The sequence below is a fragment of the Ixodes scapularis genome, unplaced genomic scaffold, assembly GCF_016920785.2.
Source record: "Ixodes scapularis isolate PalLabHiFi unplaced genomic scaffold, ASM1692078v2 PGA_scaffold1__304_contigs__length_218370807, whole genome shotgun sequence".
NCBI classification, from domain to species: domain Eukaryota; kingdom Metazoa; phylum Arthropoda; class Arachnida; order Ixodida; family Ixodidae; genus Ixodes; species Ixodes scapularis.
The window spans coordinates 5637018-5781196 of record NW_024609846.1 but is presented as its reverse complement, the minus strand read 5'-3'; the positions used below and the strand labels follow the sequence as shown (position 1 = coordinate 5781196).

General features: G+C 45.2%; 3 protein-coding genes across 3 annotated transcripts; 1 reads left to right on the top strand and 2 right to left on the bottom strand.

Annotated features, from left to right (window-relative positions):
- Nucleotides 1-210: 210 nt before the first annotated feature.
- LOC115322458 lies at nucleotides 211-14071 on the bottom strand. The gene is made up of 5 exons (XM_042290608.1): nucleotides 14023-14071; nucleotides 12201-12298; nucleotides 6679-6777; nucleotides 589-875; nucleotides 211-214 (listed from the first exon to the last, which is right to left on the bottom strand). Exons 1-5 carry the CDS (start codon nucleotides 14060-14062, stop codon nucleotides 211-213), a joined length of 528 nt encoding a protein of 175 aa, XP_042146542.1. The 5' UTR covers nucleotides 14063-14071.
- A 49652-nt stretch (nucleotides 14072-63723) lies between these two features.
- Nucleotides 63724-93158, bottom strand: LOC8025581. Its single transcript, XM_042290607.1, has 5 exons — nucleotides 93110-93158; nucleotides 87951-88048; nucleotides 83789-83887; nucleotides 70258-70499; nucleotides 63724-63760 (listed from the first exon to the last, which is right to left on the bottom strand). Exons 1-5 carry the CDS (start codon nucleotides 93147-93149, stop codon nucleotides 63724-63726), a joined length of 516 nt encoding a protein of 171 aa, XP_042146541.1. The 5' UTR covers nucleotides 93150-93158.
- A 14025-nt stretch (nucleotides 93159-107183) lies between these two features.
- On the top strand, nucleotides 107184-129019 carry LOC8025580 (protein rpi-1-like). The gene is made up of 5 exons (XM_042290606.1): nucleotides 107184-107220; nucleotides 122334-122425; nucleotides 126607-126705; nucleotides 128525-128618; nucleotides 128775-129019. Exons 1-5 carry the CDS (start codon nucleotides 107184-107186, stop codon nucleotides 129017-129019), a joined length of 567 nt encoding a protein of 188 aa, XP_042146540.1.
- Nucleotides 129020-144179: the final 15160 nt, after the last annotated feature.

The following is a 144179-nucleotide window of genomic DNA, read 5'->3' as shown; positions in this document are numbered from 1 at the left end:
TGTACATAAACCATCTGTATCATTCTGTCCCCTCCTCCTCCAAACTGGCTGCTTCCTTCTAGATGTATATGTAAAACTGAGCTTGTCGCACATTTCTCTGGGTGAAATGCGTCGAACTCTGCAGCATAGACAGTATAAAGGTATCGAAGCAAAAGTATGGCATTCACAATGTATGCGACCTTCGTTAAAAGGAAACCGACCCGAAAGTCACTATCTTGAATAAAGGGGGATGTAACATTATATGTATATATTTTTTTTTTTAACAAACGGAAACCACGAATGGAAGGTATACCATGGGTTGTTTATTGAAACATAAGACCTCCGATAAAAGCGCGTTCCACCTCTTCCATTGCCGGTGCGTTTCTCTGGCTTCTAGTTTCTTAGCTGTTCCCTGTCTATCTTTCATCTTGGCCTTCGTTCTCCTTGTCTTTTTCCTCTTCGTCCTTTTCGTCCTCTTTGTTCTCATTCTCCTCTTTCTCCCCTCTCTCCTCCTTTTCCTTGTCTTGCTCTTCCTCCTCTTTCTCCTCTTCCTCTTTTTCGCCCGCTTTGTCCTCATCTTCCCCTTCCTTCTCTTCGTCTGGTTCGTACTGATATTGGTCGTCCTCGTCATTATCCTTTTCCTCGTCATTATCCTCATTCTCATCATCTTCCTCTTTCTCGTCTTGTTTATCATTCTGTTCAGCTTCCTCATCCGCCTTGTCTGGCGTCACAGGTGGTTCCTCTTCGCCTGTTGGAGTCTTTGGTGTTTTTCCAGACTTTTTTCCTGGTGGCACCTTATCCTTTCGTGAATTCTTCGACACGTACTCCTTATAGGTATCACTCTCTGGATGATGGCAAGCCTCGTTTATACACAAGCTTTGCAGGCCCCATCCGTACTGCACAAATGAAAGATTAAAAAACACATTAACGCGACTGCAATAAGGTACTCTTGTCGAAGAAAATCCGGCGTCGGCGGAGGCATTGGTGGGGCAGGAACATCCCGGTATGCACCTGGTGACGTCACACGTGATATCACAAGGGTTACATCTTTGCGCTAAATTTGGCGGCAATATTTTCCACTATATATGTGGGGAAAATGTCCCGCTAAATTTGGCGAAAAACATTTCCGCTAAATTTGGCGGGAAATATTTCCGCTAAATTTAGCGGGTTGATAGGGTCATGACGACACAGCTACGTGTGATGTTTCATACGCTACGTGCGACGTCACGCATTACATCACACGTGTGACGTCACACGTGATGTTACGCGTGTGACATCGCCTCACAGGACATCGCACTGGAATTTCAAACGACCCAAAACGCTCACGTCTGATGTCACGGTACACGTGACGCTACCAACAAGTGGTTTTTTTATGAAAAGACTTCGCGAACGGTGCCCGATAACGCTATCGTGTTCCACTATTAAAGGCGCTTTTTTGTACAACGCTTTCTATGGTAATAATAAACTTTATTCAGACTCAGTAGTTTGGGCTGGTGGGCAAAAGACGATATAACGCCGCCTGACGAGGCTCCGCCAGCCGTGTACATCGTTTAGCAGCAGAGGTAAAAAAAATATTATAGAAAAAAAATAATTTTCAACGGCATTCAGACAATCATTATACAAAACCTAAAATGGTATCGCCAGTAGTAATATAAATGCACATAACACTCGCGTACCATCCAAATTAAAAGTATTAATACATTATCATGAGCACACCTCACACTGCCTACGTCACAACCGTACAATCAACAATAGTAGAAAAAGCATTCAGCAGGAAGTAAGCTTTTACACTCTCTTTAAAGCTAAAAGACGAAACAGCATCGTTAACTATTTCTTCAATTTCTAAATACTTATTTAAAAATTGAGGAACTTGATGTGCTAAGCTTTGTAAACCGCAATTAGTTCGAGATTTTGGTGTCATATAATTTTGATCTCTGAGATCATAAGGTGTGCTTTTAACTTGGTAGAGCTCGTAGAACTCCGCGCGGTCACTACTAATCTGTTTATATGTGTGTGACCGTTTGAAACCAAAGCGGAAGATACAATCTCGTAATATTTTTGGAAACAACAATCATGAACCTTTTAGATTGTTTGGTTCTCAAACATAAATATATGTCAAACAAAACACTACTACGGCACTGATAAGCAATTTTACGGCTAAAATTTTACACATCGATCATTTCTGCAGCCATTGAGAGGTGTAAACACGGAGTAAGTACTGGGCGGGGCATAGCGGGCCGTGACATTCAGATTTCCCACCTACATTCCGTCTGGCGGAGTAAATATTGAAAGAAAACGTTTTTTCGTTGACTTCTTTTTAGTTACGTGCATTAGGTCTTTTAAAATTCTAGCCTTTCATTTTAGTGCATCTTCAAAAGCACGATCATAAAAAGGCTCGAAACCGCATTCGTTTTCCTTTAACTGGGGGGAAAATTATTTCTTCTTTATTTTAGAAAAGACCTTCTTCCTGGAGGCACCAAAGTTGCTACCTAAGACACTTCTTTGGTTGCTTCTTAGGCTGCTTCTTAGATTGCTACCTAAGAAGCATTATGAAACAGTGCTGCACCGAGCTGTAAACTATAAAATGAGTCACGGAGCAAAAATAGCAAGTTCATTGTTATGAAGAACTGAGCTCAGTCATCAATGAGTTGCTTTTCTAAGAGTCGTTCCGAGCTCCCTTGGGCGCTACCCAATTGTTTCTCCGAAACCCTGACGTGCGAATTACTCTACAGCCACTGCCAGGACGAGAACTGCAGGGAACAGCAAGAGTTGTGCCGCTTCCAGCGCTTGCTTCCCACCATCGACGACGCTTGGGACTATCGCGAGCGACGAGCCTGGTCGCGCTGCCGGAGCGCGGCGATAGACACCGAGCAGGACACATAGCTTCCGAAACAGAACACTCATCGGTTAGTGGTTTACCAATTGGATCTATATTTTACATTGTACCGGAATGGCCGATGAGTGTAACCATTTATTAAATATAAAATGAAAATAAACATCCGGTTCTTTTTCTTTTTTTTTAACAAAACTGCAGGCCTTTGGAGGCGTCAAATGAGGTACACACTGGATGGGAAAAAAGCGTTAAAGAGACGACGGGAACGTTAAAGGATGGGCAACGCAATGGAGTGATATTGGCTACTGAACTTTAATTTTAGAACATAATTATGTGTTTATTATTAAGCTTCAGTTGACGACGAACTAAAAAGAGTGCCATTGGGTAACCGACTAGCTCAAGTACATACATACCCGTCTAGTATATATTCATAGTACATACATAAATGCATACCATTCTTCTATAATAATAAACAAATGACCATTTAACCCTTAACACGTTATTCACTTAAATTTGATTTAGAGGACACAGCAGTTAAAAAATAGCGCTACTTCTGATATATTAATATCCCCAATATTTATTTGTTTATTTATTTGAATACCCACCACGCCAAAAAAAAAAAGACATTACAGTACACACAAAAACTATATATGATGAAAAAATTATAACAAATATGAAACGTCGTTATACACGAAAAAAAAAACACAACAAATTTAAACCTTAGAGGCACATGAATATGAGAGTTAAGCATACAACTGGCCTTCGTAAAAAAAAAAAAAGAAAACAGCTCTGGCATTGAAATTTCTGCAACCTTATTAGGTAATTTTTTCCAGACATCAATTGACCGCGAAAAAAAAAGGAACACTTAAAAAGATCAGTTTCAGATTTATATGGACGAATTTTTTTGTGTTGTTTCTGAGAGACACGGAAGCAGGCTGTAGGAGATATGCTTATTTGGAGATATAAGTATTTACGTGAAAAATGTTAAATAAAGGTTTCAAGGGTATTACCGCCTTTGACTCGTAGGCATTGACGTCTGTGTCTCGGAGGCCTCCAACCCAGGGACGACTTAAGGTCAGTAACACTTACTCTCAAATCATAATTTACCGTAACGAACCTGGCAGCGCGATTCTGGATTTTTTTCAATGTGATCATCTAAATTCAGGCTATATAGGGGTCCCAGATTGTACACGCATAATCAAGAATAGATTGTACATGTGAAAAATACAAGGTTTCTTTTAGCAATCATGAAGCTAAGCTAAAATTTCGTTTAAAGAAACCTAGTGACCGACTAACATTTGCAGTGATATAACCAGCACGTTTGTTCCCAGTTCGATTTGATGAAAAAATAACTCGTAGATATTTCACATGCTCCATTTAAAACACCAAGCTTTAATCTTATCCAAGTCGCTTTGGAGGGAAAACATGTAAGTGTTGCAAGCGACGTCTCTGTATAAAACACAGCCATCGGCATACAATCTTATGTTAGAGGAAACGTTTACAACTATATCGTGAATACATATTAAACACAAGAGAGCGGCTCTTAACACCGATCCCTGAGGGACACCAGAAGTAACATTTACATATGGGGACTGGATTCCATTAATTCCCATGGACTATTTCGCTGAATTCAAGTAATCACCTATCCTCCAAATAACGTTCGGATCAATTAAGCTTCTGAAGTTTAAACATTGTTGCTTTGCAATCATCGAGGTTTTGATAATCACAGATTCGAACGCAGAAGACGGACTCAAAATGAAATAAAGTTGAGCATACTAGGCCGCGTATTATGATTGCTTTTATTTCAACTTGAGTCTGTCTTCGGCGTTCTAATCTGCGATTATCAAACTCTCCTTGACTGCGGAGCACTAATATGATACCAGCAGACATGCAACGTTTTTTTAAGCTGGTAGTCAGTATAATAAAGCTAACCGCCAAGCGAAAGAAAATCAGTGTAAGAAGCGCTACTTATGCGAATACTGAATTTAACCCTCGCACGAAATCACCGGGAACTCCTCCATGACCAATTAGAAATATGCGTTCCTTGATCTGTCAGTGAATATAGCGGATATCCGAACTTCCATGTTCATCTTTAACTTTCTTTAACTGTAAATTTCTGGTAAAACTTGAAGTGACATTGATGAAACTTCAGGTGACACAAAAAGAAATGTAACAAAAATGAATTTTATAGAAGCGCTCTAATTTTTTTAGGGTTCTATATACATGGTGTTTTTTCTAACTTTTGTAATCATTGCTCGAAAAAAAGAAAAACCCATGCAAGCTACACCAGTCTCGTCTGTGCAAGAAAGTTGGTTAAAAAACTTTAGATGGAAGGAATTTCAGGAAGAGGCTGATATAGTTAAATATAATTTGTTAATTACTCCTTTAATTCAAGATAAGATGGATTACGTTAGGTTGACAATATTGACCGCAACGGCTATTTGAGGCTCAAACAATTTATGGATTACATTACAAGGCAACGAATTTCAAAACATTTCTCAAAACAAACCCTGCACTGTCACGCAGTCGGCGCTTCAACGAATGTCGCTACTTGTAGGAAGCTCTTATCCAGGGACTTAACGTGCATTCACGTTGAATGCGATGCTGGTATAGTGATGACATGACTGAACCGCCTACGACACTCTGCTGAGCATAATTATGGACAGAATTCCGAGCGCTCTTCTTGCCTCCAGATTCGAAATATGGTGACAAAATCCCGACAACTTACAGTATTATATCTTCAAACTCGTCGCCCTGACCCAAAATATTTATATTTATTTTGCCTGCAACACTAATTACCATTGATACAGCCATTAAAGCATGGCTCTTATAAGCGTTAGTGAGATTTAGTTAACAAATTGGGGTTAATATGTAGCTCGCCATGAAACTAAAATCTATTTAACGTTCGCCTGTCTGGTACTACATATACTTCACAATATTAGATCGCACAGAATGACTTGACTAAGAAAAGCAATGACTGCATCAAAATACCTCTGATGAATGTTCACGCAGCATGATTAAAATCTAAAGCACCGCTAAGAATACACGTGTTGCGAAGATTAAATGTATCTTGAAATATACAACGCAGTGTTACTCTAGCGGTAAATCAACGTTGAAAAAAACGCCTGTAGTCCAGTACTGATTTTGCAGATGTGAGTTGATTCAGTGGATCAGTCTCATGTTTCGCTGCTGAGGTGTTGACCGTAGGCGCGTCCCAGTGCGTATAATACTAGGAATTTATTTCCGGCCGAGACCGGCATTGTTTCATGGTGTGCACAAAACAAATACCGTAGAAGGACTGAGCTCGTATGATTACATACCGTAGATTGTTTATTTCTCTGAACGAAGATGTCTCACCGCTACCACAGAAGAAATCGAACTCGCATTCAGGAGCACTTTTATAGTTAGCCTGAGATCTGAAGAAATTGATATCACTTCGGCGGGCTACATCCGGGCATCACAAGTTGTGATGCGGAAATCTCAACAGTAATAGGACAAAGTATAGCGCTGAATCAGAAGTAACTTCAGCCTTGATCACTGTGCGCACTCGGCGCTGCACTGCCTATGTGAAGCAACCTCTACGATGGACTTAGTACTTCGAGGTGCGAAAAGAATTTAAAGCTGCAGGGATTATTTTGTTTTTAGCGGCGACAATATATTGGATAATATTAAGTTTTGAGCTCGAATATATTAAGCCCAGAATAATAGAAAATATATGTGATATTTTTTTTAATTATTTTATAATTGACGCTCACCATTTTGTATGTATCGAATGCTGTTCGGCTTTCTTTACAGTTAACGTGCTCATTCATAAAATATACGTTTTCCGCATTTTGAGCAGTCTAATTAAACTCACTGAAACTTACCTCGCATTTCGTGCCCTCGGGATAGTACTTATTTACGTAGTGGTAGTGGTTGTCTTTGTTTGGGAGGCACCAGTAATTGCAGTTTTGGACGACTGTTTCCTGCAGAAGAGAAAAATATCTCAAATATTACCAATAAGTATGTTGCGCTTGTATAAGGAAATGTACAGTTTTCAATATTGTTAGCATGAACACGACTTCAAATTTTTTTACTTGATGAATATTTACTCATATTGATATTGATATTTATTTTAGCTATTGATATTTATTCTAGCTCCTGAGAATCGCTCCGCCAAAGAAAGGCAATCGCCCGTACCACGAAGGCCTACGGCGCCGTGTATATCGATGATGAAATAGTAATGTTTAGATGAAAGAAAAATGGACATTCTGGTTCAAGTGTAGCTGGTGGGTGAAACTGAGGGGATGTGGTGGGTGGTTATGTATTTTATTTTTTGGTCTTTGCTGCGGCTGGCTGTGGGCTGGTCTTGGAACGCCTTCACATTGTCAAACAGAGGCCGGACACAACGGGGGAACACGGGATGATAACCACGATTTTGGTACGTCACCTTTGAGTAGGAGAAGCCAGAAAAGGAAGTCTGCCAGTCGGGGCTGTGCTCCTCCGCGCAGCAACGGTCGTTTAGGCCTAACACTCTGCCAGCGAGAGACTGAGATGTAAGGTGACTATGATATACGGGCACGTAAAGAAGTGATACGTCCACAGTTCACGGGGGGACACATATGTATATCGTAAGCGTCGTTCATAACAGAGCCTATTGATGATGAAACTAGAGATATGTGCCCGGAGCCCAGAGAGAGATGCATGGTAACTGTTTATATTCATCTGTTTCGTCCTTCCTGGGCATGAAATGCTATCTAAATTTTGTCTAAATAGAACGTTTTTATTTTTATGCTTTGAATATATATTTGAATTAATTTTTTTAAATAAATGTCAAGAATCTAAATCTGTTAATGTACTTTTAACTGTTAATTTACAAAGCGTGGAATAGTTCCGAACAGCTCTCCCTCACGACGAACTAAAACCTGGCAGAGGAGGCAAAAAATGCAGGACCAACAGCGGAAGACACTGTGTTTTTTCTTTCTTCGCCTCCGTCTCGGGATTTAGTACGTCGAATAACAACTAATTCGCCTGGCTTGTGACGTTGTCTTCAATGAACACCCTATTCTCAATATTTTGACGGTCCGTAGGTTTGTCGCTCCGTCCGTGGATTTCTCAGTTAAATTTAGTGGGGAAAATTGACGTTAGTTTAACTGACATCATGTGTGGAAGCTGGAACCAATTCAGTGCGGAGAGGCAATTCAGCGGGGAAACTGAGGCCAATAGACGAATTTCAAAAAGCGTTCGCCGCATGCGTGAAGCCGCCACAACTTTAGTTCACAAGACGCATGCGGAGGTGCCACGGGTGGTTTGTGCCGTTTCGTTCTCCGCACGTGCAGAGTTCAAGCGAAGTTCGGACACGTGTGGAAAGACTAAATCTACACCAACGCACTGCGGCAACGGTGCGTCGATTGAATTTGAATTTGAACGAAATTTGAATTCACGTTACGTAAATGTGAATTCAGTTGTCCCGCTTTATTGAGCATGGTAAGTCACTTCACTTGACCTAACCATCAATTCAAAATTCTCTGCCAAATTTATCGGGATAGATTGGTGTCCTGCGACCTGCACTCCAACTCTAGTGAAAAATGTTATATGTGTAAGAAATGTCTTGGTCCAATAAGCGCGCATGCTCAAATAACGTAATATAAGAACATATAAGAACTAAACTAGAGTGTATGCGATGTTATAAGAAGCCTATAAGACGTTTCGTATAACGTTTTATAAAGCCTCATATTGTTCTTATATGTTCTTATACCGTCATTGCATGATCTTACTATCTTCTTTGATTATATGTGTTTCTTGGACAAGAAATGTCTTATACATACATGACTTTTTACCATGAAATGCAGTATCCCCACGAAATTTAAAGGTGAAACTGATGTCACGTGGCCTATGCACCAGTAAAGTTGTACCTAAATCTCGCGGGAAAATTGCTGTCGCCTGCCGTGTACACAGATTTTATTACCCCGCTAAACTTACTCAGCAAATTGACGTGAGGTGACCATTAGATCAATACAGTTTCACCTCTAAATTTAATGCGGGAATTGACACAACGTGTTCTATACGCCTATTCAGTTTTTCAGCCATGTTTGCCGGAAAACGTGTTAAAGATATACTCGTAGGTTCTTCCTGCTCCCTAATGGAGACTTTAGTGTCTTCTAAACGATTCAAATCTGTAGCTGCGCGGCCGACAGCCATTGCGGCGTCGACGTTCCTCTCGTACACGAAGTCGTTTGGACCTTCGAACCCCGAGCGGAGGAGTACAATTTCGAGGGGCGACGGGAGAAGAGGAAACCATGAGCATTCAGAAGGCAACGCCTCTAGGCGATCCGGGTCCGGTAGCCGGTAGAGACGCTTACATTGCGTACTCAGATACAATATTAATGGGCCATCGAATAATCATCATGATCATTATCATAATTTATTAAATGTTCAAGGTCCTTAAGGGCAATACGTAGTTAGTTAAATAAATTATATATTAGTAGGAATGACAACAATTTATAAAAACATATCGTTCCCTGTATTATGACTCACTAGTTACTCGAATTGCGATTGCCTCCTACGTAATTCGCAATTCCAGCATACTATAGGCGGCGCCACTCGTTTTCCAAAATGGCGGTTATAGTGAGGGTCGCAAGTGCGTGCCGGTATTCGCGACTCCAGCGAACTATAGGGGCCGCGCTAGTCAGGCAAAATAGCGGACGAAAGGCTCTTTCTTCGTTCAGCGCGCGGACCTGTATACCTTTTTGCACTGCAGGGTAAACTCGGTCTTACCTATAAAAGCAAAGCGATTTTTCGACGGTAGAATCCTTCTTCGAGACAGTGTGTAGGAATTACACGGCGTAAGGATAAAAATAATTACTGAAAACGATGTTTGTTTCAGTGCTGTCTACGAGAACCAAGCAGCGAGAGCAGACGATAAAGTCGGAACGATCTCCTCTCCCGAGCTTTTTTTGCGTTGCCGCTACGCGGCGTTGATTTCGCTGTAGGCACCAATACTAGTTGCTGAGTCTTTCTAGCGTGCTGGCTTCAGTGAGCGACACAAATTAGGGTGTTATGAGCGCAGGTCCCCCCTTTATTATAAAAACAAAGACGGTGTTTAGCGAAATATTTCCGCCAGGAGGAACGTTTCTATTGTAAAACGAAACCGAAACTAATCTCTATTCTGGATTTAATTGCTTGGTATAAGTGTGAGCATCGGATTATTTCATAGCTCAATGTGTGTCTTATAGGGTTATTATTAAGCTAAATAAGTTGTTTGCGAAAACCTTATTTTTTAGGACCTACGTGCCTGATTCAAGAATTCAAAATAATTTGGAGAGTTTCGTATTTCTTTAAAGACAGTCTTTCATACACCTTAGAGATAACGTATAACATTTGATTTGTTTACAAAAATCTGTGCTGATATATGCGTTTTCTAGCTCTCTTTTCTCGCTCATATAATTGTCACGTGAAAGAATGAACTGCGGAATTTGTAATGGGTTTTGCGGTATTCAGATCATTTAATGATTCAATTCCCAGCCATAAGACTGACAGAAACAATCTATATTTTACTAAATATTGCACGGGTGACTAGTTTAGAATATGTTGAAAAAACGTATAAATAACGAAAAACTCTTCTCACTACAAAAACCCAACAACGGAATCCGAGTCAGACAGCAGAAGTGTGCGTGTGTTTTAATTAGAAGCAACTCCTGACGCAAATGTCTTTATATTACATCTAGTGTTTCGCTGTTTGTCTATAATATGTCATAAATGACAAATAAGGAAGCGCATAATAACTGGAGAAACTAAACGTTTAATGGGGCGAGCTCGTGCCCAAAACAAGATAGAAGAAGGTTAATGTCGTTCAAAGATTAGGATCGAGCACTGGGGCGAGACGGACTCAGGCTCGCCATGCCGAGCCCATTATGGAAACACGTGGGCTCCTGAAACAATCGGCGTAGGAGGTTTGGCGCGTAGAACCATTCTAAGCTCGAATAAACAACAGGGACCTTGAATATGCCAGAACGCGCAATTTACTGAAACAACAAAAAGATGTACCCGAAGCCAGGCATCGAACCTCAGCCCTTCGCATGGGAGCCAAGCACGGTAACCACTCGGCCAGGGGCGTGCTGCCTATGCTTGACCAGCTGCGCCAGTGGCAATAGGTCTTGATAACGACGTTCAAATGTTCAATATACTCAAAATAAAGCGAAATGAGACCTTACCGAGAAGTATTTTATGGTGAAATGGCTATTTTTTGTGGTTGTGGCATTTATTTAGGGTCTACATTGCCACAATTCGTATTAATAACAATAACACAGAGGAGATATTTGAATACATAGTTTTTCGAGCTCTAATATAATTTGTTACTTATTATCTTATTTGAAACGGGCGAACAATTATGGCAATTAAAAATGTCCAAATTATCATCACTGGTGCCAATTGCAGCATTTAATTGTGGGCAACCATATGGACTACCAAAGTCGCGAATTCGACAATCCGGAAAACTTCCAACTACCCTCCCCCCCCCCCCTCAAAAAAAATAAATTCCCGGCGCATTTATTTTTTTTAATTCTTTCGCGACGTTGTCTTGCCAACGTCATGCCTCTCCAGTTAGAAGGACGCCTACCCGCTTGCACGTCTGCTCCCTGCAGCACGTTCCATGGGCGTTGGAAAACGGTGAAACGGTAGTGAGTTTTAGTATTCCGTATACGAGTGAACGCAAGTACAGTGCATTTGCGTTAGCGTTGCGTGTTTGACACAGCGCGTGCGTGGAGCCCGAAATTGCTGTCTTGGATTGGAACATGGCGACGACGCACACGCGCAGCGTGGATTACGCAACTCTAACGCAAACACACAGTACTTGCGTTTGCTTCTATACGCAATACTAAAACTCTCTACTAAGGTACAATTGAATTTCGGCTGCAGCACTACATTGGGACCGTGAATAGTGTTGTTTGCATTCGGATATAACATTTCGCAAGCCTAGATAGCGAGCAGTTTCGCCGTGCCCGCTGAGCAGGAGAACCGGGAACCCTCACTAGAGCGCTTCCCCTTTCTGCCGCGGGAGGGCGAGCAACCAGCTGGAGGCGCAAATAGCAGCTTTGACGAAGCCACGTTCGGGAGGGAGAGGAAAGCCGTTTGTACGAATTTTGAGTGGCGTGCGCTTTTAAATTGAAAGAGGTGGAAAGCGAAGAGGGGGGGGGGGGAGGTTAAGGGGTGAGATCGCAGGAAGGACGGTAAGGGTAAAAGTGTAGTTCCTCCTTCCCCTCCATTCCAACTGCTTGGGCTACGTTCATGCCCCGGTACCTTTGCGGACGCTAGGCCCAGCATGTGAGATAGGGTATGGATACTGCATTTCAGGTATTCTAGGACGCCTACAATAGAGGTCGCTGCGAATGTTTTATATAAATCGACCTACTCCCACTTCTTTGGCCTCTTGGTCCCTTTTTGCGCAAGATCGGTCGTCTTCCTCCTCGGCGTCTCCTGCTGGAGCACAGGTTACTATCGGCAGAAAGACTGCAAGGAATGTAAAAACGTTTCAATAGATTTATTGAAGAATATGAGTTGAGCTAAAGTGCCCTATTTATTGCGTGTTTGCAACATTTAAGCCTGTCTTGATCAACATAGAAAAAATGGAACCCTGAGCATTTGGGAATACATGAGATAATATTACAAAAATCAAGATTGTTTTAACTACAAATAAATTATCTATTTACATTTAATTATTACTCCAGATGAAAAGAGGAAAGGTTTCTCCAAATCAAATCCCGCGCATCTAAGTCTTCGCAGATTTCTGGGTACGCAGAACACTAGATACTACACAGAGAGGTTGGCCAATGGCGAGGTTTATTTTTTTTTACTAAAACTGTGTATGATTTTACTAGACAACGAGCATGACCATTCGCATACTTCTGTGATTCTTCGCGTACCATCACAGGTAAAAGATTTAAGTCGAAATGTTTTTTTACCTCGTCCCCTTATATATTTCAGTGATTCCTTCAGGAGTGGATTATGAAAAAGGAAACACACGGGCATGTCTTATAGTTATGGGCAAAACCCTGACCTTGTTATAACGGGACGTATTGTAAACTGCTCCCATGAAAAAGTCTTATAGGACAGACATACCAATCAACCTTTCGCGTGGTCATCAATATGAAGCTTTGCTAAGACACCTGAACACGCCAAGACACTAGAACACGTTAATACACCAGAACACGCCAAGACACTAGATCACGCAAAGACACCAGAACACTCCAAGATCCGTGTTTGAATTTCCGCTCTGGTGAAAAAGTCAGAAACACACCAGGCCAGGGCTGGTGGATTTTTAAATAGGGCATATAAATGAAAGAAACTCAACAACCAAGCAATCTGTTTTTTATGAAGGCATTTTGTCATTCTCCCGTCATTAGACCAATATTTACAGCCATGATGAAGAAAAAAGAACTGTAAAAAGTTACAAACGCAGTATTTACGAGATCTGGTCAAGATAATCTGGATGAAAAATGCTAACGATAGAGATTCCAAACGCTTTGTTTTAAGTTTTGTTAGAATTTCTACCTCAAACATCTCGCCACTGGTGTCCACGCTTCTTTGAAGCCGCAATTCCTACGCATCTAGGTATTTCTTGTCTATTTTTATTTGTTTACGTCTGACTTTCATTCGGTTAATTTCTACCTTTGGAGAAATACTGCTAAAAAGACGGAACGACCTATCCCCTAAATACAAAAACAACATGTGGCTCCACCCCGACACAAAAATTTGAATTGCCGCGAGAAAAAGCCCGCGTATCAATGGGAGGCTCAGGTGCTATGTAAGTCCTATTGATCATGCAAAAAGAATAGAATACTTTAGCCTTGTGCTATATTGTCTGTTCAGATATTATCAAGCTGCAGTGAAAAGCCAGATGAGGTGGTAGAATTAACGTGGGGGAACGGTGCATCAAAGTGCATCTTGAACCCCAGGAACGAAACAATCTTAGGCATCCTAGCACCAGTGTTTCGTGGACATAATTTTTCTTTCGCTAGTTCCAGCTCTGGTTTCGGGACGCGTCCAAATCTCCTTCTCGCTTGTCACTCAGTAGTTTCAACCCACATTACCCAGAACTTAACATTTTTGTGATGCAGAATGGTAATTCTAAATCCGTAAGAAAACGGTTCTATGTTAAAAACATACGAAATGTTTCTAACATAAAAATGGTCTGCTTGCTGAAACAGTGTTTTGCATTCACGAAAGCAAATTACCTGCCATTACAGCAAGAGCAGTGGATGCTGGAATCTTCATATTGGCTTGGGTTCGTCTTCGTAGAGCTTACAGAAGTCACGTTTTCCCTCTTCGATTTTATACGTCGTTGGAATGTCTGGAGCGCAGTTGTCAGTAAACAATATGAAAGAGTCAAAGTCAAGGATGAAATGGTTGTTTGCAGGTTTTATTTTCTGTCACTGAATCCGAACGTAACGAAAGGTAGCAACCAATGACGACCCTCAAGCAGAGCCGGAAATGCAACGTCACTCGCTCCGTCGTCTTTCAGTGGGTATAACACCACCTGCTAAACCGATCATGCGCATCATAGGCACCTTGTCCTCAGAAGTTCAGTTTGGCACTCGGGCTCCTGCGTCTTCTAGCTTTCATTGTCCTCTGACTTAAAGTGAAAGTAAGCAAAGCTGTCAAAAATCTCAAGTTTTAGATTGTCTTGTCTCTAACCTGCTTTTGATTGACAATCATGTGGAGTGACAGGGGACCTTGAAAGTAACCTTTACAATCCTAAGGGCCTACATGTTTTTCCTCATATATCCCTGATTTTTATGCTCAGAAAAGAAAACATATATAAACGAGAGAGATGATTTGATACTTTTGTTGAGCCCTCTTATCGCATAATTTATATTATTTTGTATACACATTTCTATTTTTTGTATGATAATTTATTTGCAAATTCAGAAGACTAAATGTTACCCATCATCAAAAACCTGAATCTTAGATATCGACGCTTGTGCCTGTCGAAATTAACTTCGAAACATTCCGCGGACGGTTGTCGAAATTATAAAGCAGGGGAACGGAGATGGAACTCATGCTGTTTGAGTCGAGAATACGAATATTTGTTTTTATTGAGTCATATCTAAACGAGGTTTAAATTATGTGTCCATCAAAATTGTTCGTACGGAATGAAATGTTTTGCTTGAACTCGACATGGCCACATTTGCAACTCAGAACGACAGATATCTAGTGACAAGAATAAACCAGTTCACATGTTCACCCAAACACCAGAGTTCCAGGTATTGACCACGGGCTAAAACAGCCCGTGGTGTAACATGCCTATGAACAATTGAAAAACGTAAGTAACAAGAACAATCGTACACAAGCCTGTGTATCCTTCTGTATATATCGCCGTGTTGTCGTTATTCTACTTTTGCTTGCTTATAGTTATCTCTATTTTTTTATGTTTCTTAAGTTAGTTCTTGCTCCGCTGTTGCAGTATGAGCTGATTAACACTTGCATTTTAGTATAAACCACCCAAGGTCTTGTCTGGTTTAGAGCCAGCAAATTAACTACTTTTGGAGTATCGGCGATTCATATTTCTAGTTTCTAGGGTCAACTGCTATTTCGGCCCGTAATACAGAGCGGCCGCAATGGGTGGTGGCTACAATTATTAAAAGTACGACTACCTGCGCTTGAGTTACTGTGCCGGAAAACTCAGGCAATAGCAATTTGCTTTACCGTGCTGTCACAATTTTGTAGAAAAAAAAAACATTCTTGGTGTGGTTCATATAAAGTTTGAGATAACTGGCAGCAATGATTTGAAACGCCTTGATGGCTGACATGTCGTTACTTAGAAGCGTAGCTATTTCAAGCCTCTACTCAGACCATCTGAACTTTTGATTTTAATTATTTTTTATTTACATAGTGGGGCAAGGGTAACGCGGCAAAAAGACGGGTATCGGTGGCGGATTGGCCTTGCGCACGCCGTCCCGGAGTACATGGAGCGAAAGCTCGCACTGCAGAACCCAGGAACCTGGGCTCAATCTTCACCCCTACCCGTCTCGATCTGGATGAGCATTGTAACGGCGTGCGGTACTGTATCACTACCGCACGGTGCACGTTAAAGACCTTAGGCTAGTGGTTGTACTGCACTGGCGAAATTGTTCATCCATAGCTGAGAGGACAATTCGCTTGTTGAAGGTAGGCCAGTTTCAACGTTGTGCAAACGTACCCACAACCAATTTGTCAAGTGCACGAAGCAATTCGATTTTGCCCGACGTGGCCCTATCGCCCGATTACACTGCTTTTCAGGCGAAAACAAAAACAATATATATTAAAGAAGTACAACGAGATACACCAACAACGATCAGAACAGCATATTTTGTACAGAGCTTAGACAATCATCAGTGCTTGCTTAACACTTTGGCGACGCAAAATAGGCCAGGTAATACAACTCACGACCAATGAGAACACTACCTGAAAGTATTCACTCAACGTGACAGTACAGAAGGTACTGTTTTATACTATTTTAAGCTATGATTTGAAGCACATGCCGAAGTAATTTCCACAACTGCTAGATGTTTGCTTCAGAAATTCGGTATTAAGTATGCGAATAGGGGATGTCCATAATTCGTTTTAAACCAAGGTATTCTACATGAGCCTTGTCGAAGATTGTGTGTTGTATTACTAGAAAGAAGTGCGTCCGTAAAACGAGACTGGTCACGAATTATTTCGATATACATATGCATTGCAAGTTTAAGAAGGAACAGATGAAATATGGTTAGAAAACTTCGTTTAAAAAATTGCAAGAAGATCCATTGGTAGATTTCTAGGGAAATGGGAAATACCATACACCTTCCCCCCTCTGGGAATGACTAACGCTAATCCCCTCACTCTTCTCTTATGGCTTTGCTTTTGCTTCCTCTCGCTTGTCGCCGTTTTTATCCTCGTTACGGGGTCAGTATTCGCGTTTCCCGAAGGGGGACATGTGTGGCGTTTCTCAAGGGTCATGCTAACGCATTCCCTTCGAATCCACCAATGGGCGTTCCTGTAATTTTTTCACTCCTTTTATGTACACAGTGTCGGGGTACGTCAACGTCAACGGATACGGTCAGCCATACCACTCGTGGAAGGAACCGCATCCATATCACTAGTGGAGGGGACCGCATCCATCGTTTTAACGACACACGCACATCGCAGCCCAAGCAACGCTACAACGGAGACCCAGAGCGCAGAACAACCGGCGACTGCAGAGCGGCAACTGAGCACGCCCGCATTCCACCGTGCCGCGGCGCCCGCGCTTCTCTGGCTCCGCGCCAGATGTGCGACACTCCTTTGAAAAAACGATGGGGCTCGTTTTGACGAAAGCGCCGGTGGTGTCTGTTAGTTTGTCAGCACCAAGAAGAGATGGAGAGGTGTAAGCGTGCTGGCGTCAGCGCTACAGACCAATGGCAGCGTCGGACGCCTCACCCCCATTCACCTCTTCCTCCTCCCTCCGGCGCTGACAAACGAAAAACACCGCCGTGTTTTTGTCACAATGCGAGTTCAAATGGTAGCGCATTTAAAGAACAGGCTTTGTGCTCAGTATGCTCAATCATTTCTATAGACGTTACTGCTTTCATTTTCTAAAAACAAATCTAAAAACAAACCTATCAGTATTTCTTTTAGTCATTTATCGCCAAACTAGTAGACAGTCATGGAGATGAGGGTGTACCAATGTGTAGTACAACTGACGTTTTAACCATCATGGAACCAGCAATCTAATTTTGAATAAAACAATATATCTGGACCTTTTGCATTGGTGCTACTGACAATATGAATTGTATGAAAGAATTCGGAACAATGTGTCGCAAATCGCCGTGCAATTGAGTTGCTATGTGGAACGTTTTTTGTTTAGCGCTAGTGGTGCTAAACCACTAGCCTTAAACAAAGTGTTTAGAGGAGTCAGTGCAGTTAGTGAGAATTACAGTTCGAGCTATAGTTAGGCCTAGACGTAGTTAGAGTAAGCACACAACACATACAATGCTTTAAACACTGCTCCCATACAAATACCACAAACACACGTCACACGATTAATCTAATCACGCGGATCGCTAACATCCTTGACTGCCCATCAGTCCTTTATGCTGACTATTTGAGTGCGCAATCTTGTCGTGTATCACCGCGGCAGTGAATAATGTCGCAAATAAACTGCTCTTTTCGCACCAATAGAATTTTTCAAACTATTCAAGGCGGCCATCACCTAGTACAAAACTAAGGTAAGCATGGCAATTATATTCGACTGTCTATAAAACAACCTCCCCTACCGGTTCTTAGCATCCATGTCTTCGCTTTCCCGCATAGCAGCCGCAAGCCAGCTTTTTTGACGTTTACGTTTATCGGGAATTAAAGCGAATGCGCTCGCTGTCGGCGAGAGATTGCCTTGTTGTCGTCACCCGCGACAAAACGAATGCTGCAATTCAGGGTGAGTACGAAGGCAGCTGCACTCCTTTCGTGCGTGCGCGATAGAAATACATGCAAAAGTAATTCCGCATGCTACTCACATCTTAATTTGTGTACTCCAATGACGAATGCTCGGGTTTCTGGGGGAGGTATAAGGAACATCAAAAAGACTCGTAGAATGCCAAAACATTTTTTGCTTCATTAGTCCTAGAGCTAGATAAACGACGCACATCAACAGTCGTTGCAGCCACGAACCAGGGCAGACCAATCAGAATCATTCAGCCACCGAGCACACACAGGTCGTCAAAAATAAGTTCTCACTGTCAAGTAGGACCGAAGCAGCGAATGTTCTTGGACGCCAACACGTATGCCACTGAACCGGCCGAAGGATCGCAGTCGAGCGGCGGATCGGGTGACGAGCTGCACACACCCGTCCTGTCGAGCGTATGAACGTTCACTATTCACACGAACAGAGAAACATGAGCAAGAAGACACGACACACGAAAGAAAGGGCAGGTTCTGATCGCAGAATCAGCGTCTCGCAAACTCTGACTGACCCCAACCTGCTTGTCGTACAATGTTGCCAAGCGTTCCTTACAAAAGAGAAACACGTGGTTTAAAGAATACAAGAATAAAAAAATGAAACCCAGTTTAAACCAAAGTAAAAATATGAACGCTTCCAAAACAATGGAAATGGGAAGAAAGTCAGAAGCCGCATGGCCATTAAATCAACAATAGCTGTGGCTAGGCTTGAGGGCGCAAGCTACCGCCCGATATATAGGGTACTGCCGTTAGCATCCATCCATTCATCCCTCCGCGAGGTTGCGCTCGTGGCTGCGCTGCCATCCACGACGTGCAGGAACAGAAGCTGTGATCGTTACAAAAACAGCCCCAGACCTTAAACAATATTTTATGCTGCTATTCTGCCTGGATACCTCCCCCTGAGTTCTAAAGCAGTGAGTGCCTCGCAAACGCTGTCATCGGCGATGCAACAGACGCCTTCAACCTGTCCGCGCGTTTCGGGTAGCAAATAGCTACTAAAAAGGTAGTAACTGCTACATTTGCTAACGTTTTACTCCCTGTGGCTCGTTTGAGGAAGTAAATAGTGAAAAGTAGTAACGATCGAAAAACAAAAGTTTTGTCTGCTGCGAATACTAGCTTTTAGAGCGCAGCTCTTAGGAGCCCGTTTCCGGCTTGAGCGGCGTCGGCGTAACCAAGGTCACCCCAAGGTCACGTGACCCCCAGGACACGTGACCCCTCTCAAGCTCACCCCGAGGTCACGTGACCCCCCAAGGTCACCCCAAGGTCACGTGACCTCCCAGGTCACGTGACTCCCAAGGTCACGTCATTCCTCCCGAGGTCACGTGACCCCCAAGGTCTCGTGGCCCCCCTCCCCGAGCTCCCGTGACCCCCCTCCCCCCCCCCGAGGTCACGTGACCCCCCCGGAGCCTATTATAGAATGAGGGGAGGAGGAGGAGAAGGAGGAGGAGGAGGGGTCTACCCTCCCCTCAGTACCCTTCCCTCCTCCTCCTCCTCAAGAGCTGCGCTCCAATTCGGCGTTATAAGGAGCTGTAAACGGCTTTCACTTTTTCCTAGGTTTTTTTAATCAACGTGCGTCATCACATTCCATTAGCGTCAATTCGATAATTGGTGTTTGTGTTGGCGATGTAGAAGAGGAAGCAGACAATATTTGGGCTAGAGCCAGATGCTGAAAATCTTTCGACGCGTTGGCTGCACTGGATTTACAATCAAACGGCGACGCAGCGCTCGTCTTCACGCGCGATCTTAATGCGATGAGGCCAATCTTTTGATGCACAGGCTTTGACTATTCTAGGTTGAGTGGTTTAACTCATTTTCTTGACGACTAGAAAATCTTGGAGTTCTCTGACAAAGCCGATCTTGGTCGAGGGAATCGGTAGTCGAATGTTTTCGCGCACCACAGTTTGGAAAGCGTGGAGCGAAAGCTGATGCTGCAGAACCCAGAGATCATGGGTTAAATCCCCTCCCCTGAGAGTTTCTGGATGAGCACGGTATCGGCGTCGGTCTTGTTTCACTATTTCGTGGCGCACGTTAAAAACCCCAGTTTAGCGGCTGTACTGCATTGCCCAAGTTTCTTATCTGCAACTGAGACACCTATGCCTAGTTAGGCTAAGTTCCGGTTGTGTACACATTCACACAACACAATTTATCTTGGCCACGCCGGTATCAGTTAGGAAAGTCTTTGACACCCGGACCGGACGAGTCCACCGAGACCAAACTGGGCACTGTAAAGGCGCTGCAGTATAGCGACGAGTCAAACCATGAAAGTTGATATATATAGTTTGTGGACGCTATAGGGGCGCCACTGTGTGTAAAGAGCGCGGGGGGCGTTACCCCCTGTGAAAAAACGCATAAAAGCAGCAGCGGGGACGCCGACCAAAGGAGAGAGAAGCGGGGCCTGGAGCGAAAGGTACACGCTGCGGCGGTGTCAACCAACGACCTTGTTATTACTAACTTCATGTTTACAATTTGCTAATAAATGTAGTTTCACGTTTTCCGAAATCCTGGCTCCGTGTTGTTTCGCCGGGTTGGGCACGCAGCAAGGCAACTTTCCCACATGGCGCCCAACGTGTTTTGCTGCCCTCCTGTCGAAATGACGCGGGTCTGGGGTTTCATCGCTCGGTAAGATTTTTCAACCGTGGCGTTTCTCTTCAAAGTAGTGCACCGTGCCGGCGTTGCGTGTATTCACGACAGCGCGATTGCCCGTTGAATTTTGAGCCGCAAAGCATTGCTTAATCACGCGGGCGACGCTTTGGGGGCGTGTTCACCTTTCGTTAGTCGAGTTACCGTCTGTTGTCGCACACCCTTTTCTTGTCTGCTTTGCGTTTGTTTTTTTCCGCCATGTCTCCCATACTACGGTCCGAGACGAAGGATGGCGAAAAGCCCGAAGCAAGCGGGAATCCCGCAGCGAGCTCGGCGGATGCGCAAACCGAATTGCTTTTGAAGGTAGCAGCCATGTGTGATGCGGTCACAGAGCGTCTCGCCGTCCAGCATTCACATGAGCCGGAGCTGCGCCCCCAGCTGACGGTGCCGGTCTACACTGGCTACAGCGACACCAAGTCAGTCGCTGACTTCTTGGGTGAGTTGGACACCTACAAAGCCGCCTCAGGCGCCTCGGAATCTCTCACGATTAAGAGAATACTTCCGCTTGCGCTACAGTCAAGTGCTGCGTGTTGGTTAAGGCTGCAAACCACATTCACGAGCATAGCGGAGTTTGAGCGGAGATTCCGAGATGAGTTCCTGCCTTCTGGTTACGAGTATCAAATTCTGAGAGAACTCGAGTCCCGAACGCAACATCCGAACGAAAACCTGGTTCAATATGTTCGCGCAATACAGGAACTCACAAGAAGGGCGAAACCTGATGCCCTCGAGTTGGAGAGTATAGCTCGGGTCATAAGGCAATGTCACCCAAAATACCACGCCTACTTACACGGCCGCACCTTTAGGACCCTTGAAGAGCTGGCCCGGCATGCAGGCGGCACAGAGGAGATCTTCCTCGCTAAGCAGAACTATCTGCCCCCGCCACTGCCAGAAAACTCTCTTGAACCCGCATGTGCTTGGACAGGCGCCGAGGCATACCCGACACAAAGACCTCCACGGGACGGGCATAAAATGGCCAATGAAAGCAGCCGGAGGCACTCCAGTACTGGTTCATTGCGGGGCCACTGGAGGATGTCCGAAGAGCGCCCTAACGCAGGTGGCTCAGGCAGATATTCGGACCGCTGCCACAATTGTGGACAGCGCGGTCACTTCCACAGAGAGTGCCGAAATGCATCGTCAATGCAGAATCAAACAAATGGCGGAAGGGCTGGAAGTGGCGAGACGGATTATCAAGTCCCGGCCAACCCTCGAGAAGTAAGAGGCCGTGAAAATCCGGGCAGTAACAAAGAAACTCAGTCGGGAAACTATTACGGCCGCCGTCGCTGAATCCCAGATTACAGCCGACGACGGCAAATACGACAGCTGGGAACACACGAGGGGTGACGCTTGCTCCATCCGTATGTCGATTGCAGCCTATCGCAAAAATAATCGAACCGCGCATGACGATTACCTTGCTTGGGTTTTCTTTTGCCGCGCTTCTGGATACGGGGGCCGCTATCTCGCTTATTGGTGACGACGCACATGAGCTATGCAAATCTAAAAAAATAACGCTCCGTCCATCTTACACTCTTTTGCAGCTAGCTTCTGGTTTCGCAAAACCAGCGGGTGGAGCCGTCAGGCTAAAAATTTCGTTCCACGAAAAGACACGGCGTCAGCGCTTTTTTTATCTACCGGGGCTCGCCGTACCCGTAATCTTGGGCCGAGATTTTATTGCAGGCGAGAACATGACGCTTGATTTCCCTGGTGGAGGCTACCGGCTAGGAAGCCAGAGGGAGCTCACTCCGTTTACCAGGCGAGAGGACTGCATTACCGGCCTAACCCTCCCGACCCACTTCACAGCGGCCCCAGCTTTCCTGCCTGCAGGCATTAACGCTGCACTACAGAAGTGCCAGGCCAATAACCTTCAAAAGATTAAGCTGGAAGACGTCCTGCGGCCGTTCTCTCCGATGTTCAGGGAGCGACCAGGAAAGACAGACATCCTGCTGCATCGGATTGAAACCGGTGACGCTCCGCCCTGGAGGTGCAATCCGCGCCCCATCAGCGTGCACAAAAGGGAACTCCTGGACACGGCACTCAAGGAGATGATTGACACCTGTGCAGTACGTGAGTCAAAGAGCCCTTGGGCATTTCCTGCGGTCCTTGCTCCGAAAAAGGATGGAACCGCCAGGCTTTGTGTAGACTACAGACGCCTTAACGACGTGTCTGTACCGGACAGTTATCCTTTCCCTAGTATTTCTTCTGTAATGTACGCGCTCGGTAACGCGACTGTGTTTACAACGCTCGATTGCAGCCGCGGGTTCCTTCAGATCGGGATTCACCCGTTGGACATGCAGAAAACGGCGTTCATCTGCCACAATGGATTATTCGAGTTCACCCGCTTGCCGTTCGGTTTGTCAAACTCGCCAGCGAGTTTTCAACGTCTGATGGACGCTGTACTTGGCGACGCAAAGTACAACTTTGCAATGGCATACATGGATGACGTTTGTCTTCTCGCGCGCGTTCGAAGAACACGTCGAGCACTTGAGCATAATACTCGAGCGAATGCGTAGCGCGGGTCTTACAATTCACCCGGGAAAGGTGCAGTTGGCCGCGCCAAAGATCAATCTTCTTGGTTTCGTGGTTGATAATGGCACACTCCGTCCTAACAAGGAGACGGTTCGCGCGCTAACGGAGTATCCGTGCCCACATGACGTGAAAAAGCTGCAGAGGTATCTTGGTATGATTGCATTTTACAGGGATTTCATTCCCTACTGTTCCGAGATATCTCAGCCACTCAATCACCTCCTTCGAAAGGGCATCAAGTGGCACTGGAACGTTGAACAACGGAGTGCATTCATTGCCCTCTCGGGGGCAGTGACTGAAAATGCTTGTCTGCACCTTCCTGATTTAAACCAACCTTTCGTTTTGCAGACAGATGCAAGCGATATCGGCGTCGGTGCTGTTCTGCTGCAGGAGCATGACTGTGTGCTTCGGCCAGGTGCCTTCGCAAGTCAGACACTTACTCCCGCCCAGCGGAACTACAGTGTGGCGGAAAGGGAATGTTTGGCCGTAGTATATGCGTTAAAGCGGTTTGACATGTACTTAGACGGCGCAACATTCCAAATTCAGTGTGATCACTTAGCACTTTCATGGCTGAAAAGGCTTCAGAACCCTGCCGGTCGGCTTGCTCGTTGGGCGCTTACGCTACAGCGATACGACTACACTATCGTGTACAGACCTGGTGCAACAAACAAAATTGCTGATGCTCTTTCCTGCGCCCCGCGTCCTGAGGAGCACACGCAGGAAGGTCCGGGTCTAGTTGCTGTCGCAATCACAACGCAGGAATCACCTGAATCACGGTGGGGAGCACTGATCACAAGAGAGGAACTTCTCAAGGCTCAGCAGGACGACGGGCTATGTTAGCGGGTGACCGCCTGGCTGGCAATAACAAGCACCGTTAATGGAGCGAGTGACGAGCAATTCGACTCGTACTTGCTGAGCAGCGACGGGCTCCTGTTGCGCTACATTCCTCAAGCTGGTGACGACCCGAGCAGCTCGGCGTTCCGGACTGTGATACCTAGAAACTTACGTCTTTCATCACATACATGCACAACTCCGCACTAGCCGGACACAGTAGTGGGAGCAAAACGTATGATAAGTTGTCCCAAATTGTGACCTGGCCCGGCATGCGGCAAGATGTACTGAGGTATGCGCGTAGTTGACCGTCATGCCAGAAAGCAAAGCCACGTGGTGGTCAACCCCCGGGTCTCATGCAACCGATCGTAAGCCAGAGCCCTTGGCAGATCTGTTGTTGCGACGTCATGGGCCCATTCCCGCGTAGTCTTCGCGGAAATCAGTACTGGTTCGTGGTAACGGATCATTTCACGAAATGGGTTGAGCTGTTCCCTTTGCGCAAACTGGACTCGCAGAAAATCTGGGATTGTCTGCTGCAAACATTCGCGCGCTTCGGATTCCCGACGAGTTTGATTTCCGACAACGCTTCCTATTTCACTAGCTAGGTGTTCGTGGATGCGTGTGCGGTGCTGGGAATTGACCATCAACGTACATCACCGTATCACCCGCAAGCAAACATCACTGAAAGGGTGAACCGGAACCTTAAGATGATGCTCGTCGCGCATACCGATCGCCACAAGGACTGAGACGCGAAGCTCCCAGAAATGGCCTTCGCCACTCACACCACGGTTAACCGGTCGACCGGTCTCAGCCCTGCCCAGCTAAATTTTGGCAAAGAACTTGCCTTCCCGCTTTCGAACGCTCTTCGCTCAACAGAACCCACGTCGCAGTACCGCAGCTACTCAAAGTTTGCAGACGACCTCCGCAAGCGCTTCTCGGACAACCTCAGAGAAGCTCGGGAGAGCCTTGACGTCGCAAGACTGCAGCAGTCCGAGCAGTACAACCAGGGACGCCGAAACCTGCAGTTTGAGGTGGGAAGCCTCGTGCTCAGGCACGTGCTCAGGCGCACTCATCCCCTGAGCGATGCAACAAGGGGATTCACGGCCTCACTGGCAAACAGGTGGGAGGGTCCATTCCGTGTTGGCAAAAAGCTGTCCCCGCTCACATACACACTTATTTGCTGCTCCAGTGGTCAGTCCACAGGACCAATTCATGTCAACGACCTAAAACTATTCCACAGCCAAGAAGATTTCTCGCAGGATCCAGCAGATGGCAGCAGCAGTCGGGTCCCTGATTCCCCCTCCCCGCCATTCCGGCGGTACAATCTGCGACGTCGGTGACAGCTAACAGGGAGATCACGAAGCGACTAACAAAAACATTTGTTCTTCACCCTTAAAATTTTGAACGTTCTCCGGTTCATACCCCATCAATATGTTCTCCTTTTGAGAGGGGGGGGGGGGGCAGTATATCCCACCTGAGAGCACTTATCGACTTTTATTTTCAGGGGCCACGCGCTGCACGCCTAATTTTGCGCTCATCAGGCTGTTTCTTATTTTTATGAAGATGGAGAGAGGGTGGCGATCTCATCACCGCGGCCGTAGCAGCCATATCAGCCACCACGGCCACCAGGGCCGGGGGACCCATTCGAGGTGGCGACCACGGTCACCAAGCCCACAAGGACGGGGGCCGGGGCCATCACGCCGAGATCAGGGCAACGCGGACTTCCACATCCTCTGCCGCCGCTGCCGGCGACGGCCACAAGCCACCGTGACAACATGGATGGTGCAGACCGACGGTGGACCGGTCGGCTGGGCATCCCGGCAAGCCTGGGAAGAACAACCACGCCCAGAACGCGGGGAGGCGCACGTCAACGTCCCCGAGCCTTTCAGGGGACTGACACTGGAGGACCGCCACCCCAACGATCCAGCGGCGCAATACACCGCAGAGGAACGGAGGCTCCTCTGTCCGCTGTGCGGAGTCCCGGAGCTCGCTCGAGAAACACACCGAGCGGGGCTCCTACACGTGACCCGGGAAGCTGCCGACCGCGCTGCGAGGCTCCAGAGCCACGACGAGCTGCAGAGGGCCATCGACGTCGTACGAAGGCAACGTCCTCAACTTCTGAGGTCAAACGACCACGACGAGCACGTCATCGACATGCCTGACTTTTGAGGGGGGGATTGTGTCGACGCTATAGGGGCGCCACTGTGTGTAAAGAGCGCGGGGGGCGTTACCCCCTGTGAAAGAACGCATAAAAGCAGCAGCGGGGACGCCGACCAAAGGAGAGAGAAGCGGGGCCTGGAGCGAAAGGTACACGCTGCGGCGGTGTCAACCAACGACCTTGTTATTACTAACTTCATGTTTACAATGTACTAATAAATGTAGTTTCACGTTTTCCGAAATCCTGGCTCCGTGTTGTTTCGCCGGGTTGGGCACGCGGCAAGGCAACTTTCCCACAAGTTATTGCGAAATGGCACTACGAGATGGCGCCACCAGCCCTTGCGAGACTTGACCTGAACCAAAACATGGAGCCGTGCAGTTCCCAGAGTGGCCGCTGCGGGAGAAATGGTGGCGTTGCGACCGCCTTTATTTCGGTTCTCAAGTACGGATCGGAGCAACTTTTTCAATGCAGGCTTTACGACGATTTCCCAACTCATTTGTTCTAGTAACTCTGCCGGTTTCAAAGAAAGAGCGCGTGCCGCTCGGCTAATGCTTTGCACAGCTTTCCATGAATATGAAGTCAAAGCTACCAGCACCTGTCCACTTGTGCACCTCGAGCACCGCTGAAAGCTTTACAGGCCTCCTCTTCATTTCTTTGAAAATGCTCCGCGCATCAGCACGGTCGCTCACATTGCACACAAACAGTAAATGTGCAAACGAAATCAAGAATTGCGAAAACGCCAAAACTAAAACTAAGGTTATTAAAAAAATGCTCAAAGGGACGTTTTATTGTCAGTTTTATAGCGCCGGTGAGTCGATGCGGGCAGATTATTTTACCATTTTTTAATGTTCACAAAATCACAACCCAGCGTGCAACCTTTAGAGGCCACAACACGCCTGCTCCGCTCTTCGGAAAGCGAGAAAAACATCCGCCATAAGCAGAAACACTGAAGGTCACACTGTCCAGAAGCTTTTTGTTTACACAAAACTTGGTTATGGAGATCGCACGGCTCAGCATACCCTCGCAGTTCACCACGCGCATGTCTGTCGATACCGAAAGCGAACAAAGCAGGCGTCGTACGCACAAATGCTGAAATTGGCACCACGATGAGAAAGCGTTTTTTACCGACGACTGTGATTCATGCGTGATCTGACTCTAGTGATGCAGGCTCGAGTTTAAAGGTGGAATTCTCTTGAGCGAAGATTAACATCAAAATTTGCGCTGCAAATATATATTACGAATACGCCACCGCGTATTCGTCGGCACCGAACATCATGCGACAAACACGCGATGAAGACCGCCGAAGCGGATACATGATGTCAAGGCGTCAGGTAGGTGAATGACGCCCTCTACACCCAAATGACCCGAATAAAACACTGCAAATCCAAGTGCATTATGAATACACAATGCCATATGCAAATGGAATGTTCATAAAATTAGTTTGTATGGTTTGAGCGTGATTCCAATTTAGGAGCCAGTCGGACATCAAATCTAGTCAAACTGTCTGTATAGCGGCGGACGTCGGGCGAACCAAACCTAGCACGCCAAGGTCGGCGCGAGCAGCCTGTGCCTCTAGTGAACCCCGAGAGCCAGGCCTACATGCAGAGCTAGGAGCAACTAGTTTGGTAATAAAAAATCAGCACAATCTATGGGGAAAAGGCTACGGATAAATTGGGGCTGAATCCGCCTATTTGAGTTCAAGCTATGTGTTACAAGTGGGGGAGGAAGCTCGGATGGGCATTAGCACGATAAAAATGTAGTTCTGAAATGCTGTTTTTGTACGTTTGGATTGCAATAACGTTTTCCGATCGCATTTGTATTTCTGTATTGCAATTAAAGTACCTTCACGGACTTATCTCGAATGAACTTCAAAAATCCATGTGGTTTGGCTAGTCGGTCATCCATACTTGTTTGGTGGGAACAGCGGTAAAACACGCAGGAGCAGGACGAGGAAACACACAGACAGGGTGTGTATCCTGGTCCTAGACCTCCTTATTCTAGCGCTGCTGCCGCCACACAAGTTTGCACCACCAACTCGCCCAACTACGTGCCTTGTTGCAGGAGCGCCCTGTCAGTGTGTCTCCCCCTCCTGGTTTTACGTCTCTCAGTGCCGTTCGCACTAAACAAGCATATTGAATATCGCAATACAATGTATGTCCGATGTAACTTGTACTTTTCTGCGCATGTCACCCTTCCCCCGACGTCAAAATCCTACAATAACAGACAATGCATCCATGGTGAAATACCTGACACTGAAAAAACTAAGATGGGGCGACAGAGAATGCTTTCATTCTATGCCTTCTACGCTTTGAAATCTTCATGTTAACCTTTATCAACGTCACACCGACAATAAACATTGTGAGCTTTCAGCACAGTTTCTTGCAAAAGTCACAACAACAAAAGCGACCGATTCCCCGTGAAATCAGAAAGGACGTGGGATCGAAAAGATTCATAAATAAACAAATAAATACATATACATATATATATATATATATATATATATATAAACGAATATGTGCAGATGAATGAACCGTACTTAATCCAATGAATCAAAGAATCAAAGTTTTCAGGAACCCGCCGAAAGCCAAAAAACGGCGGAGCCAGGATTTGAACTCTGGGCCTCCCAATGTCCGGTCGGGTGTGTTAACCTCTACACCACTCCAGCTTAGCTTTCTGGCGTTTCCTACCTGTCTTATTAATGCACAAGAAACGAAATGTGTCCAATCGGAGGTGTTCTGGAAACACACGCCGCCGCGTGGAACACGGTACGACGCTTAGTGTCACGTGGTACGTGCTCGTTTGTGCTCCAGATATCCTCCCACTGTTTGTCTCGCCCCGTGTACATGTAGTATTCTTTGTTTATGAGCTTTAGAGACACGGTATCATCATCATCAGCGAGAATCAAGAGCCACGTTATTGAATATACAACACGGGCACTTCACGTCATCGTACGTGGTCTCCGAGGAGGATATAAACGAATATGTGCAGATGAATGAACCGTACTTAATCCAATGAATCAAAGAATCAAAGTTTTCAGGAACCCGCCGAAAGCCAAAAAACGGCGGAGCCAGGATTTGAACTCTGGGCCTCCCAATGTCCGGTCGGGTGTGTTAACCTCTACACCACTCCACCTTAGCTTTCTGGCGTTTCCTACCTGTCTTATTAATGCACAAGAAACGAAATGTGTCCAATCGGAGGTGTTCTGGAAACACACGCCGCCGCGTGGAACGCGGTACGACGCTTAGTGTCACGTGGTACGTGCTCGTTTGTGCTCCAGAAATCCTCCCACTGTTTGTCTCGCCCCGTGTACATGTAGTATTCTTTGTTTATGAGCTTTAGAAACGTAAAGGCGGCGTGTGTTTTGCAGAACACCTCCGATTGGACACATTTCGTTTCTTGTGCATTAATAAGACAGGTAGGAAACGCCAGAAAGCTAAGGTGGAGTGGTGTAGAGGTTAAGACACCCGACCGGACATTGGGAGGCCCAGAGTTCAAATCCTAGCTCCGCCGTTTTTTGGCTTTCGGCAGGTTCCTGAAAACTTTGATTCTTTGATTCATTGGATTAAGTACGGTTCATTCATCTGCACATATTCGTTTATATCCTCCTCGGAGACCACGTACGATGACGTGAAGTGCCCGTGTTGTATATATATATATATATATATATATATATATATATATATATATATATATATATAGCATGAACCATTCTAATGCAAATAATATCTTAAGACGACATTATAACATTCTCGAACAAAGCGAGCGCCCTAAACGCGCGTTTCCATCCAACCCTGGGATAGTCCACAGACGATCACGTAACCTCAAAGACGCGCTAGTAAACTCTCGGATAAATTCATCGCCACCACCTAACGAATGCAGGCCTTGCATGCACCCAGGATGTCTGATCTGTAAACAGAAGCAGCACACAAACACGGCCAGCTGAAAGCACTCGCAGTTCTCGATCAAAATTAAAGGGAACTTAACATGTGCCTCGTCGAATGTCATTTACTTATTCGAGTGTACGGTATGCAAAATGCAATACATAGGGCAGACTAGAACGGCATTTAGACTGCGCTTTAATAATCACAAATCTCACGCCATAAATCTTCCGGCACTGTCTTTATCCAAACATCTCGCTCTCCCAAAACATTCGTTTGATAAATTGTCAGTGACGCTCCTAGAATCTGGATTTAAATCAAATCGCGAACGTGAACAGCGTGAATCCTACCTAATTTACCGATTTAACACTATTAAACAAGGAATAAATGAAAGCCCCGGTACTCTGGCATCGATTAAAATGCTAACGGACGAATAGCAACAGCAATCACAAAACATTTTTTTTTTTAGATTTGGTTGTTAACAGTGGTACTGTGTTTGGGGCCGGAACTGGACCATCAACTTTTCTTTTATTTCCAGGTTCTGATATCTATTGTATTTCTTTTTACTTCTAGGTTTAACATTGTTTCCTTCCAGGTTTGACTCATGCATGCCTGCATGCACACAAGTGACCGTGCCGCCCTTTCTTTTTTTTTTGAGACAGCACTTTAGTTTGCGCCTATAACTTTCGTCTATTGTACGCTATCGTCTATCTAGGTCACCGCTGCCGGCCCGGACACAAAGTCACCCTGCGCCCCCTCTCAAGAAGCTACAACCGTCATCCCGCCGTCCTTGAAACTTGGCACCAACCGTCAAGCTTCTTCACCCGGATAAGAACTGCCCTACGCTTCCCTCTCTCGAAAGCTTCAACCGTCACCCCTCCGAAATTTGGACTCGACCATAGCATTGTATAAATACCACCCGCGTTCATCTGTAAAAGTTCTTCCTGACGAAGGCCGGACTCCGGCCGAAACGTCGAAGATTAAATCGTCCGTTGTTGCTGTTTTTCACTAAGGGTTTTTTTCTTCTCAATATATATATATATATATGTTTTTTTATTTGGCTTTGGGATCATTATTAATCCTTTGTCCAGTTGGAACCTGTAAACATTGTAACATTTCAGAACGGGATAGAACAAACAATATGAACTCAATATTAAATTTATCAATACCATTTTGTTTCTACGATTTTTAGAATATTAAGATCAAGCTGTAGAGTGTAGTATCAATGTAAATAAAAAAGAACGCAGCTAGAAAAGAAAAAAAAGAGGTTACTGTGTTAGAGGAGAATAACATAGAAAACAAAAACCGGACGACATGTTTATTCTGCTCTAACATTATAACTTAACCAGCACGCTCCACTTCCATGAAAAAGGGCTGTTTCACCCTTTTTTAATAGCCACAGGCTACTAGGTCAAATCTGCTGTATTAGTGTGGAGTCAGCCTGAGCATCGATTTGACCGACTTGAACATTATCTTCTTTCCTCCTAAGCACAGCATAAGTCAAAGGAATCATACCTCTTTAAAAAGACCACATAAAAAAGTTTGCTTTTGTCCGGCTCATCATGGCGATAAAATCGCAAGCAACCGCCCTGCTGCTGTCAAATTCGCGCTGAACACGCAGTTCTGCATCAGCTTGTAAACAGACTGCTCTTAGGCGAAGAGCGGAAGCAAACAAAACGTAATACGATGCCTGGGGTCAAATTTTCGATTGTGGAGGCTGTCGAGTCTAGACATCCTTATAGGCTCCTTGCACTGACGTCACATCACATACTTGTGACCACCATGTAAAAGGAGGCGAGGGAAGCTGCTTTTGTAAGAATTTTGGCTGACGGGTTTATGTTCTATATTCTACTGGGAGGAGAATAGCGACATCTGTGCATATCCGAGAGGCACAAAGAAGGATCTTGATAAGAGGGGAGCTCCTTCTTCTCCTTTTCTCTGGGCGTCATCGGAAATTACGTCATGTGCAAGCCACGTATTGAAAACTCCAGGAGCCCGGGTCCGGCGTTTTTCTGACGTTTACACCAAAGCGGAAACTCACACATGGGTCTTGGCATGTTCTGGTGCTTTGGCGTGCTCTTGTGTCTTGGTGTGTTCTGGCGGTTTGGCGTGCTCTGGTGTCTTGGCGTGTTCTGATGCCTTGGCGTGACCCTGTCAAGTGCGTTGTGATGTGACCCGGCCGATATAGTGTTTTCTGGGGTGGCCTGGTCTTGCATGCATGGTATAATTTAGATGCAGAAAGGACTGCTGAAGACAAGAGCTAGCAAATTGTACAAAAAGAACACCAATTTTTCTCAGGTTTAGGTGTTCATTCTGCCATGAAACAAAACTACAACGACAGAGAGAATGAACCTTACTATTTTATTTTTTTTCCAAAACGCACGCACACTAGTCGCGCACATCCCCTTGCACACGGGGCTGTCCGTGGCTCTTTTCTTCCGTGCCGTACTTGCCAGCACACCCGGATGGCTAAGATGATAACTTGGGCAAGTTGGTATTCCGTGATAGAACCTACAGTGCATGAAAAAAATAGACGAGTAGTTCTTTATAAAAAAAAAACATAAAATAATAAAATCACAACTACAACAGTAAACAAGGAAGCTCTGTCGTGTCCAGGCTGATAATCAGTCAATTTATCACTCGGCTGCCCTCCCGCGTTCAATCTGATTTCTCCTACCTGTGGGCAATATAATACAGTCCAACCCGATTATATCGAACCCGCAAAAAAGCGTCTACCACTTCCATATAGCGGGCGATTCTCTATAAAAGTTTTAATGAATTTGACAATGAACATGCATGCCATGTTTAGAAAAGTAGTTTACACTCGAAGGGGCATCTGTACGTCATTAGGGGCGCTCACCGCAGCTATTTAGTGGCAACTTCTTCGTTTACCGGCTCACCATCTCCCTACGCAAAAGATATTTTTTGTTTTTTTTCTTCTGGGTGGTCGAAGCGGCTGCCCAAAAGAAAAAAAAAGCCAGCTTGCAGAGCAAGCTGGCTTTTCCCCAATGGTATAACCACCGCTGGGGGAAAGCCAGCTTGCAGAGCTAAAGGGCGCTCTTGGCAGTTCTATCATCGGAAGATGCTGTAATTTTCGTCCGATGTAACCGCATTTCTCGCTATGCATTTTTATTGCACCTACTAGTACGTTCACAAATAGTTCAAATTAACCGGGTTCGATATTATCGGGTTTGACTGTAGATTGAACCTCGTGGCCTCGCTCCCAGTGCGCAAAGCCAAACGCTGCGACCCACGCGGCATTTCTCCTGGTCTGCCCGCAATTACCTTATCTCACCTGATAGTGCCTCTGACGGCACATGTGTGCTACACAACGCAAAATGAACAATAGGTTCATAAAATATATCAAATCGCAGTAAAATATAACTTACACTGTACACAGCATATGTGCACAGCTCAGCCACAACAGATACTGTTCCCTTCCAGGATGATCGTAAACAACCACCTGTCAGAGCGCAAATTTGTTCGTGTGTTGCGGGCTTCTTTCCCACTGCACCTTCCTAGAGGAGACGCCTGCAGGCTTGCCCTGACACACTCCTAATGAAGAGCTCGGCACGCTCCCAAGTGATCGGCAGACCATTCTTAGAAAGCGGCCAGGGGTGGCAGCCTTTTCCACGGCGTGTGTAAATGCTGCCTCTCGCACTTTGATGTCATGTCCAAGATCAATCTGCAGTGAGCAACATTGTCAAGCAAGTGCATAACAAGTGGAGAAATACAGGCAGCACAAATGGGCTCTCCACTTTCGGATGCAATCATGTTCGTGGTTTGTTTTACTCGTATGCTGCATTGTACTTATATATAAATAAAAAATTACATATACAGTGATGGAACCAGCATTTCAACCTTTTGTAGCAGGTTCTGTAGAATTCAAAATATTGCTATGGAGCTGCCGTTGACGCTTTTGGAGCGGAAGCAAATGAAAAAAAAGTGAAAGCCGTTTACAAATCCCTGTAACGCCGAATTGGAGCGCAGCTCTTGAGGAGGAGGAGTGAAGGTTACTGAGGGGAGGGTAGACCCCTCCCCCTTCTCCTCCTCCTCCCCTCATTCTTTAATATGCTCCGGGGGGGGTGTCACGTGACTTCGGGGAGGGGATCACGTGACCTCGGGGAGGCGTGACCTGGGGGTGACCTCAAGGCCACGTGACCCCAAAGGTGACCCCCACGTGACCTTGGGGTCACGTGACCTGGAGGGGTCACGTGACCTGGGGGTCACGTGGGGTCACGTGACCTTGAGATGACCTTGGAAGGGGTCACGTGACCTTGGGGGTCACGTGACCTCGGGGGTCACGTGACCTTGGGGAGGCGACCACGTGACCTCGGGGGTCACGTGACCTCAGAGGGGTCACGTGACTTGGGGGTCACGTGACCTTCAAAGGGTCACGTGGGGTCATCTTGGGGTCACGTGACCTTGAGATGACCTTGGAAGGGGTCACGTGACCTCGAGGGGTCACGTGACCTTCAGGGGGTCACGTGGGGTCACGTGACCTTGAGATGACCTTGGGAGGGGTCACGTGACCTTGGGATGACCTTGGTTACGCCGACGGCGACGGCGACGGCGACGGCGACGCCGACGCCGACGGCGACGCCGCTCAAGCCGGGAACGGGCCCCTAAGAGCTGCGCTCTAAAAATGATTGCATATCTAAATGAATTTGTCTGTTATAATGACTGCCAGCTCCCCTTTGATACTGGAGCATATTACTTATCACTATTCGTGCTAAAAATAAATAGGATGCAAAAGAAACAGATAGCCTTATTTTTAAAAAAAAAAAATAAGTTTCTGCTGAGAGCGGGCCCATTTAAAATGGGTACTAAAACTGGTTGAAAAATAAATCATAGACCAATCCTTCAGTTGTTATATAGCCTTCCTCCCATCCCCGTTCTGAACTCGGTAGTTTAATTGGCCCGTAGATATAATTTCTCCAAAATGCCAGCAAAAACCAGCATATCCGCTACACCAATAAGAACACGTCCCCCGAGTTTTATGAACCTGCCAAACTCAAAACTCTAATATTATAAACTACAAAAACAACCACTGACAAATATTAAGAAAGGATACACTTGTGCTTTATATTTTACACTGATCTTCAGCGGCTTTAAAACTAGAGTTAATCAAAGTTGACTGCTCGTTAATTCGACAGCTGCACAAAAACTACCGTATTTATTCAAAAATGGGGACCCGTGTTTTTTTATATTTTTTTCGGCTGTTTCTTCTTCTTAATTATAATTAAAGGTTAATTTGCAATAAAGACAAAAAAGGTGGATCTGTAATAATCCTGAGGCTCATTAGGCACGGAATGAATCCGTGCCTAATGAGCTAACCCTCCAACAGGTCGTCTGCTGCTCCTAGCACTCCGGTGCAAAGCGGTGAAGCCCGACGCATGCACGCTCATCTGTGCTGAGATGTAGTGAAGGTTGACGGGAGCGGCGCAAGTGCCACGGTACTCCGCAGTGACGGCACGAAGGCGTGTGGCAGACATGATAATCGAATGATTTCACCAGGAGCACAAGAACCTGGCTCTGTTTTATCACAGTATGGCACCATTTTACTATTTTGCAAAGTTTTCTCGAGACTTTTAGTTTCTAACCTCGCAGACGTCGTGTGGTAATTTAGACGATGTCGACAATCAACTGGCCAGTGCATCAACGAGCCAGAGTGACTGACGAACAATCCTTATACTTTGTTTCACCTGAAGTCGACACTACAGCCGACTCCATGAGCCAATGGGACGAATTAAATAGCATAAAGGCACGACATCATGGCATTCATCTCCATGTACTTGTTTTTTTCATCGGCTAAACCAAATGGCTGAAATGAATGCCCCGTGACTCGCGCTTTATTTAGTGTGTTTGCTTTCGATTGTGCTCAGACCTAAGATGAAACAAATTATATGGCGAGTAGAGGCGCCGTGAAATATATTTGTATTATTTTATCCTTTCTACTGTTTTAAATATTAGGGCTGACCACTTTTAAATTATTTTTTTTTTAATATTTTGCTTTAAGCCTATCCCGGCGCAATTATGGCGTAATTTTAAGAGAAAATAAGGCGTTCGCAAGAGATGTTGCAGACTTTCGTTCATGGCGCAATTGGCGCAGCACTTCCATCACTGCACTTATTAAAGGAGCACTCCGTAGTATTCCAAGCTGGCATATTTATGTTCCTAACTCAACATATTTGCTCTAAACATCCGAATAGTCCAAAACGTACAATCATATGCGGATTATTTGACTATTAAAAAATGTGATCAAAGATAGCGAATCTGGTTGAACCGAATCAAGGCGAATAGGGTAGAATGGCGAAAGACACTCGTTAGTCAATTGCAAGCGAGGGCTTCCCGTTAAGACGAGCAGGACTGGTCAGCTGCTTGTCAGCACGCTAAGCCATCGCTTGTGAATGTCTGATGAGCCCCGTGGTTCACCTACATTCGGCCGTACATCAGTACGTCTGAGATTCATTATTTTTTATCACATTTTTATTGGTGAAATAAGCTGTTCACGACTGTAACTTTAAATATTTGGGATGCTTAGAGTACATAGAATGTGTTCGGCCCAAAATAGGCCATCTTAGAAAGCTCCCGAGCTTTCTAAGAGGGCCTTCCCTTTCTAAGGGAAGGAATTTCAGATTTGGAATATGCATTAAGTAATCAGGTCTATTATTGCTGTACACATCAAATACTACTAAGGAGATAACAAAAATTGTACCTTGTGCTTTTCACATACATGATATTGTAGGTACCCTTTAAAAAACGATTCGATAATATTTTAATTCATCAGTCGCAAAGTACGAGGGAAGTACACTACTGTGCACTCCGATGTTCGTACAAATATGTGCAGTCTCGGGCAGCCGAGCGATGTGCAAAAAACAAACACCTTTGGTTCCACACATGACACTACTTGAAAAAGAAAGCACGAATGAATGTGTCATCACCATAGCTCACTACCTTCCCTTTCTGTGTTCAGAAATAGCAATCAGCATATCTCACCTCTTCCTTCTTTGCTAGTCTATACTAGCGAAACGGGCTCGCTCACTAACCCCTGGATAGGTATTATTGGCACTGCTAAACTAATTTGTGGCCACGGCTGTCAGATAGCCCTGTTGTCACTGTCATCCGCATTTACACTTTTTCGAAGATACATAGTTCACATTCTCGTCCTATGGCAGAACATGAACTATCTTCTTTTTTTTTTCTATTTTAGTAAAAAAAATAGGTATCAAACGAGCATAATTTTCAGATATTTACATTCCTTAGAGCCCGTCGCAGGAGTTATCACCAAAAACAGACGATCTTAGAAGCGCCTTTAGTCCACCTTTAAGCCGGTACCTGTGTTTGTCTCTTTGTTTGACTGCCTGTTTGTTTCCTTGTCTTTTGTGCCATTAGTCTGTTATCCAGAATAAGCCAATGGAGTGAAAACAATAGACAAAGTGCCGTGTAGGCCCAGATACGTACCTCGGCATTCCGGACAGCAACGAGAGGTGGCAAAGAGAAGGTCACAGCCTCGCCAGGTGGAGCAGCCACAGCAGCACCTAAGAAAGCGAATTGGAGGTTGCAGAGACGATTAACATCAAGATCTTGATTTGCTTATACGTTTAGGTCATACCGTAGCTTTAATAAAGAAAAAGTTAGCCGCACTACATAATCCCAAATGACGTGCAATGAAGTACAAATAAAGCACAATATTTTGTCACAACATCAATTTATCCCCATGCTAAGCTATGTTAGTCAAATCATTCCATCCCATGTCTTTGTTGTAGTAAATGCAGGAAGCATGCATATGCTCTAAACAAAATGTACGCTACACTTGCTAATAGGGTGAGATTTCAGTAATGCATAAAAACAACTGAAAGCGATTGGCTGATTTTCCCACCATCAGCCAATCACTTTCACTTGTTTTATGACTTTTGAGGGCGCAAAATTGTGGAGGTAGTGTCAGCTCTTCCTTGCAGTACTTTTAGTGAAGTGATGTAAGGCTGTTGTGTTCAATACCATTAAAGTGTTATGCTGCTGATTTTTTTTTCACTGCCAGGTTGCTTTATGTGCTAAATAAATCAAGACTATTTTTAGAAATCATGCCTTTAACATAGTACCTATTCACGTGCGATACTTGCAACCTTACCAACGATTGTTGTTGCAACTATTCGCATTCAAGCAAGCAATGACTGTCTCACGCTATGCTGCATAAAGAGGTCATAATGCAAGTACATAATCAGATTCGGGCCCACCAGCAGTGTCACCCCATCAGTAAAATAATTTCTGCTTTTATTTAGATCGAAACAAATTAGGTTTTGCAAGATACGGTCAGAGGTGTTTTGGGAACGACACTGTGTGTGCGTGTGCGAGGGGGGGGGGCGGTCAAACACAGCAGAATCTCGACAATATGAGTCTCTCCACTCCACTCTACCCATTGAAAGTTACCGTAATATTACCCGGCAATGCAGTTTGTCACTACACGTTGCGCCTTCTAGCAGATGCAAAATAAAACACTGGGTGGGCCAGGACGGCCGGGATCGCAGGGACTGCGGGCGGGCGCTTTTAAGAAGCTACCGCCCGATATATAGGGTACTGCCGTTAGCATCCATCCATTCATCCCTCCGCGAGGTTGCGCTCGTGGCTGCGCTGCCATCCACGACGTGCAGGAACAGAAGCTGTGATCGTTACAAAAACAGCCCCAGACCTTAAACAATATTTTATGCTGCTATTCTGCCTGGATACCTCCCCCTGAGTTCTAAAGCAGTGAGTGCCTCGCAAACGCTGTCATCGGCGATGCAACAGACGCCTTCAACCTGTCCGCGCGTTTCGGGTAGCAAATAGCTACTAAAAAGGTAGTAACTGCTACATTTGCTAACGTTTTACTCCCTGTGGCTCGTTTGAGGAAGTAAATAGTGAAAAGTAGTAACGATCGAAAAACAAAAGTTTTGTCTGCTGCGAATACTAGCTTTTAGAGCGCAGCTCTTAGGAGCCCGTTTCCGGCTTGAGCGGCGTCGGCGTAACCAAGGTCACCCCAAGGTCACGTGACCCCCAGGACACGTGACCCCTCTCAAGCTCACCCCGAGGTCACGTGACCCCCCAAGGTCACCCCAAGGTCACGTGACCTCCCAGGTCACGTGACTCCCAAGGTCACGTGGCCCCCCTCCCCGAGCTCCCGTGACCCCCCTCCCCCCCCCCGAGGTCACGTGACCCCCCCGGAGCCTATTATAGAATGAGGGGAGGAGGAGGAGAAGGAGGAGGAGGAGGGGTCTACCCTCCCCTCAGTACCCTTCCCTCCTCCTCCTCCTCAAGAGCTGCGCTCCAATTCGGCGTTATAAGGAGCTGTAAACGGCTTTCACTTTTTCCTAGGTTTTTTTAATCAACGTGCGTCATCACATTCCATTAGCGTCAATTCGATAATTGGTGTTTGTGTTGGCGATGTAGAAGAGGAAGCAGACAATATTTGGGCTAGAGCCAGATGCTGAAAATCTTTCGACGCGTTGGCTGCACTGGATTTACAATCAAACGGCGACGCAGCGCTCGTCTTCACGCGCGATCTTAATGCGATGAGGCCAATCTTTTGATGCACAGGCTTTGACTATTCTAGGTTGAGTGGTTTAACTCATTTTCTTGACGACTAGAAAATCTTGGAGTTCTCTGGCAAAGCCGATCTTGGTCGAGGGAATTGGTAGTCGAATGTTTTCGCGCACCACAGTTTGGAAAGCGTGGAGCGAAAGCTGATGCTGCAGAACCCAGAGATCATGGGTTAAATCCCCTCCCCTGAGAGTTTCTGGATGAGCACGGTATCGGCGTCGGTCTTGTTTCACTATTTCGTGGTGCACGTTAAAAACCCCAGTTTAGCGGCTGTACTGCATTGCCCAAGTTTCTTATCTGCAACTGAGACACCTATGCCTAGTTAGGCTAAGTTCCGGTTGTGTACACATTCACACAACACAATTTATCTTGGCCACGCCGGTATCAGTTAGGAAAGTCTTTGACACCCGGACCGGACGAGTCCACCGAGACCAAACTGGGCACTGTAAAGGCGCTGCAGTATAGCGACGAGTCAAACCATGAAAGTTGATATATATAGTTTGTGGACGCTATAGGGGCGCCACTGTGTGTAAAGAGCGCGGGGGGCGTTACCCCCTGTGAAAAAACGCATAAAAGCAGCAGCGGGGACGCCGACCAAAGGAGAGAGAAGCGGGGCCTGGAGCGAAAGGTACACGCTGCGGCGGTGTCAACCAACGACCTTGTTATTACTAACTTCATGTTTACAATTTGCTAATAAATGTAGTTTCACGTTTTCCGAAATCCTGGCTCCGTGTTGTTTCGCCGGGTTGGGCACGCAGCAAGGCAACTTTCCCACATGGCGCCCAACGTGTTTTGCTGCCCTCCTGTCGAAATGACGCGGGTCTGGGGTTTCATCGCTCGGTAAGATTTTTCAACCGTGGCGTTTCTCTTCAAAGTAGTGCACCGTGCCGGCGTTGCGTGTATTCACGACAGCGCGATTGCCCGTTGAATTTTGAGCCGCAAAGCATTGCTTAATCACGCGGGCGACGCTTTGGGGGCGTGTTCACCTTTCGTTAGTCGAGTTACCGTCTGTTGCCGCACACCCTTTTCTTGTCTGCTTTGCGTTTGTTTTTTTCCGCCATGTCTCCCATACTACGGTCCGAGACGAAGGATGGCGAAAAGCCCGAAGCAAGCGGGAATCCCGCAGCGAGCTCGGCGGATGCGCAAACCGAACTGCTTTTGAAGGTAGCAGCCATGTGTGATGCGGTCACAGAGCGTCTCGCCGTCCAGCATTCACATGAGCCGGAGCTGCGCCCCCAGCTGACGGTGCCGGTCTACACTGGCTACAGCGACACCAAGTCAGTCGCTGACTTCTTGGGTGAGTTGGACACCTACAAAGCCGCCTCAGGCGCCTCGGAATCTCTCACGATTAAGAGAATACTTCCGCTTGCGCTACAGTCAAGTGCTGCGTGTTGGTTAAGGCTGCAAACCACATTCACGAGCATAGCGGAGTTTGAGCGGAGATTCCGAGATGAGTTCCTGCCCCCTGGTTACGAGTATCAAATTCTGAGAGAACTCGAGTCCCGAACGCAACATCCGAACGAAAACCTGGTTCAATATGTTCGCGCAATACAGGAACTCACAAGAAGGGCGAAACCTGATGCCCTCGAGTTGGAGAGTATAGCTCGGGTCATAAGGCAATGTCACCCAAAATACCACGCCTACTTACACGGCCGCACCTTTAGGACCCTTGAAGAGCTGGCCCGGCATGCAGGCGGCACAGAGGAGATCTTCCTCGCTAAGCAGAACTATCTGCCCCCGCCACTGCCAGAAAACTCTCTTGAACCCGCATGTGCTTGGACAGGCGCCGAGGCATACCCGACACAAAGACCTCCACGGGACGGGCATAAAATGGCCAATGAAAGCAGCCGGAGGCACTCCAGTACTGGTTCATTGCGGGGCCACTGGAGGATGTCCGAAGAGCGCCCTAACGCAGGTGGCTCAGGCAGATATTCGGACCGCTGCCACAATTGTGGACAGCGCGGTCACTTCCACAGAGAGTGCCGAAATGCATCGTCAATGCAGAATCAAACAAATGGCGGAAGGGCTGGAAGTGGCGAGACGGATTATCAAGTCCCGGCCAACCCTCGAGAAGTAAGAGGCCGTGAAAATCCGGGCAGTAACAAAGAAACTCAGTCGGGAAACTATTACGGCCGCCGTCGCTGAATCCCAGATTACAGCCGACGACGGCAAATACGACAGCTGGGAACACACGAGGGGTGACGCTTGCTCCATCCGTATGTCGATTGCAGCCTATCGCAAAAATAATCGAACCGCGCATGACGATTACCTTGCTTGGGTTTTCTTTTGCCGCGCTTCTGGATACGGGGGCCGCTATCTCGCTTATTGGTGACGACGCACATGAGCTATGCAAATCTAAAAAAATAACGCTCCGTCCATCTTACACTCTTTTGCAGCTAGCTTCTGGTTTCGCAAAACCAGCGGGTGGAGCCGTCAGGCTAAAAATTTCGTTCCACGAAAAGACACGGCGTCAGCGCTTTTTTTATCTACCGGGGCTCGCCGTACCCGTAATCTTGGGCCGAGATTTTATTGCAGGCGAGAACATGACGCTTGATTTCCCTGGTGGAGGCTACCGGCTAGGAAGCCAGAGGGAGCTCACTCCGTTTACCAGGCGAGAGGACTGCATTACCGGCCTAACCCTCCCGACCCACTTCACAGCGGCCCCAGCTTTCCTGCCTGCAGGCATTAACGCTGCACTACAGAAGTGCCAGGCCAATAACCTTCAAAAGATTAAGCTGGAAGACGTCCTGCGGCCGTTCTCTCCGATGTTCAGGGAGCGACCAGGAAAGACAGACATCCTGCTGCATCGGATTGAAACCGGTGACGCTCCGCCCTGGAGGTGCAATCCGCGCCCCATCAGCGTGCTCAAAAGGGAACTCCTGGACACGGCACTCAAGGAGATGATTGACACCTGTGCAGTACGTGAGTCAAAGAGCCCTTGGGCATTTCCTGCGGTCCTTGCTCCGAAAAAGGATGGAACCGCCAGGCTTTGTGTAGACTACAGACGCCTTAACGACGTGTCTGTACCGGACAGTTATCCTTTCCCTAGTATTTCCTCTGTAATGTACGCGCTCGGTAACGCGACTGTGTTTACAACGCTCGATTGCAGCCGCGGGTTCCTTCAGATCGGGATTCACCCGTTGGACATGCAGAAAACGGCGTTCATCTGCCACAATGGATTATTCGAGTTCACCCGCTTGCCGTTCGGTTTGTCAAACTCGCCAGCGAGTTTTCAACGTCTGATGGACGCTGTACTTGGCGACGCAAAGTACAACTTTGCAATGGCATACATGGATGACGTTTGTCTTCTCGCGCGCGTTCGAAGAACACGTCGAGCACTTGAGCATAATACTCGAGCGAATGCGTAGCGCGGGTCTTACAATTCACCCGGGAAAGGTGCAGTTGGCCGCGCCAAAGATCAATCTTCTTGGTTTCGTGGTTGATAATGGCACACTCCGTCCTAACAAGGAGACGGTTCGCGCGCTAACGGAGTATCCGTGCCCACATGACGTGAAAAAGCTGCAGAGGTATCTTGGTATGATTGCATTTTACAGGGATTTCATTCCCTACTGTTCCGAGATATCTCAGCCACTCAATCACCTCCTTCGAAAGGGCATCAAGTGGCACTGGAACGTTGAACAACGGAGTGCATTCATTGCCCTCTCGGGGGCAGTGACTGAAAATGCTTGTCTGCACCTTCCTGATTTAAACCAACCTTTCGTTTTGCAGACAGATGCAAGCGATATCGGCGTCGGTGCTGTTCTGCTGCAGGAGCATGACTGTGTGCTTCGGCCAGGTGCCTTCGCAAGTCAGACACTTACTCCCGCCCAGCGGAACTACAGTGTGGCGGAAAGGGAATGTTTGGCCGTAGTATATGCGTTAAAGCGGTTTGACATGTACTTAGACGGCGCAACATTCCAAATTCAGTGTGATCACTTAGCACTTTCATGGCTGAAAAGGCTTCAGAACCCTGCCGGTCGGCTTGCTCGTTGGGCGCTTACGCTACAGCGATACGACTACACTATCGTGTACAGACCTGGTGCAACAAACAAAATTGCTGATGCTCTTTCCTGCGCCCTGCGTCCTGAGGAGCACACGCAGGAAGGTCCGGCTCTAGTTGCTGTCGCAATCACAACGCAGGAATCACCTGAATCACGGTGGGGAGCACTGATCACAAGAGAGGAACTTCTCAAGGCTCAGCAGGACGACGGGCTATGTTAGCGGGTGACCGCCTGGCTGGCAATAACAAGCACCGTTAATGGAGCGAGTGACGAGCAATTCGACTCGTACTTGCTGAGCAGCGACGGGCTCCTGTTGCGCTACATTCCTCAAGCTGGTGACGACCCGAGCAGCTCGGCGTTCCGGACTGTGATACCTAGAAACTTACGTCTTTCATCACATACATGCACAACTCCGCACTAGCCGGACACAGTAGTGGGAGCAAAACGTATGATAAGTTGTCCCAAATTGTGACCTGGCCCGGCATGCGGCAAGATGTACTGAGGTATGCGCGTAGTTGACCGTCATGCCAGAAAGCAAAGCCACGTGGTGGTCAACCCCCGGGTCTCATGCAACCGATCGTAAGCCAGAGCCCTTGGCAGATCTGTTGTTGCGACGTCATGGGCCCATTCCCGCGTAGTCTTCGCGGAAATCAGTACTGGTTCGTGGTAACGGATCATTTCACGAAATGGGTTGAGCTGTTCCCTTTGCGCAAACTGGACTCGCAGAAAATCTGGGATTGTCTGCTGCAAACATTCGCGCGCTTCGGATTCCCGACGAGTTTGATTTCCGACAACGCTTCCTATTTCACTAGCTAGGTGTTCGTGGATGCGTGTGCGGTGCTGGGAATTGACCATCAACGTACATCACCGTATCACCCGCAAGCAAACATCACTGAAAGGGTGAACCGGAACCTTAAGATGATGCTCGTCGCGCATACCGATCGCCACAAGGACTGAGACGCGAAGCTCCCAGAAATGGCCTTCGCCACTCACACCACGGTTAACCGGTCGACCGGTCTCAGCCCTGCCCAGCTAAATTTTGGCAAAGAACTTGCCTTCCCGCTTTCGAACGCTCTTCGCTCAACAGAACCCACGTCGCAGTACCGCAGCTACTCAAAGTTTGCAGACGACCTCCGCAAGCGCTTCTCGGACAACCTCAGAGAAGCTCGGGAGAGCCTTGACGTCGCAAGACTGCAGCAGTCCGAGCAGTACAACCAGGGACGCCGAAACCTGCAGTTTGAGGTGGGAAGCCTCGTGCTCAGGCACGTGCTCAGGCGCACTCATCCCCTGAGCGATGCAACAAGGGGATTCACGGCCTCACTGGCAAACAGGTGGGAGGGTCCATTCCGTGTTGGCAAAAAGCTGTCCCCGCTCACATACACACTTATTTGCTGCTCCAGTGGTCAGTCCACAGGACCAATTCATGTCAACGACCTAAAACTATTCCACAGCCAAGAAGATTTCTCGCAGGATCCAGCAGATGGCAGCAGCAGTCGGGTCCCTGATTCCCCCTCCCCGCCATTCCGGCGGTACAATCTGCGACGTCGGTGACAGCTAACAGGGAGATCACGAAGCGACTAACAAAAACATTTGTTCTTCACCCTTAAAATTTTGAACGTTCTCCGGTTCATACCCCATCAATATGTTCTCCTTTTGAGAGGGGGGGGGGGGGCAGTATATCCCACCTGAGAGCACTTATCGACTTTTATTTTCAGGGGCCACGCGCTGCACGCCTAATTTTGCGCTCATCAGGCTGTTTCTTATTTTTATGAAGATGGAGAGAGGGTGGCGATCTCATCACCGCGGCCGTAGCAGCCATATCAGCCACCACGGCCACCAGGGCCGGGGGACCCATTCGAGGTGGCGACCACGGTCACCAAGCCCACAAGGACGGGGGCCGGGGCCATCACGCCGAGATCAGGGCAACGCGGACTTCCACATCCTCTGCCGCCGCTGCCGGCGACGGCCACAAGCCACCGTGACAACATGGATGGTGCAGACCGACGGTGGACCGGTCGGCTGGGCATCCCGGCAAGCCTGGGAAGAACAACCACGCCCAGAACGCGGGGAGGCGCACGTCAACGTCCCCGAGCCTTTCAGGGGACTGACACTGGAGGACCGCCACCCCAACGATCCAGCGGCGCAATACACCGCAGAGGAACGGAGGCTCCTCTGTCCGCTGTGCGGAGTCCCGGAGCTCGCTCGAGAAACACACCGAGCGGGGCTCCTACACGTGACCCGGGAAGCTGCCGACCGCGCTGCGAGGCTCCAGAACCACGACGAGCTGCAGAGGGCCATCGACGTCGTACGAAGGCAACGTCCTCAACTTCTGAGGTCAAACGACCACGACGAGCACGTCATCGACATGCCTGACTTTTGAGGGGGGGATTGTGTCGACGCTATAGGGGCGCCACTGTGTGTAAAGAGCGCGGGGGGCGTTACCCCCTGTGAAAGAACGCATAAAAGCAGCAGCGGGGACGCCGACCAAAGGAGAGAGAAGCGGGGCCTGGAGCGAAAGGTACACGCTGCGGCGGTGTCAACCAACGACCTTGTTATTACTAACTTCATGTTTACAATGTACTAATAAATGTAGTTTCACGTTTTCCGAAATCCTGGCTCCGTGTTGTTTCGCCGGGTTGGGCACGCGGCAAGGCAACTTTCCCACAAGTTATTGCGAAATGGCACTACGAGATGGCGCCACCAGCCCTTGCGAGACTTGACCTGAACCAAAACATGGAGCCGTGCAGTTCCCAGAGTGGCCGCTGCGGGAGAAATGGTGGCGTTGCGACCGCCTTTATTTCGGTTCTCAAGTACGGATCGGAGCAACTTTTTCAATGCAGGCTTTACGACGATTTCCCAACTCATTTGTTCTAGTAACTCTGCCGGTTTCAAAGAAAGAGCGCGTGCCGCTCGGCTAATGCTTTGCACAGCTTTCCATGAATATGAAGTCAAAGCTACCAGCACCTGTCCACTTGTGCACCTCGAGCACCGCTGAAAGCTTTACAGGCCTCCTCTTCATTTCTTTGAAAATGCTCCGCGCATCAGCACGGTCGCTCACATTGCACACAAACAGTAAATGTGCAAACGAAATCAAGAATTGCGAAAACGCCAAAACTAAAACTAAGGTTATTAAAAAAATGCTCAAAGGGACGTTTTATTGTCAGTTTTATAGCGCCGGTGAGTCGATGCGGGCAGATTATTTTACCATTTTTTAATGTTCACAAAATCACAACCCAGCGTGCAACCTTTAGAGGCCACAACACGCCTGCTCCGCTCTTCGGAAAGCGAGGAAAACATCCGCCATAAGCAGAAACACTGAAGGTCACACTGTCCAGAAGCTTTTTGTTTACACAAAACTTGGTTATGGAGATCGCACGGCTCAGCATACCCTCGCAGTTCACCACGCGCATGTCTGTCGATACCGAAAGCGAACAAAGCAGGCGTCGTACGCACAAATGCTGAAATTGGCACCACGATGAGAAAGCGTTTTTTACCGACGACTGTGATTCATGCGTGATCTGACTCTAGTGATGCAGGCTCGAGTTTAAAGGTGGAATTCTCTTGAGCGAAGATTAACATCAAAATTTGCGCTGCAAATATATATTACGAATACGCCACCGCGTATTCGTCGGCACCGAACATCATGCGACAAACACGCGATGAAGACCGCCGAAGCGGATACATGATGTCAAGGCGTCAGGTAGGTGAATGACGCCCTCTACACCCAAATGACCCGAATGAAACACTGCAAATCCAAGTGCATTATGAATACACAATGCCATATGCAAATGGAATGTTCATAAAATTAGTTTGTATGGTTTGAGCGTGATTCCAATTTAGGAGCCAGTCGGACATCAAATCTAGTCAAACTGTCTGTATAGCGGCGGACGTCGGGCGAACCAAACCTAGCACGCCAAGGTCGGCGCGAGCAGCCTGTGCCTCTAGTGAACCCCGAGAGCCAGGCCTACATGCAGAGCTAGGAGCAACTAGTTTGGTAATAAAAAATCAGCACAATCTATGGGGAAAAGGCTACGGATAAATTGGGGCTGAATCCGCCTATTTGAGTTCAAGCTATGTGTTACAAGTGGGGGAGGAAGCTCGGATGGGCATTAGCACGATAAAAATGTAGTTCTGAAATGCTGTTTTTGTACGTTTGGATTGCAATAACGTTTTCCGATCGCATTTGTATTTCTGTATTGCAATTAAAGTACCTTCACGGACTTATCTCGAATGAACTTCAAAAATCCATGTAGTTTGGCTAGTCGGTCATCCATACTTGTTTGGTGGGAACAGCGGTAAAACACGCAGGAGCAGGACGAGGAAACACACAGACAGGGTGTGTATCCTGGTCCTAGACCTCCTTATTCTAGCGCTGCTGCCGCCACACAAGTTTGCACCACCAACTCGCCCAACTACGTGCCTTGTTGCAGGAGCGCCCTGTCAGTGTGTCTCCCCCTCCTGGTTTTACGTCTCTCAGTGCCGTTCGCACTAAACAAGCATATTGAATATCGCAATACAATGTATGTCCGATGTAACTTGTACTTTTCTGCGCATGTCACCCTTCCCCCGACGTCAAAATCCTACAATAAGAGACAATGCATCCATGGTGAAATACCTGACACTGAAAAAACTAAGATGGGGCGACAGAGAATGCTTTCATTCTATGCCTTCTACGCTTTGAAATCTTCATGTTAACCTTTATCAACGTCACACCGACAATAAACATTGTGAGCTTTCAGCACAGTTTCTTGCAAAAGTCACAACAACAAAAGCGACCGATTCCCCGTGAAATCAGAAAGGACGTGGGATCGAAAAGATTCATAAATAAACAAATAAATGCATATACATATATATATATATATATATATATATATATAAACGAATATGTGCAGATGAATGAACCGTACTTAATCCAATGAATCAAAGAATCAAAGTTTTCAGGAACCCGCCGAAAGCCAAAAAACGGCGGAGCCAGGATTTGAACTCTGGGCCTCCCAATGTCCGGTCGGGTGTGTTAACCTCTACACCACTCCAGCTTAGCTTTCTGGCGTTTCCTACCTGTCTTATTAATGCACAAGAAACGAAATGTGTCCAATCGGAGGTGTTCTGGAAACACACGCCGCCGCGTGGAACACGGTACGACGCTTAGTGTCACGTGGTACGTGCTCGTTTGTGCTCCAGATATCCTCCCACTGTTTGTCTCGCCCCGTGTACATGTAGTATTCTTTGTTTATGAGCTTTAGAGACACGGTATCATCATCATCAGCGAGAATCAAGAGCCACGTTATTGAATATACAACACGGGCACTTCACGTCATCGTACGTGGTCTCCGAGGAGGATATAAACGAATATGTGCAGATGAATGAACCGTACTTAATCCAATGAATCAAAGAATCAAAGTTTTCAGGAACCCGCCGAAAGCCAAAAAACGGCGGAGCCAGGATTTGAACTCTGGGCCTCCCAATGTCCGGTCGGGTGTGTTAACCTCTACACCACTCCACCTTAGCTTTCTGGCGTTTCCTACCTGTCTTATTAATGCACAAGAAACGAAATGTGTCCAATCGGAGGTGTTCTGGAAACACACGCCGCCGCGTGGAACGCGGTACGACGCTTAGTGTCACGTGGTACGTGCTCGTTTGTGCTCCAGAAATCCTCCCACTGTTTGTCTCGCCCCGTGTACATGTAGTATTCTTTGTTTATGAGCTTTAGAAACGTAAAGGCGGCGTGTGTTTTGCAGAACACCTCCGATTGGACACATTTCGTTTCTTGTGCATTAATAAGACAGGTAGGAAACGCCAGAAAGCTAAGGTGGAGTGGTGTAGAGGTTAAGACACCCGACCGGACATTGGGAGGCCCAGAGTTCAAATCCTAGCTCCGCCGTTTTTTGGCTTTCGGCAGGTTCCTGAAAACTTTGATTCATTGGATTAAGTACGGTTCATTCATCTGCACATATTCGTTTATATCCTCCTCGGAGACCACGTACGATGACGTGAAGTGCCCGTGTTGTATATATATATATATATATATATATATATATATATATATAGCATGAACCATTCTAATGCAAATAATATCTTAAGACGACATTATAACATTCTCGAACAAAGCGAGCGCCCTAAACGCGCGTTTCCATCCACCCCTGGGATAGTCCACAGACGATCACGTAACCTCAAAGACGCGCTAGTAAACTCTCGGATGAATTCATCGCCACCACCTAACGAATGCAGGCCTTGCATGCACCCAGGATGTCTGATCTGTAAACAGAAGCAGCACACAAACACGGCCAGCTGAAAGCACTCGCAGTTCTCGATCAAAATTAAAGGGAACTTAACATGTGCCTCGTCGAATGTCATTTACTTATTCGAGTGTACGGTATGCAAAATGCAATACATAGGGCAGACTAGAACGGCATTTAGACTGCGCTTTAATAATCACAAATCTCACGCCATAAATCTTCCGGCACTGTCTTTATCCAAACATCTCGCTCTCCCAAAACATTCGTTTGATAAATTGTCAGTGACGCTCCTAGAATCTGGATTTAAATCAAATCGCGAACGTGAACAGCGTGAATCCTACCTAATTTACCGATTTAACACTATTAAACAAGGAATAAATGAAAGCCCCGGTACTCTGGCATCGATTAAAATGCTAACGGACGAATAGCAACAGCAATCACAAAACATTTTTTTTTTTAGATTTGGTTGTTAACAGTGGTACTGTGTTTGGGGCCGGAACTGGACCATCAACTTTTCTTTTATTTCCAGGTTCTGATATCTATTGTATTTCTTTTTACTTCTAGGTTTAACATTGTTTCCTTCCAGGTTTGACTCATGCATGCCTGCATGCACACAAGTGACCGTGCCGCCCTTTCTTTTTTTTTTTTTTGAGACAGCACTTTAGTTTGCGCCTATAACTTTCGTCTATTGTACGCTATCGTCTATCTAGGTCACCGCTGCCGGCCCGGACACAAAGTCACCCTGCGCCCCCTCTCAAGAAGCTACAACCGTCATCCCGCCGTCCTTGAAACTTGGCACCAACCGTCAAGCTTCTTCACCCGGATAAGAACTGCCCTACGCTTCCCTCTCTCGAAAGCTTCAACCGTCACCCCTCCGAAATTTGGACTCGACCATAGCATTGTATAAATACCACCCGCGTTCATCTGTAAAAGTTCTTCCTGACGAAGGCCGGACCCCGGCCGAAACGTCGAAGATTAAATCGTCCGTTGTTGCTGTTTTTCACTAAGGGTTTTTTTCTTCTCAATATATATATATATATATGTTTTTTTTATTTGGCTTTGGGATCATTATTAATCCTTTGTCCAGTTGGAACCTGTAAACATTGTAACATTTCAGAACGGGATAGAACAAACAATATGAACTCAATATTAAATTTATCAATACCATTTTGTTTCTACGATTTTTAGAATATTAAGATCAAGCTGTAGAGTGTAGTATCAATGTAAATAAAAAAGAACGCAGCTAGAAAAGAAAAAAAAGAGGTTACTGTGTTAGAGGAGAATAACATAGAAAACAAAAACCGGACGACATGTTTATTCTGCTCTAACATTATAACTTAACCAGCACGCTCCACTTCCATGAAAAAGGGCTGTTTCACCCTTTTTTAATAGCCACAGGCTACTAGGTCAAATCTGCTGTATTAGTGTGGAGTCAGCCTGAGCATCGATTTGACCGACTTGAACATTATCTTCTTTCCTCCTAAGCACAGCATAAGTCAAAGGAATCATACCTCTTTAAAAAGACCACATAAAAAAGTTTGCTTTTGTCCGGCTCATCATGGCGATAAAATCGCAAGCAACCGCCCTGCTGCTGTCAAATTCGCGCTGAACACGCAGTTCTGCATCAGCTTGTAAACAGACTGCTCTTAGGCGAAGAGCGGAAGCAAACAAAACGTAATACGATGCCTGGGGTCAAATTTTCGATTGTGGAGGCTGTCGAGTCTAGACATCCTTATAGGCTCCTTGCACTGACGTCACATCACATACTTGTGACCACCATGTAAAAGGAGGCGAGGGAAGCTGCTTTTGTAAGAATTTTGGCTGACGGGTTTATGTTCTATATTCTACTGGGAGGAGAATAGCGACGTCTGTGCATATCCGAGAGGCACAAAGAAGGATCTTGATAAGAGGGGAGCTCCTTCTTCTCCTTTTCTCTGGGCGTCATCGGAAATTACGTCATGTGCAAGCCACGTATTGAAAACTCCAGGAGCCCGGGTCCGGCGTTTTTCTGACGTTTACACCAAAGCGGAAACTCACACATGGGTCTTGGCATGTTCTGGTGCTTTGGCGTGCTCTTGTGTCTTGGTGTGTTCTGGCGGTTTGGCGTGCTCTGGTGTCTTGGCGTGTTCTGATGCCTTGGCGTGACCCTGTCAAGTGCGTTGTGATGTGACCCGGCCGATATAGTGTTTTCTGGGGTGGCCTGGTCTTGCATGCATGGTATAATTTAGATGCAGAAAGGACTGCTGAAGACAAGAGCTAGCAAATTGTACAAAAAGAACACCAATTTTTCTCAGGTTTAGGTGTTCATTCTGCCATGAAACAAAACTACAACGACAGAGAGAATGAACCTTACTATTTTATTTTTTTTCCAAAACGCACGCACACTAGTCGCGCACATCCCCTTGCACACGGGGCTGTCCGTGGCTCTTTTCTTCCGTGCCGTACTTGCCAGCACACCCGGATGGCTAAGATGATAACTTGGGCAAGTTGGTATTGCGTGATAGAACCTACAGTGCATGAAAAAAATAGACGAGTAGTTCTTTATAAAAAAAAACATAAAATAATAAAATCACAACTACAACAGTAAACAAGGAAGCTCTGTCGTGTCCAGGCTGATAATCAGTCAATTTATCACTCGGCTGCCCTCCCGCGTTCAATCTGATTTCTCCTACCTGTGGGCAATATAATACAGTCCAACCCGATTATATCGAACCCGCAAAAAAGCGTCTACCACTTCCATATAGCGGGCGATTCTCTATAAAAGTTTTAATGAATTTGACAATGAACATGCATGCCATGTTTAGAAAAGTAGTTTACACTCGAAGGGGCATCTGTACGTCATTAGGGACGCTCACCGCAGCTATTTAGTGGCAACTTCTTCGTTTACCGGCTCACCATCTCCCTACGCAGAAGAGATTTTTTGTTTTTTTTCTTCTGGGTGGTCGAAGCGGCTGCCCAAAAGAAAAAAAAAAGCCAGCTTGCAGAGCAAGCTGGCTTTTCCCCAATGGTATAACCACCGCTGGGGGAAAGCCAGCTTGCAGAGCTAAAGGGCGCTCTTGGCAGTTCTATCATCGGAAGATGCTGTAATTTTCGTCCGATGTAACCGCATTTCTCGCTATGCATTTTTATTGCACCTACTAGTACGTTCACAAATAGTTCAAATTAACCGGGTTCGATATTATCGGGTTTGACTGTAGATTGAACCTCGTGGCCTCGCTCCCAGTGCGCAAAGCCAAACGCTGCGACCCACGCGGCATTTCTCCTGGTCTGCCCGCAATTACCTTATCTCACCTGATAGTGCCTCTGACGGCACATGTGTGCTACACAACGCAAAATGAACAATAGGTTCATAAAATATATCAAATCGCAGTAAAATATAACTTACACTGTACACAGCATATGTGCACAGCTCAGCCACAACAGATACTGTTCCCTTCCAGGATGATCGTAAACAACCACCTGTCAGAGCGCAAATTTGTTCGTGTGTTGCGGGCTTCTTTCCCACTGCACCTTCCTAGAGGAGACGCCTGCAGGCTTGCCCTGACACACTCCTAATGAAGAGCTCGGCACGCTCCCAAGTGATCGGCAGACCATTCTTAGAAAGCGGCCAGGGGTGGCAGCCTTTTCCACGGCGTGTGTAAATGCTGCCTCTCGCACTTTGATGTCATGTCCAAGATCAATCTGCAGTGAGCAACATTGTCAAGCAAGTGCATAACAAGTGGAGAAATACAGGCAGCACAAATGGGCTCTCCACTTTCGGATGCAATCATGTTCGTGGTTTGTTTTACTCGTATGCTGCATTGTACTTATATATAAATAAAAAATTACATATACAGTGATGGAACCAGCATTTCAACCTTTTGTAGCAGGTTCTGTAGAATTCAAAATATTGCTATGGAGCTGCCGTTGACGCTTTTGGAGCGGAAGCAAATGAAAAAAAAGTGAAAGCCGTTTACAAATCCCTGTAACGCCGAATTGGAGCGCAGCTCTTGAGGAGGAGGAGTGAAGGTTACTGAGGGGAGGGTAGACCCCTCCCCCTTCTCCTCCTCCTCCCCTCATTCTTTAATATGCTCCGGGGGGGGTGTCACGTGACTTCGGGGAGGGGGTCACGTGACCTCGGGGAGGCGTGACCTGGGGGTGACCTCAAGGCCACGTGACCCCAAAGGTGACCCCCACGTGACCTTGGGGTCACGTGACCTGGAGGGGTCACGTGACCTGGGGGTCACGTGGGGTCACGTGACCTTGAGATGACCTTGGAAGGGGTCACGTGACGGGTCACGTGACCTTGGGGAGGCGACCACGTGACCTCGGGGGTCACGTGACCTCAGAGGGGTCACGTGACTTGGGGGTCACGTGACCTTCAAAGGGTCACGTGGGGTCATCTTGGGGTCACGTGACCTTGAGATGACCTTGGAAGGGGTCACGTGACCTCGAGGGGTCACGTGACCTTCAGGGGGTCACGTGGGGTCACGTGACCTTGAGATGACCTTGGGAGGGGTCACGTGACCTTGGGATGACCTTGGTTACGCCGACGGCGACGGCGACGGCGACGGCGACGCCGACGCCGACGGCGACGCCGCTCAAGCCGGGAACGGGCCCCTAAGAGCTGCGCTCTAAAAATGATTGCATATCTAAATGAATTTGTCTGTTATAATGACTGCCAGCTCCCCTTTGATACTGGAGCATATTACTTATCACAATTCGTGCTAAAAATAAATAGGATGCAAAAGGAACAGATAGCCTTATTTTTTTTTTTTAAAAAAAGTTTCTGCTGAGAGCGGGCCCATTTAAAATGGGTACTAAAACTGGTTGAAAAATAAATCATAGACCAATCCTTCAGTTGTTATATAGCCTTCCTCCCATCCCCGTTCTGAACTCGGTAGTTTAATTGGCCCGTAGATATAATTTCTCCAAAATGCCAGCAAAAACCAGCATATCCGCTACACCAATAAGAACACGTCCCCCGAGTTTTATGAACCTGCCAAACTCAAAACTCTAATATTATAAACTACAAAAACAACCACTGACAAATATTAAGAAAGGATACACTTGTGCTTTATATTTTACACTGATCTTCAGCGGCTTTAAAACTAGAGTTAATCAAAGTTGACTGCTCGTTAATTCGACAGCTGCACAAAAACTACCGTATTTATTCAAAAATGGGGACCCGTGTTTTTCTTATATTTTTTTCGGCTGTTTCTTCTTCTTAATTATAATTAAAGGTTAATTTGCAATAAAGACAAAAAAGGTGGATCTGTAATAATCCTGAGGCTCATTAGGCACGGAATGAATCCGTGCCTAATGAGCTAACCCTCCAACAGGTCGTCTGCTGCTCCTAGCACTCCGGTGCAAAGCGGTGAAGCCCGACGCATGCACGCTCATCTGTGCTGAGATGTAGTGAAGGTTGACGGGAGCGGCGCAAGTGCCACGGTACTCCGCAGTGACGGCACGAAGGCGTGTGGCAGACATGATAATCGAATGATTTCACCAGGAGCACAAGACCCTGGCTCTGTTTTATCACAGTATGCCACCATTTTACTATTTTGCAAAGTTTTCTCGAGACTTTTAGTTTCTAACCTCGCAGACGTCGTGTGGTAATTTAGACGATGTCGACAATCAACTGGCCAGTGCATCAACGAGCCAGAGTGACTGACGAACAATCCTTATACTTTGTTTCACCTGAAGTCGACACTACAGCCGACTCCATGAGCCAATGGGACGAATTAAATAGCATAAAGGCACGACATCATGGCATTCATCTCCATGTACTTGTTTTTTTCATCGGCTAAACCAAATGGCTGAAATGAATGCCCCGTGACGCGCGCTTTATTTAGTGTGTTTGCTTTCGATTGTGCTCAGACCTAAGATGAAACAAATTATATGGCGAGTAGAGGCGCCGTGAAATATATTTGTATTATTTTATCCTTTCTACTGTTTTAAATATTAGGGCTGACCACTTTTAAATTATTTTTTTTTAATATTTTGCTTTAAGCCTATCCCGGCGCAATTATGGCGTAATTTTAAGAGAAAATAAGGCTTTCGCAAGAGATGTTGCAGACTTTCGTTCATGGCGCAATTGGCGCAGCACTTCCATCACTGCACTTATTAAAGGAGCACTCCGTAGTATTCCAAGCTGGCATATTTATGTTCCTAACTCAACATATTTGCTCTAAACATCCGAATAGTCCAAAACGTACAATCATATGCGGATTATTTGACTATTAAAAAATGTGATCAAAGATAGCGAATCTGGTTGAACCGAATCAAGGCGAATAGGGTAGAATGGCGAAAGACACTCGTTAGTCAATTGCAAGCGAGGGCTTCCCGTTAAGACGAGCAGGACTGGTCAGCTGCTTGTCAGCACGCTAAGCCATCGCTTGTGAATGTCTGATGAGCCCCGTGGTTCACCTACATTCGGCCGTACATCAGTACGTCTGAGATTCATTATTTTTTATCACATTTTTATTGGTGAAATAAGCTGTTCACGACTGTAACTTTAAATATTTGGGATGCTTAGAGTACATAGAATGTGTTCGGCCCAAAATAGGCCATCTTAGAAAGCTCCCGAGCTTTCTAAGAGGGCCTTCCCTTTCTAAGGGAAGGAATTTCAGATTTGGAATATGCATTAAGTAATCAGGTCTATTATTGCTGTACACATCAAATACTACTAAGGAGATAACAAAAATTGTACCTTGTGCTTTTCACATACATGATATTGTAGGTACCCTTTAAAAAACGATTCGATAATATTTTAATTCATCAGTCGCAAAGTACGAGGGAAGTACACTACTGTGCACTCCGATGTTCGTACAAATATGTGCAGTCTCGGGCAGCCGAGCGATGTGCAAAAAACAAACACCTTTGGTTCCACACATGACACTACTTGAAAAAGAAAGCACGAATGAATGTGTCATCACCATAGCTCACTACCTTCCCTTTCTGTGTTCAGAAATAGCAATCAGCATATCTCACCTCTTCCTTCTTTGCTAGTCTATACTAGCGAAACGGGCTCGCTCACTAACCCCTGGATAGGTATTATTGGCACTGCTAAACTAATTTGTGGCCACGGCTGTCAGATAGCCCTGTTGTCACTGTCATCCGCATTTACACTTTTTCGAAGATACATAGTTCACATTCTCGTCCTATGGCAGAACATGAACTATCTTCTTTTTTTTTTCTATTTTAGTAAAAAAAATAGGTATCAAACGAGCATAATTTTCAGATATTTACATTCCTTAGAGCCCGTCGCAGGAGTTATCACCAAAAACAGACGATCTTAGAAGCGCCTTTAGTCCACCTTTAAGCCGGTACCTGTGTTTGTCTCTTTGTTTGACTGCCTGTTTGTTTCCTTGTCTTTTGTGCCATTAGTCTGTTATCCAGAATAAGCCAATGGAGTGAAAACAATAGACAAAGTGCCGTGTAGGCCCAGATACGTACCTCGGCATTCCGGACAGCAACGAGAGGTGGCAAAGAGAAGGTCACAGCCTCGCCAGGTGGAGCAGCCACAGCAGCACCTAAGAAAGCGAATTGGAGGTTGCAGAGACGATTAACATCAAGATCTTGATTTGCTTATACGTTTAGGTCATACCGTAGCTTTAATAAAGAAAAAGTTAGCCGCACTACATAATCCCAAATGACGTGCAATGAAGTACAAATAAAGCACAATATTTTGTCACAACATCAATTTATCCCCATGCTAAGCTATGTTAGTCAAATCATTCCATCCCATGTCTTTGTTGTAGTAAATGCAGGAAGCATGCATATGCTCTAAACAAAATGTACGCTACACTTGCTAATAGGGTGAGATTTCAGTAATGCATAAAAACAACTGAAAGCGATTGGCTGATTTTCCCACCATCAGCCAATCACTTTCACTTGTTTTATGACTTTTGAGGGCGCAAAATTGTGGAGGTAGTGTCAGCTCTTCCTTGCAGTACTTTTAGTGAAGTGATGTAAGGCTGTTGTGTTCAATACCATTAAAGTGTTATGCTGCTGATTTTTTTTTCACTGCCAGGTTGCTTTATGTGCTAAATAAATCAAGACTATTTTTAGAAATCATGCCTTTAACATAGTACCTATTCACGTGCGATACTTGCAACCTTACCAACGATTGTTGTTGCAACTATTCGCATTCAAGCAAGCAATGACTGTCTCACGCTATGCTGCATAAAGAGGTCATAATGCAAGTACATAATCAGATTCGGGCCCACCAGCAGTGTCACCCCATCAGTAAAATAATTTCTGCTTTTATTTAGATCGAAACAAATTAGGTTTTGCAAGATACGGTCAGAGGTGTTTTGGGAACGACACTGTGTGTGCGTGTGCGAGGGGGGGGGGCGGTCAAACACAGCAGAATCTCGACAATATGAGTCTCTCCACTCCACTCTACCCATTGAAAGTTACCGTAATATTACCCGGCAATGCAGTTTGTCACTACACGTTGCGCCTTCTAGCAGATGCAAAATAAAACACTGGGTGGGCCAGGACGGCCGGGATCGCAGGGACTGCGGGCGGGCGCTTTTAAGAAGCAACGTGTGAATGTGGCATTTTGGATCGGCGTGAGCCTTTTTGGGAACAGTTTTTCTTAAAAGTAAGTCCCAGCTTCATGTCTCTGACATCTCGCCTACTCTTTGAGTTTCCCCCCAAAATAAACGTCGCCACTGCTGCGTGAAAGACTCCCACAGTCACGAAGGTGACTGAAGCGTTAAATTATACAGATTCCTTCCGAGATCTTGGGAAGCGACACGGCGACAGAAGTGGATTACTGCAGTGCGACGCATCAAGTGTGTGAAATCTACAGTAATTGTTGAAGTGAATGAAAATAGATGTGCATGCTTGGAAACTGGTCCGACGAACTCGTTTTGCAGACTACTTGGCAAAATAACAATTTTAGACAAGTTGTTTAACGAGTCACTTAGACAGCCACACAGGGAAATACGGTAGAAACTATCGGGCCGATTGTTGCTTTTCTTTGCCGTCGAGAATCAGGCGATCAGGCCTTCAAGAGGCGAGAGGCCCGTTGGCCCGTTCCGGCACTCGTAGTTGTATGTGTGCATAGCCGTTCGGCAAACGCGCGGTCACAAGCAAAAACCTTCCAAATCTGCGAGTTCTTGAATAATGGATTTTCGTTGCACATTTTTGTTTAGTTTTGGCAATCGAATTTAATGCTGAGTCTGGCAATTAATATGAATGCATGCAGAGAACAGGATGCGTAAGTTTTCTTTTGGAAAAAGGTCATGCGAAGCTTAAATATCCTCCTCACATGCAAACTTTGTTGGCTATCACCTTTTTACACCAGGCTTGCACATCACATTGCTGCCATTGCAATGTGCGTACTGTTCTCTAGCATGCAGAGTTCGGTTCCAATTACCCGCCTTTTATTCTAGCCGGGAACGAGCGCGAGGAAACAGGAAGAGTGTGCTGCACCTGGTTGGGGCCGGGTAGGAACGATGGAACCGTTCTGGTTGTTCTGGCCCATGGCGATCCCCAGCGCGTTTCACCAGCGAGGTTCGGGTCGGAACCGGCGGAAACGGAGAGCCCTGGCCGTACTGGCCTAGACCATAACGATCCCAAGCTGGTTCCGCAGCGAGACCCCCGCCCGCTCCTTTCCGGGCTAGCCGCGCTGCTTAGGCTAGCTCGGAACAGCTAGGTCACGCAGCGTTGGCGTGGCAAGGACGATCCGGAGGCCTGGACACGGACGCCGACTCCGAGCTCTGAACGACGGGCGACAACCAGGGTCGGCAATTCCGGAGTGCCAGCTCTCGAGGACGGACAACTGGGAAGTACACTGAACCGATAAGCTTACTTCGCGTTGTGTTGTGTCACTCCCTGAGAGACGAGCGAAACACATACCGATCGGGCGGCGATTATTATAGAGCGATCCCACAAATGGTGAAGACAGCTCAAAGTGGTGTCCAAATGACAACTCAATATGCTTGCCGGCTGTCTATGCTGGGTAACAAAGACTTTCGAACTGATAGCCGCCAGAAATTTTACTTCTGTAAATCGATACATTCAGGCTCGTATCGTTCACTGAAGATCAAGCTACAATCGCTAAATGCATTTACAGACCTGTCTAAGAAAACAGAACACGATCTGTGGCCAAAGTATCTTGTTACATTTCACAGCGCATGACCCCTCCCCTTCCCCACTCTGAAAGTAAGTTTTAAAGACATCCAAATATCAGGATCAACAAGCGCATATTTAACTTTACAATCACGGTGGAAAGCCTGATGTCCAAGAAAACAATGTTGAACTAGGAGGAAATGTGCTATAATGTTTTAAATTTCCATGGAAACTTAATCAATTCGAAAATCAGTGTTAACATTTTGTATTTTCCAGACAGTATATAAAAAACGACCTAAATAACAAGCACGACTGAACGCCCAGCAACATAAAAGGACGCGTGGGCCAAATGTACACATCGGGAAAACAATCAGTTGTTTTGGAATCAAAATTTAAACCGAAACACTTCACGGCTTTGAAATGAAAGGATACCTTGTCGATCTTTTGTGAAAAGGCAGAACTGTCAATTTGAACTCAACACAAGATGCTTTTTGACCTTTTTGTTTCACGTTCATTTTCAGAAGCCTAAGGTCATGCTCCGTACGGAGTTATCAAATGCAAGTAGACAACTGCATAGCTCCCTATGTTAGAAATAAGAGAATAGAAGTCGTTCTTTCTGTTCCCATAGTCTCAGGTTAGAAAGCCAAACCTAGTACTGTTTTTTGCTTAGGCTTGAAGTCGTGTTGTCGTCAAAACGTTATTTTGTTTTCTGCTAAGTTAAGAACCTTTTCCCTTTCCGCTCCTTGACATTTCAAATACAAATTGGGGCCCTCTTTTCATGCCCGTTGTGATCCGCCCTTGATGTAAACTTCGCAACCTAGCGTCAATATGTGTCTATTTTAAAAAGCCATGCGCCGCACGAAACCTCGTTCCATACTTGATGTAAAGCTACATGTCTATCTTTAATATAAATAAAGTTTATGAAAAAACTTTACCTAATTAGCCAACAAATTATCAGAATTAGCCCCTATTCTATGTCCCCCTGGCCGTATAGCTCATGTGCGCAGATCGCATAAGTGTAGCTTTCAGAACTTTTTCTTAAACAAACCTGTAAAGCCTAAAAACACTCTGTATATAAAAAAAATATAACGCACATATGACAGCTACACTCTGAGAAAAAAGGGTGTATTCTTACACCCTTTATCCCATATAATACACCCCACAACTTCAATTCGACGTACAGCGCCCTAGAGTCGAACAGACGGCACCAAATTATTCGAGAGGTTTGATAGTCGTGCGGAGCAATTTCTTAAAATAGCTAATATACGTGTTACTAACTACAAAAAAAAATTATCGTTGTTTTCCTGGTCCTACTGCAAAAAGTCGGTATTTTATTTATGCGGTTTTTAATACGTACTTCAGCCATTTAAAAAAAAAAAAGTTATATCGCACCGTTATCAAGCTTCTCGTAAAACTGGTGGCCGTCTGTTGGACTATAGGGCGCTGTACGTCGAACTCAAGTTTTGGGGTGTATTATTTGGGGCAAAAGGGTTTAAGGTGATACCCTTTTTTTAGAGTGTACTTTTGTGAAAGCAGTGAGAATAGTGTTGAATTATAAGCTGCATCTTATGATGATAAACAAGAATCGAATTAATGAACACATTGCATGTTTGTGTTCCAAGTCACATAAGTCATACCGATGGCGGATGCCGAATTAGAATTCGTTACTAGGATTCACAACCACCATTTATGCTGCCATTGCAAGGCGTACCCCCATTTTCATTTCGCAGTTCTTCTCTTCGTGTTGTTTAAATGTATTTCTTGTGTGCATCGTTAATCTTTGAGTGTATTTCGATATCACTATTTTAGGTGCCGTTATATATTGTAGTTCGTATTAGTATTTTTCCCACTATTTATGCCGATCCCTACATAAACAAGGGTGAACAGTGACTAATCCCAGAAGATAGAACGCAATGTTCCCCGCTCAACGACAACGCAGGCACGTCTTGCTGTCAGGGTTAGCTGCTGCTTTAGGCAAAGTGTCGAACCGAACTTTTTATTGGTTCGGTTCGTGCTCTGGTTTACGGCTTTCGGTTTGGCTCCGGTTGAGCGCCGGAGAGCAAAAATAACGATCGAATTCAATTCAAACGGGTGGAAACCGGTTTGAACCCGTTTAAGAGGTGATGAGGTGTGCGGGTAAGGTGTACGAAAGTTGTCCTAAGAAGTGGAGCAGAGGTCCCAACATGTTCACTGGAAGGCAGATAACGGCTGGCAGGAGTTGAAACAGCCAGGACTTTGGAGATTTAGGACGCTGCTCAAGGGGACCGAAGATCGTGGCTTGGAGTGAAGTAGTAGACAAGGAAGAGCTTGCCGAGGCCGGGCACCAGATGGATTTTTGTCAGTGTTGGGAAGTGCTTTGGGTGCATTGTACTTAAAGTACCACTTCAAGTAGGTTTAGGAAAGTTGTACTTTACTTGGAAGTACATTCTCTGAGTATGTACTTGTACTTTTCTTAAAGTATTTGTTTTTCTGGTACTTTCCGAGGAAAGCACAATTCCCGACTTTGAAGTACATACTCGAAATTGAATTTTGTTAAATTTGTATCACAAAATGATGCTTTGTCAACTACGAAGAAATACTGGGAGGGATGCTTTGTCAACTGCTCTCACCAGAAACATGAGCAGACGACGCATCGCTTCGTTTGTTCTGTGGGTGGCTTTCCCGTAGCTTTTTAACCTCTCGTTACTTCTCGGTCGGTCAGCGCAAGCGAGGAGGTTTAAAATATTAGGAGAGCAAAGTTAATCATGATGTAACACCTGGGACAGTGGTGCGAAAAAATTGCACTTTCAATTAGAAGAAAAAGACCAGAGAGCAGAACGTCACAAGGATTTGAGCTTTCTCTTTTGTCTTTTCCTTCGACTTGAAAGCTCCTTGAAAGCCCTCAATTATTATTTCAAGCACTTTTTTCTAATATTTAGGTTCATATCTGGTTTCAGGCATTGGGAAATTTTCGTAGATCAATTCCGTCGTCCTCAACACTCTCCTGAGCGAAGGAGCCTCTACTGCGCATGTGCACCACTTAACTTGTCTGCAGAGTTACGGATGTTGTAGCGGGTTGCGTTGAGGGTTGCCGGTCGTCGAGACCATTTCTTCGTAAACTCTCTAATGACAATACGCAATTTCTTTGTTCAAAAGAAATATGCAACATCCTGCAACACCGAACTCACTCTCGGCACCAGTGCGCCGTGCAAAGTAACAATTGGCTAATAGTGAAATTTAATAATAAACCGTACGCATATAAATTGTGGCTCGGCATCGTGCATGCTTAGAAAAAAAGAGAAATACTCAGGTATTACGTGCAAAATTAACACTGTTTTTTTTTTTTGCTTGTGTTGCGGGAGTGCAGTCATGGCGCACTACAATCTGAAGTTCTGGTAAGATCAAGGGTGAAGCGAAACTACCAATTTCAAAATGGTAACTACTTCGAGTGACAGCAGGGGTGATGTTGTGTTCTTGTTAGTTTCACAAGTAATTATAATTTGGCTTCGTTGCATAATCCGGGGAGCGGTAATTAATTGGAAGGGGGGGGGGTACTCTACAGCACTTTGAGCTAAGGGGATCGCAAACATTTCAATTCTCATTATTCCCTTTCGGAAGCTTCGTAGATCAGGAATGACCTGGAATTAAATCAGAAAGAGTATGCCAGGGATTCGATTGCAAACAATTCAGGTATAGTAGATTCAAATCGTTCAAGCAGGTCATCGTGTACGCGAGAAACAACAACGCTATCATAAAACTGTCTAAAGATTGCTGGAAATGGTTCAGGCATACCCTTTATTTTTCGTTCTTTTTTTTCTTTTGAAGAATTCAGAATATTAATTAGGAAAAGAGTGACAACTATGTAAATCTTTATTAGACTTTTTGAGGTCATCGCAAAATCATTTTTTGTTTACGTTTAACAAACCCGATTCCCCAAACGCATCGCAACCTGGAAAGCGTCTGCCAGAGTAGTGTTTTACACATAGCAAGTCATAATACGTCTCTGTTCTCTAGAAAATTAAAACGTTTTCATACTTTACAATGTGTACTGAACCTGTGTTTAAAAATGAAGTGCCGATTGTGAATTATAGCTCTGAAGAGAAATAAACATTAACAACTTTATCCCCAGACCGCTTTTCTCGCTCTAATGAAGATAACTGAGTGCAGCGGCACAGGTTCTCAAGGCGGGATCAGGTTTGTCCCGATCCCGCCTTTGTAGCCGCTTTCGGGATTCTTTGCTGATACGAATATTACTCCACTGAAGACTTGTACGTAACTTAAATCATCGACTCAAGTTACTGTATCTTAAATTCTTTTGTGAGTGACTTGGTATCTTGTAAATACTTTCGAACGCCCGTATTTAGTACTCTAACTTAAATACTTTTTTCCAAATACCTTGTGCTCATTTTAAAGTTACTTTTAAGTTACTTTCAATTTTTTATTTTCTTTAGATGAGGGAAGCTTGGAAAATATTGAACTCCAGTTATTTTGGCCAGGCGCCTGCCGTTACAGATACATTTCGTGCCAGATAATACAGTGCACTTCCGTGCTTCTGCTGAAAGAAGTGACACGGGGAAGCGGGTGTCGCAGCCTCAAGCCGAGCGGACATGTGTCGTGTCTTCTAAGTGCGAAAAACGTCAAAGCATATTTTCCTAGATATTGTTTGTGGCCAAGGCAAAGAGCAACAGAGATTGCGAAGCTGAAGGGCATGCGGGTGAAAACATAAGATGTGCCCAAGCCTACAAACCGGAGGGAGGACACTTGTGTCGGAGAGTGGGTGGGTTCTACAAGTGTCTGGTAAGAGTCGACAGCAAACCGGAGTTTATTTTTTATGTTATGGAGTGAAAGCATATAAAAGAAAGCCTTCCAGCTTCAGAAATGCCTTAGCATCCACACGCAGTCGCACGCACCGCTCGTTCGTTTTACTTAATTCTCGTAGGACACAAGACTCGTAAGACGCGACTACACGGCTCCAATCCGGTGGCCCATCGCTCGCGGCGTACGCAGCATTAGCAAGTTTTAGTAGACCGTGTTTCCCTCTCCGCTAACAATCCGGTACGAAGAAATCACCACTGCGCCTGCGCGCCGATGTCCGGGTAGCGGAGGGGTTTAGCGGAGGGGGAAACACGGTCTACTAAAACTCGCTACTGTCTACTAAAACTCGCTATTGTCTTCGGTAGCACGAATGACCGCCGGTGCCCACCATGGTGGCTCCCCGCTCTCCCCCGGCCTGGACTCCCCGACCCCCGACTGCATGGCATCGCTAGTGCACTGACGGGGGAAGCGGAAATGTACACCTGACACAAGGGGAGCGTCGGAGGCGAGCCTCTTTGTACAAACTCCCTCTGCAGGCGAACGGGCCCCGAGTTGCTCTCGCCTATGTCCTCCCCATAGCAAGAGTGTAAAAGAAACACTTTTTTTTTTGTTTCATTCATAATTACTTGGGGCCTCCTAGAAGCCTGAGTGGCAGCCAAAGTTTAGCTAAGAGATTTCCAGGAGATTCCATAGTGGCTGGGAGGAAGAATTTTTTCTGACTTCGGTTGTGCTTGACAATGAATTGCAGAGAAAAGTGTAACTTGAGAGTATCTTGAAAGTAACGAGTTACTTATTTGGAATATTTTGTACTTTACTCAATTACTTTACAAATTTGAGTATTTAGTTCTCTACTCAGTTACTATTTTTCGTGGTACTCAGTAACTTAACTTAAATACTTTTAGTGAGTATCTCGTACAAGCCTGCTCTACTGTGCTGTTGTGCTATAAGGTGGGCATTAGCTCGATGTTTACTTTAATTTAGCTTGAATATTTGTCAAAAAAAGTATTGGTGCGTGAGTGCGCAGGGGAGGGAATTAGGGAAATTCCACTTTCCTAAGCAGTGGGATATAAAGTCGTCAATATTTGCGCAGCTTCCCCATAATTATTTTCCACCATAGAATAATTAGACAGCGCCATATACTGTGCAAAATATGTGCTATCAAGATTATGAAAGCACGAACAACGGAGCACGTGGCTTCCGGTACAAGCTGCTTAGCCCGGTGACAGTCTAGCGAATATCACAGATGTGCAGGTAGACCAGGGTAAAGAGGAGTCGCGTCCAGCATCGATATGACTCTACCAACCCTCGTGGTATGTCAGCGCTTTGCCTCGGCGCGCCGCGTAGCTGGGGACCCGTTCGCGACGCCGCTCTATGATCTCGTGGCTGCGTAGGGTACATGGTGGAAGAAGAAAGGGGTGTTTGAACAAGGCCAGTTAGGGGGTCTAGATTCTATTTGGGCTTCGCGCATTTCCCGGCTAGGGCATGGTAGAGTTGGCTGGGACTCTCCGCGGAGGCGCCGTTGCGCGCCGCGCGGCCTTGAAACTTTCAGCGCGAATAAGGTCCGTTCCTCGCGCTTCTAGCGCTCCTGTCAGGCTGCGCCATCTCAGGGTGTTTGCCATAAATGGGAGCGAGTCGTTGACACCGTAGAGTTATTACAAAGTACGCTAGAGGTTCAACTGGCGCTAGTGTCTATGCGACTTCCGGGAGGAAATTTAAACCAGACGGCAACCAGTCTACTTTTGCGGTGCTTCTGTGCATTCATATTGGAAAACGCTTGAATTTTGTCTATTCGCCGGAAAATAACACGAAAAACTTTTATTATTTCGGTTGTACGGGATAGTATGTACCTTTCTTAATATTTTAAAAGTGTAAGTGATTTAGTTACAAAATACTTGTTTACCACTGAACGATGTTAAACTTCGCTATATTTCAGGCTCAAATCTCCCTTCCACAGCCGGTGTGTAAAAACGAGCGACGATTCTAAGCAAAACAACAATCGAAAGGAATGTAAAGTGCGCTTAAGGTTCGCTAGCATTCCGGTGGCGCTTCTATATTCATAATATGCCCGTTCTGTCATTATACAAAACGTCCGTCGTGCATCTTTACAATATGTTTAAAAAAATAAAGTATGTGAGCTGCGAGAGGTGTGTCTTTTCATTATTTCCTATGTTGGCCAGTTTTTATCGGGCACCTGTTCTCTGGCTTCTCACCATTTGCAAAGATTCGGAGCCTCCGGGTCATGACTTGAACCGAGAACAAGCATCTTCGCACATAATCATGGGCGGAAAGAAGAAAGCAGTACTTATTCATTTCAAATCTGACTATATTACGTAACTTTCAATTTATTTTGATCGTCTTCGCGCACAAAGAGTTACTTATCCAGTGTTACCGCGTAGTGCTTGCCGTCTCTCTTGGTTTTCTACATGCTCTTCGTTCGTTTGGCAGGTATGTCCCTCATGCTGAAAAGCGCCGACGCCGTGTTCGCGCTAACCGTGTCGGACAGTGCACGTAAGTGCACGTACGAAGCGGTTTGAGCACCGTTTTCCATGCCACGAATTTGAAATAAGAACGCTGCAACTGACATATTATTTCGTCTGCGTGACTGAGAAACGTTCCAAGCTACCTAGTACGTACAATTTATTTGTGATATTTGCTCTTTTAATCGAGCGCAGAGAGAAAATGCACTCGCTTTTTCCCATAGAAATGCATTACCGGAAGTCACTTTCGGACTGGTTGCTTGCTGTCTGCTTATATTGGCAGCAGCACACAAGCGCCAGTTGAACCTTTAGCGTACATTATAATAACTCTATGGTCGACACTCCGACCCCGTGGCAAGGCGGCGACTGTCAGACAACTCTATCTTGTTCCACCGGGTTACGTGCGCGGGCGCCGCCCGTCGGTGCAGCTGCGTTCCTGAAGCTGGCCCGTTCTTCCACGCGCCGGCATCCTTCTTTTTCCTTACGCTCGTCCAGCCGTGGCGCCATCGATAGCCGAGAATAAACATCAAGTAAAGTTTTGATAACTCCGGCACCTTTGAAAATATCGTTGTATCTTTTTTTTGCTCTCCTTGAGTCTGGCCAGAGCATTGCTGCAGTCTTTGTTGAAATAAACATACTTTCTTCCATTAAACATCTTTAAAGCTATAACATGCGACCGTAGTTGGACAACGGTGAAGAGTGATAACGAAACATTTGTTCGGCTGCATTAAGTGTAAATAAAAAACGAGTTAATTAAAGGAAACAAACAACTACAATGAAATTTCTGTTACTGTCGCATTTTTGTATGTCCGTGCATGTATGTAAGTGAGTATACATCTACGAAAAGTATGCTTCAATTGGAGCCTCACAAGGACAGAAGCAATATGAACACCAGCTCTGCCATCAAACACAAACAATATGTGGGTAAAAAGTGTGTTTAATCCACCAAAAGAGAAAAGAGAAAAGAAACTGCGAATGACGCCACCGAGAGGTTGAGTAAAGGGTTCCTTGCTAATTATTCCACGAATTGGAGGATGTCTACCTATTTAAAAAAATGTGTTAAAAATTTTTGATACGTTACGGTTTTTTCAGTACCCGCCTTTTCGATATGGCCGCTTGACTTTTGCACAGCTTGCAACGCCGATCAAGCTAGCCAATAATTCTTCGCTTTATCAAAGTACTGCCTGTTGCTTCTAGAATAAACGGGTCATATGAGAAGTTGTATAATACATTATATTGTTTTGAAGCTGTATTGCCTAATAATCATGGCAAAAGTGAAGAGAATAATGCTCCTGATGGTACGTGCTACCATCGAGAGACAGATTATTTATTAGAACTGCGGGAAATGTTAGGACATTTCCAAATTTGTGATATCTCCATATAAAACGTATTTGAGTTAACCATATAGTCTTGTTATCTTACTTTTTAATGTGACATGTTATTGTGTTTTATTGTTAGTTTTATTTAAACGGGAATATAGTTGAATATTTCTCTTAACATTCTTAGTGCAAGCATTTTTCAGACACGCCACTACTTTTTCAAATAAATTGTTTCTGTCTTTGTTGAATAATATTTGCCATAGGGCTCTTTCACAAAGCGAATTTCCGACTTCCGGGCGGTAAAGTTCCACCAAGTTGATGAACAGCGTCCGCCACTTCCCATTAGTCATCATGCAGAGGTTAAGTACTTGTTAGCGTCGTTTTCCGTGTTGGTGAAACGCTCGGGCATGTGGAAGGGCTAAGTCGACGACTGAAGTCTGTCATTACGACTGGGAATGTATTTGGGCTGCAATAACCCATATTTTTGTTTCTTTCAAAGCAGCCCCGACGTTAATTATGGGAGTGATTTTGGCCTCGGAGATACGGGTAGACTTGTCGCTTGCCGACTCGTCTTAAGTCCGAACAAAGAACGGTATGTTGAAAAGCCATTAACCAGCGGATGCTCCTTTCTGTTCTTGACTACTCTGGCTGGCGTACTTGACTGAAAGAAAAAAATCGAGAAACCTGAAAAAAAAAAAAAATCTGCATCTGCACATTCAATGATATAGGACTAGATAACATCAGCATTGCGTCCAGCCAGAATTCAAACTGGAAGTACGTGAGGCGAAATCGCTTCATAGCACGCACCAAAAAAAACAACTGGTGTGTGTGTCATACAATGCACTATAATGGCAAAGTTGTTCCCACTAGGAAGTCATTATCCCGATGGTCCAATATTTGTACATTTACCCTTTGTAGTATTTTGTCCCTTCCTTCTCCAATCTAACTCCTTCCTTTCAGATGTATATGTAAAACTGAGCTTGTCGCACATTTCTCTGGATGAAATGCGTCGAACTCTGCAGCATGGACAGAAGAAAGGCACCGAAGTAAAATTATAGCATTCACAATATTCGACCTTCTTTAAAAGCAAACCGACCCGAAAGTCACTATCTTGAATAAAGGCAGAGGTGACATTCATTATATCTTTTTTTTTTAATACACCGAAAACACGAATGGAAGGTATAGCATGGGTTGTTTATTGAAACCTACCACCTTCGATAAACGTGCTTTCCACCCCTTCTATCGCCGTTGCCTTTATCTGGCTTCTAGTTTATTAACTGTTCTGGATCTATCTTCCTTCTTGGTCCTTCATCCTCCTTTTCTTCTTTCTCTTCCTCCTCTTTCCCCTCTCTATTCTGCAGTACCCAATCCCCCTCGTCATCCTCTTTGTTAGCTTTGTCCTCATCTCCCTCTTCCTTCTCATCGTCCGCTTCTTTGTGATATTGGTAGCCGTCGTCATCATCATTTTTATCGTCGTCATTATCATTTTCATCGTCGTCATCATCATTTTCATCGTCATAATACTCATTCTCATCATATTCGTCTGGGTCCTTATGTTCATCGTCCTGTTCAGAGTCCTCATCCGCATAGTCTGGCGTCTCAGGTGGTTCATCTTCGCGTTTCGGAGTCTTTGGTGTTTTTCCAGAATTTTTCCCTGGTGGCACCTTATTCTTTCGTGAATTCTTCGACACGTACTTCTTATAGGTATCACTCTCTGGATGATGGCATGCATCGTCTATACACAAGCTTTGCAGGTTCCGGTTGTACTGCACAAATGAAAGATTAAAAAACACATTAACGCGACTGCATTTAGGTGCTCGTGTCGAAGAAAATCCGGCGTCGGCGTAGGCATTGGGGGGACAGGAAAATCTCGGTATGCACCTGGTGACGTCACACGTGACGTCACGAGGGATACATTCTTACGCTAAATTTCGCGAGAATATTTTTCGCTAAATGTGTGGGTAAAATGTCCCGCTAAATTTTCGGATAAATCTTTCATCTATATTTGGCGGGAAATATTTCCGCTAAATTTAGCGGGTCGGCAGGGTCATGACGACACAGCTACGTGCGATGTTTAATGAGCTACGTGCGACGTCACGTATTGCATCACACGTGTGACGTCACACGTGATGTTACGCGTGTGACATCGCCTCACAAGGTCTCGCACTGGAATTTCAAGCAACCCACAACGCTCACGTCAACGTTATTAGATTAGCTCAGTTACGGAACTGCTCATAGACGCCGCATGCACGAACAGTACCCCCCCCCCCCCACTTACCACGACTCGCCAAGCGTCGCTCGACGCGCCGCCAGACGGCTGCTTTTGTAACTAAATCAGGAGACGTACGTTTCAACGTTACTAGAAACGTAAAAACCAACGGAAAAAAACTTTTTTTTGTAGTAACTTTTATTGGAGTTTAGCACAAAATGGGGGGCGCGTGATGTTTTCTAAAATCTTTAGTTTGCTAGGTTTTGCGGCAGAATAATATATTTTTCATACAACCTTGCGTCAGCGGGGATTTCAGGTAGCGCGTCCCGACCTAGGCTCATCTTAACTTCGGGGTGAATTCGCGGCGCGGCCGTTGGGGAGACGAGGGTGGCATCCTTGTAACCCTATCCACTGTATCTGTTTCGGCTCCGAAATTCGCCGATTGAAGCCAAAATAGATGTTAGGTGCGGTTCCTCGAGCGACCGCTGCCAGGTAAATGGCGCCGTTGTGATCGCCATTTGGCGCTTCAGCGGGGCTCTTCGGAACGCATAGTTATGAAACGAAAACATAGATGGCGCTTCGATCGACACTTGGCGGATTGGGGTGAGTGAGGGGGGGTGCCCCCGACCGCGGGATTTCCACAACTGAGATAATCTAATAACGTTGGCTCACGTCTGATGTCACGTGACACGTGACGCTACCAACAAGCGTTTCTTCCTCTGAAAAGACTTCGCGAACGGGGCCCAATAACGCTATCGTGTTCCACTCTTAAAGGCGCTTTTTTGTACAAAACTTTCTATGGTAATAATAAACTTTATTCCGACTCAGTAGTCTTGGCTGGTGGGCAAAAGGCGATATGACGCCGCCTGACGAGGCTCCACCAGCCATGTATATCGTTCAGTAGCGGAAGGATAGTGAATATGATAACAAATTAATTTTCAACGGTTTTCAGAAAGTGGTCAGACAAAGCTTAAAATGGTATCGCAAGTAGTAATATAAATACACATAACACTCGTGTACCATCCAAATCAAAAGTAATAATACATTCACATGAGCACACGTCATACTGTCTGCATCACAACCGCACAATCAACAATTGTAGAAAAAACACTAGCCGAAATTGAACAAGAAGTAAGCTCTCACACAATTTTTAAAGCTATAAGACGATTTAGCGTCGTTAACTATTTCTCAAATTTCCAAATACTGATTTAAAAATTCTGGAACTTGATGTGCTAAGCTTTGTGAACCATAATTAGTTAGAGATTTTGGTGTCATATAATTTTTATCTCCGAGATTATATGGTGTGCTTTTACGTTGGTAGAGCTCGTAGAATGGCCGCCTTGTCACTACTAATCTGTTTATATGTTTGTGACCGTCTGAAACCAAAGCGGAAAAAACGATCTTGCAATATTCCTTAAAAAAAATCATGAAATTTTTAGATTGTTTGTTTCTCGAACATAAGTATATGTCAACCAAAACACTATTCCGGCACTGAGAAGCAATTTACGCCTAAAATTTTACACATCGATCATTTCTGCAGTTGTTGAGAATTCTAAACACGTCGTAAGTACTGGGCGGGGCTTAGCAGTCCGTGACATTCAGATTTTCCACCCAGTAATTATTGAGAAAAGAAACTTTTTCCTTTACTTTTTTTTTTTATACGTGCAGTAGGTCCTTTCAAATTCTAACTCTCTATTTTAGTGTATCTTCAAAATCACGAGCATAAAAAGGCTCGCAACCGCAGTCGTTTTCCTTTAACTGGGAGGGGGGGGGGGGGGGGAATTACTTTTTATTTTTATCCATACTGGTCTAGTTTAAGATTTCGACGAAACTAAAATGGCATGGAAGAAACCTTCTGCCTAAAGCACTAAATTTGCTATCTAAGAAGCAGTATGAAACAGTGCTGTACCGAGCTGTAAACTATAAAATGAGTCACGGAGCAAAAATAGCAAGTTTATTCTTATGAAGAACTGAGCTTGGTCATCAATGAGTTGGTTTTCTAAGAGTCGTGCCAAGCTCCCTTGGGCGCTACCCATTTGTTTCTCCGAAGCCCTGACGTGCGAATTCCTATACAGCCACTGCCAGGACGAGAACTGCAGGGAGCAGCATGAGCTGTGCCGCTTCCAGCGCTTCCTTTCTACCATCGACGACGCTTGAGACTATCGCGAGCGACGAACCTGGTCGCGCTGCCAAAGCGCGGCTATAGACACCGAGCAGGTGCTGGAGGATGGGCATTCGGAAGAGACGTCCGGCCGTTCCCGTCTTTTCAGTGACCATAGTTAGAGGACACATAGTTTCCGAAACAGAACACACATCGGTTAGTGGTTTACCAATCGGAACTATATTTTACATTGTACCGGAATGGCCGATTAGTGTAACCACTTATTCAACATAAAATAAAAATAAACATTCGTTTTTTTTTTTTAACAAAACTGCAGGCTTCACAGGCGTCATATGAGGTGCACACTGGATGGGGTAAAAGCGTTAAAGAGACGATGGGCAAGTTAAAGGACATCAACGCCATGGAGCGCTATGGAATACAGAACTTTAATAATAGAAAATAAATATTTTTATTATTAAACTTCAGTTGGCGACGAACGAAAAAGAGCGCGTTTAGCTGCTGAACTTTATTAATATCAGACAAATATGTTTTCTTTTGTATTAAACTTGAGTTGCAAGTAGCCTTGGCTGATGTTCGTCGTCTTCTAACTTGTCCCTCGTCTTTTTAGCGCTTTTATGCTGCGCAATGGGTCACCAACTAGCCCAAGTACATACCATTCTAGTATATACCCTTAGAACATACACAAATACGTACCATTCTTCTGTAATATTACACAAATGGTTATTTAACACTTCACACGTTATTCACTTAAATTCGTTCCACAGGTCAAAGCAGTAGAAAAATAGGGCTACTTCTGATATATGTATTCCCAACATTTTATTTATTTGAATTCCTACAACGCCTAAAAAGGCATTACAGTACACAAGAAAGATTATACGTTATCGAAATATTATAACAAATATGAAACGTCATTACGTACGAAAAACACACAACAAATTCCAATCTTAGAGGCTCTTCAACATGAGATTAAAACAAACAACTGGAATTCATCAAAAAACAGCTCTAGCATTGATATTTCTGCAACCTCATGAGGTACTTTATTCCAGGCATCAATCAACCGTGAAATAAAAATAACATTTAAATACATTATTTTTAGATGTAGATGGACGAATTTTCATTAAATTACTTTTTCTGAGGGACACGCTAGCAGGCTGTAGGAGATATGTTGATTTAGAGATATAACTATGTTCGTGAAAAAAAAATGTTAAATAAAAGTTTCGAACGGGGGCATTGACGTCTTTGACTCAGAGGCCTCCAACCCAGAGACGACTTAAGGTCAGTAACACTTACTCTGAAATTATAATTTTCCGTAACAAAGTTGGCAGCGCGATTCTGGATCTTTTCAATGTGGTCTTCCAAATTTAGCCTATAGGGGTCCCAGATTGTACACGCATAATCAAGAATATATCGTACATGCGGAAAAAAGAGGGTTTCTTTTAGCGATAATGAAGCTAACCTAAACTTTCGTTTAAAGAAACCCAGTGACCGACTAGCCTTTGCAGTGATGTAGTCAACATGTTTGTTCCAAGTTAGATTGATAAAAAATAACTCCCAAATATTTACCATGCTCTATTTAAAGCACCAAGCCGCAATCTTATCTAAGTCGGTTTGGAGGGAAAGCATGCGAGTGTTGCAACCTGCGTCTCTGTATAAAACACGGTCACCGGCATACAATCTTATGTTCGAGGAAGCGTTTACAACTATATCGTGAATAAAAGTTAAAAACAAGAGAGCGGCTCCTAGCACCGATCCCTGAGGGACACCAGAAGTAACATTTGCATTCGGGGACTGGATTCCATCAATTCCCATGGACTGTTTCGTTGAATCCAAGTAATCACCTATCCTCCAAATAACGTTCGGATCAATATTAAGCCTCTGAAGTTTAAACATTATTGCTCTGCAATCAACGAGATTTTGATAATCGCAGATTACAACGCAGAAGACGGACTCAAAATGAAATATATTTGAACCTAATAGGCCAGGTATTATATTTGCTTTTATTTTAATTTTAGTCCATCTTTGGTGTTCTAATCTGCGATTATCGAAATCTCGTTGACTGCGGAGGAATAATATGATACCAGCATACATGCAAGGTTTTTTTAAGGTGGTAGTCACTATAATAAAGCTAACCGCCAAGCGAGAGCAAATCAGTGTAAAAAGGGATACTTATGCAAATGTTGAGTTTAACCTTCGCACGAAATCACCGGGAACTCCTCCATGACCAATTAGAAATATGCGTTCCTTGATCTGCCAGTGAGTATAGCAGATACCCGCACTTCCATGTTCGCTTTTAACTTTCTTTAACTGTAAATTCCTGGTATACCTAGAAGTGACTTTGTTGAAACTTCAGGTGACACAAAAACGAATGTAACAAAATGAAATCTTGAAAAGCGCTATATTGTTTTTTGGAAGGTTGTATATACATGGTGATTTTCTATTTTTTTAATCGTTGTTAAAAAAAAAGCTATCCAAGCTGGAACAATTTGCTCTGTGCAAGAATGTTGGATAGAAAAACATTAGATGGAAGGAATTTCAGGAAATGGCTGATATAATTACATATAATTTGTTAATTACTCCTTTAATTCAAGATAAGATAGGTTACGTTACGTTGACGATATTGACGGCAACGGCTATTGAAAGTTCAAACGATTTATGGATATCAAGACAAGGCAGCGCGGGCTTCATAGTATATATCATTTTTTTTCTTTTCTTGTTTTTTTCTCTTCTTTGCCTCTTGATTCCAAAGGTAAAGGCAAAGAACAAAGCGCCAAATGTTTGTAGAATGGAACAACGGGGTCGGTTTTCGCCCCTCGGCAAATACTGGCCTACCTGCTGTCGGTGCATCTAAAGTTCCGTGATACTTCATTTACAAGTAACTAGAGCCGATAGAAATGACAAAGCACATTCCGCTGGAACGGAATGTCGGTATTCAGTTCAAAGATCTGTTGTGGGCCGCCATAAACTTCCTAAACCCTGCACCGTCCCGCAGTTGGCGCTTCAAAGAATGTCGCTGCTTGTAGGAAAATCTTATCTAGGGACTTAAGCTGCATTCACATTGAGTGCGATGCTGGTATAGTGATGACATGACTGAACCGCCTACGACACTCTTCTAAGCATCATTATGGACAGGATTTCAAGCGCTCTTCTTGCCTCCAGATTCGAAATATGGTCACAAAACCCCGACAACTTACAGTATAACATCTCGAAACTCGGTGCCCTGACCTAAAATCTTTATATTTATTTAGCCTCGAATAGTAATTACCATTGATACTGCCTTTTGTGTGACTCTTATAAGCGTTAGTGAGACTTTAGTTAACAAATTGGAGTTAATATGTAGCTTGCCGTGAAATTAAAATCTAATTAACGTTCGCCTAGCTGGTAATGCATATACGGCACAATATTACAGCGCACAGAATGACTTGACTAAGAAAGGCAATGACTGCATCAAAATACCTCTGATGAATGTTCACGCAACATGATTAAAAACTAAAGCACCGCTAAGAAGACACGTGTTGCGAAGATTAAATGTCTCCTAAAATCTACAACGCAGTGTTACTCCAGCGGTAATTCAACGTTGGAAAAAGCGCCTGTAATCCAGTACTGATTTTGCAGATGTTAGTTGATTCAGTGGATCAGTCTCATGTTTCGCTGCTGAAAGGTTGACCGTAGCCGCGTCCCAGTGCGTATGATGCTAGGTATTTATTTCCGGCCGAGACCGGCATTGTTTCATGGTGCGCACAAAACAAATACCGTAGAAGGACTGAGCTTATCTTTATACATACCGTAGGTTGTTTCTTTCTCCGAACGAAGATATCTCACCGCTACCACAGAAGGAATCGAACTCGCATTCAGGAGCACTTTTATAGTTAGCATGGGATCTGTTGAAATTTAGATCGCTGCGGCGGGCTACATCCGGGCATCACAAGTTGTGACGCGGAAATCTCAGCAGTGATAGGATAAATTATAGCGCTGAATCAGAAGTATATTCAGAAGAATTTAAAGCTGCAGGGATTATTTTGTTTTTAGTGGCGACAATGTATTTGCTTATAATGAGTTTTGAGCGGGAATTTATTGAGCCCAGAATAGTTAGAGAAAATATATATGATATATTTTTTATTATTTTATAATTGACACTCACCATTTTGTATGTATCGAAGGGTGTTCGCTTTCTTTACAGTTAACGTGATCATTCAGAAGATATACGTGACCCGCGTTTTGAGCAGTCTAATTAAACTTGTAGCGCTAAAGCGCGAGACTTAGAGCGGTGGCGCCAAAGCGTGAGACTTAGAGATACGAGCCTAACGGTTGGTTTTTCGGGGTCTTCCTTTTAACCGTCGCGACTTGCTTCACGCCGTACTTTTTTCACACGACCGGCCACCCCGAAGCTCGACTGGCCTCCGTTGCACCGCTCCGCTCGGCCGAGGCGCCGAAGACGTCGCCGACATATCGCCTACTCCGTATCCTTTGGTCGGCCCCCGGCCCGTCGATACCAGTTTGCTGTCCACGCAGATGGAAATATGTCCGCTGAAAAAATGGCCGAGATGAAGGTTTTCGACCTAAAAAGGGCACTAAAAGCCCGTGGACTTCCTACCTCCGGAAACAAGGGAGAACTCATTGAGCGTCTACAAGCTACTGCGTGTTCCTCTACAGATACCATACGAGATATTCATTGCAGCCTGGAGTTTTTGAGCAACACCACTGTCAGCGATGAAGACGAAGTGTTCCCTCCGGAGAGCCTGGATATCCCCACTGCGGGCAACAACGGTTCAGAAGTGGCCATGGACAGCACGGAGGAGCCATCGGCCGCAGGAGAAACTTCTACTCCCACGTTGCTCACTACCACACGCTTCCTGCCTGTAAACACGATGTCCAATAGTGTGCAGCACCTTGTCGTGTCAGAACCCCAGGTCAGCGGGCACTACCAGCCAGAGGCAACGACACTGGTTGACGTACATGCGGCCTGTACCGCCGCCAATCGGCAAGCCGACGAGCCCTCTCAGGGTGCTACGCCGACCACTGCCACTCGCGCCGCGACGCCCGTCTTGACGCCAGACTCCGCCCGGACTTCCCAAGCCACCGTGAAGAGTACCAACATTGCAGCGGCCGCTGAAGACTCTGCTGCAGCTGTTGACGACAGCATTAGTAGTGTAGACTGCGGGTCGTTGGAGCTGAAGGCAGACGCGAAACATGACGACACGAATCAAAGATATCCTCTCACATGCAAGGTATGTGCCGAGATGTACAAAATGAGGGATGCACACGAAAAAAGACTCGAGGAACTAGAGGCTCAGATAGGCGCCCTGTCAGTACGCCTAGACCGAGCATCGGACGGGCGCAGGCTGTCTGAAGTGACTAAGAGGATATCGACCCTGGAATTCAGGATAAACGAGGCGGCGAAGAAGAACGAAGCACTGCAAACACTAGTGACAGCGCTCTCAGGACATGCAGTAGCAGCTGGACAGACAGGAGATTCCATGGTTACAGAAGATGGGACAAGCAGCGCACCATCGGAATCTGAAGGGGAGAACCAGATGAGCAGTGAAACAGAACTGCATCACAGTGCGATGACATTGAACGATGCGACGAAGGCTGGAGTAGACAAGCAAGGAAACGCACTACAGGACGACCGTCCACAGGATGCCGGTAGTGCCATAAATAACACCAATAATGTGACAGCGCACACTGACACGCAGTGTGACGAAGTCCCAAGCAAAACTTCAAGTGGAGTCACACACATGTCCACTCAAGAGATTCACGTGCCCGTGGCTGCAAAGAAGCTGACGCATGAGGATGTTCCGATCCGACCGCCACGAGGGATCACACGAGAAGTGATAATCGCAGGAGATGGGAACTTCCTGCGGATAGCTCGAGCTCTCATCGAGGAAGTCGAAGCACCTAAAAGCATGGAGTTTATAACGAACAGGGGAGCCACAACTGAGGTAGTACATAAAATTATCGAAACATATGAGGAAAAAGCGAGGAATGTACCCCGCATGTATATACTGCACGTGGGGTTGAATGACGTTCTGAAGGGCGAGCAACCTGACACAATTATAGAGCGACTGAGGCTACAGTGGGCCAAACGTAAGGCATCACTAGCCATCTGCTCAGTACCCGAAATAGACGGCAGAGGAAAGGAACTACGCGCTACGACCATGCTCCTGAATGCAAAGCTGAAGCAGCTGTGCAAGAGAATTAGAGCAAGGTTTATCGACCTCAGCCGAGAACTGGCCAGCATCCCAGCAATGCAAAAGGACGGGCTTCACTACTGCAGAGAAGGTAGCCAGGTGCTAACCGACCGAGTGGGTGCATTAGTGACTCATTTTTAGGACTTCAAAGAATTGACAATTTCAGCGACCATACTGGGAGCAACAGGAGACGATACGGGACGCATTCCTCAGTAGTAAACCGGTCAGAGGCAGAAAAAAAAGCACTCGCTCACGACCTCCCAGGTCTGTCTTCTGGTCCCAGAACGAGTGGAGCACACCGGGTGGTGAACACGCCTTAAATATCAAAGGAGACTGTACAGAAGCCGGTGCCCAACTTTCACGGTCCTGTGTATCCCCTACAATGCCAGAGGGACCATCCGCCACAGTCGTCACCTCTGCACGCAATATGGGTGCCCCCACTCCTCATACCACCCAACGGACATCTTCAAGGACAAAGCTGTGGGGCACTCCCATCGAGGACAGGCAGTCAGGAAGGAACGTTTGCTCTAGGGCCTACTGCGAGACAGACCTTGCCTGTGTGCAACCCAATGCTGACCGACTTGATGACCGGATGCCTTCAGCACCCCACAAGTGCCCCATCACAAGAGCTGACGCACTTTGTGAATCAACTGGTCCGAGAGCAACTAGCAGCCATGCAGCTTCAGCGGGAGTGTTGACCGAGTTTCTGGCGCGGCGGCAGCAAGGGCAACCACGGAAAAGAGGCAGTGCTGTCGTTGGCTTTTTAAATTTGAATAGTGCGAGGCGTCAACGAAAGTGGGCTGAGCTCTATGTAGTACTCCGGGAACAAGGCTTTTCTTTGTTCGGGGTTGCTGAAACACACTTGCGGGACGCTGAGGAACCCCCAGTAGACCCTTCCTGGTGCTGGACTGGGTGTAACAGGGTGGAGGGTGACCGACGGGGAGGTGGTGTGGGCCTCCTTTGGCCAAGTGGAGGACAAGCATGGATAAGGATATCTGAAACGTGCTGCGAACACCTGTGGGTTCAAGGACAGGTGGGTAACATACCGACGGCGGTATGCACCCTTTACCTTTCCGTGGCCAATTCCAGGCATGAGGAGAATAAGGCCATACTGGAGTGCGTTCAACGTGACATCGAAAACCTAGATCGAAGACTGTCTGTGCTAGTTATGGGGGACTTTAATGGTCATCTGGTTGAGATTGACGGGCGTGAGGACGACAATGGCCGAATGCTGAGACAGCTGTCGGAGGAGTTCGACCTGGAGATTCTAAACCTCAGAGAGGAATGTGAGGGGCAACACACATGGATGGCCCGGGACCGACGAACATGTATCGACTATGCCCTGGCATCAAAGAGGCTCGCACGTCGCCTTAAAAAAATAACTGTAGATGAAGATGGCGAGTGGAGTATTGGCAGCGATCATAACAGCATCATACTTCATTTTGGTGCAATCCAACGACAACGCAGCCGGCCGAAACGTAAAATGACGTTCCAATTACGTGAATGTGATATTGAGGCAGTATGTCAGGAGTTCGAAGAAAGTGATAAGCGCATAAATGCCCTCATCTATGATGACTATGCCAATGCACTTCGGCAGGCAATCACCACACGGTCGATTATGAGAGGCTCAAGCGGGAAAAGACGGCTTGTATCGTGGTGGGATGCTGAAATCCGGAGATCCATCCAACTCAGGCAAGACGCAAACCGAGACCATCGCCGGGCTCTGCGGACGCTTGGAAAAGCACCGGAGACTCTGCGACTCTGGGAGGAATACCAGAAGCTCAAGGCAATAACACAATCTATCGTCGAGGAGAAAAAACAGATACATGATTGCAAGGTGATGAAAGATATCAGAAAGGGTGGAAAAAGAGCCGGAGAGAAGTTCTGGCGTTATATTGGAACACTGGATGGAAGAGATAATTCTCCCCAACTGATCGATGCCAAAAATGGAGGTGTAGTGCACAACGTTAGAGCTCTCTTGGATGAACACCTTCACAATCTTTTTGGGACGACACAGCATTTCCACGGTAATGAGAACGTGTCAGCAGGAGGCCCTTATATCAAAGATCCACCGCTACTTAATTTGACGAGTGACAACACCACCATCGTGGGAAGAGTACAGGTCGCACGCGCTCTCGCGCGGTTGAACGGCGGCACTGCGCAGGGCCTGGACGGAATCCCGGCTAAGGTACTGAAAGGCCTGGGACCCGACGCTCAAGAGCAGTTGGCCCACTTGTTCAGTCGCATATGCAGCGGAGATGACCCGATCCCCACTGACTGGAGGCGCGGTCGAGTAACCTTCATCTGGAAAAAAGGTGGAAACAAGCAGCTGTTGCATGACTACCGACCGCTCACCGTCACGGCAGTTGTATACAGAGTATTCACGACTATCATCAATTGGCGAATCACAGCATGGGCTGAGGGAGCCGGCGTGTTTACGGAACTGCAGAACGGGTTTCGAGTTGGGCGGCGGTTGGACGATAACCTGTTTACATTGACCCAATGCATCGAGATAGCGCGAGCGGAGAGGCGACCTCTGATATGCTGCTTTCTAGACATTGCTAAAGCGTATGATTGTGTCCCTCACCTAATGCTGCTGGAAAGGCTGAGACATCTTAATATGCCCCAAACATGGGTGAGGTTGATCCGTCGGTTATACGACGGCAATGTGGTGACGACATCCTTCAATGGTGTGACATCAGGCGAGGTCACAGTTGGAAAAGGTTTACGACAGGGCTGTCCGTTGTCGCCGACGCTATATATGCTATATGCCTCTAGCATGGAAAAGGCCATTGAAGACACTGGCATTGGTTTCACTTTGGAACACCGCCAGCATGGTGATATTGTAGCGTGGCGACTCCCTGGCCTTGCCTATGCTGATGACCTCGTGCTGATGGCCGACAGTGTGGAAGACATGAGGAGGTTGCTCGTCGCCTGTGAAACTGCAGCGGAACACCTCCGACTACGCTTCAATGCTGGCAAGTCAGCGACAGTCATCTTTTCTGGCGAGGGGTGCAATCTCGGGTCGCTCATCCTGCAAGGCTCAGCCATACCTCTTCACACCGAATACAGGTACCTCGGAATAACACTGTCGGCTAGAGAGGACTACTTGACTGAGCACCATGAGGGCCTCAGGAAGTCCTCAGTTAGCAAGCGGAACATACTGCGAAGGCGGAGCCTATGGAGCTGTGACCGGTACATTGTCACCCGAGAACTTTGGAAGGCTGTGGCTGTGCCCGGGCTGACTTTTGGAAACTCAGTCATATGTTTTCCTAGCGAGCTACGCACATATCTCGAGCGGCGCCAAAGGGAGGTCGGACGACAGGCACTAGGGTGTCATGGACAAGTAGCCAATGAACTGATAGAGGGCGATGTCGGCTGGTCTTCCTTTGAAGCGCGGGAGGCAAACAGCAAGCTTCAGTACTACACACGTCTCCGGTACATGAACGGAGACCGGTGGGCCAGGCGAGTTTTTATGTACATTCACCTGAAGCATATCAACTCGACGTGGAGGAAGCGAGTCACTCGTCTTGGGACAAAGTTTAAGATCTTCAGCTTGGCCACTGAACCTCAAACAGAAAAGGAGTGGATGAGCACAGTGCGGGAGGAAGTGAAGAGGGTTGAGAGGGACCGTTGGATGAGCGGCATGCTACAACACACTTCCATGCACATGTACGCGTCTCTAAAGACGGAGATTGCCCCGGTTACTTTCTGCGGGAACACACTGGGCAGTCGACTACTTATAGAGGCCCGTGGTGGTGCCCTACGTACCCGCCTATACCGAACCAAGTACGATAGCAGCGTGACTGACACGGTATGTAGTGCGTGCGGAGCGGGCGAAGAGACAATCGACCACTTGCTGCTTGCGTGCAGGGCGCTACACCCAAGGCCTGTCGTGGGTGCCCGCTTGGAGCAGGCACTTGGTTTCACCAACGAACAGACCCATGTAGTATGCTCCAAGCGGAGGCTCGAGGCATGGTGGCAGACTCGACTGAAAAATCGGGGTCGTGACCAAGACGACCAAGGTGACCAAGATGGCCAATAGCCGCTGCTTTACTTTTGGCTGGAGGGGCAAGCGTTCACTTAAAACGACGGTGTCATGTGAACTGATTAACTTTGACTGTGCGAAAGTGACGGTTGGCGAACTTTGGACACACGTGCTAACCAGTTCTCTTTCGTTGTTGTCCTTTTTTATTAAGTTTTTATTTTTTGCTTTTATTGGCATGTCTTACAAGACTCTCGTTACAAAGAGATTGTGCCTCAAATATACATACATACATACATAGAGCGGTGACTCACGCAACGTCAGCAGCTAATGACGTTTCATGCGCGCGGCACGAGCAGCACCGACGGGACCGAGCTCAGGGCTCGAACAGAACAGCACGAGCCTGGCAGTGTTCCACGGTGTAGCAGGGCGTTCTCAGCGGAGCCCCCTTTTTTATGTTCTTTTCAGTTATTGTGTGGTTATAAAGAGCAGTTTGTTGATTTGCATCGACGGACGTCTTTCCTGACCCCCACAAACTCGCTGAAACTTACCTTGCATTTCGTGCCATCGGGATAGTACTTATTTACATAGTTGTCGCGGTCGTTCTTGTTTGGGAGGCACCAGTAATTGCAACTGTCAACGACTTTGTCCTGCACGAGAGACAAATATCTAAAATATTATAAATATATATGTTGCGCTTGTTTAAGCGAATGTATAGTTTTCAATTTTGTCAGCATGAGCACGACTTCGAAATTTTTAATTCATGGATATTGACTCATATTGATAATGATATTTATTCTAGCTCAGGAGAACTGCTGCGCCAAAGAAAGGCAATCGCCCGTACCACGAAGGCCTACGGCGATGATTATGATGAAATAGTAATGTTTAGATGAAAGAAAAATGGACATTCTGGTTCAAGTGCAGCTGGTGGGTGAAACTGAGGTGATGTGGTGGGTGGTTATGTATTTTATTTTTTGGTCTTTGCTGCGGTTGGCTGTGGGCTGGTCTTGGAACGCCTTCACATTGTCATACACATACCGGACACAACGGGGCACACGGGATGATAACCACGAATTTTGTACGTCACCTTTCAGTAAGAGAAGCCAGAGAAATGCCAGTCGGGGCTGTGCTCCTCCGCGCAGCAACGGTCGTTTAGGCCTAACACTCTGCCAGCGAGAGACTAAGATGTAAGGTGACTATGATATACGGGCACGTAAAGAAGTGATACGCCCACAGTTCACTGGGGAGACACATATGTAGATGGCAAGCGTCGTTCATAACAGAGCCTATTGATGATGAAACTAGAGATATGTGCCCGGAGCCCAGAAAGAGATGCATGGTAACTGTTTATAGTCATGTGCTTCGTCCTTCCTGGGCATGAAATGCTATCTAAATTTTGTCTAAATAGAACGTTTTTATTTTTATGCTTTGAATAAATATTTGAATTAGTTTTTTTAATAAATGTCACGAATCTAAATCTTTTAATCTACTTTTAAATGTTAATCTACAAAGCGTGGAATAGTTGCGAAGAGCACTCCCTCACGACGAACTAAAGACAGACAGAGAAAGAGGCAAAAAATGCAGGACCAACAGCGGGAGACACTGTGTTTCTCCTTTCTTAGCCTCCGTCTCGGTATTTAGTACGTCGAATAAAAACGAATTCGCCTGGCTTGTGACGTTTTCTTCAATGAACACCCTATTCTCAATATTTTGACGGTACGTAGGTTTGTCGCTCCGTCCGTGGATTTCTCAGTTGAATTTTGTGGGGACAATTGACGTGAGTTTAACTGACATCATGTGTGAAAACTGGAACCAATTCAGTGCGGAGAGGCAATTCAGCGGGGAAACGGAGGCCAACAGACGGATTTCAAAAAGCGTTCGCCGCATGCGTGAAGCCGCCACAACTTTAGTTCACAAGACGCATGCGGAAGTGCCACGGGCTGTTCGTGCCGTTTTGTCCTCCGCACGTGCAGAGTTCAAGCGAAGTTCGGACACGTGCGGAAAGACAAAATCTACCTCGACGCACTGCGGCAACGGTGGCGTAGTCAAACTGGCTGGTGTGATCCGTCAATTCAGTTTCCGCTCGAAAGTTTGCGGGAAAATTGAATTCACGTTACCCACATGTCAATTCAGTTGTCTCGCTTTATTTAGCAAGGTAAGTCACTTCCCTTGTCCTAACTATCAATTCAAATTTCTCTGGTAAATTTAGCGGGATAGATTGGTGTCCGGCGGCCTGCAGGCCGCCTCTAATGAAAAATGTTATATATGTATAAGAAATGTCTTGCTCCAATAAGCCCACATGCTCAAATAAGGTAATATAAGAATACATACGAACTAAAGTAGAGTATATAAGATGTTATAAGAAGCCTATAAGAAGTCTCGTAAACTTCTTATAAAATCCTATATTGTTCTTATATGTTCTCATACTTTCATTACATGTTCTTACTATCTTCTTTGATTATATGTCTTTATTGGACAAGAAATGTCTTATACATACACGACTTTTTTACTAGGGAATGTAGTATCCCCACAAAATTTAAAGGTGAAACTGATGTTACGTGGCCTATGCACCAATAAAGTTGTCCCTAAATCTCGCGGGAAAGTTGCTGTCGCCTGCCGTATACACAAATTTTATTACCCCGCTAAACTTACTCAGCAAATTGACGTGAGCTGACCATTAGATCAATTTAGTTTCACCTCTAAATTTAATGCGGGAATTGGCATCACGTGTTCTTTACGTTCTTTACCTCCGCTCGGACCCCGAACGGAGGAGTACAATTTCGAGGGGCGACGGGAGAAGAGGAAACCATGAGCACGCAGATGGCAACGCGTCGAGGCGATCCAAGTACGGTAGCCGGTACAGACGCTTACATTGCGTACTCAGATACAAGATTAACGGGCCATCGATTAATCATCATGATCGTTATCATCATTTATTAAATGTTGAAGGCCTTTATGGGCAATACGCACTTAGTTAAATAAATTATATATTAGTAAGAATGACAACAATGTATATTAACATATCGTTCCCTCCATTATGACTCAATAGTAACTCGATCTGCGATAGCCTCCTATGCTATTCGCAACTCCAGCATACTATAGGTGGCGCCACTCGTTTTCCAAAATGGCGGTTATAGTGAGGGTCGGAAATGCGTGGCGGTATTCGCGACTCCAGCGAACTATAGGGGCCGCTCTAATCAGGCAAAATAGCGGAAGGGCCCTTCTTTTTTCAGCACGCGCACCACCATATATTTTTTTGCACTCCAGGGTAAAATCGGTGTTACCTATGAAAGCAAAGCGATTTTTCGTAGGTAGAAATCTTCTTCTAGACAGTGCGTAGGAATGACACGGCGTAAGGATAAAAACAATTCCTGAAAACGATGTTTGTTTCCATGTTGCCTACGAGAACCAAGCCACGAGAACAGACGATGAGGGAGATATTTGATAAAGGAGATAGTTGGATACATAGTTTTTCAAGCTCTAAAATGTTTTGTTGCTTATATTCTAATTTGAAACGCGAACAATTATGGCAATTTAAAGTGGCCAAATTATCATCGCTGGTGCCCAATAGCAGCATTTTCATTCATAAATTATAAAATATAAATAGTATAAAGCAAATTAATACATTCTAGCTAATCTGAGAAATCCATGTAAAACTTCATTAATTGTTGGCTACCACATGGTGCTATCAATGTCGCGAATTTGAACATCCGGAAAACTTCCAAAGTCGCCGCCAATCCTTTCGAACCAAATAAATGCCCTCCAACTACCCTCCCCCCCTCAAAAAAAAAAAAAAAAAAAAAAAAAAAAAAAATTTCCGGAGCATTTAGTTTTTTTTTAATTCGTTCGCGACGTCTTCTTGCCAACCTCATGCCTTTCCAGTTAAAAGGACGCCTACCCGCTTGCACGACTGCTCCCTGCAGCACGTTCCACGGGCGTTGGAAACCAGTGAAACGGTAGTGAGTTTTAGTATTCCGTATACGAGTGAACGCAAGTATGGTGCATTTGCGTTAGCGTTGCGTGTTCCACAATGCGCGTGCGTGGAGCCCGACATTGCTGTCTTCGATTGGAACATGGCGACGACGCACACGCGCAGATCTCACATCTCAAACGCACGCCCAGGGCTTGCGTTTGCTTTGCTTTGCTTTTGCATTTGCTTTGCTTTGCTTTTGCTTTGCTTTGCTCTTTGCTAAGGTACAATTAAATTTCGGCTGCAGCACTACATTGGGACCGTGGATAGTGTTATTTGCCTTCGGAACTAGCATTTCGCGAGCCACGATAGCGAGCAGTTGCGCCGTGCCCGCTGAGCAGGAGAATCGGGAACCCTCACTAGAGCGCTTTCCCTTTCTGCCGCGGGAGGGCGAGCAACGAGCTGGATGAGCGAACAGCAGTGTAGACGAAGCCATGTTAGGGAGGGAGAGGAAAGCCGTTGTTACGAATTTTGAGTGGCGTGCGCTTTTAAATTGAAAGACTTGCAAAGCAACGAAGGGGGGGGGGGGGGGGGGTGAAAGGGGAGATTGCAGCAAGGACGGAAAGGGTTAAAGCGTAGTTCCTCCTTCCCCTCCATTCCAACTGCTTGGGCAACATTCGTGCCCCGGTGCCTTTGGTGACGGTAGGCCCAACATGTGAGATAGCGTATGGATACCACATTTCAGGTATTATCGGACGCCGGCAAGAGACGTCGCTGCCAATGTTTTGTATAATTCGACCTACTCCCACTTCTTTGGCCTCTCGGTCCCTTGTTGCACAAGATCGGTCGTCTTCTTTCTTGGCTTTTCTTGCTGGAGCACAGGTTACTATCGGCAAGAAGACTGCAAAGAATGTAAAAACGTGTCAATAGATTTAATGAAGAATATGAGATGTGATAAAGGTGCCCCATTTAGAGCGTGCTTGAAACATTTAAGCTTGTCTTGATCAACATAGAAAAAATGAAACCCTGAGCATTTCGGAATACATGCGATAAGATTACAAAAATCAAGATTTTGAAACGGCAAATAAATTAAGTTATTTACATTTTATTATTACTCAAGATGAAAAGAGAGAAGGTTTTTCTAAATCAAATCCCGCGCATCTGATTTTTCGCAGATTTCTAGGTACGCAGAACACTGGATACTACAAAAAGTGCTTGGCCAATGGCGAGAATTACATTTCTTTTACTAAAACTGTGTATGATTTTACTAGACAACGAGCATGATCATTAGCATACTCATGTGACTCTTTGCGTACCCTCACAGGTAAAAGATTTAAGTCGAAATGTTTTCTTTACCTCGTCCCCTTATATATTTCTGTGATTATTTCAGGAGTTGACCGTGAAAAAGGAAACACACGGGTATTTCTTATGGTTATGGGCAAAACCCTGACCTTGTTATAACGGGACGTATTGTCAACTGCTCCCATGACAAGGTCTCATAGGACAAATGAGCGAATGAAACTTTGGCCAAATTTCCTTTTACGTGTGAGGGTCTTAGCATACAACATCCGATTTTGCGCAATGTTTTATTCAATAAATATAACATGAGGTCCTATCTAATCAAATGAAATAATCAAATCGTTTTATGTTCGCCCCAAACAGAACATTTGTGGCAAGGACGCCGGAAAAAAAGTTGCAGTCCTGCAGCTTTACGAGTTTCAGCTCTCCCAATACAAAGTAAAAGCGGCATTAAGGCGATGAAAAAATACACACACGTATACATATACATGCACTTACATATAAGCTATCCACCAGAAAATATAAAATATAAAATGGTGGTTACTTATTACAAAACTTCTTGAATCGTACTTCTCACAGTGTGCATCAATATCACGTAAATGCAAAGTGTTCAATAAAAGCAGTATTTGGTGACGATATCTTTGAAGTACAAAATTATTTCTCGAAGAGTAATACGCCTGAGGGGCTTCTGTCGCGATGACTGATTTTTTTTCTAAATTAGCAAGATCTAAAAGAATGATCATATATGATTTACGGATCTTTCTCAGTGACCAATTATGCGAACACATCACGAATATATCAATTATTTTATTTTCAAAATGAGGAAACGATTGGTAATAACGTAGAATATTTGCGCTTATTTTAAGCGCCTCTTCCTGTAAGAGATGCACCGTTACATTGTTAACATCAGTAGTCGTTCCCCACACTAGATGGAAGTAACGAAGTAGAGAGAAAAATAATGCATTGTAAGTTCGTTTAAACTTTTACTGGGTGTGTGGGTCTGTGCTTATTTATAATCCCTTTAACTTTACAAAGTTTCTTATTCAGATATGCAACATGATTATTCCCAGACATATAACTCGAAAATTTCATATCAGAGTTTTATATCATCAAAGCATTATAACGAACAGTTACCTTAAAAAGGAATCGCGCGATAACTTCTTTCGTGACGCTGAACATTGAAATAAGACTGCAGTTGTTTATGATGTGTTGATAATAGGACAATTCGTAAATACCCATTATTGTAATATGCTTAAAAAAAGGTTTGCTTTGAAAGTGAGTACTTCTCTAGAATCAGAAAACAAGATGCTAGTGTCCACCCCATACATAACACGTTTTTTCAGGAGTTTTAATTTTTCTAATATCATTATTGTATATGATAAACAATATAGGGCGTGAAATACTTCCCTGGGCAAGTCCTGAGAAAATGTGATGCGTGGTTGATATATGATCTTTGATTTGAACGTACCGGGAACGATGCTGTTGATGGGACGAAATGAGTGAAGGTAGAACTACTCGAATACCATAACAATCTAGCTTATCAAGAGGAGTTCTATGGTTTATCCCGTTGAATACGTTACTAAGAGCCACGAAGATCCCCAACGTTAAGACTCTGCTCTTGAAATAGTCTTGAATTGTTTCTTTCTCTACCAATAACGCAGTTTCCGTGGACCTATACCTCCTTATGCCAAATAGCGAGTGTGTCGAAACAGAACATTTGTCAGAAAAAGGTAGTATGAGATTGCACAAATGAGTTACGCAAGGTTGTAGCAGATCGAGTACGAATTTAACGGGTTTGATGAAGAGGTCCTCATAATCATGACTGCGACTCTTTGTTATGTTCATAAACACGTAGAATACTTCTGCGGTATCCGTGGTGTTCAAATACAGTCTCGCTAGTGAGAGAAATATTACTTTACGCATTAATGCTATAACCACTATTCCCCACCCTCACAAAGTTATCATAGATGCAATTTCCAATTCCAGTACAGGAAATAATATCGCTGTCTAACGTGAAATTAACTATGGATTTATATTGAAATGGGCAGCGCAGAAGAGAATTTAAAAGCTTCGAGACCATATCAGGCTGGCTTAAACAAGATTCGTGGCCGCTATCTCAGAATGGTCTGCCGATCACTATGGGAGCCTGCGAAGATCTTCGACAGGGGTGTGTCGGGGCAAGCCTGCAGGCGTCTCCTGCAAGAGGGTGTGGTGGGAAAGAAGAACCCAACACAGGAAAAAATGGACTCTCTGAGAGGTGGGTATTTCTGGTCAACCTAGAAGGGCACGTAATCTGTTCTGGCTGTGCTGTGCTTAGCTCTGCACATAATGTGGCTATAGTGAGAGTTATAATTTACTATGATTTGAGATATTTCTTGAGCCTATTGTTGGTTTTGCCTTGTGCAGCAGACATACGCAGTCAGTGACATTATGAGGTGAGATAAGGTGAATGCGGACAGACCAGGAGAAATGCCGCGTGGGGTGCAGCGCTTTCTTTGCACACTGGGAACGAGGACACGATGTTCGATCTACAGACAAAACCGATAATATCGAACCCGGTTAATTCAAACTGTTTGTAAATGGACTGGCAGCTGCAATAAAAATGCATAGCGAAAAATGTTATTACATCGAGCGAAAATGCAGCATCTCCCTATAATTCGATCTGCCAAGAGGGCTGTTTAGCTCTACAAGGTGGCTTTTCGATACTTAGGGATTTTCCTTGGGGGAAAGCCTGCTTGCAGAGAAAACTGGCTTTTTTTTTCTTTTGGGCGGCCGCGTCGATTGCCAGAAGAAAAAAGGAGAAAAATCTGTTTGGCGGGGGGAGAGGGTGAGCCGGCAAACGAAGAAGCCACCACTAAATAGCTGCGGTGAGCGTCCCTCATGACTTACAGATGCACCTTCGAGAGTAAACTACTTTTCTAAATGTGGCGTGCTTGTTTATTGTAAAATTCATTAAAAGATTTATAGAGAATTGCCCGCTATATCGAAGTGCTAGGCGGTTTTCTCAGACTTTGATATAGTCGGTTTTGACTCTATTATGTTGATCACAGGTAGGGGAAAGCAGATTGAACGCGGAAGGGCGGGCTGAATGATAAATTGACTGATAACGAGGCTTGACACGACAGCACTTCTTTGTTTACTGTTGTAGTTGGATTTTATTATTTTAAGGTTTCTTTATGAATAACTGCTCGTGTATTTTTTATGCACTGTAGGTTTTATCATGTAATGCAAACGTGCCCATGCCATCACCTTAGCTATTCAGATCTGCTGGCAAAAACAGCATGAAAGAAAAGAGCCATGGACAGCCCTGTCTGCAAAGGAATGTGTGCGAGTGGTGCGGGTCGGGAAAAAAATAAAATAGTAAGTCTCATTCTCTTTGTCTTTGTAGATTTTTTTTTCATGGCAAAATAAACACGTAAACCTTTGAAAAATTTGAGTTTTTTTTGTGCAATTTGCTAGCTGCTGTCATCAGCAGTCCTTTCTGCATCTAAATTATACCGTGCATGCATGAGAAACTCACCCCAGAAGATACTAGATCTGCCGGGTCACATCAGAACGCACTTGACAGGGTCACGTCAAGACATCAGAACACGCCAAGTCACCGGAGCATGCCAAGGCACTAGAACACGCCAAGGCACTAGAACACGCAAAGACACGAGAACACGCCAAGACACCAGAACACTCCAAGACTCGTGTCTGAATTACCGCTCTGGTGTGAACGTCAGAAACACACCATTCCAGGGCTGGTGGATTTTTCAATTATGCTTATAAATGAAAGAAACTCAACAACCAAGCAGTCTGTTTTTTTTTATGTAGGCATTCAGTCATTCTCCCGTCTTTAGACCCATATTTACAGCCATGATGAAGAAAAAAGAACAGTAAAAAGATACAACAGCTGCATTTACGAGATCTGGCCAAGATATTCTGGATGAAAAATGGCAACGACGGGGGTTGCAAACGCCTTTTTTGTAAGTATTTTACAATTTCGAACACAAACATCTCGCCACTGGTGTTCACGCTTCTTTGAAACCGCAATTTCTATGCCTATAGGTACTTGTTGTTTATTTTCTATTTGCTTAGGTTTGACTTCCATTCGGTTAGTTTCTAGCTTTGGAGAACCCCGCTCAAAGGACGGACCGACTATGCCCTTAAAGCAAAAACAACATGTGGCTCCACCCCCAGACAAGTATTTGAATTGCCGCGAGAAAAAGCGCGCGCATCAATGGGAGGCCCAGGTGCTATGTAAGTTGTATTGATCATGCAGAAAGAAGAGAACACTTCAGCCTTGTGTTAAATTATTTGTCCAGATATTATCAAGCTTCAGTGAAATGCCAGATGAGATGGTAGAATCAACGTTGTGGAACGGTGCATCAAAGGGCATTTTGTACCCCGGGAACGAAACAATCCGACCACCCTAGCACCAGTGTCTCGTCGACAAAATTCTTCTATCGCTAGTTCCAGCTCTGATTTCGGGGCGCGTCCAAATCTCCTCCTCGCTTGTCACTCAGTAGTTTCAACTCACATTACCCAGGACTGTACATTTTTGTGATGCATAATGGTAATTCTAAATCCGAAAGAAAACGGTTAAAATATACTAAATGTTTCTAACATAGAAATGGTCTGCCTGCTCAAACAGTGTTTTGCATTGACGAAAACAAATTACCTGCCATTACTGCAAGAGCTGTGGACGCTGGAATCTTCATATTGGCTTGTGTACGTCTTCGTAGAGCATACAGAAGTCATTGTCCCACTCCACTTTTATACGCCGGTCGTTGGAATGTATGGAGCGCAGTTCTCAGTAAACAATGTGAAAGAGTCAATCTCACGGATGAATATGATTGTTTACATGCTTTATTTTCTGTCACTAAATCCGAACGTAACGAAAGGTAGGAACCAATGAGGCCACTCAAGCAGAGCCGGAAATGCAACGTCACTCGCTCCGTCGTCTTTCAGTGCGTATAACACCACCTGCTAAACCGATCATGCGCATCATAGGCGCCTTTACCTTAGAAGTTCAGTTTGGCGGCGCTTGGGCTTGTGCGTCTTCTAGCCTTGATTGTGCTCTGACTTAAAGTGAAAGTAAAGCTGTCAAAAATCTCAAGTTTCAGATTGTCTTGTCTCTGACCTGCATTTGATTGACAATCATATAGAATGACAGCGGACGTTATAAGTAACCTTTACATTCCTATAGGCCTACATGTTTTTCCTCATATGTCCCTGATTTTTATGCTCCGAAAAGAAAGCAGATAGAAACGACTGATATGATTTGATATTTTTCTGAGATTTCTTATCGCATAATTTAAATTCTTTTGCATACACATTTCGTTTTTTGTATGATAATATATTTGCAACTTCAGAAGACTAACTGTCACCCATCATCAAAAACCTGAATCTTGGAAATCTACGCTTGTGCCTGTCGAAATTAACTGCGAAACTTTCCGTGGACGGTTGTTGCAAATATGAAACAGAGACACGGACATATAACTCATAGTGTTCATTCGAGAATGCGAATATTTTTTTTATTGCGTCCTATGTAAACGACGGTTAAATTATGTCTGGATCAAAATAGTTCGTGCGGAATGAATTTTATGTTTGAACTCGACATGGCCACATTTGCAGCTTATAACGACAAACATCTACCGACAAGAATAATCCAGTTGACATGTTCATCCAAACACCAGAGTACCAGGGATGGAACATTCTTAGCAGGCATTGTCATATTCAAGCTCTCATCGCACCTTGTCTATCTGTGTGTTAATTTAAGTGTCTACTAAAACTGCCAGTGGTGTGACATGCCGATGAAAAATTGAAAAACATATGTAAGAAACAAGAGTAATTTTACATAGGCGTGTGTATCCTTGTGTACATATCGCCGTGTTTGATTATTGTACTTTTGTTTACTTATAGTTATCGCTATTTTTATGTTTCTTAATTTCTTGCTCTGCTGTTGCAGTATGAGCTGATTAATACTCGCATTTCAGTATAAACTATCCGAGGTGTTGCCTGGTTTAAAGCCACAAAATAACTACTTTTGGACTATCGGCTATTCATTTACCAAGGTTCTGGGGTCAGCTGCTATTTCGTCGTGTAATGCAGAGTGGGTGCAGTGGGTCGTGGCTACAGTTTAAAAAGTACGACTACCTGCGCTTGAGTTAGTGTGTTGGAAAGCTCAGGCAATAGGAATTTGCTTTACTATGCTGTCATAATTTTGTAGAAAAAAAAGCATTCTTTGCGTGGTTAATATAAAGTTTGAGCTAACTTGCAACAATGATTTGAGCCGCCTTTACAGCTGACACGTCGTTACTTGGAAGCATAGCTATTTCAAGCTTCTACTCAGGTCACCTGAACGTTTGATTTTAATTAGTTTGTATTTAAATACCGGGGCTGAATCCGCCTTTTTGAGTTCAAACTATATGTTCCAATTGGGAAGGACGCTCGGATGAGCATTAGCACAATAAAATGCCTCTCGATAGTAGCTATCAAATGCTGTTTTGATCTGTGTGTTTGTATTTCAAAAGAGTTTTCTGATCGCATTTGTATTTCTGTATTGCAATTAAACTACTGCCACGGACTTATCTCGAATTAACTTCAAAAATCCATGTAGTTGGGCTAGTTGGTCGTCCATACATCTTTGGTGGAAACAGTGGTAAAACACGCAGGACCACGACGAGGAAACACACAGTCAGCGTGTGTGTCCTCGTCCTAGACCTACTTATTCTAGCGCTGCTCCCACCAAACAAGTTTGCACCACCAACTCGCCCAACTACGTGTATCATTGCAGAATCGCCCTGTCTGTGTGTCTCCCCTTCCCGGTCTTACGTCTCTCAGCGCTATTCGCACTAAACAAGCATCTCAAATATCGAAATACAATATACGGCCGACGTAACTTGTTATATTTTTCTGCGCATGTCACCCTTCCCCCGACGTCAAAAACAATCCTAGAATAATACACAATGCATCCATGGTGAAATACCTGACACTGAAGAAACTGAGATGGGGCGACAAAGAATGCATTCATTCTATGCCTTGTACGCTTTGAAAGCTTCATGGTAACCTTTATCAATGTCAAACCGACAACAAGCATTGTGAGCTTTCAAGACAGTCTCTGACAAAAGTCAAAACAACATAAGCGTTCTATTCCCGTGAAATCAGAAAGGACATGGGATCAAAAAGATACATTTATATATATATATATATACATATTCGGAACATTTGCTAAACCTTTTTTCCAGTTTGAAACTGTAAACATTGTAACATTTCAGAACAGGATAGAACAAACAGTATGAACTCACAATTATATTTACCAGGGCCATTTTGTTTCTACCATTTTTAGAATATTAAGATCAAGCTCTAGGCTGTAGTATGAATGTAAATAAACAAAGAACGCTGTACCTCCGCTGGAAAAGCAACAAGAAGAGGTTACTGTGTTAGAGGAGAATAACATAGAGGACGGAAACCGGACGACACGTTTATTCTGCTCTAACAGAGCAACTTAACCAGCACGCTCCATTTCCAGGAAAATAGGTTGTTCGCCCCTTTTTTCAATGGCCCCATGCTACTAGATCAAATTTACTGTGTTAGTACTGAGTCAGCCTGAGCATCAATTTGGCCAACATTAAACATCATCTCGTTTCCTCCTAAGTACAGCATAAGTCAAATGAATCATGCCTCTTTAAGGAGACTGGATAGAAAAGTTGGCTTTTGGCAGACTCATCATGGCGATGAACTCGCAATCAACCACCCTGCTGCCGTCGTATTCCCGCTTAACACGCAGTTCTGCATCAGCTTGTAAACAAAGTGCTATTAGGCGAAGAGCGGAAGCAACCGAAACCTAATACAATGCATAGTGCCAAATTTTCGATTGTGGAGGCTGTCGAGTCAAGACATCCCTATAGGTTCCATGGAATGACGTAACGTTGCATACTTTTGACCATCATGTAAAATGAAGAGAGGGAAGCTGCTTTTGTAAGAATTTTGGGTGACGGGTTTATCTTCTATAATCTTCTGGGAGGAGAGTAGCGACGTCTGTGCATATCCGGGAGGCACAAAGGAGGATCCTGATAAGAGGGGAAGTTCTGCTTTTCTCTGGAGGTTATCGGAAATAACGTCATGTGCAAGCTACGTATTAAAAAATCCACCAGCCAGGACCTGGTGTGTTTTTTATGTTTACACCAGAGCAGAACTTAAGGCACGGTTTTTGGCGTGTTCTGGTGCTTTGTGGTGCTCTGGTGTTGTGGTGTGTTCTGGTGCTTTGGCGTGCTCTGGTGTCTTGGCATGTTCTGCTGCCTTGGCGTGAGCCTGTCAAGTGTGTTTTGATGTGACCCGGCCGAACTATTGTCTTCTGGGGTAACCTGGTCATGCATGCATGGTATAATTTAGATGCAGAAAGGACTGCTGTCGACAACAGCTAGCAAATTGTACGAAAAGAACCCCATTTTTCAAAAGTTTAGGTGTTCATTTCCCATGAAACAAAGCTATAAGGAAAAAAAATGAAACTTACTCTTTTATTTTTTCCGAACACGCACCACTCGGGCACATTTCTTTTTCTTTCCATGCTGTTTTTTCCCAGCACCCCCAGATGGCTAAGATGATGGCTTGGGCAAGTTGGTATTGCGTGATGGAACCTACCAGTGCAAGAAAAAAAATACACGAGCAGTTATTCATAAAAATCCTTAAAATAATAAAGTCACCACTACAACAGTAAACAAGGAAGTTCTGTCGTGTCCAGCCTGATAATCAGTCGATTGTGCCACCATATTGGATAGATGGCGCCACATATTTCTTTGATTTTTCAGTGCACATTGTATCTCTCATTGAGGGTAAATACTGCGTTTTTGGTTTTATTCATGGATGAAGAAAGAATAAACAATTAAAACAGGGACAACACAACCACATCTTTCATGATTTTATTGCGTCATCCTTTCCGGTTAATTACACATGCATTAGTTTCACCCTATCGACTAGCTTTTTTTTCTTTCCTACACTCTGTGTCAGCATTATTTGTGAAAGGGCAACGGCTATGCCACCGTGAGTCAGTTAGAGAGACGAAACAAAGCACGTGACACTTCTTGAAGGCAAGAATGCACTCCGACGGTGAGTTATCATGTTCTGATATTCCCGTTGATTGGCACGGCAGTACGTTTTGCTGTTTGCTATTGTATGCTGGCTTTGCTCTCCCGGCGGCCATCTTGTCTCGCATTTTTTACGTTTTATTTTTAGCAACACATAACTAAGTACACAATTCACAGTTATTTTGCAAGCTCTTTCGTAGCACCAAGGGGTAAATTGTATGACAAAACCCAGTTCATATCAAAGATACTGCTTACAATACCTCCAGAAAAAAGAAAAAAAAGATTCATGCCAAAACTGCTATTTAGCTACGCTGATTCTTTACCAGATATTTTACCATTCGAATTGGGACTGTACATTTCATCGAACGCCGTTTAATCGAAGTCGTTTATTTGAAGCCATCTCATCAAACGCCGTTTCATCGAATGCATTGAAGCAGAGTTTGATAGTTCCATGTTGCCAGCGATTTCTTTTAATGGCTGGCTGGAAATATTACAGCTGACTCCACCGAAATTTCCTGGCCTTGCTTTTGTTACTCGACCAAACGGTTTCCAGGTGTTAGACAGCGCCGCAACTTCAGATATGCAATAATGACCGCGCGTAATATTTTCTATGCTTCCCTGGTTGCAAACCTTAATATAGTTTTTCTGGGTCCCAGTCGATGAAGGCTTCAATATCGCATTCGAATATTAAGTTTTCTTAGTGTAATTTTCAGTTACCGATATGACAACTTACGGCCACTGCTGACCTATGCGTTCTTCCCGTGACGAAGTGCCCTCCTCTCAATTGATCTCATGATATTCTTTTCGCGAACCTCCCGGTTAAACCGCAAGTTCGTTGTTGACATAACCTATCCCATCTGCGAAGAGACCTCGGCAAATGGCGAGACTGAAAAACTGTTAAGCTTAAAAATGAAGTCAGAGCTGTGACACTGAGAATGACGTTTGATCCGTCATGATTAGTGGGGCGCCATCTATCTTATTTGGTGGCAACTAAAGTCGTCAACCACAACGCGACCCCCGAGAAGGCGGCCGCACCAGTCCATTCCTATGCTATCGGCCTTAATACAGTTCCCGGCCTTTACGCCCTACTCGGCCTTAGAGCCACTCCCGGCCGTTCCGCCCCTCTCAGCCCTAATGCACTCTCGGGCACAATGCGACTATCGGCCTTAACGGGATCGCGATCCTGCCTACCGCTCGTGGCTGCGGAAGCTACGGGCTCGTTGGGCCATCCGCATTTTCATATTTTGTTGCGGCATCACGCTCCTTCGCGCATACTCACGTGCAGAAAATGAGGTCAGGTGATGAAAGGGCTGTGGCTGATTAGTCCGGTAAGCGCCTAGCTCCCACAGCACTGTCAACTTGGGGGTGAACGCAATGTAGTGAGGTCGGGTGTCGTGTGACGGTCTTTGGGAACCATGTGACGTGATTTGGGTATCGCAGATGTATCACAATGAAAAATCGGACAGCTCTCGGAGGAAAGGAGGTACGAAATAGACCGCTCGGTTTTCAAACTTTCGTACCGAAAAGGAGGTTTTTGACTGTCTACTTTCTTTTATGTGGCCCACTAAACAATATGCGACTAGTTAAATGTCAATCAACATTCATTTTTCCAGCCCAAAATTATTATTAATCACCCATTTGAAGCAGAATCTACTTCAAGCTTGATTAAAGAAGCTTAAACATAGCCCTGGCAATGGAATTCAAAAATAACGAAAAAATTCAAAGAACCGTGTTACTAAAGGTGGGCATACGCGTATACTGAAATTAACATACTTATTACATCTGTGGCATAACCTGAAAAAATAGCAAAAACCAAATTAGGTGGAAGCATGCAAAACAAAATACTTAAATGTACCCTTACGAAGCTAAAGCAATCCGATTACTGACTGAGGAGTAACATTTAGTAAACCCCAAACAGTCATCAGTTCTTTGTTTGTTTTAGGACCAGGACAACGTAAGTCATAGCCCGTCATGAGCGCGTTACTTGCAAAATGTAACAGTGTTACAGTTATTCAGGGGGAAAATGTAAACCTGCTACTTTTATAGTTAAAAATTGAAAGAATAACTTGTTACAGTTACTTCACTAAAGTAACACCGTTACTTCGACGTTACAAAAGGTTTGAGAAAACATTCCAATGAACCCTTCCAAATATGCCTGTAAATTAGTATAAATTTTTTCATAAAGCTGGGTTATTCACAGTAGTGAATCTGATGTCTTGAAAAACTAAGATTTCCCCAATAATCAATATAAACATTTCCGGTTCCTCCTATTTAAATTTTTATGCATGAATAGCTCACTCAACAGGATCAACAAGATTATAATCCAAGACAGTGTTGGGGTAAATATGCTACATGGTAAAATGTTTATAGCTTCTTCTTTGGCACAATTACAGGCGACTTTAATTTTCCGAATTTTCAAGCTCGCAGATACCTGCTGATGATTCATGAGAAACTTTAATATAAGCGCTGTCACAGTTCGAGGCTCGACAGAGCAGGGTTCTCCAAACCTTTGCCGGCTGAGGCTTTCTAACACGGCCGCAGCTGGCCGTGGCCTTTAAAGTGACGCTCTGCCCGCGACCCGCTTCAAGCAAGCCCACTGATACCAATACAAAAATAAATGTTTGTAAAAAATAAAAAAAATAAACATGTTGTTACGCGCGCAAACAAATAGCGGCAGAAGTATAACTATTTTTGTCTTATTGAGCATTTCTATATACCCTTGGACTAACGCGTAGTTCAAGCGCAGCTCTGCCCGTCCGATGGCCCGGTCAGCTCCTCGTTTATCGGCTGCAGTACGCCCTGCGGAGTTCTGGCGGACGATTCCGTCCTATACTAGGCGTTACAGGTCCTTTATGACGCCTCTCATAAGACTTTTATAATTCAAGACACTTTCACATCCACATCGCGGGCACAGGCGTTCGGCCGGCTCCCCACGAACGATCGCGAGCAGAAAATGGGCGCGGACCTGAAAGGCGCTTGGAGGCGAAGGCTGACGTCGCGATTCTGAGCATCTTGTCTCGCTCTGGCGGAGGGTAGAGGGCGGTGCAATTGAAGACATCATGTGTGTTATATTTCTAACGAGCGTGTTGGTACGGTATAGACCATTCCATCTAGCGCTCTCTGGGCGGCACCATTTTGTTCGACAGCAGCGCCCTCTTCATACATCCGGGAAATTCAGCGGGTTCGGCGGGGTAAAACGAGAGAGGGCACGCGCCCGACTCCGCTAGCAGACGACAAACCGGGAGGTTGCCATTTTCCATCTTTGGGCTGTACCGGCGGGCTGAACGGAACATTGAGTTCTCACTCGTGGCTGCCGTTGTAAATTGGTTCGCGTTCTTAGAATAGTTATGGCTATTCCAAAATTAGCCTATAGCTCTCTGTTATATTTCGGTAAATGATCAACTAGCATATCGTTTTTCCGTTACTTAAGTAGCAGTGGAGTCAGCCGGCAGTACTACCTTCAACTACAGCGTATATTGTGGCAAGATAGCACGTTTTTATTTATTATTTCAGACTTACACTAATGGTCGCTAAAGGCCTACACCAGTACGAACTTTGTATAGTAAAAAAGGTACAGCAACCGAATTTACTTTTCGCCGGAGAGACCGGCCAATCTGGCACAGTTTTCCCTATTTTTTTTATTTGCACGAAGGTAACTGCGCAATTGGACCCTGTTAGTCTTTTTATCTAGCATAGTATTACACGATAACTGGAATACTAAAATCTGCGCATCTGCGCTTGAAATTTCCAAAATGACGCGATTCTAAACAGAATTTGCACGCCAGCCGGATCCCAGGTACCGCCCACTCGGCGGAGCAGACGACATTCGGGTGAGAGGGGCAGGGCATTTTTTCTCTCTATTACCCTCTCTGCTATGACCCTAAAGGAACGGTCTATACTAGATAGCAGAAAAAATGAAACTTGGAGAGGACGGAACACTCAGACAAGAATACATTTTTTCAACTCAGAACAAACTTTATGGCGTAGAGTGCGATCGTTCGTTCCCCCGCGCATTCTTACACCAAACGAGTGGGAATGGCGGAGGCGTGCGTCGACCCGTTCAAAACGGGCCGCTCACCAAGGTCGTGTAGTCCCCTTGGAAAGCTCTAGGTGCCGAAAATCCATCTCTCTTTCAGAGGGGGCTAGCGAGTGTGTAGGCGATGTAGATGCGCACTATACATTGTGACACGTATAATCGTGTAAAAAGGGTGTGCTGACATCTTTCACCCCTTCCACGCCCTTTTTGCTCCCCACTTGTAGCGATGGTTTCTGGAATCGCGTAAAAAGGGCGTATGGGTGAATTTTACGCCCTTAATTCACACGGCGTGAAAGGGGCGTAATGTGGATGCTGTCGAATACATTCATGATTTCACAGCCGTTCATGTTTATTGCTTTGGTGAAACTGTTGCTGATGTACGGCGGTAGAAGAATCGAGTATAATTAATGCCACACGAAGGCGCGTATGATTAGGAAGTGATAGCGAATAGTTTTTGCAACTCCGACCGAACTCACCGTCCGACACGAGCGAAAATTACGTGTCGCGCGTGGATCAGTTTTATCAGTTCAAATTCGATTTAAAAAAATATATATATATCTCCGCTCGCAACAGGTAAGCGAAGACGTGTAAATATACAGCCCAGGCAACACACCGTATTTCGCCGATATTGGATCGAATCGAAAAGATTGTGCCCACACTATTTTGGTCCAGCCAATATTTAAGGAATGGAATGGTTCGCGCCGACACCATCCTAACATACCTTACCCGACGCCGTTTTTGGTTGAGTGTTGAGAGTGTCTTGCGTGATTGAGCTTTGCCGGCGAGGTATTTCTATTTCTTGACCGCCTAAAATACGACGTTAAAAAAAGAAAAAAAACAAAACAAAATTAAGCAAGACAGAATGTCTTGCTTAATTTTAAATAACTCACTACAATAACAGAATGTGATCGCTTTTAGCCCGAGAAAGACCTCCTGCGCTGAAGATTTGAGCCAACTGTGGCGCCCTCATTTCGGGTAGTACAAACTCACCTGACTGGGCCTCGCAATAGTTCTAGCACCTTCACTGAGATTTTATCTTTCTGTGTAGTTCTGAAGAAACAATGCGGCGAGACAATTGAAAGTGCCGAATTCATGACACCCCCGTTAGGGTACGCGATTTGACGCCAAATATCTAGCGCCCCGACGCTTTTTCGGTTTTTCTTTGGAATGCGTGAAACCGTGTCTCTTGTGAAACGCTCTCAGTGTTTTAGCTTTGACCCGTGCTTCGACGGCGTTAGAATTTGTTTGTGTATTTATTTTGTGATTTCGCAGTCCGCATTACATCAGGCGCGCTACTACATGATGCTAGTCCTGACATAAGAAGTGATAGAGCGCAGGCGAGCTGATAATGAATCGACATTTTGTAGACCCTGAGATCGGTACAATAAACAAAATAACATACGAAGATAACGAAATCTTAAACGCAGCTGAAAGCTATTGATTTGAGCACACCAATAAATGCACTTCCAAACACATGGAGGAAAAAGAGAAATGGAAAGAAGGAACTCAAACGCATAAACATGACGATCAATGAGTTCTACCCAGACAGCATGAGCCACACCCCGCCTCCACACTTTCGGAAAAGAACCGCCACAATACAACCCCATGGTCCCACACACAAGGCCACCCTTCCTGTGCAGCGCAGGAGGCAGTAGAGGGAGATTAGCTGCTTCGTCCACCCATCCCCCCCCCCTCCCCCGACCCCCTTTGACCTCGTCTTCTTTTGTGTCTTCGTGTTGCTGTGAGCCAGTGCGAAGGCCACTTCTAGTGAACCAGACAGGTGGAGCGAAACACGAGACCGCTCTGGACAAAAACGTTTGGACGAAAATTTGTCATGCGACTCACTCTGGCGCGCTGATGGGCTCACTGGAGGGTCATAGCCTTCGCGGTTTGCCAAGTTATGGTAAGTTGCAGGGACCACGTAGGTCCGGTTTCCGAAGAGCGTCCGCCAGTGTTCTGTTTTTCGTGCAAGCAGGTCCTGACGAGTTCCATTTCGCGACCATGATTTTTCCTCGTGAACGGCCGGAATACATACATGCCAACTTTTTCATAATGGCCGTTTATTTCGTCGGAGTCTATGGAATAATTGTGCTATGTTTCTAGGACGCGTTTCGACAAAGAGATGCCCATCGGCGGACGCGAGACTTCCATTGAATGTGATCGACCGCGTTCATCCTCGACATAGTGTTTGCGAATTGTTCTGTGCTGCCCGAATTGGTATTATGCATCTATCACGGATTACATGAGATCGCTCTCTTATTTGTAAGTACTTTGCAAGTATGCTTAACAACATGAACTGCCGCTTGCGTCCCAAGTAACTCCCGGTTGTCTCGGCTTTGCTGGCCTGTCGAGTTTTGCCTACGTCACCAGTACTAGAAAGCATAAATGCTGCACGAAAACTGAAGTTGGGGATTTAACTAGGGGCTTCGGTTGTACAATTTAAAGGGGTCGTGAACTAATATCAGGTAGGAATCTTCATGACCTTGCAAAAGCGTACTGGTCCTAGTCTGGCCCAAGTTTACTCGCACGGACCGCTACTGACCCAAAAGCGTCTTGGTCGTGGTGAAATTGTGAGGATAAAAGGGAGCTATTTCTTTCAGTCTTGCCTTCGCCAAGCTTGATGATGTGCGCATAAACGTAGTTTTGCCCTCTGGCGAGCCTGTAATTGCAGGCACGTGCCCGCACAAGCAGAGACATGGCTGCGGCCAGATGATCTGCTTGCATTCGTCTTTAGAGAATTTTGTAGAGCCTAGTAGAATCTTGATGAAAAAACAAAACGTGAACCAGCCATGTTTTGACTTATTCGCAGTCATTTCTTCGTGTAATCTTTTGGGTTATTACACCCTATCTTATAAGTGTTGGTCATTGCGTTTTTTTTTACTTTCGTTTCTGGCGGTGGTACACCCAATTTAGAGGGCGTAGTGCGCGGTCATAACATCCTAATAAAACGGTGTACTCAGGGGTCACTTCTTCATTTAAGGGTGTTAGGAATAACGCCCTTCTCTTAGGTCGTTTTGCTACACCAAAGAAGGTGTCAGTTATTGGACAGGCCATTTACACCTTGAAGGGTGTAATGATGTTTATTGTGTGGAGTTGGAAAAGGAAACAAAGGCATTTGTGGGTGTGGCTTAGCAGGCTCGTCTATCACTGCCTCTTTTGAAAGCGGTTGGCGACACGCCGTAAGCGACACTCCTCTAAGAGGACACTGCGTCATACTCCGGCGCGGCAAATCTCGGAGGCGCGCGCAGCCTCTTGACACTTGACCACGCGCCTGCGACGTATAAACTTGAGAGCGACCGCCCTGATGCAAAAGAGTTTTGGTGCTACTGAATACTGAATACTGATACCTGGTGGACGGGCGGCAAACCGGAGCGGTCGCTCCAAGCACTGGGATTCTGAGGACGCCGGCCGGGCCATTTTGCGCCTCCTCCTCTGTTACGCAGCCGGGCGCGGGAGGCCAGGGCTTCTTTGTTCCAAATTTTGCGATTTCAGGGCTCTCGCATAGATAGCAGTCCACTGTTATCGAAGTAAATGATCAGCACCTTGAGGGCCCTTTTTTTTTTTTTTGCGCCGTCTCATGTGGGCGGATTATCTGATCTGTTGTGCAGAGAAGGGCTTGTGAGTCATGCCGAAGGCCGCCATTGGCTCTGCGTGATTGTCGTGCAACACCTCCTCGTTCGGTGTGATTCACGAACTCGGGCAGACGGCTGGTGCTCGCCGATTCTCCACAGGTGCCGCAGTCCGGGCCGCCGCTCGCTTGACAGTTGTTGCCCGAGGGGGTGGAATAGCGTTCCTGTATATAGCTACCTACAGTAACAGAGTCGTGCATAGGTCCGCCATCTTGCCCTCAAAAGCATCCAGATGTTTTCAAGGAAAGCCGCACTCGTGTTAGCAGTCGGGTACGCTCGGTGCAGCGCCGATTGTGAGGGCGCGTTCATTCCGCTTCATTTTTGGCAACCACATTACGCTTTTTATGCACGTGTAAATAAATATCCGTGTAAATGCGAGCCTGCACAGCACTCTTGTGTAAATAAACAAATATTCCAAATAAACGCTAATAACAGCGACAGCGGCGCAGTCGTGTTCGGCGTTTCGGCTTCTCTGCAGCGCGTGAATGCTCTTTCTACCTCGTGTATAAGTTCCTCTATAAGCTTTTGTATAAGTTCCTTAGAGTTCCTGTATAAGCTCCCCCTTCGGGGGGAGCATGTACAAGAACTTTAAGGTGTAGGGCTGCGGCCGCTTCCGAATCCGTCCGGGACCGATAATCAGATTTTCAGTGAGCGACGAGTCGATTTCAACTTCCGGCTCCCAAATCCGCTTTCCGCCCGCGCGGATTCGTCCGCCAATACGCAAGTATGTGCGCCATAACGCGTCCGATGAGTGCAGTGGGGACAAAGACAGCTAGCTTTAGGCCTGCCCACAAATCATTCCAACAGAGCTCGACGTTCTGACGGCTCCGCGCGCTCTTGTCTCCCGCAGTTTCTCCGCGCATGAAGAAGATATCTGCCAGGTAAAATCACAGCGTGAAGCGTTAGGCTAAGTGGAGAGCAATACCACGGTGCTCTGGTTCGACATCAAGCAAGAACACTGCTCCTATAGGCGAAGAACCAACGAAAATAACAATGAGATTACAGAAAGTAAATCTAGTTCTGCAAACACACAAACACAGATATATTTTTGCACCCCTTGGGGTCATCATATAATGCACCACACAAATTTCAGTTCGATGTAGTACAGCGCGCTGCCGTTGAACCCATTGCGGTAACAACTTTCCCAAGCGGCGGGATAGCCGAGTTGTACAACTTTTTAAAATAGCTAATGTACGTACGATGGACTGCAAAAAATATAATCGGGGTTTACATAGCCGTACTCAAAATACTCGGTGTTTTTTATTTGTAGTCTTTGATTCGTAGTTTAGCTGTTTAATATGTTACAGCCCACCGTCTTCAAGCCTCTCGTAAAAGTTGGGGCCGTCAGTTTGACGCCAGTGCGCTGCCCTCGAGCTGAAGTTTTGGGATGTTTCAGACGTGACAAAAAATTTAATGGCTACACCTTTTCTTCTTCATTTTAGTGTGTGAACTAACCAGTGATAATGCAGAAATGAAACGCGTTTCTTTTTTTATTTCTATGAGCGTTGTTTGCTTATCGCCATGTAAATATATTTAGTTGAGAAGCCAGTTTTTATGTCACTTCCCACAGATAGATAATAAAACATAAGAAAATGTAGAGGCATAAATAACTGTCCAAGAAGTACTTAGAGCTATCGATTATTTTAACCCCAAAATAGAGCATGTTGGACGCTCTTCATAAAATCTAAATTGTTTCTTAACTGGAAAGAGTTAGACGTCTTAGGCGAGCAAGATCTAGAGAGATTGGGTGATGTATGTAAATGCCATATTTGCTAACGTATTGTCCTTCTGCATGACTCGCAGTTTGAGGCATATAAAGATCAGACATATTACTTAACATTTCTGTATGATTGACAGGGAAGAGAACGTCCACATAAGGCGATCCAAATGTTTAAGGCTTTGGTAGCTAGCATTAAGACGTCATGCTCTTTTTGCCGTCTATAAAAGCAATGCGGAAAAACATGACTTCAACAACTGCCACGAAGACGTCCACAAGTCACCATGAAGAATCAAGCGTTCACGGCTCTTTTTGTAGCAGGTAATGTTTTTGCATCAGTACCGAAGTGTGGAAAAGAACAGTCGATTTATAAGTAATTGGCATGTATATTTGTTTACACCTGACTTTCTTTTGTAAGATTAACGTTATTACTCTGCACAAGAAAAGTGTACGGTCTTAGACAACGTAAGCCGGAATGACCGATTGCCAACAAAAAGAAAAAGAGAACCGGGCCCCGAGACCAAAAGCTTAATTCGCACGAAAAAAAGTACGCAGAGCAGAGTGTGGAGCTATAGTGGGTATGAGAATAGTCACTTTATATGATCCAGGATGCAGTAGATTACCTCCCTTCTGTGTTTTTTGAGACCACGTATTCGCGCTTGGCTACTTGGCACTTGCTTATTATGTCGGCTCCCTGCAACTCAGTCATTAAACTGTGACTTGCATGATCAGTCTGAATCATATATTGCCGCGGATTCACACTCGGCTATAGGCTCGTTCACACGCTGCTTTGACTTTTCCTCTTGAGGCGGGGCCACATTTCTTTCGGTCTTCATCTGGTTTCCAGAGCCCACTTTCAGCAAGGCAGCACACCGACCAAACTAAAAAAATATATTTTAACCTTTTGCATGCTTATGACATTCTGCTTCACCAATGTAAATAACCAATGCGCAAAGTTACAAGTAGTGTTGAAGACGTTACCGAAACAAAAATGGCCGCGACCTTTATCTCTCAAAGTTTTATAATGCTTAAAATGCATAATGGCCAGATATTTGTGACAGGTGGTTCTAGTTCACCTATCTGGCGCCACGTGGCGCATTCAGCCAGCACATTATCGAGTTTTGCGGTTTACTGCAGTCGAATGACAAATCTTTTTTTTTTTTTAATTGTCCACGTTTGACCTTTGTCGTTTCTGAAGAATTGGTGTGAGCTACCTCAGAAATATATTTTTCTATAGATCTAATACACATCTTAGACACACAGATTTTGCCATACTATTAGAGAGGTTAGAGAGGGATCCTATTTAACTTCTACAATAACAAATGTTTGTCCATACCCAAACATAAACTGTACATTTCAATTAACTTGGGAACTATCCGTAGTGGCAATCCATCGAAATGTCCATTCGACTGAGGAAACCGCAGTTTACACGTCATCATCTTCAAATGTCGGTGCTAGAGTAGCGGTACATAATAAAATAGAGTAATAGCATGGCAGATTGTTTAAAGCTTAACGTTTTGGCGTTGGGGCGATATTTGTATATGAAATACACGGCGCTCTACGGGCGCACTGCCCCAACCTGTCGAAAGATGGCGCAGGCATATGATGGTACAAATTTCTGGGGATGCATAGGGAATTGGTGAGAGAATCGTGTGTCACGTGAAGTATATTATCCCGCTAATGGCGGGGAACTAAATGGTTCTATAGGTCACGTGACGTGACGTCACGTGATGTCGATTACCCCCCCCCCCCCCTTCCCCTAAATTTGGCAGTGAAACTGGATTCGCATCAAGTTAACAAGCTGTGAAATTTCCTCTAAATTCAGCGGGTAACTGCACTGATGTATAACTAACATGACAAAAATTTCCCGCTAAATTTACTAGAAAACTGAATGTATCTTTTTGCCACAAGTCGTGAATTTTTTCAGTAACTTTAGCGGTGAAACTGAGTTGACGAATATGTGACGTGCCGTCAATTTCCCCAAAGTTTATAAGTCATGTAACGCCAGGTGGCGTTCCGTGACGGCACTTCCACCGCTAAATTTAGCATAGCATGCACGAACGGACGGAGGGAGGGCACAATTTTGGGGTTTGGGGGTAGCGTTAAAAAGAATTTCATGCTTTAAAAGTGACGAAAAACGTTACATTTTACTTGCAGAGAAAAGAAGTGTTGCCGTACTCGTTACCTTTAGAGATATAAGTAACGCACGTTAATTTGTATTTATTGATTAAAACCTTTCCTGCTTGAAAGTTACAGCTATGCATAAGTGAAATATCTCAAGAAACATAATATCTATGCAGAAACTTACCTCAAGCATCAACTTGAACATTTACAACTAAACATTTATTCTGAAAGAAGACGGAATTTAGTCTTGCGCAAGAAATGAACTTCCCAAAAATTCTAGGATTAGTTTTAATCTTAGAAATACAATAAAACCCAAACCAAAGCCGACTGATATTGAATAAACAACATAGTTTTAATAAAATCAGTAAACTGTCAGCTTGAGCCTGTTTCGCCTTTTTCACAAGCAGTCAGAAGGCCGTTGCGATCGACTTTAGGAAATAATGAACCATTCTTAATCAAGCTTGTCTGAAACAAGCAATGACCGGCGTATATTTCAATATTTTAACAGGAGGTCTCAGATGATTCACCATTCACGTGTGATCCGCAGGTCCGCAATCGTGACCACCCGTGGTGGCTGCCTACAATATCGCCTCCAGTAGTGATTATCGCGATGGATTCGCGATCCGCTGACATGTGAACCTAGATGCCGCTACAAAGGCTATGGTATGGAAGGCTTGGTCTCGTATTACAGTACGAGCTGGTGTTCTTACACAGCCCCTACTCCACGCTTCCCCCTCCCCCACTCCCTTCTCCACCGTATACCACAAATATATTAAACCAGACATCATCCGCAAAATTAATAAGAAACGCTGCATATTACTATACAACTCACGCAGTATAGTAGGGAGCGTTTGCTCTCGGATTCAAGTGCTATCCCAGCGACGCTGTTGTTCGTTTGTTCCAGTACTCCGGCAGCCAGTGGTTTATAGGTCTACGAGTAGAATTATAATGCCTTTTTGATAATAAAATAATAGTTTGATGAAATATTGGGTAAACACTCTCAGGGGTAGGTATTTAGTGCATGGTAAACCCCCTTTTGTCAGTGGTTCGAGATTTTAAAGGAACCTCAAATGGCCTGTCTCAAGACCACTGGGCCTGCGCACTTATAACATTGCATATGTTTGTGGCGGTCGAAAGAAGCAACAGAAGGCAGTAAACAAGAAACGTCTCCGACAAGCCTCAGTGTACCTTTGCACATAAGAAAGACCATTGCGACATGAACACGCGCTTCCCGAGTTTCGCGCTCTCACCAACCGCCATTCTATTCCAACTGATCTCGGCAGCCGATCAGCTAGCTAGCTCCGAATTCAAAATAATGATAAAATAGATTTTTATATAAGTAGCATGAAGGTCTACGTGCTTTCCGCGCGACATGTTAATCACCATTTTGTTTTTATTTTCCCACCGTAAAATTGGAGTTTTGAGGTTTCTTTTCTTCTTTTTTTGATAAATCCGAGTTGCCAAAACCGTATTCATGTTTTAGAGCAGTTCTTCGGCACACGCCAGGATATTACTTCCTCGAGATACGACACTGTGCACGTGTTACGAAGAAGCTTGGTGCGCAGGGCACATAACACTGAGAACTTTCTTTAATTTCGGCAGATAGTTATCTCCTATTAAAGAAGTAATGAAAGGACTAAGTGTGACCTTTTAGCCGGAACGACCTATACGCAGAACTACACTCGTATATTGGGAGGAGGGGGGGGGGGGGGTTACATGTAAAGAACCTTTTGGTGGCCTCAGAGCGTGGACAACTTTTCGCTGAGACGCCCTCCAGAGTCTGAGAAGCTAAGCCGATTAGCGAGACATTGGCAGCCGCTCCGATTCTCGCAGGAGGTTCGTTCTCAAGTTATTTCTATCAGGTTTAACTAGTTCCGTATCTTGTTTAAACTTTCAGATACTTTGGTTCAGAATTAGTCAGAATCGATTGTCCAATAAACAAAGGAGGTCCAGAGAAAAATGGCAATTGAAGTTCTGAAAAATGAAAGACGTATGCAAATATCTGTAACGCAAATGTAGAGCGCAGCTCTTGAGGAGGAGGACGGGAGAGAGCGGACCCTACTGAAAAAAACCATTTGAAATTTAAACGGGTGGCAAACTGGTCGACCCGTTTAAATCAAACGGGTGCAAACTTGTCGACGCGTTTGGATCAAACGTGATAATGGGATACGAGTAGCCGTTTGAAACGGTACCCGCTCTAAACATTACCCGTTTGATACAGGTGCCCGTTTGATACGGGTGCCCGTTCGACCTTGCACATGACCACACGTTTGAACGTGCCATTCGAATCGGGAAATTACGCGCTAGCCCTAAATGGAGATCGTCTTGTAGGTTGGATATCTTAAACTTATTTAAGACGTTCCGAAAACTCATAAACCTATTTATAACACGGAGGAAACACGTAGAACAAATGTGCTCACGTAGGTCCTTGCAAATGGACAGGAAAAGAGACACAAAAGATTGTTTTCAATTCTCCTCAAAGTTTATTACGTCTTCTGTAGACAAGTACAAACGTGAGAGCGATCTGTGAAATGTGAGAGGCACTCTAAGCTTTTATACAACTGATAAGATAGCAAAGCAATCAAGAATCGAGGTAATTCTAGAATATGAAGGTAGACTTTCGGGAAATTATTCGTCCGGCTGCCGCGAGAATAGTGGCTGCATCATTATATAGATAATATAGAAGAGTACGAGTAGAAGAACGGTCAATTGTTGCCAAGAAGTAGGTTGCAGTGCACTCACCATAAAAATATTTGACTTGAAAGATGTAATCCGTGATATTTTTCGACACGGTCAAAGCAGGACAAGCACACAAACACAACCGAGAGGGAACGGCTGCTTGGAAGTTTCAACAGGATGTGGCGCACAAGCTGTCATTTGCCGAACCCAACCAAACTGCAAGAATTTCTGACTTCTTTGAAGAATCGCTTGTTGCCGATATACGCGTAGGACTTTTCGAATACTGATAGCTTTGGTGCACATCCAAAACGTTGTCGAGAGACATCCTATACTTCGTTTCAGCTTCCGTCCGAGCGCAGCCAAAGGCTGAGGGACGGTTCGCAACATCGAGAAGAGCATTCCTACGCACCACCAAATAGTCCGCAAAAGTAATTTTTTTTAAATAACTGTTTTGTGCGTAAACATTGCACAATATTCCAGATGTGTACTGCTGAGAATGATTTGGAACTAAAGGAATTAAAGATCTGAAGTTCATGTTTTTATTAATATATGTAAATGCATGTGGTTTGGTGAAAACACGTACATCCGCTGGCAACATGGCTGCAGCGCTCGATTTTTCTGTGTGATTTCGTTCCCATACTGGCCGAATCATGTGCTTCGCTGCTTTCCTCACCGAGTCGCTTCAAAGCGTCCCTTCGCAAAGGCACGTTTGGGCGTCAGGCGCGAGAGGTCGTGAAGAATGTCTACTTTCAAATTCGGCAGGAGATTCCGGCCGCGTCGTACCGCGAATGCGCTGTAAACAAGAAAAGCGTCCGGGCCACTACAATTCACTGATACGCGGTGAAATCAGGAACTGCTTTACCTGCCAATCACATTGAACGCCGAGAAGCTGGTGGAAAGGACTACGCCTCGACTCCTGGTATATCCAGGCGATACTAGGAAACATCAACGGCCGGGTCATCGGGCACCTTGCAATGTGTACTTCCATCTCGAAACTATGCCGAACAGGTGGAAAGCTCGTACAGAAACGCCAGCGGCCAGCCTACGTACTGACATTCCTGTGACTAAATTTCAGAACGTGAAAGGGCGCTTTTTAAACCTGTAGCAGACGATACCGTTGACACACCCGTAGCAGACGAAATCCTCGGCCAGCGCGGGCGGCGCGGACGACCAGCGGCGCAGCGGAGTGATACAAAAGTGCAGCCGAGATCGCGTGACCTATTGCCGGCGTGTGACTGGCTCCGGCCACACGTAGCTTTGGCTGCGCTCAGACGGAAGCTGAAACGAAGTATAATAAGACCGCAGGGTTAGACGACAGATTGAAGCAGGTGGACGAGCAAGTTCGAGCTGGAACTGACAACAAGCAAACAAAGAAAAAAGCGGCTGCCAGGCGCACCCTTCCGGATCTCGATGCTTATCAGCGTGTAGCTCGCACGTTCCTGCGGGTCACGTGACAGGGGTGACAAGAGAGGAGGAAGGGGGCGAGGTCAAGGCGCCGGGACCACCGGGACATCCCCTCTCCCTCTCCCCAGACATTCCAGTGAGATGTGTTTTTGTAGCCTCGAAAAACAAACGCGCGCGCGCATTTTAGCACGCTGGAACCTTGGAAATGGCGGCGGGGCGGCCAGAAGCTCGGCTTGCGCCCGAGCGAAGAAAGTACTCAGCACGAGCTCGTAGTTTGACTGCTGCAACGGCGGGCGTGCTCACGCAATGCTCGATGTTCTTGCATCCGCGTGTACGCGTGCTACCTTCGCTGGGTCTTGAATTAAAGTGAAATGGAGTCTAGACGTACATTCTTTCACGCGTTCGCGTCTTCTGCGAAAGAGATTCGAGCTGAATAAGTAAATTGAGGCAACAAAAATGGACAAAGTTTAAAGTTCTGTGAAAAATATCGGCTCGCCCACGCCGCGCGTTTACGTAAAACAACAACAAAAAAAGGTGTTAGTTTCAGTTGCAGCATAAGCGAACATCAGCGCAATCGAAATATAAATATAATTACTTGCATTACGCGGACGATTTGAAATCGATGAACCGGCGCTCCCAGCCTTCCGGAAACATTGGCTGCCACGGATGAAACGCTAGGCGTGCCCACGCCGCCGATCTGTACGTTCAATATCAAACGGGCTCCGGAGAGCCGTTTGATTAATCCGGTATAGTTTGCAACATGGTCACCGGTTTGAGCAAACGTGCGACAACTTTGCCCAAACGTGTCGCCCATTTGCCTAGACGAGCGACCCATTTGCCCAGACGAGCGACCCGTTTGCCAAAGGAGTGACCTGTTTGCCCAAATAGGTTACCGTTACGGTTGATACGGGGGACCCCTTTGACAAACTGGTGACCGGTATGGTTAAACTGTTACCGGTATCGACCCGTTTATTTTCATATAGGCGCCAAATGGTTTTTTTTTCAGTAGGGGAGGGAAGGGTTTGCAGAGGAGGGTATGCCCCTCTTCCTCCTCCGTGCCCTCCCCTGCTTCCCTGCTCCTCTCCTCCTCTTCTTCTCCCGTCTTCCACCCCTCATCCTCTGCTTCTCGTCCCACACTCCTCCTCCTCTTCCACTCCGCCTCTCTCCTTCTTCCATCCTCCACCCCTCATCCTCTGCTTCTCGTCCTACACTCCTCCTCCTCTTCCACTCCACCTCTCCTTCTTCCATCCTCCTCGTCCTCTCTCTACTCATCCTCTCTTCTTCCTCCTCCTCTCCTTTTCCTCTTCCCCTCCTCCTCCCCTCCTCATATTTCTTCTCCTCCATAACTACCCCTCCTCCTTCATACCTTCCCCTCCTCCTCGTGCGTACCTTCCCATCGTCCTCCTCTGTACCCTCCCCTCCTCCACCAACAGTTTTCCCGCTAAATTTAGCTGAAAAATTTACGCCACCTGATCTCAACAGCAATTCCATCCCCGCTAATTTTAGCCGGGAAGCGAATTGCTCTTGAGGTCAGGTGACGTAAATTTTTCGGCTAAATAAAGCGGAGAATCTGAATTTGTTCATAAGTGAGGTTACACCAAGTCATGTGATGATATTTTCCCCACTAAATTTAGCGGGGAACTAAATTTCTTTTGAGGTCACATGAAGTAGATTTTCGCGCCAAATTTAGGGGGGAATTTAATTGTCCTTTGAAATCACATGACGTCAATTTTTTCGCTAAATCTACCGGAGAAACTGAATTTGTTCATAGGTGACGTGACACCATGTCATGTGACGTCATTTTCTCCGCTAAATTTTGCGGGCAAACTGAATTGGTGTTGTGGTCACGTGACGTCACTTTTCCCGCTAAATTTAGCTGGGAATTGAATTCCTGTTCAGCTCAAATGACTCCAATTTTTCCGCTAAATAACGCGGAGAAAATGAATTTCTTCGTAGGTGACGTGACGCCAAGACATGTGACGTCATTTCCCGGCTAAATTTAGCGGGGAATTAAACTGGTGTTGTGGTCACGTGACGTCAATTTTCCCGCTCAATTTAGCGCGTTTACGCCGACGGTGACGCCGACGGCGACGCCGCGAAACCCGGAGACGGGCGCCTAGGATCTGCGCTCTAATACATACTGTGTTGTAAGGGTTTCTTCGGTGCCGTATCTACAAGACAGACGAGATGGTATGGAACCGGAAAATACATTGTTTGCATAAACATTCATGCCAAAGAAACGCGTCTTTGTGAAACCACACGCTCGGGCTGGTCCTCACGACGCCGCACCAAAGAAGAACAATTCGTTTCTCTCAAATGCTATAGCAGCTACTATTGTGGTGGCCTCACTTCACAGCGCACATTCGGTATAGTAACCATTTCCCACCACCAATTTTTTTTTACCGCGAGCATAAGATTTTTTAGCATAATTCGATGACGCTACGGGAAGCCATTAGTAGTAGCAGTTGAATTCCTTGGTAAAATTCCGTATTCGCAACCTTAGCCAAGCATACGTCCTTAAACGTCCAAATCGGGAAGTTGTCCAGTATGGAGCAGTCTTAACGATGTTAGGCTAGACTAATAAAATGTTTTATGGCATGACTTACGAAGCACAGAGCTGTAAAGTGACCGAGATACACGTGAACAAAAAACCTAATAGAAAATTATCTTCCCGAGGCAGTGCGCGAAGTGATGCCAAAATGTGAGCCATATTAGGAATATCATTGCATCGCCATGTCGCTCTTAGTGCAGTAAAATCTCGACTATGAAGTTATCTCAAGTAATAATAGATTTAGTGTACTTGCCGTCAGATCTATGATGTGAGCGCATGTGCTGTTTAACGTACCCCGTTACCCAATATTTCACAGTGCCAAACAGTGAACAAACAAAAAAAAGCACACGTTTACACTGGCCGGCTCAACAGCTGACACAATTTCAAGTAACGTTCTCCCGCGCCAGACTGGAGCGGTTATATGAACTTCATATAGTCAAAATTTGATTGAGTTAGACTTTTATTTAGTTACTGAGCGCGAAGAGTTGACGACTTTAGAAAAGGGCCGATCCCCTCATTAAAGGTACACATTTAAGTGAATGCAATTAACCAATACTGAAAGATTCTTTGCAATTATTTTCTGGCGCTTTATTTTGAATCAGCACGAATACCAGCGACTTGCTGTGTTAACTGCATCTGAGATTTGGAAGCTGACTTAAAAAAAATGCGTTTTTATTACACATAAAGAATGTTTTATACATAAAAGCCTGTTAATGCTTTTTTGTGTGATGGACAACAATCTCATGTGCCTTAGAGCTGGACGAAAATAAATTCACATTGGCGCATAGTTCAGCTATGGCTATGTATTTGTCTCAAACTCAGACCGACATAAAGACACTAAAGAGATCTTAGGTCGCGTGGAATGTCGAATACAATTTTGTTGTATTAAAAAGAAATCGGATATTAGTTGTGCTTATCTGCGAAGTGTATTAACCGGTATCTTGTCAAGGACAGAGACTTATACCACAGCCAGGCTGGTCAAATTTAGGCTCGACTTGAGGACGAACGCACCTGTTTACTAGAGTGAACTATTTCGGTCAGTCCTTTCTGCCCGATGCGTTACGGCGCTGAATGTAACAAAAAAAAACGTTAGGAAAACAAAACGTTATGATAGTTGATGAGTGCTTCCATAAAAGTTAAACTGAAAATACTTGTCCCAAAATTTATAGAATGTCGAATCTATAATGTCAGCTTGCGCATATGTAGTTAAACACAGTCTTACAAAAAAACTGTTGTGATTTTCTATTTAAAGGGTGTTCGAAAAAGCCATCAGAGCATCTAAAAGTAGATAGCTTTTCATCTGGCTTTCTCTAGCTTTTCTATTGACTTTCTTTTGAATCTTGGCCCACTTTTTATTAAAAAAGCCTACAGACTTTCTGTCGCCTCCAAGATGCTTTTTCTGTAAATTTTTAACTGAAAAACAACAGACTTTAAAAAAAATTCTTTAAAGCTTAGCTATTCTTCCTTTAACAAAGATTGAGAAGATTATTACGGTTTCCACTCTGCTTCACCATGAAGCACGGAACGCCTACATCGCAACCCTGTTTACTGCTTCAGAGCCTTATATAGCCTGTATATTGAAAGGAATCAGTTGGCCAGTGACCAACTCAACACTTATTAAGTTTCCAAGTATCCGATCTTCTTCTCGGGAGTCTGTCAAAGGGAAAATGGTGTTCCAAAGTTTGTGGACGATATCTCTTACAAAAAAAGCATTTATAAAACTAATCATCATTCGGTGCAGTCACTGAAACAACATCCACAAAAGCTGCTCTTAGAAGAAATGTTATGGCTTCTCTGCATAGCCCTACTCAGGACGAAGCGAGTGAAGGCGGTTTCTCCACTTTAAAATAGCTATTTTGCTTTTGTTTACTAGTGGACTTGTTTAGTATGGTCATTAAAGTCACTAAACTCATATCTTATGGTAAAAGAGCAAGATCAATCACACAGCACGACACACAGGACAAACATCTTAAGATATGAGACATCAACTCGTCCAAGTTTCTATTTTATCGCTATAGTAACTTACAAAGTGAAAACGGTAAAACGTGTCTTTCGAACGGCTGTGCTCTAGCACGCGCCCGATGCCTTCCGTCGTGCTTTGACTGCACGCGCGCGCTCGAGGTGTGCCAACGCCGAAGCTATGCCCAGGGTAGAAGTCTCGGGCTGGAGGCGGGACAACTGAAGCTCCTCCCTACCTTTCTCGTGTTGTCAGAGATCATTGAGAGCTTGGCGACGGTTAACATATAGTCGAGGTGTGCCATGTTCAATAAAAAGTCAACAGAAAGTCTGTAACTTTTATATTGACTCTGGCTACAGTGAATCAACTGAACATTTTCAACACGAAGTAATGAAAACGTCTGCAGTCATTCTGAAGTCACTGTTAACAGGAAGTGAGCAAAAAAAGATCAACGTAAAGTTAATAGAAATTCAACAGCTTTTCTTTTGACTTGGGTTAAAGAGAATCATCAGAAAAGTTTCAACACAAAATCAACAAACGTTTTGTTGACCATGTCAAGACGAACTCAAAGTCAAAAGAAAGTAATCCGAGTCAACAAGAAGTCAACACGTTTTCAATAAAAAGTACAAAATTATTTTCATAGGGGTATATCATCAAATGATGGCCGATTTTCGTGATTTTACGTCCCGTAGTAAATAATCTACACTATTTAAAGAAGGGTGTATTCTCACACCTTTTGTCCCATATAAAACACCCCAAAACTTCAGTTCGACGTACAGCGCAATGGCGGATCTGACGCTGCTAACTTTCGCGAGAGGCTTGATAGCCGTGTCGGACGACTTATTAAAATAGCTAATGCACGTTTTACTGACTTAAGAAAAAATAATCGGGGTTTTCTTGGCCCTACTGCAAAACATCCGTATTCTTTCTGTGGCAATTAATACGTATTTTATCTATTTAATGAGTTAGATATCGCACTGTTATCAGGCACCTCGTAAAATTTGGAGCCGTCTGTTCAACTGTAGTGTGCTGTACATCAAACTGAAGTTTTGAGGTACATTATGTGCAGACATGGGAAGTAATCCATTACAAGTGACTACTTAATTGTAATCCGTAACTTTTTCAGTAATTGTGTAATTGCCGCGTTACTTTTTTCGGCAGTAATTTGTAGTGTAATTTGGTTACAAAATATTAGTAACGGATTAGTTTAATTACTCGTTACTTTTTTAAAAAAATGTTAACGTAGTACAGAAATAAATAAAAATATTAACGTAATACAACATGCCCCGACTCTGGCTAACAATGGAGTTCACGTGAGAATTAAATAAAAAAGTTGATCATGCACAAAACCCCCTAGAAGTTTCATTATTGTGGTCCCCCTATTAAAAATCGCTCTGATGGGACTTCAGGATTTTTTTAAAGGGTGTGAAGGGGACTTCAGGAATTTCTGAGATGTTTGACGGAGCACCGATATTTCCTGGTGGGTTCACTGGCCCCGTCAGAGGCTCTCCTGAAATGTCTAAAGTCCCCTTTACGATGCCTTGAAATGTCTGAAAGCCTGTCAAGAACTTTTCTAATGGGGTCGGGAAAACCTTCAGGCCTCTTGATATGTCTGTGTGGGCAACGGCCCAGGTGGAAAAAACCCATTTCGCAGAATTAATGAACATAGCTGCTTATTGTACGCTACGGGGGAAAAATAAGTATTTGGAGAATGCCGATCGTGTGTGAGTACGGTCAGATTTTTATTACTGCTCTTCTATCGAATACGAGTGGGCTCCTGGACCCGTCTGTCACTGCCCGGGTGTTCGGTCGCGAAAGAGGCTACTAAGGGCGACCGCCCATGTGGAGAATTGACGAGCCGCGGGCCGAGTGGTGTTGGCCGAGCGGCGTTTTGAGGCGAACGCAATCCTGTCCGTTCGAGGCGAAATACGTGCAACCATGTATATATAAAAAAAAACAAGAAAAAAGAAAAGAAAAAAAAAAGCCGCGAGAGCAGTGCGCGCTTTCCAGGAACAGGGACGCACGCGGGAGCGACTCGTTCCGGGAACCGGTCCCCCCACGGGGGACTGTCCCCAAAAGCAATCGCCTCTCTCCGCCCGGCGATGGGGAGAGGGTGCAGGGCCGCCAGGCCAGCGGTCGGGGGGAGGAGGGTGGTGTGTGCAAGCGGGGGAGGCCATAGCCATTTTCTCTCTGCTCGTGTGCGGTTACGGTTATCCCACGAGCCGGGATGTTTGGAGCGGACCAATTTCCTCCAGGAAGGTGAGCATGCATGGTTTTGAGGGCTCGCCCCTTGGTCTGTTTTGATCCGTGCAGTTTCTTTCTTGGTACCGCAGGTGAACCATAGTTCGGCGCAGGCCGCCTTCAGCACCGCTCGAGCGCCCTTGTGTTCAGCGCATTCAAGGAGATGGTGGCCGGTGTCGGCTTACTCGCTGCAAAGCCTGGCAGTCGGGGTCAGCGTCCCACCGCATGTTGCGCCTGCGCACCGGGATTATGGCACTGTGGGTGTTGAGACAGTGGATGACGGCCGCTGTCCGGACTTGTTCCTTGCGCCTCTTCGTCCGTCCGACTTCAGACCAGCGAGCGAAAAATACGCCGAAGACTCCGGCGCGATATCATCATGGGCGAAACCGTGACTGTGCTCGGGATTTCTCAACGGCGGCGGGTGCTGCTTACGAGTTTGTGGTTTTCGCTAAACGTGCTTACTGAGACTGTTTATGTGTACGTGAGGTGCACCTGCTCGGTTTTATTAGCTGAACTACCGTACATCAGGAATATACCCAGCGGCATTGTGAGTACTTTGAAAGGTATTTTTCTTTGTGATAAGGATGTCAGTTGTCCCTGTTTGATGTGATCCCTTTTGTCTACAGCTCCTTGCGCCGGGTTTGAAAAAGCGTTGCTTTTTGAGTTATAATATGCATGTAAAACTAAATGTCGGCAATAAATTTTCAGTGTTTTGACCTGCATTTTTGTCTATGGTTCACAGTCATTTGGCCGTCTAAAGGGTTGCTGGGCTAAAGGGCCTGACGGGTTAAGGGGCTGTGGGGCTAAAGGGTTGTTCTATGGGGTACCCTTGAAGGGTTTTTCTGTAGGGTATTTTTTAAGGGTTTTGAAGGCCTGTGAGGTCCCATAATCCTTCAAGGCTGACGGGCCCTTTAGAAATATTTTCAATAGGGCCGACTTATAGTTTCATTTGCCAGACAGTACATATAACAGGATATGCTACACTTTCTGGACAAAGACATCACTTGGGTCTTGCAGGGGTTCAAAACTCAATTGTTAGGAATACACCAGCTTTAGACTGAATAGACATCATCTTGCAGCAAAGCAAAGTCATAGATAATGTTCACCTGCCGAAACAGTTTAACGTCGTCTGCAAAGATTAGCACCTGCAAGTGTTTCATTTGTATTAAATGCATATTTTAATAGGGGTGAAATATAAATATATTTAATTAAATATGTCTAAGACACCCGCTGAATATTCTAATATTTTTTCGTACATTTAAGTGTACTTAAGTTGTACGTAAAGCCTATATTTCAAACATCTTTCGTCGTGTTGCTTAAAATACATTGTAATAAAAAATTAAAAAAAAACTTGGAAGGTCAATAGTAGTGTTCTTTTAATGCACTTAAAATTTTAGATATAATAAACAATAAGAAATACATTTCAAATAACATAGAAGTATACTTGGACATATCAAAAACGTATTCGTTTTCGCTTATGTGGAAACTAATATTTCTAGCATTTTGCGATTTTGAGGACTGTGAAACAATACAAACTTCTTCAACAAGAAAAGCATTCAGCATAATGCAGTCCAGAGGATTACTTCCGTTGTCCAAATCAATTGTCTGCAACGTGCCTCGATAGCCGGCCATGCCGCGGTACCCATACTAGGGGATGTTTCCAAATCCAGAAACTGGATGGCAACATATAGGGATTTCGGGGCGCACACTTTTGCGCAACGTTAAGCAATACGTGGAGTGAACAGAAGACAACTACATGTATTTATAACGCTTTATCACGAAGAAGCGATTTATAATGACTATTTACAAGCATTATTAACGTTTTTTTTAATCCCAATGAAGTCACCAACTCGTAATTTTGTCAGCCTTTGTCAAAGGTAACAAATAATATATTGATTGATTGATGTATTGATTCAATAATTGACAAAACGCCCATAAGTCTAGTTGATCCATGTCCGCTCACGAAGCAATCACTTCGATGTACGGCGAGTGACTCGAACGCAAGTCACAATTAATTTAGTATTGTGAGTTTCGTCTTCAATGTTACACTCAGAATGAAGTGAGTATCTAAAACTGACGGCTGTTGTGTGATTAACGTATACGGGATTTTTCAGTAACTGCGCTCGTACGGCCTCGTCACTCAGCAAGCTTGGTCCGTTGATTGCAGTAATTGACCTCCCTAGTATTTTGCGGAAAAAGAGACGAACGCGATTTATCGTGCATTTATTTTTCAATGAGTAATGTTCCTCCTATGTGCCTTTGAGATGGCTGATCTGTCACATTTTTGAGGAGTTACCCTAAAACTCCTAATATTTACTAAATTATTACATGTATGCACACATATGTGACCAGAGTTACAGATTGGTTTTCAGGTTGATCAAGACAAGCACCTTAGGATCAGTCAGTTTCTTATTTACGTATCTGTATTGAAAGCCGACGCTTTATCAGCCAATGACGAGTTTTTTTTAATATTTTCAGCTCTGCTGCCGATAGCGAACTGCGCTCCATCAGCGAAGCCAGAGGAGGAAGATCGATCTTGTGACAAAAGGGACGCGGATGCCCAAAAAGTGGTGAGTCTGTTGAATGCTTTCGAAGCTATTCCGCCCTAAAGTTAGAAGTCTTGGCTGTGACGCCACGCTCATCATTATCTACCCTGAAGGCCGACACGCTAATTAAATTTGAAACCCAGTGGATCGACGGCAAGATCCATGGACGCCAAAATCAGTTTATATTGGAAAAACATTTAAGTTCGAAAAAGTCCGTTTGGGTAGACTAACACCTCAGACATGATTTTTAGAACTCAGGGTGAACTTAAGACACGTGGGCATGTAATGAACAACAAAAATGTAAGAAATGTGGTTGTCCGCGCCTATTCAACCTACAGCAGCATGCGAACGTGGTTTCAGATGTACCATTGATAACATGCAGGCTCATTAATCTTCCTGTAGAGCTTTTGACATTTTTACCCATTTTAGTTCAGTACACATGCCGACTTGCATGATTAGATACAGCTCTCAAGCCTTGAGCCCCATGCCATTACAAACTCGCGCCCCATAATCACTGATAATGGGTGAATATTTGTGGATTATTTTCAAGAATAAATGTCCTTAATTGTATTGTCCTGGCAGTCTCTACCCATATGCTGGGCTGCGTATACAGTGATTCTACTTTCTTAGACACGTTTATTTATTAAATAGCGCGAAAAAGACAAGGGCAATGAAAAAGAACTTGAACTACTAGGACTGTTGAATTGACCGCCAATTCAAAAATATTTCAGTATTCACCAATCAGAATTCGATAAACAGGATGCTTGATGTTATTTCATGAAGATTTAATTAAAAAGACCATGAAAGGTCTTTTTAATCCGGTTTACACGCAATGCACCCAGATTCGATCCCTGAGGGCAACAGGAGGTTATCTTTTATGGCGCATCGACACTGGCGGTTGAGCTGCTTTTGCGAAGTGGTGGTGGATGCGTTTCGCAAGCATCCCCGTTTATACACACCGAGACGAGGTTGACGGTTTCGCGGCGATCACGCGCGATCTTTAGGGACTTGCGTTTGCCAACCTTGATTTAAGGTCCGAAATCTAATTTAATCTGCAGTCCAAAGCCAAAATTTTCTCATTTTTCCAGGGTTGCTTTTACCACCTTTAGCGCTACAAAGCCAGAAGTACTTTAACTCACACTTCGAAATTTTGGACAGTGAAAAAAAAGAAAAATGAACCCTCGAAACCACGGCGACGATTCCCTCGATTTCGCCCCCGAGCAAAGCCCAGCAAGGCGCGCCTTGCTGACGCAGAAGAGGATGCCCCGACCCATTCTTCGGATTGGAACCTCCTTGCATATATAGCTGACCTGAATAAGAGGGCCTAAGTTTCACCCCTCGTTGTTCGTTTTTTTTTTCTTCGGTGTTGTGAGCGGCATTGGAGGTGCAGGGATTAGGTTCGGTGCTATGTATTTATTTATTTATTTATACATATTGCAAGCCCGTGGCAGGTGGCAGGGAGGAACAACATATAAAAAAGCGATAGGTTCATACCTCCAACAAAAACTTTGAACAATACTGTATTTATAAAATTTTATACAAGACGCACCCATAGCAAAATGAAAAGAAAAATCTAAATGCCCGTAAAAAAAAGCAATAATCACATTAACAATAACAATATGCTTACCACAATAATCAACAATAATCGAATGCACGTGCCGTGTACATTCGAACTGATAACAAAAAAGAAAATATAGAAGTTGGTTGGTGGCGGACTCGCCTCTCGGCACTGACACCTCGATTGAATATGCTGTTTTGTTGTTGGCTTGATATTAAACTCAAATGAGCGCCGCGTGGATTATTGATGCACTGTCTGGTACGTACACTTTATTTCTTGAGTAGGTTCACTTTATTCCGCTTGGTGGTAGAAGCTTCACCGGTCAAGCTAGCGCAATTATCTTGGGTGTGCGCCGCCATTTTCGCGTTAATGTGTCTGCTACGCAATTATACGCGCACGTTATCTCTATCGGCCTACGTATTCGTGATGCGCTCTGTCGAAAGCTTACAGTAGTTTACGCGGCTGCCAAAGTGGGAATGGAAGCTGTTACTTCGGGCAATCGGAGGCGGGTTCCTATGTTCTACGGATAAAGACGGACATGGCAGCGCAGCGACGGAGCAACCCAAATAATAAAGAAACTAGCTTGCCCGAATCAAAACCACCGAAGCGAAGCGAATTAAGATAACAAGTCAATTATTTTTGTTTCGGATTCAGGTCACCGAAGCGAACATTCTGTTACTTCGCTGATTTGTCTGCTTCAATGAAGGACTACGGCGCCTCCGACACCTCACCAGCGGCGGGTGCCATCTTGTCTCGAAAACAATCGACGTTAAGTCGGCGTGGCGCCGCGATTGGGTGCCTGTTCGCGAAAGCGGTTGGATGGAAACGGTCCCGAAGCGGATGGCGAAAACGCGCCCCAACCGCGCGATTCCAGCCACTGCGCGTTTGAAAACGTGCAGATCAGCTTGGCGGTTTCGTATCCGCTACCAATGTTTACTCGTCATTTTATAGTTAGAAATACCGCGACAGACGCCCTATACGCTACGACACCAACTACCACATCAAAAACATAAATAACTATGCTACAAAGACAACGTGCGACATTGGGACGAGCCGACCAATAACAGTTATCGCTTTAATTTGAGAAGTTTTGCCTTTTTTAGAGCGAGTCTGTTCCCACAGAAATATAGAGCGTAGAAGTCAATTATTACTCACGCCAAATTGATTCATTCGGGGTGTAGGAAAACAACACTGTTTTCTTTGTAAAAAAAATTCAAGCGCAAAAAAAGCTAGCATTTGTAATACGAAAAGCAATATCGCGTGTAGCGGTATCTTTTTCCTTAAGAACCGTGAAGGATAAGAATACCGAAACAATTATCACCCAAAGGCACGCAATACTGTAAGCAAAACAAAAACACTTGTAACTTCGAGGTTGGGGTGTGTAATTGTATTTGTTTCAACGACAGTCTACAGAACAGACCACACGCACCGTCAAAAAATGGTGCGTTACCCGAATTACTTGCGAACAAGAACCCATAACACATGTTGCCCCGTGTTATTTATTTATTATCTACAGGGTCCGAATATACCGCCATTATTATAGTGGTTTGCATGCGGTCATATAGTCATTCATTGATTTAGTTATAGTATAGTTGCACAAATAACATAATTGCAAGATCATGACCAGCAGTAGATTAGCAGGTAACGCGTTTCTCTTAAGTGTTCACAGCTTTTCTTAGGGTAGAAGCGAGGGCAGCCATAATGATCTGTACTGGTTAAACGCAGAATGGGATTCAAATAATTGAATTCATCATATTATATGTTCTAAATTGAAGATGCAATTTTCGTTTTTTTTTTTTTTTTAATATTTGACACAGAGGGATTCTGGATCAGAATTTTTAGAACTAGGAATAAAGGTGGTCGAGGAGCAATATTATTAAAAGGGGTTCGGGGAGCTTTTCTTTAATGGACAACTTTCCATTTTGTGCAAGCATCTATGCACCAGTAGGTACATAGATGCTTCCTTTAAAAACGTCTAAGAATGTATAAGAATGACATTAAACTCCTCATGCGGTTTTCCGGTCAGGAACTTATTGTTCCAAGCCGTCAAAATCGTCATATTATCTTCGAGGATATACTTCTGATATATTAAAACATTTTTTTCTGAGATTGACTGTTTGGTACACCCGAATTGAAAACATTCGTCAACGATGTGAGAACCCGGCCGCGAGGTTCTAGCGCATTTCCGCCATTCTGATTAGCGTACTTTCATGTAGTTCTTACCGAGAAGAGTCACATGAGATATACACTGATATTATGTTTAATATTTTGTAGTACTGAAAAAATGGTTCTTTCACTGTTGAAGGATGTACCCCGAAAATTGTAATTGCTTTTTTTCAGAAAATAAAAGACAGCCAGTTAACCCAGCTGATCTCTTCACGGAGTGCATCAAGTTTGTTACGAACGAGCTATTTACAACCTTTTCTGGTTATTTTCTAAACCAAAATTTAAAAAAAAACTATTAGCCTGCTGGATCTTCATGAATGCCAAATTAGAGGCAAAGGTTGACGTCTAAAAATTACTTTATAAAAAATGTGCAAAGTTTACGATATCGTGATGCCGTTAGTAGTGTCGGGCAGTGCAGGTATAGATATACGGCTGTTCCCTACATACTTTCAATCTTTATTTTTGCTTTTATTTTTTCTAGGCTAAACCAGTTATAACCTGTAATTACTTTTGCTTCCCATACAAAAATGATGATGTCTACTGGGTAGAAAAGTTCTATCCAGACGGTACGCCGTGCTTGGTAAGTTTCTTTGCAATTTAATGGACGGCTCTAAGACATAGATAAATCTTTATTAATTTAATATGTTGCTTGTAGTCAATCTTGGACTTCAATTCTTAACGCCTTTTGATCTCAAGAACTCAATGTCAAGACCCTTTAAACAAATATTTATTGGTAGCCACTGAATTTCACCTATACCATACAAGCTAATTTTAGAAGCTGCAAATCTTGACTCCACTACAACTTCCTTGTGCATTTGATATTGATTAGTCTTTTTTTTTCAAGTATTTTTTCTGGCTACAATATTGCATGATAGGTCTATACATGTAATAAAATATATTACCACGAACACTACCAGTGTTTGAACACACGCTGCAACGTTTCTAATTTACGGCGAAAGAAACACGATCCCGCTGGTTTTCTTTTGGAAGAGGATTGAAATCTTCAAAGAAATCTTTATGGACATTCACATTTGTGTGTCTGAGAATTTCAGAAACTGTTAATGCATGCATGTCTTGATGCAACTTAATGTAGTCGTCTTAATTTTTTTTTTTTTTTTGCTTCTAGAAATGAAAAGATTTAGTTGTCACTGTACTGAATTCCACATCCGTATTTTAGCATTTTTAGTTTTGATCAAGATACTTTTTGAATATTTTATGTATGCTAGTGAAATGACCCAAATTCAAATTTTTTTAATCTTAATCATCAGCTGCTTAATAATTTAAAGCTTGTAACTTAAAAAAAAAACACTTATCGCATTTCAGGATGTATTAGGTAGACTATTTTCGCTCAGAGGGAGCGAAGAAATTAAATAGATGCAACTTCAAATATTTAACTATAAATTAGAAATATTAAAATAAAAATTGTCACCAGATATAATTGCACTGCACTATTTCCCGTGAAAATTTTGCGATATCTGAGGCTCAATATTTACCTGTTCAACAATAAACGCTGTAAGGTTTATGCTACTATTTAAACAGTAAACGTCAGAGCATTGTTCAAAAAAACGCCAAAACTTGGACCGAATTAGTGACTATTCCGATTCTTGTAAAATAGATTAAATTTTGTACAATGCAATCAATATGTGTTCCATTTTGTTAATTATGTATTATCCACATCATGGTCTTTCATACGGTCGGCACTGGCATTCCACCAAGATTAAATGTGTTTTTCAAACAGTATAGCGCTGTCACAAGGAAATCACTTTTGTATTCGTAGGGTTCTGCAGTAACTGCTTTTGTTTGCACCATAAACGAATACGTGGCACATCGCATTTAAATGCGTTGCAGTCTTTTATTGTGCTGAATTATTTTAGGCAACCTAATATCTCTGGCAGAAAAGGAGGAACTCAGAATTTTCAACACACGACACTACATCCTTTATAAACATTGAAAAAAAAAAAGATTTAACAAACAAAAGCGCACGGAAGTCACACACCTCTTATGGCCTAATTTAGCAACTGACTCCAGATAGCCGCATAAATTTTGATTCTAAGACAAGTTTTCAGGTTGATATATAGAATTGTATGTCATTAGTCGTGTAATTACGTCGTCGCCCTCACGCCCAGTTGCCCAACGCGACAAATAGGAGTATTTGCATAGTGTCTGTAGCTCATTTTTCAGCTTATCTTGAAATATAGATTTTAATTTCACCTTGCATAACTCAAAAGATTTAGGTCGCCTGCTGCATGTACTGACAAACACTTTTTATATAACATACTCTGATGTAGAAATGTTTTACTGGGTTTTAGCTTCAAACATTCCGCCAAGAATAAATTACAAAGCACTAAATGATAAATTCTCAAGCGAAAATTTGTATATAAACGTTACTTGCTTTGTAGTTCAACTTTGGACCACTGGAAAGCAAGTGCATGAACCAGGACTGCCATCATCCATCTAGTCCTATATTTAATCAGACGTTGAATGCTCCGGGTGGTGGCGGAGATGGCGGGGAGAAAAAGACCAAGAATAAGGAAGCAGGTGACGGTGGAGAGGAGAAAGAAGAAAAGGAAACAGCTGGCAATGAAGAGAAGAAAGATGAAGAGGAAGAAGCAGATGACGGTGGAGAGACGAAAGAAGAGAAGGAAGCAGCTGGCAATGAAGAGAAGAAAGATGAAGAGGAAGATGCAGATGACGGTGGAGAGAAGAAAGGCGAGAACGAGGAAGCAGGTGAAGCTGGAGAGAAAGAAGAAGAGGAGAAAGATGGGGAGGCAAAGGAGGAAGGCACAAACGAAGCGGAGGGTAACGATGAGCTTGAGGAAAATAATAAAGAGGACCAAAATAACGAGCAGAAAGAAGATACGGATGAAAATTACAAGGAAGAGGGGGAAGATTAAGATAAGGAAGTCGATAAAGATAAATGTAAAGAGGAGGAGGAGAAGTAAAAATAAAGAAGAGGGGCGAGATATAGAGAAGGAGTAATCGGAGGATAGCGAAGCACAAAAGAAAATAATGACGATGGCTAAGACACACTGATCACCTAAGAAACCAGAAGCAAGTCAAAAGCACCCGCACATGGAAAGGTGAAACATACTTTTGTCCTAGGTTGCATCATTTATTAAAAAAACTTAACGCGTGCATCCTACGTTTGTTTAATGGCTATTTCAATTAAACTTTTTATGTTTACATTACTAGCCGTGCCTTGCACCCCAACGGACTTCAGATCGCTTCATTTGAGCTGGACTTCCGAAATGGCTTATTCCACATGTTAGCACACTTCGGGGATGCAAGAATAAGAATGTTGGAAATATAGGGAGGTATTTTAGTGCTCTATAAATCATATACCAGGCGATTAGTCGTCTTACGAAAGTAATAAAGAAAGTTCCAAGATACCTATTGTGAAACGATCCTTTAACAGGGTCCCATGAGAACGAAGGTAACTTCCAAAGAACACAAGAACAATCAAGTAGACAGACAGGGGCACCCCTGTGTGGCTACTTCATTCTGCCTGTGTTTTTTGTGGCGCTTACCAGCGAGATAATGAACCAACTGGCCCAAAATTCTACTTCACCCCAGGAGACGTGCTAATGACATAGTTCATAACGTTGCAAGGAACGGTTTTATGGAGGAGTGGAGGGTTTGCCTTATGATTTAACCTGAACTTTCCGTGATTATAGTGTGCAAAAGCGCCACCTTGCCAGATTTTTGTGTAGATAATCTATTAGTCTTTCATGTTCAACCGCAATTTAATATAGGAACGTCCTTGTCCATTTAATGTTGAGGAATATCGTATAATGTGAGTTCAATTAATTTCCTTTTGTGTCCATACACAACCTACTTTTTAAAGTATGGGACATCTGGCACAAAAAATGAGCTTCAAGTTATATTTTATTTATAAATTTTGAGGTTTCTATTCACTTTTGGATACGAGGTATCTAATGCCTCATATTCAAAAATTATATATGATATCTATACTGCAGAATGTAAATCGAAGATGTTGGTTAACCTGTATCCTCTATCCGGGTACTTTATTATGGTTATGAAGTATTGATATAATTACTACTGCATTTTTCTCTAGGTTACTTTTATTGTGATTATAGCACGGCAGAAAATAAAAGCAGTTGCAAGCCTCTCAACACCGACCCTAAACTCTTATGGCGCTGGTTGTGAGCACTGAAACGATGGAAGAACAGAGGAAAATTCTTTTGGACATATCGTGACAATCGTTGTTTTCAAATTGAATTGAATTGAATCGATATTTATTTTGGGTAAAGCAACGCACATGATCTGTTCTTTTAGCACAGAGTGTGCGTTGTTGGTCGCTTTCTATCAAAACATTGTCATGAGTGGGTGTCATGAATGACCGACAAGTTAGGAGAGTTACATGACGTTAAGGTTACATGTAAAGATGAACAAATGAATAAAAACGATAGAGGAATAAGAAAACACAAATCAGAAGTAAAAACATTTATCACGGAAATCACAAAACATTAAAATAAAAAATATATAAAAATAAAAAATATACAAAATAAAATCAAACAATGTAAAATATACGAAAAAGAAATAAATAAAAATCTTAGAAATCGTAAACAAGCCGCCCCAGGGCGCGGGCGTTGTTTCAGCCTGATACTATAGCCCCTTTTCTCCGCAGTACAGCTTCTCTGGAATCGTTGGGCTCCCGGCAAAGCGTGCTCGCTAGAGCTGTCTGACCTCGTATCATGTGGCGCTTTCAACGGGATACATTCTGTGGTTCCTCGATTTTGTCAACAATATGAGGGTGGTGTATTAAAGAAGTAGATACAAATTTTATTTTATTTTCGGGCCAACGGATTTTTTTAAATAAAGTGCGCCGTATCTGGGAAACGCTTCTTTACTTGCTTTAGAAAAAGTCTAGAATCACAACCACTGTGTCGGAAATAAAGTTGAAAGAAATTCAATCGAATCTACAAAACGTTCCCGTATTCTGGGCAAACCAAATCATAATTTTGAACTAGTACATAATTATGGCAACATCACTGCGTTCTTTATGTGAGTGAATGTAACTGTAATATACCCAGGTAGAACGCCAGAGGAATGCCCAACCTGGGCAAAGGTCTGGCAAACATAAGGGACCAACTTTGGCGCTGTAGGTTTTTGCACCATGGCACTCATCAGTGCCAAAGTACGGTGCCTAACTATAGCCTTAGTTGGGCGTTCCTAGGCATGCAAAGGTTTGGCTCTTCTCTGGTACGCCAGAGGAGTGCCAAAGTTTGTGCCATGCTTGAGCCATAACTGCCATAGTAAATCCTAATCTGGGAATTCGAAGCATGCCAAGGTTTGGCGTTTCTCTGGTACGCCAGAGGAGCGCCGAAGTGGGTGCCTTACTTCAGCCATAACTGCGAGAGCAACGCCTAGTTTTGGTATTTGGGACGTGCCAAAGTTTGCCTTTTCTCTGGTCCACCACAGGAGTGCCGAAGTAGTGCCATACTAGAGCCATAACTGCCATAGCAACGCGTAATTTGGGTATTTCGGACATGCCAAAGTTTGGCGTTGCTATGGTCAGCCAGAGGAGCGCCAAAGTTGGTGCCATACTTGAGCCATAACTGCCATAGTAAATCCTAATCTGGGAATTCGGGGCATGCCAAGGTTTGGCGTTTCTCTGGTCCGCCACAGGAGTGCTGAAGTGCGCCATACTTAAGCCATAACTACCAAAGCAACGCCTAATTTCGGTGTTTCGGCCACGCCGTGTTAGTCTTTTCTCTGGTCCTCCACAGTTGTGCCAAAGTAAGTGCCATACTTGAGTCATAACTGCCAAAGACGCCTAATTTAGGTATTTCGGACATGCCAAGTTTGGCTTTTCTCTGGTGCGCCAGAGTTCTGCCAAAGAAAGTGCCAGACTTGAGCCATAACTGCCGCAGTAAATCTTAATTTGGCGATTCGGGGCATGCCGAAGTTTTCTCTCTTCTCTGGCTACCCACTGAAGTGCCAATTAAGTGCCGAAAGTGACAAAGAAAGCCAAGTTTCGAATATCTCTGGTGTGTCACAGAAGGGCTCTCTCAAGCGTCCAAGAAAATAATCAAATTAAATAAGCGTTGGAAACACGATAGTAAGATGCCATCACCTCCGTTCCCAAGCAGCCCGGCAATACTTTGCAGTATCGTGCCAGTGCCGGCCGAAAGTCGGTTCCAATATCGCTCAAATGTCCAATTTCGCACCACTGTTTGATATCCGGCAAGTATTGCAGTACAGCTGTTTTGCCCCGGCCTAGCGTTCGCGCAATATGGTGCGAATACTCTACGACGCGTCTGCTCTTTATTGGCCGAACGTCGTGCAAGTATGTGTACGTTGCATATCATTTGTTGCATATTCAATCACATATACGGACAAACAAAATGTTTTAGATTGCTCCCAGAAGTTTATTAAACCACTATCATTACACACAGTGTATTCTCGACATATTTACAAAGGTCACACTTCTCTGTAAAACGAAAAGCAAATTATAAAATACACTTAACACCGTCCTCGTGCCCAGCAAAACTCATCACACAAAAAAAACGCGGATATTAAGAGGAAAGCAGGACTGCTATCAAAAGCGTGCTTGCAGTGTACTTACTAATAAAAGAGCGATATCCTGTAATTCTTCATACATGGATAATCCAACTCAGGCACCCCACAAACACATTCGAGAAAGAAGGCTGCACAGGTTCAACTGACGTCTCGTCGTCGGGGGAGAGCAGTTTTTGTCGAAGCGTGTCCAACAAACACATCACAAGAATTCCACGAATTCCGGTGAAAAAAATGGCTGTTACCAAAAAATCGGCATGAAAGTATTCCTACCGTTTCCGACGAAAAAACACGGCCTCGTCTGCAACGCACAAAAGCAACAGAACACTGAAGAGCGCAGTTCGAAAACCGGACCTACGTGGCCCGCCTATTTCTATAACTAGCCAAACGGCGAAAACAGCCCTAGAGATCCCATCAGCATGACAGAAAAAGTAAAGTGAAAAATTTTCGTCCAAACGTTTTTGTCCCGCGAGTCCTACGTAGGGAGGTCACGTCAGGTCAAGCGTTTCGCTTCTCCCTTTTGAGTTGCTTAAAGCGGCTGTCGCGCTCGCTGACAGCCACACGAAGACACAAAAACAGGTGGGAAGGATTTGCAAAAGGCGAGGTCAAAGGGGAAAAAACAACGCGTAAAAGGAGAGGACGCTTCTGCCGCTGACCTTATCGCCTTGCCTAGTCTGTCAGCGTTCGGCTTCCATTGAGGGCCTCAGAAACATCATCTCCTTTCTTGAGAGCGAAATGGAAGGGGTGCTTATGTTTTGCGGGCTTGTCGCCATCCGATAGGCTTCAATTATTTCTCTCCCCACTCGCTCTCAGTGGCCTCCCATGGCTGTCTTGCCGGCGAAATTAGGAGCACAGTCGGGACATTTTCTCCCGTGAATGACGACCGGCTGCTTAGAATCCGAAGCAGCTCTTTCGGCGTCCATTTGAGGCATCGCCCCGTTTGCCCGTTGTACCTGGCCCCGCAGGACAGGGGGATCGCGTACACTTCCTCCGCTTTCTCTCCTTCCCCCAAGATTTCCCTTTCCGGTACTCCCTTGGAGCGCGCGTTCTTTGAGCTTGAAGCCGAAAATTAATGTTGTTAAAGGTGCAAGATTGCCCTGTCCGTACCGTCCCTTTTGTGTCTCCACTTTCTAAATGTTTAAAAAGTACCAAGCTAAAATAGTACAAGTTTCGGGATTTCATTTTCAATCTCCAAGTCTAATACGGGAGCCGCGCCACGGAGCCCCGGTCGTTTCCGCTCTTTGTTATCGCTAGGATTTGACAGTGCTCGATCACAATGCAAGACACGGACAGAGCCACGCTCGCTTTTGCAATGCGTCACCTAATAGTGATATCTCTTGCGGAGACGTGCGCACATCAGTCTCGCGCAGTGTTAGCTCATTGGCAGCACTTTCTGTAAAGGCCGATTCACACCGGGGATGTAAGCAGTCGCGCGATCCGAGTAAATCGCAACGCCAAAAAAAAAAAAAGTAATTAGATGGTATATCTGACGTGCGCGATGAGCGAGTCCAACGCCTTCGTTGGCGAGTCGCTTCTCAAAAACTCTCGCTGCGAACGCCGTTGATTGGCTCGGCTTCTCCGCGACTAGATCGCATCGCAAAACGTCCGGTCAGCAAGCGACTACTCGAATCCTGTCGCTTTTTGCCCACGATGGTCGCTTTTGCGATGAAAGTTATGGCGCGACTAGATCGCATCGCCGGTGTGAACGCGCGTTAATGTCGAACCAGTCTCACGGCGCGTCCCGATATCGGCGTGTGTACTTACGCGCGAGTACAACATCCGGCACAATTTGCGTTTGCAAAGGCTGGTCCAGCCGCGTCGAAACATTCAGCCAAACTTTGGACTGGAGAAATCAAGAGACACCAAAAATAAGATAAATTTGCCAGCCGAATAAAACTTGATTTCTATTTAATTAAGATAAAGACCACCCGCGTACATCAAATACCTCACCAGCCGAACTCCAAGGCAGTAAGCCTAGTTCTGGCACTTGTTTGGCAACTTTGGCCCGTAGCTGCCAGATGACAGCAGAACTATGGGGAAGCGAAGCCTAACTTTGGTACTTGTTTGGCGACTTTGGCCCGTAGCTGCCAGATGACAGCCGAACTATCGGGAAGCGAAGCCTAACTTTGGCACTTGTTTGGCAACTTTGGCCCGTAGGTGCCAGATGTCAGCCGAACTATCGGGAAGCGAAGCATAACTTTGGCACTTGTTTGGCGACTTTGGCCCGTAGCTGCCAGATGACAGCCGAACTATCGGGAAGCGAAGCCTAACTTTGGCACTTGTTTGGCAACTTTGGCCCGTAGCTGCCAGATGACAGCCGAACTATCGGGAAGCGAAAACTAACTTTGGCACTTGTTTGGCGACTTTGGCCCGTAGCTGCCAGATGACAGCCGAACTATCGGGAAGCGAAGCCTAACTTTGGCACTTGTTTGGCGACTTTGGCCCGTAGCTGCCAGATGACAGCCGAACTATCGGGAAGCGAAAACTAACTTTGGCACTTGTTTGGCGACTTTGGCCCGTAGCTGCCAGAGGACAGCCGAACTATCGGGAAGCGAAGCCTAACTTTGGCACTTGTTTGGCGACTTTGGCCCGTAGCTGCCAGATGACAGCCGAACTATCGGGAAGCGAAAACTAACTTTGGCACTTGTTTGGCGACTTTGGCCCGTAGCTGCCAGATGACAGCCGAACTATCGGGAAGCGAAAACTAACTTTGGCACTTGTTTGGCGACTTTGGCCCGTAGCTGCCAGATGACAGCCGAACTATCGGGAAGCGAAAACTAACTTTGGCACTTGTTTGGCGACTTTGGCCCGTAGCTGCCAGATGACAGCCGAACTATCGGGAAGCGAAAACTAACTTTGGCACTTGTTTGGCGACTTTGGCCCGTAGCTGCCAGATGACAGCCGAACTATCGGGAAGCGAAAACTAACTTTGGCACTTGTTTGGCGACTTTGGCCCGTAGCTGCCAGATGACAGCCGAACTATCGGGAAGCGAAGCCTAACTTTGGCACTTGTTTGGCGACTTTGGCCCGTAGCTGCCAGATGACAGCCGAACTATCGGGAAGCGAAAACTAACTTTGGCACTTGTTTGGCGACTTTGGCCCGTAGCTGCCAGAGGACAGCCGAACTATCGGGAAGCGAAGCCTAACTTTGGCACTTGTTTGGCGACTTTGGCCCGTAGCTGCCAGATGACAGCCGAACTATCGGGAAGCGAAAACTAACTTTGGCACTTGTTTGGCGACTTTGGCCCGTAGCTGCCAGATGACAGCCGAACTATCGGGAAGCGAAAACTAACTTTGGCACTTGTTTGGCGACTTTGGCCCGTAGCTGCCAGATGACAGCCGAACTATCGGGAAGCGAAAACTAACTTTGGCACTTGTTTGGCGACTTTGGCCCGTAGCTGCCAGATGACAGCCGAACTATCGGGAAGCGAAAACTAACTTTGGCACTTGTTTGGCGACTTTGGCCCGTAGCTGCCAGATGACAGCCGAACTATCGGGAAGCGAAAACTAACTTTGGCACTTGTTTGGCGACTTTGGCCCGTAGCTGCCAGATGACAGCCGAACTATCGGGAAGCGAAGCCTAACTTTGGCACTTGTTTGGCGACTTTGGCCCGTAGCTGCCAGATGACAGCCGAACCATCGGGAAGCGAAAACTAACTTTGGCACTTGTTTGGCGACTTTGGCCCGTAGCTGCCAGATGACAGCCGAACTATCGTGAAGCGAAAACTAACTTTGGCACTTGTTTGGCGACTTTGGCCCGTAGCTGCCAGATGACAGCCGAACTATCGGGAAGCGAAGCCTAACTTTGGCACTTGTTTTGCGACTTTGGCCCGTAGCTGCCAGATGACAGCCGAACCATCGGGAAGCGAAAACTAACTTTGGCACTTGTTCGGCGACTTTGGCCCGTAGCTGCCAGATGACAGCCGAACTATCGGGAAGCGAAAACTAACTTTGGCACTTGTTTGGCGACTTTGGCCCGTAGCTGCCAGATGACAGCCGAACTATCGGGAAGCGAGGCCTAACTTTGGCACTTGTTTGGCGACTTTGGCCCGTAGCTGCCAGATGACAGCCGAACTATCGGGAAGCGAAAACTAACTTTGGCACTTGTTTGGCGACTTTGGCCCGTAGCTGCCAGATGACAGCCGAACTATCGGGAAGCGAAGCCTAACTTTGGCACTTGTTTGGCGACTTTGGCCCGTAGCTGACAGATGACGGCCGAACTATCGGGAAGCGAAAACTAACTTTGGCACTTGTTTGGCGACTTTGGCCCGTAGCTGCCAGATGACAGCCGAACTATCGGGAAGCGAAGCCTAACTTTGGCACTTGTTTGGCGACTTTGGCCCGTAGCTGCCAGATGACAGCCGAACTATCGGGAAGCGAAGCCTAACTTTGGCACTTGTTTGGCGACTTTGGCCCGTAGCTGCCAGATGACAGCCGAACTATCGGGAAGCGAAGCCTAACTTTGGCACTTGTTTGGCGACTCTGGCCCGTAGCTGCCAGATGACAGCCGAACTATCGGGAAGCGAAGCCTAACTTTGGCACTTGTTTGGCGACATTGGCCCGTAGCTGCCAGATGACAGCCGAACTATCCGGAAGCGAAAACTACCTTTGGCACTTGTTTGGCGACTTTGACCCGTAGCTGCCAGATGACAGCCGAACTATCGGGAAGCGCAGCCTAACTTTGGCACTTGTTTGGCGACTTTGGCCCGTAGCTGCCAGATGACAGCCGAACTATCGGGAAGCGAAGCCTAACTTTGGCACTTGTTTGGCGACTTTGGCCCGTAGCTGCCAGATGACAGCCGAACTATCGGGAAGCGAAGCCTAACTTTGGCACTTGTTTGGCGACTTTGGCCCGTAGCTGCCAGATGACAGCCGAACTATCGGGAAGCGAAGCCTAACTTTGGCACTTGTTTGGCGACTTTGGCCCGTAGCTGCCTGATGACAGCCGAACTATCGAGAAGCGAAGCCTAACTTTGGCACTTGTTTGGCGACTTTGGCCCGTAGCTGCCAGATGACAGCCGAACTATCGGGAAGCGAAAACTAACTTTGGCAATTGTTTCGCGACTTTGGCTCGTAGCTGCCAGATGACAGCCGAACTATCGAGAAGCGAAGCCTAACTTTGGCACTTGTTTGGCGACTTTGGCCCGTAGCTGCCAGATGACAGCCGAACTATCGGGAAGCGAAAACTAACTTTGGCAATTGTTTCGCGACTTTGGCCCGTAGCTGCCAGATGACAGCCGAACTATCGAGAAGCGAAGCCTAACTTTGGCACTTGTTTGGCGACTTTGGCCCGTAGCTGCCAGATGACAGCCGAACTATCGGGAAGCGAAGCCTAACTTTGGCACTTGTTTGGCGACTTTGGCCCGTAGCTGCCAGATGACAGCCGAATTATCGGGAAGCGAAGCCTAACTTTGGCACTTGTTTGGCGACTTTGGCCCGTAGCTGCCAGATGACAGCCGAACTATCGGGAAGCGAAAACTAACTTTGGCACTTGTTTCGCGACTTTGGCCCGTAGCTGCCAGATGACAGCCGAACTATCGGGAAGCGAAGCCTAACTTTGGCACTTGTTTGGCGACTTTGGCCCGTAGCTGCCAGATGACAGCCGAACTATCGGGAAGCGAAAACTAACTTTGGCACTTGTTTGGCGACTTTGGCTCGTAGCTGCCAGATGACAGCCGAACTATCGGGAAGCGAAGCCTAACTTTGGCACTTGCTTGGCGACTTTGGCCCGTAGCTGCCAGATGACAGCCGAACTATCGGGAAGCGAAAACTAACTTTGGCACTTGCTTGGCGACTTTGGCTCGTAGCTGCCAGATGACAGCCGAACTATCGGGAAGCGAAGCCTAACTTTTGCACTTGTTTGGCGACTTTGGCCCGTAGCTGCCAGATGACAGCCGAACTATCGGGAAGCGAAAACTAACTTTGGCACTTGTTTGGCGACTTTGGCCCGTAGCTGCCAGATGACAGCCGAACTATCGGGAAGCGAAAACTAACTTTGGCACTTGTTTGGCGACTTTGGCCCGTAGCTGCCAGATGACAGCCGAACTATCGGGAAGCGAAGCCTAACTTTTGCACTTGTTTGGCGACTTTGGCCCGTAGCTGCCAGATGACAGCCGAACTATCGGGAAGCGAAAACTAACTTTGGCACTTGCTTGGCGACTTTGGCTCGTAGCTGCCAGATGACAGCCGAACTATCGGGAAGCGAAGCCTAACTTTTGCACTTGTTTGGCGACTTTGGCCCGTAGCTGCCAGATGACAGCCGAACTATCGGGAAGCGAAAACTAACTTTGGCACTTGTTTCGCGACTTTGGCCCGTAGCTGCCAGATGACAGCCGAACTATCGGGAAGCGAAAACTAACTTTGGCACTTGTTTGGCGACTTTGGCTCGTAGCTGCCAGATGACAGCCGAACTATCGGGAAGCGAAGCCTAACTTTTGCACTTGTTTGGCGACTTTGGCCCGTAGCTGCCAGATGACAGCCGAACTATCGGGAAGCGAAAACTAACTTTGGCACTTGCTTGGCGACTTTGGCCCGTAGCTGCCAGATGACAGCCGAACTATCGGGAAGCGAAGCCTAACTTTGGCACTTGTTTGGCGACTTTGGCCCGTAGCTGCCAGATGACAGCCGAACTATCGGGAAGCGAAGCCTAACTTTGGCACTTGTTTGGCGACTTTTGACCGTAGCTGCCAGATGACAGCCGAACTATCGGGAAGCGAAGCCTAACTTTTGCACTTGTTTGGCGACTTTGGCCCGTAGCTGCCAGATGACAGCCGAACTATCGGGAAGCGAAAACTAACTTTGGCACTTGTTTGGCGACTTTGGCCCGTAGCTGCCAGATGACAGCCGAACTATCGGGAAGCGAAGCCTAACTTTGGCACTTGTTTGGCGACTTTCGCCCGTAGCTGCCAGATGACAGCCGAACTATCGGGAAGCGAAAACTAACTTTGGCACTTGTTTGGCGACTTTGGCCCGTAGCTGCCAGATGACAGCCGAACTATCGGGAAGCGAAGCCTAACTTTGGCACTTGTTTGGCGACTTTGGCCCGTAGCTGCCAGATGACAGCCGAACTATCGGGAAGCGAAAACTAACTTTGGCACTTGTTTGGCGACTTTGGCCCGTAGCTGCCAGATGACAGCCGAACTATCGGGAAGCGAAGCCTAACTTTGGCACTTGTTTGGCGACTTTGGCCCGTAGCTGCCAGATGACAGCCGAACTATCGGGAAGCGAAAACTAACTTTGGCACTTGTTTGGCGACTTTGGCCCGTAGCTGCCAGATGACAGCCGAACTATCGGGAAGCGAAGCCTAACTTTGGCACTTTTTTGGCGACTTTCGCCCGTAGCTGCCAGATGACAGCCGAACTATCGGGAAGCGAAGCCTAACTTTGGCACTTGTTTGGCGACTTTGGCCCGTAGCTGCCAGATGACAGCCGAACTATCGGGAAGCGAAGCCTAACTTTGGCACTTGTTTGGCGACTTTGGCCCGTAGCTGCCAGATGACAGCCGAACTATCGGGAAGCGAAGCCTAACTTTGGCACTTGTTTGGCGACTTTGGCCCGTAGCTGCCAGATGACAGCCGAACTATCGGGAAGCGAAGCCTAACTTTGGCACTTGTTTGGCGACTTTGGCCCGTAGCTGCCAGATGACAGCCGAACTATCGGGAAGCGAAAACTAACTTTGGCACTTGTTTGGCGACTTTGGCCCGTAGCTGCCAGATGACAGCCGAACTATCGGGAAGCGAAGCCTAACTTTTGCACTTGTTTGGCGACTTTGGCCCGTAGCTGCCAGATGACAGCCGAACTATCGGGAAGCGAAGCCTAACTTTGGCACTTGTTTGGCGACTTTGGCCCGTAGCTGCCAGATGACAACCGAACTATCGGGAAGCGAAGCCTAACTTTGGCACTTGTTTGGCGACTTTGGCCCGTAGCTGCCAGATGACAGCCGAACTATCGGGAAGCGAAGCCTAACTTTGGCACTTGTTTGGCGACTTTGGCCCGTAGCTGCCAGATGACAGCCGAACTATCGGGAAGCGAAAACTAACTTTGGCACTTGTTTGGCGACTTTGGCCCGTAGCTGCCAGATGACAGCCGAACTATCGGGAAGCGAAGCCTAACTTTGGCACTTGTTTGGCGACTTTGGCCCGTAGCTGCCAGATGACAGCCGAACTATCGGGAAGCGAAAACTAACTTTGGCACTTGTTTGGCGACTTTGGCCCGTAGCTGCCAGATGACAGCCGAACTATCGGGAAGCGAAGCCTAACTTTGGCACTTGTTTGGCGACCTTGGCCCGTAGCTGCCAGATGACAGCCGAACTATCGGGAAGCGAAGCCTAACTTTGGCACTTGTTTGGCGACTTTGGCCCGTAGCTGCCAGATGACAGCCGAACTATCGGGAAGCGAAGCCTAACTTTGGCACTTGTCTGGCGACTTTGGCCCGTAGCTGACAGATGACAGCCGAACTATCGGGAAGCGAAGCCTAACTTTGGCACTTGTTTGGCGACTTTGGCCCGTAGCTGCCAGATGACAGCCGAACTATCGGGAAGCGAAGCCTAACTTTGGCACTTGTTTGGCGACTTTGGCCCGTAGCTGCCAGATGACAGCCGAACTATCGGGAAGCGAAGCCTAACTTTGGCACTTGTTTGGCGACTTTGGCCCGTAGCTGCCAGATGACAGCCGAACTATCGGGAAGCGAAGCCTAACTTTGGCACTTGTTTGGCGACTTTGGCCCGTAGCTGCCAGATGACAGCCGAACTATCGGGAAGCGAAGCCTAACTTTGGCACTTGTTTGGCGACTTTGGCCCGTAGCTGCCAGATGACAGCCGAACTATCGGGAAGCGAAGCCTAACTTGGGCACTTGTTTGGCGACTTTGGCCCGTAGCTGCCAGATGACATCAGAACTACGGGGAAGCGAACCCTAACTTTGGCACTTGTTTGGCGACTTTGGCCTGTAGCTGCCAGATGACAGCCGAACTATCGCGAAGCGAAGCCTAACTTTGGCACTTGTTTGGCGACTTTGGCCCGTAGCTGCCAGATGACAGCCGAACTATCGGGAAGCGAAGCCTAACTTTGGCACTTGTTTGGTGACTTTGGCCCGTAGCTGCCAGATGACAGCAGAACTATGGGGAAGCGAAGCCTAACTTGGGCACTCGTTTGGCGACTTGGGCCCAAAAATCCCAGATATCAACCCAACTACGAGGTAGTAAGCCTAACTCTTGCGCATCTGTGGCGATTTTGGCCCGAATGTGCCAGGTGACAGCCGAACTATCAAAAGTGAAGCCTAACTTTGGCATTAGTTTGGCGATCTTGGCCCAAAAATGCCAAAGATCTGCCAAACTACCGGGCAGTAAGCCTAAATCTGGCATTTGTTAGGCGATTTAGGCCCGAAGATGCCAGATGACAGCCGAACTACCAGGCAGTGAAGCCTAAGTTTGGCACTTATTTGGCGAATTAGGGCCAAGATATCCAGACTGTTGCCAAGGATGGGGGGTCAGGTTAGGCTCTATTTTGGCTTCTTCGGGCTTTTCAAGGCCCTACACTCCCAGACGCAAGCCAAGCTTTGGCCCGGATTTCGGTGCTGCCTGGGTAGTTACTATTCATGTGAGTATATTTTAGCCGAACTCATAATTTTATAAATACCAACATTTCTTCTATAAAAGTGTTTTTAAACCAATATTGCCTTTGGAAGTTATATGCAAATAGGGTGACTCCACGAGCTTCCTCCTAAAGGTTTCTCTAGAAAAGTAATTAACACTGACCTTCCGCCTCAGCGATGTTGGATTATTGAATTGCATACAGTGCTGCTCCTATTAAGAGAATATCGCTTGTTTAGGAGTCCAAGTCAGTACAGTAATACTTACCTTATCATACAAAAACACAAAGAAAGGTATTCATAAATGACGTTTAAATATTTTCGTATATACCGGGCGTTTAACTAATTTGTGTCAAGACTTTAAAAAAGCTAGTGCACGTTAAGCCTGTACCCAACTTTAAAGAAAGCGCGCGAGATATAAACGAATCCCACGTGGCAAAGTGAACTAACATCACAGTTCGCTATCCTGTAGAAATTTTCACCCCACATAAATCTCCCGCGTCAAGTCTGTTTGTGTGTCTGGATTTAACAGCTTCTTTTTTTTGTCATGGAAACATAAAACATGCAAGGGCTACCTTTATAAAAAATGACCGATTGATTGTTTCACAATACTCTCCACAGCTTATGCATTGGACGGGTTGCGCGGAAATAAATATTTAAGTTTGCTAATATGTATGTTTTAATTATCAAGTTTGGCAGGTCGCAACATATCTTGATTGCTCAACAATCAACTGTGCACAATACTGCATTGGTTAAACACGCAGCGTACACCAGCCTTTTTCAGGCCTTGGAACAATGTTACCTGAAAGACCCTGAAAACCAAGCAGGTTCAAACGCAAATGATCGAGACAAAACACCTGTTCTGGCCGCACTTGATTACCGCGTCGCTAGCATGTTATGAGAAAACTCACAACCACTCTCCGTGATTTTTTTCATATTTGTTTTGCTCATAATGTGATTTAAATGCTTCAATATTAGGCGAATATCTATAAGTTTAAAAGAAATTACAATATCGCGAAACATTCATGCCACTTATCTGCCATTTCTTAATACGCTGCAGTTAGAACTTCGCGTTTCCGCAAGTGTATTTTAACAATTAAAGGTGAAATATTAAGTATTTATTTTATTTCTAGTACATTATTTGTTAGTGAGGTAAACATTCAACACAAATCGATTACTGACAGCCAAGAGCTCTCGCTGGTGGCGCCTAATTTAAAAAAAAAGCGAAACGTTTTAAAGCAAAATATTTAATTTCTCAACTTAGCTAGTCCGTCAAGCTGTATTTTACTATGAACGGTACCTGGTAAGAGTATCTATAGTTTTGTTTAACCCGAGACTGGGGTATTTCGGAAAAGGGACGAGAAGAAAAGAGGCCACAAGGAGGCGACGTCTCAATCTATTTCTTCCTTCATTACGCAGTCAAATGATTATAGGGTATTTTCCGTAACAATTTTGGGGAGAACAAAACAAGAATTGTCCATTCCTTCTCTTTTAGGCTCCTTTTTTAATATTGTATGGGAATGAGGATGATGCCATGTCGGCAGATGTCGGTACGTATGAAGATAATAGTTAAAGTATTCGAGCTTGCAGTGCGTTATAAAAACATATATAAAAAAAACTGACGTCTCTGTATATACAGCGTAAGGTTGGTCTGCCTTTGAGATGTGGCAACACGTCCCTACCAGAAAATTCGGTTCAAAGTTAAGCCGAAAAGATACCGGAATCTCTAACAGAGATATGGGACCATAAACAATCCAAATATTTTAAACGGGAAACCAAACCGGATTTTTTTCTAAATCAAAAATTACATTGGATGCGATCCGGATTCATTTGACTCGAATACAAAACCGCATGCAAACCGGATTTCTACCAACCGAAAACCATATTGTTTTTTTTTTATTGTTGTGGTACACATTTAGCGTAAAACACG

Coding starts and splice junctions, on each gene's coding strand:
- LOC115322458 (XM_042290608.1), bottom strand. CDS start 14,062: ATGAAGATTCCAGCATCCACTGCTCTTGCTGTAATGGCAG. Junction 12,299..14,022: donor TGCTCTTGCTGTAATGGCAG/GTAATTTGCTTT, acceptor CATTCCTTGCAG/TCTTTCTGCCGATAGTAACC. Junction 6,778..12,200: donor AAGAGGCCAAAGAAGTGGGA/GTAGGTCGATTT, acceptor TCTCTTCTGCAG/GAAACAGTCGTCCAAAACTG.
- LOC8025581 (XM_042290607.1), bottom strand. CDS start 93,149: ATGAAGATTCCAGCGTCCACAGCTCTTGCAGTAATGGCAG. Junction 70,500..83,788: donor CCGATGGCACGAAATGCAAG/GTAAGTTTCAGC, acceptor TCATTTGTGCAG/TACAACCGGAACCTGCAAAG. Junction 63,761..70,257: donor GACGAATATGATGAGAATGA/GTATTATGACGA, acceptor ATTTAATTCCAG/GTCATTCCTGATCTACGAAG.
- LOC8025580 (XM_042290606.1), top strand. CDS start 107,184: ATGAAGAATCAAGCGTTCACGGCTCTTTTTGTAGCAG. Junction 107,221..122,333: donor CACGGCTCTTTTTGTAGCAG/GTAATGTTTTTG, acceptor TAATATTTTCAG/CTCTGCTGCCGATAGCGAAC. Junction 128,619..128,774: donor GACGTTGAATGCTCCGGGTG/GTGGCGGAGATG, acceptor AGAAGGAAGCAG/CTGGCAATGAAGAGAAGAAA.